At 43.2% G+C, this 144,179-nt stretch overlaps 2 protein-coding genes across 5 annotated transcripts; one reads left to right on the forward strand and one right to left on the reverse strand.

Moving 5' to 3' along the window:
• Positions 1–12,209: 12,209 nt before the first annotated feature.
• Positions 12,210–36,472, forward strand: CEP68 (centrosomal protein 68). Of its 3 annotated transcripts, XM_028154509.2 has the most exons (8): positions 12,210–12,352; positions 21,375–21,764; positions 23,550–25,076; positions 26,477–26,599; positions 29,448–29,544; positions 33,408–33,580; positions 34,663–34,730; positions 35,881–36,472. In XM_028154509.2, exons 2-7 carry the CDS (start codon positions 21,417–21,419, stop codon positions 34,684–34,686), a joined length of 2,292 nt encoding a protein of 763 aa, XP_028010310.2. In that variant the 5' UTR covers positions 12,210–12,352; positions 21,375–21,416; the 3' UTR covers positions 34,687–34,730; positions 35,881–36,472. The 3 variants fall into 3 exon arrangements, with proteins under 3 accessions (XP_028010310.2, XP_028010309.2, XP_054584440.1); XM_028154508.2 differs by lacking the exon at positions 35,881–36,472 and having other exon boundaries at positions 34,663–34,851; XM_054728465.1 differs by lacking the exons at positions 34,663–34,730; positions 35,881–36,472 and having other exon boundaries at positions 33,408–33,767.
• A 1,487-nt stretch (positions 36,473–37,959) lies between these two features.
• On the reverse strand, positions 37,960–76,786 carry RAB1A (RAB1A, member RAS oncogene family). Of its 2 annotated transcripts, XM_008147539.3 has the most exons (6): positions 76,434–76,773; positions 59,685–59,757; positions 51,820–51,915; positions 41,522–41,617; positions 40,247–40,378; positions 37,960–39,781 (listed from the first exon to the last, which is right to left on the reverse strand). In XM_008147539.3, exons 1-6 carry the CDS (start codon positions 76,454–76,456, stop codon positions 39,584–39,586), a joined length of 618 nt encoding a protein of 205 aa, XP_008145761.1. In that variant the 5' UTR covers positions 76,457–76,773; the 3' UTR covers positions 37,960–39,583. The 2 variants fall into 2 exon arrangements, with proteins under 2 accessions (XP_008145761.1, XP_008145762.1); XM_008147540.3 differs by lacking the exon at positions 41,522–41,617 and having other exon boundaries at positions 76,434–76,786.
• Positions 76,787–144,179: the final 67,393 nt, after the last annotated feature.

Genomic DNA, 144,179 nt, shown 5'->3' on the forward strand with positions numbered 1-144,179 from the left:
GGGGGGCGGTGGTCCAAGCCTATACGGGAATGGCAAAAAGAAGGAGGAAATAGGAAGATCACTAGATAGAACAAAAGAATAAAAGTCTCAGCACTTTGAATTACTAATAACACCAGACAATTAAATTGCCCCCACCCCCCTCCAGGCTTGCCCTAGCCAGTTTGGCTCAGTGGATAGAGCGTTGGCCTATGGACTAAAGGGTCCCGGACTCGATTCTGATCAAGGCCACAAGCTCCAGTTGTGGGCTTGACCCCCAGTAGGGGGCGTGCAGGAGGCAGCTGATCAATGATGCTCTCATCATTGATGTTTCTATCTCTCCCTCTCCCTTTCTCTCTGAAATCAATAAAAATATATTTAAAAATAATAAATTGCCCCCCAGGCTGGATTACAGACAGAACAATGCCTGAGGTTTCTCAACAATGACTTAAGTAATAAAATTACCAAAAAAAAAAGTAAAAATTAATTTCCTGTAACAGGAAACAATATAAAACATTTAGAAAAAGCTTAATAAAAATAATTAGCATTTAACTTAAAAGGGTCATTTTTGGTTGTCTGAATGATGAATTAAATCTAGACTATCTAATTTCCGTAAGAATTAATAGGATATTATTATAAATGTGCCTGGAAAGTTCTATTAAGTTCTATTAAGGAAGAATTTGAAAACTGAGTCTTGACTTTGGGTCTTTGGGTCTTTTTATATTAATGAGCTGTGCTGGAGATGGGCTGGGCATAGAGGGAATCATTGCTAAAATTTTATTGTTGTTATTTTGTTAACCACAGGGTTAGACCTCAGTTCTCGAGTTCAGCGAAGAAAGAATTCACAGCCAAGAACTCTGGCCCATGAAGTTTAGTTAGAAAGTCACAGAGGCAGAAGAAGTGGGCCAACTGGGTTGCATGGACTCAGGACACAAGTTACAGAGGCCAAGGAAGGGTCCTTGGAGCTTAGGAAAGATAAAGCAAAGATAACGGGCCTCAGGGAAGAAGAGGGGGGAAAGGCACAGCACGCTCTAGGGAAAGCATGTACTGGATTCTTTGTGTTAAGGGTTTTTATCTGTTTCCCAAGGCAGGGATTTTAGAGGCGGTCTCAGGAGAGGATCTCAATAGAATATTCATTAGCTTTCCACGTGTGTCCCTTCAGGGTCCTGGTCTCTACTGATTGGTTGGTGCAACGGTCATTCATCATTGCATCTGATCCTGATGTCAGCTATGGCATCTCCTCATCTGGGCTTTTCGGAGCCTAGAGCTGAAACACACTGAGGCCTCGATGCTGTCTCTAGTTTGACCAAAACCCTGTCTCTGTGGCCAACAGGCCTGAGGCCTTGTCCCCAAGATTATTTGATGCTGATCATTGTCCGGGGGGCTTAATGTTTAATTAAGGGACTGGTCATGCAAAGGCTTGTAGGGGAGTCCTGTGAGGTCATTCTCCTCTAAGGGGGTCTAAACTGCATGACTAGTGACATGGTAGGGAGGAAGGGTGACCCTGGGGGTGAGGTCCTTGCCTAAAATCGTTGTTTTCTCTAGTTTTGCTCGTTGCTAGGCACCCGGAACATTCCGTCCTGGTGACATTCTGTACCTGGCCTATTGTTGCTGTTCTGCTCAGGCCTGTCTAAATGCCTACTCTGTCACCTTCACATTCTTTTTTTAACCTTTTTTTATTATGGAAAACCGCAAGTACACACTAAAGTAATCCGAATAGCGTAAAGAACCTTTATGTATTCATCACACACTGACCATCCCATTTCATCTATACCCACTCACATCCCACTCCTGCATTATTTAGAAGCATATCCAAGACAGCATAGAGTTTTATTTATAAATATTTTAGTACATGTCTCTAACTGTTAGAGTCTAACAGGTAAGAACTCAAGTTAGCCTGGCCAGCATGGCTCAGTGGTTGAGCATTGACCTATGAATCAGGAGGTTCAATTTCCGGCCAGGGCGTATGCCCAGGCTAGATCCCCAGCGTGGGGCTTGCAGGAGAGCAGCTGATCAATGATGCTCATCATTGATGTTTCTATCTCTCTCTACCTCTTCCTCTCTGAAATCAATAAAATTTTATTTTAAAAAGCTCAAAGTTATAACTTTTTAAAGGTTTATTTGAATTAGGATTGATATCAACTCCACATGGCAACTGACTGATATGTCTCTTCGCCCCTACGTCCCCCACCCCTACAACCCTGCCCCATTACAATTTTTTCATTGAAATTAATTTGTTGAATCCAGAAGAGTATTTGGCCTGGAGAGTTTGCCACGGTCTGGATTTTGCTGATTACAACCCTATGATGGCATCATTTCATGTATTTCTCTCTCCTTTCCTTTGAACCTCTTACAATTTGGTTGTTGAAACTAGAGGCTCATTCAGATTTGGGCTCAGTTTCTTTGCAAGAATGCTTCCTGGAGAGCGGTGTGTTCCTCTAGCAGGAGGCTCTTCATGTCCCCTTGTTTCTCATTGGCTATGACAGCAGGTGCTGATATTCCACACCTAGATCCTTTAAAGCATGAGGGCTTATCAAATGGTGATCGTCTGATTCCATTATTCCTCATGTGGCACTGAAACAAAGACGATGCCTTTCATTTACTATTTGGTTACTTAGTGGTACAGTTTTTACAGAAAAATCAAGTGCTTGCTTTTTTTTGTTTGTTTGTTTACCAGCTTTCACGATACTGAGTTGACTTTAAATATATTTGCTGTTTTGATCCACTGCAGTTTTTATTCTTATTGATGCTGAAAGGATCCCATTTTTGGCCCATGCAAGGCTCCTCACGTTGGCTCCTGAGCCCTCTCCGTATGACCCAAGCCATCACTGAAAGCTCCCTTAATCTCTAATATGACAACATCTTCTAGGCACATCTCATATATTTCCCGGAGCCAACAACTTCTCTAAGCACTGCTGGCTCCTTTTAGTGGGAAATGGTACTTTGAGATGTATTAATCATGTCATTCTCTGAAGTTTTGACATCTTGCGGAGCCTTGCTGCCTGGGAGGAGACTGCCCCTCCCAGGTTTTGCTAATTCCTAAAATAATAACTTACCTGCCAACACACCTTTCATATGCAAACCAACCAACCCTGAGTTCATACCCCCAATCACCTCCTTTATCTAACTCACATACCAGGCCAATGTTCCCACTGCCCTAAATGCAACCCAGATAGCAGATAACTAGAACCCACCCCTACGGGCCAGAGCCCGCCGACATGATTCAGATGATCCAGACCTAAACTATTAACCCTGCCCAGCCTTGCCTTTCCCACAAAAACACAATAAAGGATCTGCACCATGTTTCTCCTCGCTCTTTCTGCTTCCTAATGAAACCTGCTGCTTCCCGCCTGGCATGGTGTGGCATTCTCCTTCTCCCAGGAAATGTAGGCACTAAGTCTTCTTCTATGCATTACTTCCCCATGTCATCACTCAGTCACCTCCATAACTTAATATCCCGAGGGTACATGTTAATGCACGAGACCGCAATCTGGAGGTTAGGAATGCGCATTGCTACATGGTTGGTCATTATTTCTAGGCTTTTTCCATGGACAGAGCCAAAAAATACATTCTGAATTCAGACTGAAAGTTCTCATTCAAAATCAGGACTGTGGGAATTTTACTTGCTCTCTTCTCTCTTACTTCTATATCTCCTTTCTCCCACACTGACAATCCCGGTTTTCATTTACTTTGGGAATGACAGGATGACAATGTCATAATTTGTTTTGCTTTATCATACCACAATAAACACACAACAAGCTCAGAATAGCAATTCTGCCAGCAAAACTATGATTATTTTTACACAGTGCAATACTTTTATTTTGGCAGTTCCTTTTGTCTCCTCAGGGTATATCCACCAGGGATGTATACTTAAATGACTATTTTACAGTCACTTTTAAGAGCTCCTTCTCTGGGTAGTTATCCCCAAAACTGGTTTGTTTTATTTTATTTTTTATTTTTAAGGATGGCTTTACATTTTTCGAATGTTATTTTATAATTACATAAACTACTTCCATGGTCAAATCTACACATGAAGGTATGTTCAAAGAAGTCTGGCTCCCATCCCTGTCCTCATCATAAGTGTTTATATTTATAAATTAAATACTTATATTTAATATGGTTGCATACTCTAGCCACTGTCCTCTACCTTGTTTTCTTCCCTTCACAGTACATACTAGAGATCACTCTACAGCAGCATTTAGAGATACTCTTCATTCCTTTTACCTGGATAGCTGCCAACTGTGATTGAACACCTGGTTTACTGATGTGCCAGGCACTGTGCTAAGCGGTTTACACAGATAATCCCACTTAATCCTCAGAACAACCCAGTGAGGGTGGCACTATTGTAATTGCCATTTTACAAATGAGAAACGAAGGTTAATTAATTTGTCCAAACTCACCCAGCTCTTTTGAGATAGAGGAAATGGATACATTTTATATCTACACTAGTGGCCCGGTGCACAAAATTCATGCACATTAAAAGGGAATTAATTAGAGGAATATTTTAATATTGCTATTTGCCCTTTCTCTATAATAGAAGTGTCTGGCCGGCCCCACCCCCATTGGGTGACACTAAGACCTGGCTGGCCCCACCGCCGTCAAGCCCCGCTGGGCAGGGGACACAGCCTCATGTCCAGGCGCCGGGGCAGGGGGCACAGCCTCAGGGGGGCATGGCCTCAGGGGGGCGCAGCCTCAGGTCCCCCATCCCCGGCCCGGTGCCACACAGCCTCAGGTCCCAGCTGATAGGTCCTTAAGGTGTCACGGTGTTACGGCATTATGGCGTCATGGTGTGACAACCATTTGCATATTGGCCTTTTACTATGGTGATTATCCATATTATTTTTAACCTTTAGTTAGACATAGAGCTAGAGAAACCATTTATGCCAGTTTATTAGTAGACATCAGTGTCCCAGAATACTCAGAAGCCCTGTCCAGTTTGTAAACAAGGATTCATGGAGAAGTCTCTGTGAAGCAGAGAGCTAACTGAGCCGAGCAGGCAGGAAATTAAAATAGACACATAAAGTAACTTGAAACCCATTTTTAAAATCTATTCTAGCCTGGCTGGTGTGCCTAGCTGGTTGAGCATTGTCCCATGCATGGAGAAGTTGTCAGTTCTATTCCTGGTTTTCAGACTTCATCCTCATTAGGGGGCATTCAGGAAGGCAGCTGATCGATGTTTCTCTCTCTCCCCCTCTCCCTTCATTTCTCTAAAATCAATAAAGACATTGGGGGGGGGAGCTGTTCTATCATGTGAAAAATATACTGTGTAGACTAACTATATAAATGATATAAAAGGTAACTTGGAATCAGTGAGAAATCAAAGTAGGTGTAACATCCCAAAAGTCATTTGGGGATTATAGATTCTTTGGACACAAAAGCAGAAATGTGTCTACTGACATGCTCCATCTATTTCTCCATTCTGTTGTTCATTGTTTGTTTGTTTTTCTCACAACAGAGTCTCTTTCTTCATCAGCTGCTGCTTGCCCCTCCCCAGGGCAGGTGGACAGGTTCTAGAGAAAGGGGAATAAATGGCTAGTAAGCTAAGATGACTCCCCAAATGATATCTATCCCAAGACTTATAATGTTTTGCATTCTAGTTACTTGTATGCTTATTTTTACCTTTTTTAAAAAGACTGTGACTTCATTTAACCTTTACTACTTTCTTACTCCAAATATAGCCACACTGGGGGTTAGGGCCTTAACATATAGATTTGGGGAGGGGACACACATACATTCCATTTATACTAGTGTAATGCTGATAACAGTGTAATTCCCGTTAACAAGAAATTTTGTTTTCTCTAGATAAAGGAGGTTTACTGTGCCCCAACACTCTGAAGGGAAGATCTGTGCTTGCAGCCAGATATTCCCTTTTCAACGGATTCAATGTCCTCATTTTCTTTTAAGAGGCAGGTGGGGAAGAGTTTACAATACGTCACCAAGAAATCTTTTGAACTCTGTGAAATGTTCCCTGTTTCCTAAGTCCGCTTTCAGAAGTAGAAAAGTACTTGTAGCTCTCAGGAAACCCAGTGTGCAGTTCACTCCGCACCTAGTCAGGTGCCTCAGTGACCATCTGGAAGGAAAACTTCCCTGACCAGGTGAAAGCCTAAAACCCTATGGTGGGAAGGAAACTGCCTGCCCTCCCAAAGGCTGCAGCCCCCACCATACAAGTCAGGGAACTTCTGGAAAGCAGAGTTGAGCACAGAAGGGATGCTCCCTGGATGTTTTGCAGAGAAATGCTGCACTTCCACCGTGGCAGTCAAGTCTGAGGAGCTCTATGCGACAAAATGGACTCCACCTTGTGGTAGTACTTGATAACTGCAACACTGCCCTCTGGTTTTACTCCCAAGAGCAGGATCACCACCCTCTGTTTCCTAGTCCTTCTCATGCCTCTAGGTCTCCTTAAAAAGAGAAGTATACAAAGATGAAGTCTACTGCATGCAATCTCCTGCAGGTATCTTAAACACAATTTATCTCAAACCACATATACTCTTTATTCCCTAAGTCTTTACATCTTATTCTATCAATAGTATCAGTTTTCTTTAATTTCTTTTTTTAATTTTTAAAGAGAGGAAGGGGGAGGGAGGGAGGAATGGAGAGAGAGAGAGAGAGAGAGAGAGAGAGAGAGAGAGAGAGAGAGAGAGAGAGAGAGACTGATTTGTTGTTCCACTTTTTTATGCATTCATTGGTTCATTCTTATATGTGCCCTGACTGGGGATTGAACCCATAACGTTGGTATATTGGGACAATGCTCTAACCCAGTGATGGGCAACCTTTTGAGCTTGGTGTGTCAAACTTCGCCAAAAAACTGAGCATAACTCAGGTAGTGTGTCACTTTGAGGAAAAAACATTATTTCGCAAATGTTTCATCCTCAGGAGCAGCAAATGTTTCATCCTCGGCATGCGGCCCAGCCAGACCCTCTTTAATGTCTTTAAAACCACAATAGGCCAAGTGCTTTAAAAACATTTTCACATTTAATCCTCACAGTAACCTGGGAGACTGACAAATTACTATGGCCATTTCACAAATGAGTAAATCTAGGCAAATGAGCTCAGAGAGTTTCAACAACTCGCCCAAGGCCACACAGCTAATGAATTGGGAAGCGGAGATTTAAACTAGATCAACTAGATCCACAAAACAGGCTCATGCCACCAAGCCACACTTCCTCTTGGCTGGTAGGTTCTCTCTCATCTACTCTGATTTTGAAGCTGGAAATCAGCAAGGTGTTCTTGATTGCTCTCTCCTTCATCCACAAGGGGAGATGGTTTACTGATATCGCTTCCTCAATGACACTGGAATTTTCGCCTTTCTTCCTCCCCACGGCCACACTCTTACTGGCCCTTCCTCATGTCTCATATGAACTACTGCAATAGCCTCCTAACAGTTTTCCAATCTGCCCCCTCAACCCCACCCCACTGAAGAGAGGCCCTAGTTTGTTCATTTTTTTATAATATATTTTTATTCATTTCAGAGAGAAAGGGAGAAGGAGAAAGAGACAGAAACATCAATGATGGAAGAGAATCATTGATCGGCTGCCTCCTGTATGCCCCACACTGGGAATCGAGCCTGCAACCTGGGCATGTGCCCTGACTGGGAATTGAACCATGACCTCCTAGTTCATAGGTTGATGCTCAACCACTGAGTCATTCCAGCCAGGCCAGAGGTCCTAGTTTTGAAATACAAATCTGAAAAGGTACAACCCATCCAGAAGAGGAGATTTAGGTCATGTATCAAGAGCCTTAATAATATCTATATCCTTTCAATTTGTAATTCTACTTCTGTGAATCTACCTTAAAAAAAAAACACAAAACAAACAAACAAAAAAAACCCCCTGTGTATAGTATAAAAAAGGCTAAATGCACAATGATGATCAGGGCAGTATTATTGATGTAATATATTCATCCCCTACAACTTTTAAAAATCTCCACTATGGAATAAATGATCTAAATCTAGTTAATTTCAACTCCAAACCAACAGGAAATTCTGTTTCAAGTTATCCATGACCCTGGATAGACCCTGCAGTGTGGGGTCATCTTTGGTCACTGCCAAGGCCTCTACTGTCTCAGTTTACCGGATTCCCTCAGTTCCAGTAGCCCACAAGTTTACATGCCACTCTGGGGACATATGGGTGGTTGGTGAGGCTGGGAACCACTCACTGTGCTGAGGTCTGGCCACCTCCCCGGGGTGCTGCCCAGGGCCCAGTGGTTGAACGAACCTGGACCCCTTCCCCAGCCTGAGGAGGCTCAGATTCCCCTCAGAGCCATTTCCTTGCTCCTCTACACTAAGTCATCTCAGGGGGTTAAACTTTTGAAAACAAAGCAAAAAAGGGAAGTGTTTTGCAGGCAACTTCTTCTTTCAGCTTTCCACAAACCTCCCCTGATGAAAGTGAACGCTTGAGGATGGGGGAGGAGGAAATATGGGGGTAAATACTACATTAGTATCACAAAATTACCCTATGATCAGGCAGTGTCAGAAAAAACAAATGTTAGACATGAAATATGTAGGCGGCACATAGATGCTGCTGCAGAATGGACATCGTACCATTTGCAAAACCTATTCACCTTTTTATGCTAGATGCAAATTTCTGAAGTTCTGGTAAAATAGCTGAAAGAATGAATATTAATTACAGCAACCATCCTTGGCTTTTCCAGCCTTACAATCCCTTCCATGCCTATGCAATCTCTGTCCTGTCTGTAGTGAAACGGAGGATCCTTAGGACTTTAAATCCCAATCCTACAAATCATCTCTCTCTCTCTCTCTCTCTCTCTAATCACATGTTCATATGAAAAGTAATACAATAATTAATAAATAATAAAACAAGAATAAAATCTATTTCACATACTCACAACAGTAAACCTACTTTGGCCCACCAGTGTATACATTCCCCTTAGAAACCTACCTTGTCCCCCGGATAATCAGCAACCCCCAAGTAAGAAGGAAACAGTAGCCCGGACCTGACTAATGGCCACATGGTCCAGATCTCTGGGCCTAAAGATAACATCTTGACCTAAATTATGCTTCAGTTCCTGAGCCCTAAGGTAAAATGACACCCGGGGCTGCTTTCTCATGAAACCAGACAGAGGGACCGTGCAACAGCCCTGGAGCTGTCTGTCTTCAAGGCCTGAAGAAATGATTTCTTAGCCTTACCTCATCTGCAACCCGCCAGCTTCCAGCATGACCCCAAACTCCTAACTCACGGTGCCTGTATGACCTATGTGATCTGTAACCGACATGCCATCAGGGCGTTCGGGCTTGTTCTCCTGGGTGGTGCCATTCATCAGTAAAACAGCCAGTGATTTCTCCACTGCAATCCTTGGTGCTTAGTGTTTGGCTCTGCTAGCACCGGCGGACGAACTCGGTCTGTCCCATAACAGGAGCTTTAGCTGTAGCTGGGCTATATGACTGACGATCTCATCTTCACCTCCAGCCCTGACTCCTCAACTTCAGCTCCGTGTCTCCAACTGACTAGAAGTCAGCACCATCGGAATGTCTTGCTTTCATCTAAGTCCAAAATCAACGTCATTGTCTTGACCCCAGGCAGCTTCCTCTGCGCATGTCATTTCTGCCAGTGAGACGGGCGTGGATTAGGCCAAGCAAAGTTCCTTCCTCCACACTGGCCATTTTCAACCAGTGGGCCGCGATGTTTAAAACATGCAATACCTACTTAGTCAGGGGCGCTGACTTCTTTTCCCTTAGACTGTCCAATAAAAAATGACAACAGCCAACACAACGATAGCCGTCCAGTGTGAATGAATCAAAATCATACCTATTTTTTTTTTGGTCAGATCAGCAAAAGGCGACCGAGGAGGAATATGACTTGAGCCCAGGAGGTCCCGTCGGGCACCTCATCACTATTGTGGCAGAGATACAAGTTAGTGAAGAGGTTCTACACTACACACAGGCAAGATCACCAAGGCCGACTCCTCATGAGTGAACATGTGGTTAACCCACCAGGTAAAGAATCCTGGTCAGCTTGAAGGAAAGGAGAACTGGAATGGATAGCGGAGAAGGGAAATTGTAAATACCAATACAGATTCATTACCAGCAGTAAAAATGAAGATTGTAGCCTCTACTGGTGTTTCCTTCCTTGCTGTATCATATATAGACTTTTTAGCGATTGTCCTTTTCTTTTGTCTCCCTCCTCTTCATTATTGCATTTAAAGCATATCAGTGAGGGTGAACTTTAAAATTTAGCCTACACTTTACAACGTTGAGATAGGGTGATGATGAAACTCAGAGGAAAAATGCATCATCACCTACACGTTTGGACTTGGGCCAGATTCAATAACTGATGAAACTTTCAGCTGTCCTCATTTGGGGAGGAAATGAGTACATTTTTATTGTTGTTGTAAGAGAGATGGTTGCATTATCTTGGATGGGAGTGTTTTTATTTAAATTTGAGAGCACAAGATAACGCATGTCTGTGGATGTTGGGCATTCCTTCGCCTAAGAGACGGACTATAGTAGAGTTCTTTTTGGCTACCCAGCACCTAAACATCCTTTGAAATTGGGGGAAGCCCACCCCACTCTGAGTGTCGGGCCCCTCCTCACACTAGAAGCCAATGAGTCCAGTAGAAGCCACAGCAGAAACCAGAACTCTCCTTGCCTATTACCAGCCGGAACACAGGCACATGACCTACACTAGGCCAAGTCAATGATCCTGACCAAAAACATGAATCTTGAGAGGATATTTAATATCACAGAAGAGCTGAAAAGCAATTCAACATGAAAAGTGCAGGCCTGCACTCTAATCGGAGCACTTGAGCAGCATGGCTTTCGCTGATCATCGCTGCCTGGCCTTCCTGGGTTTCTCCCATTTCCGGATCTGGTTCTCCAGCTCTTCTAGTATGAGGACTGTAAACATACACAGCCCCAGGCTTACTTCGCCAAGCTTAGAGACACCGCAGGGAAAGAATGAGCCTCTCTCTCCCAGCCTCCTCTCAGAAATCCCAGACATGGGCTCAGACCACCTCAGGTTGGGTCACATCTATGAGGACTAGAGGAGGGGACGAGAGTTGGCCAGGCCTGGGCTTCATGCCTCCCTTTCTCCCCACCCTCCCTGTCTTGGGAGGCCCTTAAGAACCATCTGATCCAGGGGATTTTAGGCAATTCCTCAAAGAAAAAAAATTACTTGTCAGGCAAAAACAAAAGATGCTTACGACACAAAATCACAGAATGTCAGAGCTGAAAAGACCCTCAGGAGTCATCCACCCGATCCCCTCTCACAGGTGAGGACACCATGCGGGGTAGAAAATGAAACAGGCCACAGGAAAGGCACACATCGTGTGCTGCAGAGTTCCAAGGAGGGAGAGTGCACATCTGATTGAGATCAGGGTGGGCCTGATGAAGGTGGTGGGATTTGACATGGGACCAGACACACAGCCGGTCAGGACTGTGCTGGGTCTTCTGCTAACTTCAGAATTACTTTTCTGCTCATAGTCTGCTTATGTCAAATTCATTCAGCCTTGACCCCCCCTGTCCCTCAATTTCCCTTCAGTTGGATTTGGTGCCCTGGTTCTCCACTTGGCCTGTTCTCTTTCCAGCTGTACATTCAGAGAAGACCAAGGGTCACAAACACAAGTGCCTTCCGTTGTCAATCAGGTAACAAATGTAGGGGCTGGCTGTTACTTAACACACAAGTGCTGCTGTCCTTTGGGCTTAAATTCTCAAAAAAACAAACAAACCAACAAAACCACCTGTGGGCTAGTTCCGGCTCTTGCTGTCAAAAGTGTGTGACTCCTGGGCTAGACAAAATCTGTCACCTCCCCTTCCCCTGCCCAACTCCAGGAGTGCCTGGGAGCATAATGACACAATTCTAGCCTTTACTGCCCAGCGGCATCCCGTCAGTGGCGCGCCGGGCACACAGCAGTGCGCGCTGAGCAAAATGAATGAATACATGAACGCAGACTAAGGGCGCGGCCTACACGCGGGGAAAGAGCGCCCGCGGCATCGCCCCCCCCGCCGCGCCGCCAGACGACGCGCCCTCGCACGACCCCACGGGCACGGAACTAGCGAACGTGAGCTGCGAGCGCGGAAGGCGAGGGAGGGCGGGAGGCCAAGAGCCCGAAGAAGATCCGGCCTCCCATACGCCAATACGTCACAAGGGGTGGGCTCTTCTTGCAGGAGCGGGACGCGCATTGGCCGATTCTCTGGGCCGAGGGCTGGGATTGGCCGTGCTTCGCCAAAGGCTCCCTCCGCCCGGAGTCGGGAGGGGAGCGAAGGGCGTGTCCGGCAGTGGTCCCGCCCCAAGCGTTTGGGCTCCCGCGCGAGGGCAGCGGTTTGCACCTGGACCCCAGCCTCGGGGCTGCCGTATGGGGCTGCTGGGGCCGCGGGCGCCGCCGCAGGCCTGCTTGGGGCGTCCGAAGCGTCCGAGGCGCGGTAGGTGGTGCCCGGCGCGGGTGTCGGGGGTTCGCGGGTCTGGAGGCGGCGGCCCAGGCAGTCCCGTCCCGCGCGGCCCGGCCCCCTGTGCCCTGCGGTCTCTCCGGGTCTGCGGGACTGGGCGGGCTGCGGGGCCTCGCGTCCCCCACCTTGGAAGGGCACGAAAGCTTTCTGGGCGCAGGGGCGCCTCGTGCCTTCGCCTCCATTTTGCGGACGGAACGGCGGGGGCGGGTCGCGGCCAGGGGTCGGGGCGCGGAGGCGGGAGGCCGGGACTGGGAGAGCCTGAGCGCGGCGGGGGGTGGGGCGCGCGTGGCCACGCGAACTCGCAGGCGCGCCGCTGGTGGGCCTCTGCCTCCCGGGAACTCACTTTCCCTCAGGGCTTCGCCCCGGGATGGTGCTGTTGACCCGGCGCCCACGCCGAGGTCCCGGTGCCCCGGGGCATGAGGGACTCCGACCCAGGCTCACCAGCTCAGGGCCATTCCCACTGGGAAGATGAAGACGAACGATGCTCGTGCAGCTGTTCGCGGCTGCCAAGGGGAAAACGCAAGAAATCTCACCCATGCCTGGAAGGCCACCCTTTCCAACGGCCGTCGCTGGGACGGCTGTCTGCAGCCCAGGGGCACGTTATCCAAAGCCTCTTGCAGGCCCGTTAGGATTACGAGGTTGAGTTCGGTGTATTGTTTTGTACATAAAAATGAGCGGAAACCTGCCAGCGCACATCGCACCTCCCTGGGAATTCATTGGGGAGTCGGGGGAGGTAGTCCGAAGATAGCTAGCGTTGGTAAGCACCCTAACAGTTCCTAGATCTAAGGTGTGAAGAAGGTTGTTAAAATGCCTGACACAGTGTGTGATTTTAGAAATCAAGGGTCTAGGGCTTGGTTAAAAGAAGCAGAGGTCACAGCTTCTCTTCCCTGTTTCTTCCTCCACTTGGGTCAATCAATTCTGGGGCCACTCAGTACAGGAAAGAGCAAAGAACTCAGTTTCACCTCTTTGGGAATGCTCTTTAAAGCTCTCCCCCCCTCCCCACAACTGATCATCACTCCCTCCTGTAGGCTACCTTCTGTTGCTGTTGTGTGGTTTCCCCAGCCCCTCTAGGACAATGCTTGGAACACAGAAGTCACTCTGACTGAAGGGAGCCAAAAGAAAACAAAAAGCCAGCTGCATGGCCCAAAAGTTTACAAAACAAAAACTGTACTTGCGTTAGCTTGTTGGACCAATTATTCTTACAGGGCAGGGCGGCCTCGAGCTCTGGCACTCGAGTCAAATCAGACTTGAGCTCTTCGATGTTACTAACTCTATAGACAAGTGATTAAACTTCTCCATGTCTCAGTTTCCTCACCTGTAAAATGGGAGCTGCTCCATGGTTTCTGAGGATTAAGTCATTGACAGAAAGTGCTTAGCATAGTCCTTGGCACACCAGAAATGTTCAGTAGCTGTTAGCGGTTGTTAGGATAAAAGTAAACAGATTCACTAATACTAAATATCTGCATTGTCTTTGACCCTTTAGGACCTGTCTGCGTTTGTCCTGTGTGTTTCCTGATTTTGAAAAGTCCCTTAAACCTTTTCAGATCCCACCCCAGCCTCCCTCAGTAAAAATGCATACAGGCAAACTTCATTTTATTGTGTTGCACACATGTTGCATTTTATACAAATGGAAGGCAAGACCCTTCAAGCAAAAATATTATAACTCATTTTATTGCCATGCTCATTTTATTGCCGTTGTCTGGAACTGAACCCACGATGTCTCAAGGTATTATTCAATAGAAATTAGCTCTTTATGCTTTTAGTCTTGTGACCCACTAGAGATTGAAGTGCCAAATAGATTTTGGCAAGTACTATGATGGTAATGTGGCTTCTTACTCAAAATGAGCAGAGGAGTAAAAGGGGTCCCGGGGTAGTTGACAGAAAATCTTTAGGATGGTTGGTTAGTTCAGCCAGAGAGAGGCAGAGCCTGGGATCGCTTCTCTCCTTATAACAAATCTGTTCTCATGAAGAAACTGGTTCCTGTCTTGAAAGTTGTTCATAAACGTGAAAAGTGGAAGAAATCTTCCTGTTGGTTCTAGACCTAGTTGCCAGACCTGGAGGTTGCAGATAGAACCCCTAGGGGAGATTGCCTCACTTCCAGGTTTTCCTGTACCACTTTCTGGCTGCAGGAAACAGGCTAAGTTATACATTTCCTTCCAGCTGTAGGTTCCCTTTGCACACCAGTTTCTCTTAAATTATTTGGAGTTTCCAAAACAAAACCACTACTTGTAACTGTCATAGGAAAATTCCGATCTCTGATTCTGCTTTTACTGAAGCCACAGAGAATCTTGAATCCTTTCTAGGGAATGCTGTTCTTCCTGGGAACTCCCATCCAGCCGTGACATTCTATAATTAGCCATTAAAACCTGCCACAAGATGAGAGCTTTTTCTAGTGTCCTATTGGAAAGACATGAAGGACAGGGCCCTCAATTTTCTTCTGTGTGCCTGGCATAAGATAGGCACCCCGTGAACGTGCATACAGCCATTATAGTTCTGTGTCACAGTGCAAAACGGGCTTTCTAACCTGGTGGTTCTGAAACATTGTGCTTACCAGTCATCTGGGCATCTTGCTCAAGTACAGATTCTGATTCCAAGTGTATGGGGTGGGGCCTGAGAAGCTATATTTCCAACAAGCTCTACAGTGATGTAGATGTTGCTGGTCCGTGGACTACATACACACTTTGAATAGAAAGATACGAATAAAAGTATCTGCGTTTGCTTTTTAGAAGTACTGATAAACAGGTTTTGTTTTCTTATGGTATTGGGATAAAGTCTTGGATTTAGGAGCTTTCCCCCTGTTATTCTGTTTTTAACAGTTCCTCTTATTTTGTTCCAAAAAGTGATTTCAGGAAGCTCTCCAGGATACTTTCAGTGTAACAGGATTTTTTTTTTTTTCTTTTGTAACAGGATTTTTAATGGAAATAATTGAGACAGGGTAAAAGAAGAGAGAAGTCAGGGGTAAGATCAGTACAAAAAATGACTGCCTCTTTGTCCTATATATTTTGCCTGGGTGGGACTACAGATCTGGTCCTGAGCTTCTTAGCAGCCAAAGCAAAGAGGAAATATTTTTTAAAATCAGTTTTGCCATGAACTATAAAGTAAAAACCAACTGGCTACTCAATGAAACAGCTGCTTCTCTTACTGAGATCAGAGAATTCTTATCTCATGGGTTCTCTAATAGGACCCTTTGGTTTTGGTACTTGAATAACATTCTTCATAGCCTCTCTTGAGAAATTCAGCAAGATTCTTAACAGTCTTCATTTGTGTAGTCCAGTGGGCTCACAGCAAACTGTCAGTACAGTAAAAGCAGTGGCTTGTGGGACTGGTCCAGGGCCAGCTTCCTGGGACAGTAGGAGCAATGTTTTGTTCCAGAGAAGCTGTTTTTCTGCCTTGCTCTTTGGTGGGAACAGAGGGTACAGTTGATTGACATGTTCAGTCCTCATCGTCCTCACACTTTGAGCTTCGTGGGATGGGAACAGTCTGCTGACTGCTAAGGAGAGGTTGGGGTTGAGGGGAGGGATGGCTAGGAGCTCAGTCCTGAATTCCTTGTAGATGTGGCATTTGCGTCTCTACAGGTCACCTAAAGACCTCTCACGGCAAGTTAGAAGATTGGCCTGCTGTGAGGCTGTCTGGTGGTCCCAGTCAATCAGCCAGCTGGTGAGGGGGTGGGGGGGAGAGAGAGAGAGAGAGAGAGAGAGAGAGAGAGAGAGAGAGAGAGAGAGAGAGAGAGAGAAAGGGGGGATTGGAGAGCGGCCTGGCAACAGCCTTCCCACCACATTGATCTAGAAGGACCCAATGGCTCCTCCTAGGGCCCAGAGCACCTTTTACTAAGCAAAAGGTAGGGAAGCAGCCCTGGGCGGGGTGGGGGTGGGGGTGGGGGTGGGGGTGGGTTGGGAGGGAGGGAGAAGGGGCTGCTGGTGCCCAAGGATCCTGAGGATGGCATCAGCCCATTGGAGTCATATCTCCCCCTCTGCAGGTTTAAGCCTGGTCTTCCTTTTCACTTTGCTTTACTTCCACCTGCCAAGGAGGGGACCCAGCACTCATGGTGACTTGCCTTACAGGGAAAACGGGACCAGTGTGGAGGACTAAGGGGCTTCAGGGCTTCTCCAGCCAGGGAAGGAGCAGGTGGAACAGCAGTTGCTCTTGGCCATTGGCCTCCCATTCTCAAACCTCTAGCCACAGTGTTGCTGGCGTCCACCCTGCTCTGAGGCAGGCCTGGGCCTCTTGTGACTGCCCCTTTTGTTGGCCTCCTCCACATATGTCTTTACCCCCTTTCATGCTGCCTCCCACACATAGATGAGCTTCTGCCTTTAAGCTCCTTTTTCCCATTAATCTAGTTCCCAGAAGCCTTCCAGCAACCTACAGCACTGGGTTCTACCCCTCCCCTCCCCCTTTCCTTGTGGGCAGTTTCATGTTCTGTGAGAAAGAGCAGTACTGAGAGCCGCTTTGTCTGGTTCTCTGGTCAGATTCTGCCCCTTTGTGTGCATGGCATTTGCCACGTATACCTGTGGCCTCCTGTGAAAACACCAAGGAGTGTTGGGGTTTTGGCCCCTGAACTGGTAGGGCTTGCTATGTCAAGAAACACCTTGCCCTTGCTGGTGCAGGTGGCTGTCTGCCGCTCAGGTACAAAGACGGCCCTTCCCCGAAAAAGTTGGTATAAATCAGATTGTTTCAAAGGGAGCTCATGATTTAAAGAATCCTGGGGAAGTCCTTTTCTGATCAGAGGAGGATTTCTCCCTAGCTTATCATTTGCATATTTGAGTGGTTTATCAGAAGAGAGGAACAGCATCCTTCCACACACAGCCCCCTCACCACCCCCACCCCCCCCCACACACACACACCCAGTTCACAGTTCTCCTTCCTCCGTCCAGGATAGGAGCAAGTGGGAGGAAGCCCTGGCAGCTGGGACAGGACTGCACAAGGGTGATGCACCAGACACCAGGAAGGGTCAGATGTCCATGCTCATGGAGTTAGTGTTACCACATACGTGATGTGTGAGCATATTTTTACTGTAGGGTAGGAGTAAGCCAAGCCAGCCTACATCACTCCTAATTATATCTGGTAGGTCATACGGCCTCTGCCAGTCCTGGAAACTGGTGGAGAATTTTAACAGCGAAGTGCAGGTGGTCCCCAGAATATCCTGAAGCTTGTGTGGCTTGTCTCTTGGTTTGGCAGATATGGTGTGTACAGACCATTCTCAGATGGGAGGGTTGAATTAATTGTTCATTGTCTGTGCTGTGAGGCCTCCAGTCACTCAGTGCAACCTACTGGTGCTTCCATTAGGAGGCCAACTGAGGCCTCTGCCCGCCACTAAGCTGCTAGCCCCCAGGAGCACTGTAAAATGTGTGAGCTAAGAGCAGGGAACCCCACCTAGAATACCAGGTTGTTTAAAGCTGCTAACCAGGGACAGTGTTGGTCCAGCCCAGCAAGGCATTGTTATCAGACTGAGCGTAGGTCATTGGGTGCTTTGGAAAGGACTAAACTCTCTCATTGGAAGGGTCCCAGCAGATCCCACACCTCCACTCTCAGACCCACATGGTCAGGAAGGATGATGTGTAAAATCTAGAATCTGTAAATGAGGGCTGGACCTTTGTGCAGTATTACAGATGCCCACCTCGCAAGTGCAGACAGGGTCGAGCCCTAGAAATCCAAAACTGGGCATTTGCTAGGCCACTGTTTTCTTCAACATGATTGATCTTTTTAAAATGGTCTGCCTTCAGCAGTCATTACTTAAGGGAGTTTTCCCTCATTACCTCTACCCAGGTGCCTTTCTCCCTTCTCTATATTCTATAGCATCTTATATACAACTAGAGGCCCAATGCACGAAATTCGTGCAAGAGTAGACTTTCCTTCCCCTGGCTGCCGACACCAGCTTCCCTCTGGCACCCAGGACCCGGGCTTCCCTTGCAGCCCAAAGCCCTGGCTTCATTCGGTCTAATTAGCATATTACCCTTTTATTATTATAGATTTTGAATGAACTCTCATGGGCTTCTTTTTATTTTTCATCTGTGTGTGTTCGCATAATAAACTTGTGTAGCACAGGGAGAAAAGTATTTGTCAGACAGATTAATAAGTGAGATTATGAAGGGACTGCTTATCCAGATGAGAAAATAACCACCTATATAATCTGTCTTCAGAAGTACCATTTCCATGAAAGTCTGAATTTCAGACCTCCTTACCTGGTTGCTAAAAGGCCTCTGGCAACACTGTTAACCTAGTTCAGGTTTGTGTGTTTACTTGAAAATTACCTAGAGGTGTCTCCTGAATTGCTTATAATTCTAAATCACAACCCCCCAGGGATAAATGGACACTTGCTATTTTGGAATCCAGACAAGACAAAAAACAAAACATCAAAACAAAGACAGAGGTCATTCGTTTGCACCCCTCTCTTGCCCAGCATCTTCTTAATCCAGCCCCGTCTCAAAACCACACCCTTTAGTGGAGGGGGAAGTCAGGGCGTGAAAAGGAGATTAGCTGCCACCTATCAGGGCCAACACCAGCCAGTAAGGGAGTTTAGGAATGGAGCAAGAAGTAGAAGCTAGGGGCCAGGGGCCAGGTTCAGCCATCACCCTGATTTTTCCTGCTCATGGACTCAGTCTGTCGCCATCATTGTGAGAACAGTTGGCCTGTAAACCTCTTCATTGCAGTTTCTTAAATAGCCACAAGGTGAGGATGTGGCTCCATGAACATCTGTCTCGGCAGGACTTGGTCACTCATCTCTGTCCCTCTACAGTCTCTTCCCTCTTCTACTTCGTGTGCCTCTGCTTTGTGACTTGTTCCCTCTTTGGTTCACAAAGAGCTTAGGTTCTGGAGTCACACAGCTCTAGAGTGGAATCTCTCTGAGCCTTGGTTTCCCTGTCTGTGAAATGGGAATAAGAGGACCTGCCTCCCATGGAAAACTGGCACCCTCACATGCTGCTGGTGGGAGTGTAAATTGATGCCGTCCCATAGAGGGCACTTGGCAGCATATGCCGGAAGTACGAATGCAGGTACGGTTGGCCTCAGCAGTTCTACTTCTGGCTATTTATGCTGTGGGGGTGCTAGCATGCGTGCCAGTGATGTGTGTTCACCGTGGTCATTCACTGCAGCAGTTTGTAATAGCGAAAGGTTGGGAATAACCCAAATGTCCACTAGTAAGAGACGGGTGAAATTAACTAGTGTGCAGTCTTACAATGGAATATAGTACTGGGCAGTGATACAAAGAACGAGGAAGCTCTGTGTAAGGCTAAAGAATGGTCTCCTAAGAGATTTTATTTGAAAGGAAAGAAAAGCATGCCCTATACCAGGTGTCCTCAAACTACGGCCCGCGGACCACATGCGGGTGTTTTTGCCATTTTGTTTCTTTACTTCAAAATAAGATATGTGCAGTGTGAATAGGAATTTGTTCATAGTTTTTTGTTTTTTTTAACTATAGTCCGGCCCTCCAACTGTCTGAGGGACAGTGAACTGGCCCCCTGTTTAAAAAGTTTGAGGACCCCTGCCCTATACATTTTGCTATTTTTATGTAAAAAAACAAAACAGGAGAATGATGAAATAGATTTTTGTGTTTGTCTGCATATGCATCAGAAGATGAGAGATAACAAAATGAGACTGTTTGCCTGTTTTTTGTGTGTGGAATTATCTAATAGTAAATATTTTGCTTGATTTATATGAAAAATAGGTTGCTTTTTCTCCTTCTCTTGGACTTTGTTCCTTGTAACTTGTTACACTGATTCTGGGTCACACACAGCCCCCTTGGTAGTGGTGGCATTAGCTGACACTGTGCCAGGCATTGTCGTGGTGCCCTGCATGCACTGACTCATTTTAGGGAGGAACAGAGACAAGAGCGGAGGGATACGTTTTATTTTTCAGCCATATATTGAAATTGTCCCAAAAAATAGTTTTCCTGATTAGTTTATGCCACATATGGTGGTGAGAAGTAAACGGGAGTACATGTGAAGTGTGTGCTCTTCCCTAGGGTGGCCTCTGAAGTGGCTCGGAGCCTCAAGTGCCAGGCAGGCAGGCAGGCAGGCAGGGCCCTCCTGTATGGATGGTCTCGGGATAGCTGGCCTCACATAGGTGTTTCCTGGTGTGAGCTGAGCAGGGTAAGCCCGCATACACAGCTTCCTCCACTTCCTCAGACTTCCCACCTGCTTGCTATCACTCACCCCCTGGTCTCTGAGGAAACAAGGCTATTTGTGTCCAAGTTTTAGCTTTGGGGTTGGCCCACTGTGCTTCAGGCAGCTGCTGAAATCCTGGGTGCTCGAGGATCCCTTGTTCCCCTTCGAAGTCCTCCCATAGTTGTGCTCCCAGCAGCAGCCCTTGCCTACACACTTAGTCTCAGGGGGTCTCCTGCTCCCAAAGCTCTTATAGCAACAGCCCTATTTTCAGATCCGCCTCCTACATGTTCCTTCTTCCCTCCTTGCCTGCTGCCTTGTGTATCTCTCTCTTCACAACCTAGGGCATGGTTTCTGTGCTTTGAGAGGGTCCTGCCTTCTCTGCAGGGCAGAGCGGGCACTGTGGGAGCACCCTGGGTTCAGCCGAGGCTTGGGCGTGCCTTGACTTGCTCTGCAGAGCAGAGCGGTCAGTGCCAAGCCAGAGCCACCTGCTGACAGGGGCATTTCAACAACAGATCCACAGCTGGGCTGGCACAGGCCAGGCCTCCTACTCAGTAGAGCTGGGCTGAAGGGACAGGGACGAAAAGGTGACTTTAGTGAGGACTAAGCCTTGACTCTGATTTGGACCTGCAGTGACCCTCCTGGGACTTACTGCTGGGGCTGGAACAGGCCACATAAAAGAGGACAAAATGTTGTGTTCCTGCCTTCTTCGGAAGGGTTTGGGGCCAAGGAAACGCTGAACCTGGGCCTCTGTTCTTCTCTAAGGAAGTAGCCATCGTTAGTTTGTTTGTTTGTTTTCCTTTGGCCAAAAATAAAAAGTTTTTCTTAATCATTAAAAAGCAAGGTTGCCTGGACAAAGATGTAGAGAATTTATCTTTTTGTCTCCCTTTCCCACTTTATAGGCAGCCGAAGGCTTCAGGGAATCCAGACCTAGAGACGCGTCAATGGCCCTGGGAGAAGAAAAGGCAGGGGTGGCGGCATCCCTGGACACAAAGGCCCCGTCCTGTGGGCGGTGGAGCTGCAGAGAGCAGGAGGTAGACACCCCAGAGCCTGTGAGTGGGGAGCAGCCACCACGCCTGGAAGCTGAGGGAGGGCCTGCCTCCCCTGTGTGCGGGACAGAGGGCCTACCTGCCCCTGTCTGCTGCCCCTCTGGAGCCTGCCAGTCACAGGCCAGCAACACCAGCAGGGAGCCAGTAGCTGGTGCATCTCAGCCTGCTCTCAGCTGCCTGCTTCCTCCTGCCGGTGTGGGGACAGGAGATCTGCATTCTGTGGGAAGCCAGGTAGCTACTAAGGTCAGTGGCACTGTACATCTGCCTAATGCTCTCTTTTGGGAGTGTGCGCCAGCATTTTGTCACCATTTTACATACTTTCCCAGTCCCTGTACAAGGTGGGGCATTGGGGGAGTCTGGGTGTGGTAACTTCTGTTATACAGGTTCATCTGGAGAATTGGGCCTTGGGGCCAGCAGGGGGCTCTGTCCACAGCATCTCCTGTTCCTTAAGAGACTAATGACCCAGAGGGGTGGGCCAGGAATGCTTTCAATGGGGGAGCCCTGTCCTATTTCTGACTAGGTGATCCGAAGGCCTCAGGGGGGCCTTGAGGAGACTTGAGGAAGGAGGGCCCAGAGCTGTGGTCTCCTGAGGGCTTTGAGACTGTATGTCCTTGGAACCCAGGAAACCTCACAAAGCTGCCCTGTGGTGGGCAGCACTGATGCTGGGCAAGGAAAATTGTTTTGCGCCTCCCTGAGTGCAGGGCAGTCTTGCCTAGTGGGAATCACACGGAGCAAGGAGTCCTGCCTGCCTCTGTGACCTCAGGCAAATCACCGAATCGTTCAGGCCCTCAGTATAATTGGAAGGTGAACTGTGTGACCTGTCCCTCCCAGCTCTGACATCCTATTGTGCTCTGCTTGCCAAGCCCTTTCATGGGAATGACTTTGATCTCTTCGGTGTCATTATGGCCTTGGCTGTTGCATGCTGCCCCTATGGAGCCTCTCTTTGCGAGGAGCCTCTGAGCGTGACTGTGGGAGAAAACAGAAGCTGGGCCCACCTGCCTGGGAGCCAGGGCGGTGGGAGGCTCAGGGAACCTGTGAGTCAGAGATTCATTGAGGCAGGACGTAAGCCAACTGGGCTGTTTCATGATGTGAGTCTGTTGCTTATTGTAACTCCTATTGTGTGTTAAGCTCTCACCCTGTGCTTTTCATACATGAGCTCATATAATCCTCATGTCCTGAGGAAGTGGTGCTATTACTATCCCCACTTTATAGGTGTGAGAAGCAAGGCTCAAAGTTATACATCTGGAAAGTGGCAGTTAGGGATTGGCACCAGGTCTGTCTGTTCCAAAGCCCATGCCTGTAACTGCTGTGCTGTCGGCCTCCCTCAGGGCAAGTTCTTCATCAAGCAGATAAAAATTCAGAGTAAAGAGGCTGAGACGAATGATCATTTTGCCAGTGTTCATTACCACTGGCCTATGAGCTGAGCTGAGCGGGTTTGGATGTGTCTCCTGTCAGTGACAGAATGACTGAGGCTTCATCTGTCCTTTTCTGAAAGGCTAGGCAGTGTGTTCCAGCTCCTGCATGCTAAAGCGCTCGAGTTCTCACAGGCAGAGTGTCTGTGGAGGAAGAACTCTTGAAAGGACCGAGGGTGGGATCAGTTTGGGGAAGAGTCTCATGCTGCCACTAGCAGCACTCTATCTGATTCTTGCATTGGGTAGCAGACTCATGTCAAGACCTCTCCTGGATGTCATCTGGGCTCCCCAAAGAAAACTCCCGACTTATCATCTAAGAAAGAAATGTAGCCCAGCTGGCATGGCTCAGTGGTTGAGCATCAACTCAGGAACCTGGAGGTCGTAGGTTCAGTTCCTGGTCAGGGCACATGCCTGGGTTGCGGGCTCGATCTCCAGTAGGGATGTGCAGGAGGCGGCCAATCAGTGATGTTCTTCTCTCATCCATGTTTCTATCTCTCTACCCCTCTCTCTCAATAAAATATATTTTTAAAAAATAAATAAAACTATGATACATCTATGTTTTAAAAAAAAGAAATGTAGCTTACTTATCACCTTTTCTTCCCTCTTCTCATTGCAGATGGAGGACACCAGGCTTTCTGCCTTAGAGGAGCTACCTCAGACTACAACCGCTCCCAGAGCCACAGCCCTTTGCTCAGGACATGATGCTGATACCGAAGATGACCCATCCCCCGTGGAGTCACCGCGGGTGCTGGCGCTCAGCCAACAGCCTCACATCTCAGGTTTCCCTTTCTCGTCAAAGTGGAGGGCCACGGTGAGCCCAGGTGCCACTGCTCCGTTTTCCAGCTGCAGTGTCTCTGCCTCATCCCCTGGCAGCAGTTCCCAAGGACACCAAGAGAAGGCAGAGCCTCAAAGTTGCTCCCTTGCCAAGGTCTCCTCCTCCTCGGAGCTGGTTGGCCCCCAGTCGGCCCCCTCCATGGTGGGACCAGGGCCTCAGCTCCAGTGGTCTCCCCAGCCTGTGTCCTCTGGGGGTGATGCTCCTGGGTTGCGCAGGAGGCATCTATCCTTCCAAGCCGAGTACTGGGCCTGCGTACTGCCAGATTCCCTGCCGCCTTCCCCTGACCGCCACTCCCCCCTGTGGAACCCGAATAAAGAGTATGAAGAGCTGCTGGACTATACTTACCCACTTAGACCCAGGCCTCGGCTCCCAAGGCATCTTGAAAGCCACATGCTGGCTGACCCTGTCCTGCAGGATTCAGGTGTAGACCTGGATAGTTTTTCTGTCTCCCCAGCAAGCACTCTAAAGTCACCCACTAATGTCTCCCACAGTTGCCCACCAGCGGATGCCAGTGCCCTGCCATTCTCTGGGCCCAGAGAGCCAAGCTTTAAACGGTGGCACTCGGGAGTACCCCCGGAGCAGGGCAGCGTGGGGCTGGCATCTTGTAGCCAGCTCACATCTACTCCCAGGGCTGCAGGCAGCAAGGACACTATTTGGGAAAGGAGAGAGCCAGCCCTGAGGGGTGTGAAGGACTGGCGGACCGTGGGCAAGCACCTTGAGGTGGGCCCTCCCCAAGTGAGGACATGGGATAGAGGATGGCCTTCATCCGGGCCAGAAAGAGAGAAGGGGGCTGGCCAAGGTTTCCAGCGCCCTGCCTGCATGGAGTCTGGATGGAAACCAGAAGAGGACTTGGAAAGTGACGACGAGTATCTTGCCCTGCCCACTCGGCTGACACAGGTTTCTAGCTTGGTTTCGTATCTAGGTTCTGTTCCTACTTTGGTGACCCTGCCCACTGGAGCTGCTGAAGGGCAGAGCTCCCCGGGTGTGTCGAACAGTGATGGGCCCACTTCCTTCCCATCGGATTCCAGCCAAAGCCAGCTTCCCTCCGGGGCTGTCCCCAGAGGGCCTGCGGGCCTTGAGGAGCAGAACCACTGTTTGCTCCGCTCCTTTCTCCATGCAAGAGACTCTGCAGGGGACGGCAGTCTGGTGAGCAGCCAGGCACTGGGGGTCTCCTGTGGACCTCTGAGAACACGCTCCGCCTTGCCAGTTATTTGGGACCGGCAGACATTCTCGGACCCAGACCGTAAAGGGCAGCCTCCCAGCAGAGGACGAGAGCAGGGAAAAGAATCACTCATGCACTGTGTGAAGGTAAACATTAAGAGGCTTGTGTAAAGGTGTCCCATTTCTTCCCCCTGCCCACTGATTTAATAACAAAACTTAGTAACATTGATCACACTTCATGTGCCAGGCACTGTATTGTACCTTATCCTATTTAATCCTCACAACTTGCAACCCAATAAGGACTGTTGTTCTCATTTTTCAGAGAAAATGGCAGCGAAGGGTTAAGCAACCTGCCCACTTACAGTTAGCAAGGGCTGGAGCCTGAGATCTTGACTACTACCCCAAGCTGCTTCCCCAGGCTCTTGACCTTGAAGATCAAGAGGTGCTCTGCACAAGTGCTCTCTTGACTGCAGGCCTTCTCGGAGCTTCAACTTAATAAAGTGGTGTAACTGCAGAGTTAGGGGCTATTAGATATACCATTTCCTCAACTGCTTGGCCACTGAACCTCTCATGGACCACCCAAGAATATCTGGAGATATAATGAATATTACAGGGAACAGGGATGTCAGCGTCAGGCTGATCTGAATTTGAATCATGGCACTGCTGTCTTTGGAATTCAGCTCAATCTCTTGAGTTTGCTTTTCGAAAATGAGATGTGACACTTCAGGGTGTTGTGTGGATTAAATGAAATAATTCGTGTTGAGGGAAGGTGGGATTTGCAAAGTCCTGACACAGGTATGTTCAGAAATCACACACACTGGGAGAGCCCCAGGTGAGCACGTGGATACCCACATCTGCACCGCAGCAGGGTGGCCAGCCAGAGGGCCATGTACCCATGAGATGGCTCCTAGAACTGGAGTTGTGCAATAACCTGCTCAAGATGTCCCACGTGATTTCATCTGAACTGTAAAGCAGGTAGGAGAAATGTTAGCATGTATTCTCCTTTGTGATAAAAGATAAATGATGAGGTAAAGTGCTTGGCTCACAGCCTCCCCAGGGCGAGTAGCTGGCAGGATTTTAGGGGCCCTACTCCCTGAGCAGCGTGGAAGCAGTTCGGGCGTGCATTGTCAGTTGTCAGCCGAACATTCAGGTGAGTCATGACCAGTCATTTATGTCCACATTTTTCCCAGGAACAGTCCGATAGTGGTGCTGAGCCAGGAACTGGTTTCTGTGGCAGGCATACCTCTTCTGTGCTGTTTCCCATCCCTGCACTCACCTCTGTTCTGTTCCCGTGCAGGGCTGGCTTTTCTGAGTCTGTCATTTTTGTGTCATATCAGGCTGAGGGGAGACAGAACCAAGGTGGGCTATTCCTGTTGCCCTGGCAGAGGTCTGGAGTCATGGTGTGCAGACAGGCAGGGGAGGACAAGAGACCAAAGCCTCAAGTGAAGGAATGCTCTGGACTGGTGCACAGTCCACTTCAGAATCCCCTGGATATTTTTAGCCTTTTGAAAATGTAAACAGCATGTGTCTTTTATTTGTCCACACAGACATTTTGCTGTCAGCTAGACGAGCTGATCCACTGGCTGTATAACATAGCAGATGTTACCGACCACTGGACTCCACCAAAGTCCAGCCTTACGGGTCTCAAGTCTTCTCTGCAGCTTTACCGGGTAATACTCATGAGAGGGGGCTAAGTCACTTGATTACAAAGTAAAAGCTTAAATAGCATGCTCTGTGTGTTGTGGCTCAGTTGACTTTTATCTGAAAACTAATCATAGGTCCTTTTCAAATTCTTAATGCCAAAAAACTAAAATATATCAATTATTTCCTAAGCCAAATAGAGTTTGGAGAAAATGCATTTATCCTCAATCAAAAATACTTAAGAGTGATTTCCAGTGTAATTTTCCAAATATCTCGGATTGAGAAGCATACATCTGTACTGTTATGGAGTCTCTAGGCACATATGGCTATTCAAAATTAAAAATCCAAATTTCTCAGTTGCAATAGCCACATTCCGAGGGTTCAGTCAGAATTCATCTAGGAGCTGCAGTGCAGGTAAAACGTTTCCATCACCACAGATCTTTTGGACAGCACTGACTGATACTTAAGTGTTTAAGCTGAACTTGTACGGACTCCAGAACATACCCAGGGCATTTTGATGGTATTTATACAAAGATACAGCTCTATTTGCATCTCAGTGTTTTGTTTTGGGGAGTTTTGCCTCTCTCTAAAAAAACAGGTTTTAATTTTAAAAGTCTCTTTAATGGTGGTTTTGAGTACACTTTGAATCAAATATTTAGGTGAGTTTGTGCCTGCTGTTCTGGCATAATTATCAATAGGCTCCCCTTCATCCTCAGTGTTCTAAATTGGATGATAAATTATACAGTTACCCAAAACTTAACATTAACCTTGACTGACCTACCCATGACTTCTGGCATGTCTGGTTGGCCAAATCTTTATAACCTCTAATGAAGGAGCAGGGGTGTTTGTGGTCTCAGCCTGATGCTAGTCTAGAAAGGGTTTTTCTGGGACAGTTCTTTGCATTTCTCCCACATAATAACCTGACCGACTGCCTTCAGCAAAAGAGGTGGTGATTTCCTGAGCCAGGGCCACACCAGCCTGGGCTGAGCCTAGAGCTCCCACCACACCCAGGCAGGATGGAGGGCCTTTGTTTTCCAGCTTGGGGCCAAGTAAAATTTAAGGGAGGAGTCTCATCTGGGTGGGCCAGCTGCTCCACATGAGTGGGAATGCTATTTCCTGCTATGTAGAGAGTTCCTTGCCTAGAATACACTAAGCAAAGCTGAGTCTGAGGGTCCTCCATGTGCTGGGCCCACCTCTCAGAGGCCCAAGGGCAATATCATTGTGGGAAGAGGAAACTATCCTTGTTAGACTTACCTGGGTGGCCTTTCCAGTGTGCCTCAGCCCCACCCCCATCAGAGTAGGTGCCAAGTGAAACAACTCCATTCCCTCTATTGTGTCCCTCAGTCAGTCCAGTGCATCAACTTCCAGGCCAACCAGAGCAACATTCTTACTTTGTGGGTAGAGCTGAGATCTGAGCTGGGAGTTATTCCTGCAGGTCAGGGAAGCCTAGCCCTTGTGTCACACACACAACTGAGACCACTCCGTCAACCTCTTCCCCATGTACAAGCTACTCTGACCCATGTTACCTACCTAATATAAGCATGAGTGTGGGTATCTATACTGATAAAAGGGTAATATGCTAATTAGACAGGATAGACAAAGCTGGGGACATGGCCGGCCTGCAAACCGCCCGTGGCCCCTCACCCAGGCCGACCCCGCCCCCTAGCAGGGACCCCCCTCCTCCCCCCGCCATCCCAATCTAGGGCCCCGTTCAGGGCAGGCCAGCCAGCTCCCACCTGTGCACCAGGCCTCTATCCTATATAATAAAAGGGTAATATGTAAATTGACCCTAAAGGCAGAACGACTGCTGGACCAGTCACTGTGAGGCACACTGACCACCTCTTGGTTCTTTTTCCCGGCTGGCAGGCTCCGATTGCCTGGTGACCACCCATGGCAGGGGTGGGGCCGGCAAGCAGGCGGGAACAGCTGACCTCTCGGTCCCTTCCCCCGGCCGTCAGGCACGGATCACCCGATGGCGAACCGGGGGTGGGTGGCGGCAGGGGGCAAGGCCAGCTGCAGGCAGCTGGGGACGACGGCCCTGATTGCAGGCCAGCCTAGGGACTGTACCCGTGCACCAATTTCATGCGTCGGGCCTCTAGTGTATTCAAATATTTTATGTGGACTCTATCTCACATACTTTGTCTTAATAGCAGTAGGTTTGTGGCTGCATATAGACTATTGAGAATACTAAAGAATAAAATAATAAGCATAGATATTAGGGCTGAAGACAGGAATATAGTAAATCCAGGAGGAAAATTATAACCAGAATGTGAAACACATTCTGCACCCTATACTAAAAGTGGTCATGGATTTGACTCTTAAACCTAGGGGCTAAAGGTGCATCAAAAACAATCGAAGACAAGGCCGAGGTACCTGTGAGGGAGAAACAGATGCGCTCCTTTGGAGACTTGGCTTCCTTGATGCCTTCCCAAGGCCTAAAGTCCACACAGAACAGGACGTTAAGGGAGGATATGGGAGGCAGCAGTCCCTGTGGTCACGTTAACAGCATCTCTTGTGGCTCTTACTTGCCAGTTCCATTAGAATAGAGGACTTTTTAAGAATCCCATTGCCTGTGAATATAAAGAAAACCTACCCTATGAGGTGTGGCACAAGAAAAGCTCTGACTCCACGCTGTTGCTAAGCCAGGCTCCACCAAAGGGGGAAAACTCTCTTGTCAAACTTTCAACAGGACAAAAAGATTGCCTCTATATTTACCTTGGGCTCCAAAGAGGTGGTTCAACTTTACACTGTTTACTTGGAGAGTCCTGAAGATCAGTGGGTTTACATTACAGGTTAGAGGGAAATCAAGCTACCCTACAAGGGATCATAAGTGAGAGTAACGAAGCTTTTTCTTCTTTTTTTCTGATATACTTTAAGCAATTTAAGAAAGACATAGATGAACACCAGTCCCTGGCGGAGAATGTCTTACAGGAAGGGGAGATTCTTCTTCAGTGCCTGTTGGATAACACCCCAGGTGAGATGCTTGAGGCTTTGAATTTAGCCAGCCTGTCAGCAGCAGTCCAGGGCCTCACATACTCACTGGTAAGGAGCCGGTAGTGCCGAAGCCCCTCCCCACATGCACCCATTGCCTTGGATTCCCATGACTGCCAGCCCCTCACATCATCACTGTCCCCGCAACTACACCATGTGGCAGGCAGCCACAGAGGTAAGCCGAGAAGTCGTGTCAGGCTTGTAAGATCAACACTCTTGCTTCTGCTTTCATCTTTTCCTGGTGTCCTGGGTGGGAATGCTGGTTTTAATCCAGCTGTCCTTGGTTTTTGGCTAGGGTGTTCACAATGGGGAGCCCTTAGGGCTTCCTCTCTCCTTTCCCAGTGCAGGCGAAACCCCTCTGGTTATCTGCTTTCAGGAAGAATTTCTTTCAGGACTCAAGAGCAGTCAGTCTATTCTGAGGGAATAGACTGAAGAAGTGGACTGAGAGAGGGGACAGGGTGGACAGTGGTGCACAAACTAAACTCAAGCCTGTTTTGTAGAGTGGATTTCCAAGATAGGAAAACGTGAAAATCACAAACAAGAGTACAGTAAAGCTTTCATGGTACAAGGATTTATGATAGTGTTACCCTTGCTGGAGGTGGATGTGATATGGAGGATGAGGTAGGAGAATGCTAGCTTAAAGCAATGAAGTGATGTGTCCCTAAAAGCAGCCCATAGTTTCCTATGAGACTCAACATCCAAGTGCTAAAAAGCCATCTGTATTGTGCCTCAGATTTGGAGATGGTGTTTATGCTAGAAGCAAATAGTATAAGCAAAGCTGGGCAGGACTTGTGGGCTTGAGAGGCACTGAGGCTGCCCTTTCCTGACCGGAAGTAGTGGGCAGGTGCATATTACGAGGTGGTATAGCACAGTTTCTCTCAACCTCAGCACTACCAATATTTTGGGCCACATACTTCTTTGAGAGTGGTGTCCTGTGCATGGTAAGCTGTTGAGCAGCATTTCTGTCCTCTACCCATTAGATGCCAGTAGCACCCCTCTCCAGTTATGACAACTAACGTATCTCCAGCATTGCCAAATGTCCCCTGGAAAGAAAAATCACCAGGGTTGAGAACTGAAGGAGCCATGGAGACACTGCAGGGATTTCCAAAGGGTAGTGCTTATCCAGTGACATGAGACCTTTACAATCCCCAGCCCTTTGGGAGGCAGTTGTTTTGGCTCTTCTGGTGTTCTCTTGTACTATTTGGGGCAGAAATTAAGTATGCCAAGCTCCTTTGCTACCTGTAATCACACCAGTACTTTACTGAACACTGTGTGCCAGACACTGCTGAAACAGTTCACTTTTTTTTTCCATTTAATCACAGCCCTGTGAGATGGATACTATTACTACTGTCATCTCAGTGGAGTAATGGATTTGCCTTGGTCACACAAGGAATGGCAGCCTGACTCCAGCCCCTACTAGTGTATGCTGGCTCCTATGCTGCCGTCAGTATGTGGAGGTGCAGGCAGGGGCCTGAGCAGGAAGGGAAGGAGCTCAATACCAGGAAACCCTTCCCAGAGACCACATGTAACAATGGGCCTCTTAAAGGCCACAGGTTCTTTGACCTTCATTTAAAAAACAATTCAGGAAACTTCTCAGTGCTTAATTTGTAATAAAAATATCCCACTTTGCCTTTCTCTCAAAGGAGTCTAGAGGTATTTACTGTCAAAATAAGAGGCTTTTGGGGTTTCTGTAGTATTCAGGCTCTGTGTATCCGGGCTCTTTCAGATTGACACAATGCCCCTCCCCATCCTGTTTGGCACACCCAGGAACCTGACTGCTCTGTGGAAATCACAAGTTCCCCTTGATATTCACAGTTTTTCCAGCTAGGTGTTCTCCAGAGCAGTGGTCGCCAACCGGTGGTCTGTGAGGTCTGAAAGGTTGGTGACCGCTGATCCAGGGCACACGGTAAGAGTTCAAGCACAGACACTCCTCCCAGCCTCTGCCACAGCATAACCTTGGGGAGGAGAAGCCAGATGAACTCCCCTTCAAAATGTCCTGATCTCAGCCTCCTGCCAAAGGCCTCTCCACAGAAATCTGGCAGGTTTTCATTACAGTCCTATCTCAACAAACTCTTCATTACACTGGATCAAGTGGCTGGAACCTATTGGCATGAAGCTGAAACAGGCCACTATAAAATCTATAATAATAAATATGCTTATTAAACCAGACATCCTTCCAGACAAAGCTGGGGCTGCAAGGGAAGCCCAGGTCCCAACTACCAGAGGGAAGCTGGTGCCGGCAGCTGGGGCGAGGGTGGGGGAGGAGGGAGGGGCGGAAGGCCTACTCTTGCATGAATTTCGTGCATCGGGCCTCTAGTTAAAACATAAGATCTCACTGGGAAATATTTCATTCCTATTCACAGCTTTCCTTTTACTTGACTCCAACCAAACATTCTAACATTCTAAAATAGAAGTTTAACCCTTTGCACTCGCTTGCCTTTTTCTCCATTCCTTTATTCTACTCGGGATTTAATTTTTTAAATACCCCAGATTTTACAAAGTGCGGCAGTAGAATAAAAAACTGGAGTTTCTTTTCATACAAACTTATTTGGATTTTTTTTATATTTCAAATTATTGTTGCTCCTACCGATGCTAACCGTGTGGAGTCACACTCGACATCCGAGTGCAAAAGGTTAAAAATATAAAGGTCCCCTGAACTCCACTGATAGCACACAGGAGACTGGGCAAAGGTCTGGTGGACGTGGAGGGGAGAGCCCATCCCAGGTGCCCTCACAGGTGAGCTGTACTGTGCACCCTGGCTGCGTTCCTTTGCCAGGCCTTGCCCTCACAGCTCTCATGAGTTGTCAGGACAGCACTTTGCCCTGATGACTGTGCACTGATAGGGCTCCCTTGGGGCTGATCTCAACACAGCCAGCCTGTACTTCTGCCCATCCATCAGCATCCTCTGCAGATACACAGCTTCCCCTTTCCCTTCCACTACTGGCAGATGTTGCGCTGAGGCAGGAAACTAGGGAGAGTGTTAACACAGCTGATAAAAGCACAGGAAACTAGAGCAGCCTTTCTGTTTTAACAAAGGAAATGTAGTTTTTAAGAAAAAAACAAGCTTGCTATATGGGATGCACTCTGAACCCAGCCCATCCCCTTCTCAAATGAACACTTGGTGTGGAGGGAATATTGGCCTTACTAACAATCCTTTTTTAATATATCTTTTTATTGATTTCAGAGGTGAAGGGAGGGAAAGAGATAGAAACATCAATGATGAGAGAATTCACTGATCGGCTGCCTCCTTGCACACCCTACACTGGGAATTGAGCCTGCCACCCGGGCATGTGCCATTGAACCATGACGTTCATAGGTCAACGCTCAACCACCGAGAAATGCCGGCCTGGCTAACTATCTTGTCTTTGCCTGCTTTTAGGTATTTTCTTTTGAAATCTATTCTAGAACTCACAAAAAGAGGTTCACAGGGATCCCCAAATGTTACCAGACTACCCGTGCACAAGCTAAATGACAGTCCCCAGCCAACAGAAGCTAATAGGACCTGGTAGAGTAAGACCAGGAGCCCTAATCCTGGCTTGTTTTTTCATTTAAGCCTTTGCTCCACATGATGTAGGTGTGCCCTGAGTCTTCTCTCTCAAAGTCAGATAATACCAGTCACCACAGAACCATGTCTGCTTTTTTATGAATTATGTAATTCCAAAGTAGAGCCAAAGAAATTCTTGCCTCACTTTAATCATAAATTAAAAGATCCACCAGTGCAATAGTATTTCCTGGAGAGTCACTGTTAAGAGTGGACATTCTGAAACTATTGTGTAAAATGCCACACCCTTGTATGTTCTTTTGAAAATAACTTGCATGATTTTTTTGGTCTAATTGTTTTGTTAGTGTTAAAGGATGTCCTCAGGAGGATCTCAAAGCAGCCCAGCGAGCTGGAGAGCCGCGCAGATCACCTGTATGACACAATCTTAGCTTCTGTGGACATGCTGGCTGGTTGCACCCTCATCCCTGAAGACACACCAGTGGCACACAGTAGTGCTGATGTGACTGGGATGAGCCTGGTAAGTAGAATAACCCAAGAGAACGTCCCTCCTCAGACCCCAGTGCTGGATTAGGGTACAGAGCTCCTGCTCTGACATTTGCTTGTTTCTTAGAAATTTGAGCCAAGAGCTATTAAAACAAATAAGATGTTTCCCTGGCCAGTGTAGCTTAGTTGGTTGGAGTGTCCTCCCATACACCAAAAGATGGTGGATTCAATTCCCAGTCAGGGCACATACCCAGGTTGCAGGTTCATTCCCAATTGAGGCACGTGCAGGAGGCAACTAACTGATGCATCTCTCTCACATTCTCTCTCTTCCTTCTTCTAAAAAATTTCAATGGAAACATGTCCTTGGGTGAGGCTAAAAAAAAAGAAAAAAAAAATTTTTAATGAGATGCTAGGAGAGGAGATGCTACCATTGCCAGGAAGAAGCGAGGGCGGGCCGGCGGGGGTTGGGGGGTCTTCCTGTGAGGACAGAGGCTCACTGCTGTGTTTTACATTACACTGCTGCTGTTTCACCCATGCTGCCTGCTGAGGACTAGGATGCCCTGCTCCCATTTCTATGGCAGTCCCTTCACCAGCACCCAAAGGCAACAGCAGCAAAACTTATCTATACCTACTTGCTCTTCTCACCCAACTCATTTTATGCTCTTTCTACAAGCAACTACTGACGGCACTCAGTGCCTATAGACCCAGTTACTGATAACTCTCCACACCTCCCTTTCCCACAAAAGGCTAGGAGGGGATAGTTGGGGGTAACATGCCTGGAAACTTAATAGTACAACTTTCTTCTGATCTCTAGAAAGATCCAACTGAATGATAGGAGAGGCGGGCTGAGAGAGTGTAGGGAGTTGTTACCCACTTTGGGACAACTGGACCATACTATCTCTGAAATTGCCTCTCCAATCAAAATGTGGTGTCTAACTCAGATTTTCCAGATTAGATCTGACAAAATAAGGTAAAGGATAAAATCCAGGTATGTCGAGCAAGGAGTCCATGTATTTGTATCAGAAATTGAGCAAGTCGTTTTGGTTCTAAAATGTTTGTTGTATTTCCCCCTCTGCAGCATTCTGCCTGTAACAAATGCTTCTCTTTCTCTTTCAGGCATCTTCTCAGGCAGAGATGTAATCTGTCTCCCAAAACCTGGCTGGTGGGAAACTTTCAGGAAGAAAGTAAGAGCCATTTAACACTGATAATCAAAGGGGAAACTTAAACCTAATGTACTAGCTTTAAAATGCCTTTCTCTTCCCTGAGATAAGGGGCTACTGAATTACTATTTTTATTTAAAACGAATACTTCCAAACTAAGGTGTTCCTTTGGTGCTTCTCTGCAAAGAGCATGTGGCTTTGCAGTCTTTTGATAAAATAATGTTAATAGTCTTATAGGTCTTTCTTCCCCTCTGCCCAGTTAAAAAGAGCAGACAGCTCTTAAACTAGTCCATGCACTGAGATCATTTAAAGAAGGCTGGGTATGAGAAATAAGGTACCAAATACTTAGTACTCTCAGGCATACAAGATTGGTTGGTTGGTCAGGAACTTGGGTCTTTTCATAAAATTAAGCTTAGGTTTGTAAGTCCCACTTAGAAGACTTTAGAAGAGGCTTCAATTGCACTTGGATGTCGAGTGTGACTCGACACAGTTAGCATTAGAATAAAGGAATCGAGAAAAAAGCAAGCGAGTGCAAAGGGTTAACTCTCCAAATTCATAGAAAATTCCTCTACAAGTTACTATGGGGGTTAGACTTTTTGTCATCTTCAGGGCGTAGGGCTCCATCTGCCTCCCTAACAAATATCTTAAAGGACAGTGTGTTGGGGACATTGGGAATTGCCATTGAGCTTCAGCAAGGCTATGGACTAATGAGCCATCTTAAGGGTACCTCTAGGAGGATGCTCCCCTCCATTCCTACTCTCCTGTGGAAGAGTAGTCCACGGTCAGGGAAGGGAAGGGTATGGATAGGACCATACAGCCTGGTTAACTACAGAAACTAAGGCCGTAAATAGTGAAGGGGAAAAAAAGGAATTTTTTTGTTGCTTGGGAGTTGACATGTAAGTACCATGATAGAATTAAATCTACAGATCAACCATTTAAAACATCGATTCCGTAGCTTTTAAAGCAAAGTAATCATCCATTACCGGTAACCACAGATAATGCAAAAACAAAACCAGTTAGTTTCTATTGGGCTATGAATTAACATGGAATGAGGAAAGTACATTTCCCCCCATATAATTTTAGCATTATAGTGGGCTAAGATTTAAGCAAAGGGTTCTTCATACTTAAATATATGAGCTAAGCACTTAAAGATCTTTTTTCAAACTCCTTCCAGATTCTCATTTGAGGAAGGTGCTTTAAAAAGGAAGATCTTTTAAGTTTGTAAAGAATGAACAAGTCATCTTGAATCAAAAGAAGATGATGATAGAACAATTACTCTCACAAGCAAACTTCTGATACCCCTCAGAACAAAACATTTAATACCAAATTACTTTCTTTTAAAAGAAATTTAGGACTTTAGTTTTGGGGGCAGAGCCACATAACATTCAACACCATCTCACCCACATCCATATGAACTAAAGTCCTATTATAAATGTAACTTTTTCTGCTTTAAAATTTCAGACTGCATAGTCACTGGGAAATTACATAAAATTTCAATATTAGTTATATAAAATTCAGTATTTCAAGTGCCTGCTGCTACTATAGTATGATTTACCGTAATGCTTAGTTTAAGGGCATGATCAGAATTAAACCGTGTATGAAGATTCTGCCTGTATTATGATTCTCCATATTAAATCTTGATTCCGTACATAAATTTTAATAGCCTAGAACTGGTTAAAAAGGCACATATGTCTAATAGCCTCTGTTTTTATATTGTTATATGTCACCTTCCCTTTGATGTGGCTATAAAATGGTATATGCCTTTACACTACTTTCCACTGAGTATGTTACAGGGTAGCCATTAGGAGTTCAACCCACATATTTACTAGTACTATTTGATAGGCATGAAAATGTCTATAGGTCAGAAAAAAAAAAAAATGAAGATGACAACCCTCTAGAAACAAACTGGCTAGAGTTACAGTAATTGAAGGCTGCATATGCCATTCTATTCCGACTCAACCTAATAATTGTAATGATAGAAATCTTCAGGGTACTTTATTTCAAAGTACTGTTTCCCAAGAAAGTACTACTTTACTTAGAGATGAACTCAAGGTTTTTATTCATCTCCTTTGAAATAAAGTGTGACAGAAGGGTGCTCATTCTAGACCTAGCTGAGAATGCCACTGAGTAATATCAACACAGTGGCTAATTACATCTTCAGCAGTGCTATAAGAAGTTGAAGACCTTCCTTAAAATTGAAGCTGAAATTGTTTCAGCCTAGGAGGATGCCAGCAACATTTCCATGAGCCAACATGGCTGGGTTACAGTTCAAGTGGCCTGGCTGGCCAGTGCACAGTGGTACACATTAGCCTTAAGGACAATAGTGGCCTATGGTGGCATAAGTGTGATTATGAAATCACAAATTTACCTCTAGGAAAATTTCCTAGTCCTTTAAATTAGTAAAAGTTAATTCCACAGGGAGGTGGCAGTATTGCTAGTTTCAAGACATAGGTTCTTGTTGCAGCTCAATGGCTGAGCTCATCTGCAAATCAAATACAATGTCAACACAGGGCCGTTTTGAAGCTTAAATGGGAACATAAAGAAGGGTTGATGTAAAAATATGCTGCAATGGCAACATGTATGCTAAAGGAAATTTCAATCCAAGGTCAAAGAATAGGAAGTTACTGCTTAGACCAAAATAGCTGTCATTCTCCAAGGATTTCCCAGAGACTGCACTGCTTAGATTTAGCTTACTCTTACATTAGCTAATTCATGGTAGCCACTTACAGTTTATAGTTCAACCAGTGACTAGATAAAAGCCCATAGTTGCTTGAAATGTGTGTACTTGAAAAGGGGGGAGGAATGGGATGTGTTTTTTTTTTAAGACTGCATTTATTGGCATATTCATAAAAGCAAACAATGGAGCATGCTGAAACATGTTGCTTAGGTACACTCCGCTCCAGTTTTGACTGTCATGGGGGAAAGAACACTAAAATTTTCAAAACTAAGTGTGTAAATATGCTTACATCTTAAAATAAATTCATATAATGTTTTTGCCAACTCACCAAGAATAAGCTGACAGTTTGAACAACTTGCTGTATAAAACTGAAGTGCATGGCGTCACACTAACATTTGTATCTTTTATCTACTTTAGAAGATAGTTTCTGAATTATTTCCCCCTTTATACCATATTGTAAAGCAAAAATACCTTTTGAAGCATTTTTTAAAAAAATCTTCACCCAAATAACAATTTGATCATTTGAGTTCAGATGCCTTATGTGAGGATGAATAGATCCAACAAGCACATCTATAATACAAAGTAAAACTATGATTTTATTGTGAAATTCTCATAGAAGGAAAATTAAGTGGAATATTCTGTCCATTTCATTTTACAATAATCTTACCACTTATTTTTGTACCATGTATTTCAATTGCCTGTTTAGTGAAAATAAAAATAAAAACCTTTAGTTTTTGGCTTGTTTTTAATTTAAATTTTATCATTGAATTCAAGATCCCACCATAAAATGTGTTGCCAACAACCACATCCCAAGCCCCTAAGTAAAGAATATTTTGGCGGCTACCTTCAACCCCCAGGGAAACAGCCTTTGATTTCTATTACCTTAAAATGCCAGTGTTAGCAAAAGACTGTTTCCCACAATAAAAAACAAACCCTAGAATCTTTAAGGTCCTATTTAACAAAATTCTCACATGTGCAAAATCCCACAGAAATAAATATATTTCTCTCACTTATTCCCATCTAACGTTCATGTTTTCAGTTACTTTTTAGGGAAATAATTTCTAAAATTAGGGCAATCAAATACTAAAATTTTCCTTCTTTCTACTTTTTAATGCTTTACCTCTCTTCCAACCTAAGTTACACAGTTGTGGAGGATAAAATAGTTGGCATCTGACCCCGAGCATGGAAGAAATATTAGCACATGTGTTGGTCTGATCATTTGCCAATTAAGGAAAGGTGATGCTTTCCACCTTTACCACATAAAAAAATTAAAGTATTGATTAATGAAGCCATTTCAGATTGTTTTAGAGAAGGATCAGAGATAACAGGCTATATAGCATAAACTTGTTTTCCATACAATTTAATCTCCCTGAACCACTAAGCTTGGCTAAAATCCTACCCAGCAGAAAGCTTCCCTAGGTCATTTATTAGGTGTATTATCTGGAAAGCATAATGGATGCTGCTCTAAGGTAGGTCTACAATGCCCTGGTTGCACACACAAATGGATGTTTTAGGAATAATGCAAGGCTCTCTTTCCCTTTAACCATAAGAATTAAAACAATACTTATCACCATTCGGTTGGATATTACTTCCAATAAGTACAATATTTATTAAACATATCTTCAGTTGTTTTGTTACATAGTGTGCAACAAATTACAATATTCTGCAGCCACAAATTATATGCAGAGTATGAAGAAACTATTAATCAGATAGTGTAATCTTTCCGTTTATAACTCTACAAGGAAGAACTAGCAAATCAGATCTTACATATAACATCTCACTAAACTTTATGCATGGAAAGTGACAGACACTGGTTGTGCTGTTTGATACAAAATGGCTGAACTTCATCTTCAGAAGACTAAACCTGACATCTAAACATGCCAATATAAACATCAAAACAAAATATATTCTAACCAACCACGGGAAACAGTCTGGTATCAGGAAAGCAACAAGGATTACACACATTATTTTATAAACCAGCACACAAAGGTTTAAAACAGTTCTGAAAATGAAGTTAGCTGTCTTGAGTCAAGGGAATAAAAAAAAAGTCAGTATTGACCATGTACAATCTCTGACCTTTGTGGAGACGGTAAGAATCTGTTGTAGTGCAGCTACATACAGTACAATTCAGGCAATTTTGTTTTTTCACTTGGGTTCAGATTGCAAATTCAATGCTGTGAGAAAAAGACGGAGGCAAATTTTAGCAGCAACCTCCACCTGACTGCTTGACCGGAGTGCTCTGAATTTTAACATTGGACTTCTCTGCACCACCAGCTGTTGCTCCAGGACCCATCCGCTTTTTAATCTCAGCTGCCATTGTCATGAAAGACTGTTCTACATTCGTTGCATTCTTAGCACTGGTTTCCAAAAATGGAATTCCAAGGGAATCAGCAAATTCCTAAGAGAATAATAAAGCATAATTAACACTGAAAAAATCTTCTTCTTTTTTTAAATATATTTTATTGATTTTTTACAGAGAGGAAGGGAGAGGGATAGAGAGTTAGAAACATCGATGAGAGAGAAACATCGATCAGCTGCCTCCTGCACACCCCCCACTGGGGATGTGCCCACAACCAAGGTACATGCTCTTGACCAGAATCGAACCTGGGACCTTTCAGTCCGCAAGCCGATGCTCTATCCACTGAGCCAAACCAGTCAGGGCTGAAAAAATCTTTTTCACTTTTAGTGCATTTCTGTCTAAAATGAGCAGTGAGGAAAGACTAAGTTCACTGAATCCAAACAGACACCATTAAAAAAATTGTTATTTTAAAGTATTCTAGTACACTTTTAAAAGCAAAAGGTGGTTGTGATCATTGTATGACTCATAATTCAAATTCAATTTGAAAATCAACTTTAAACATACCTTTGCTGTTGTGTAGTCTACTACTTTCTTTGTGGTCAGATCACATTTGTTCCCTACCAACAACTTGTTGACGTTTTCACTGGCATAACGATCTATTTCCTGCAGCCACTGTTTAACATTATTGAAGGACTCCTAAGAAGACAGACATTTTTAAGGATGATAATATAGCTCTATTCTATATAACAACTGTTCTAATGAAGCGAGAGATAAAAGAGGTGTTTTCTTAACCTAAAGAGTTAATGAAGCAACTCTAGCTACAAGATAATTACTATTGCGCTGGTTAAGAAGTAAACTGATAATATTACAATGACTATCCATACCTAAATAAATTAGAATTTGAAGGCTTGAGGATAAAAATACCTTATTTAACAGAGAAATACAGCTCAGCATCAAACTATAGCTCAAGCAAATTTGATAAATTTGAATTGAAATTTGATTATTTTGGTTTATGAATAGATAGCTTAAGTGTTACTACTAGAGACAAAAAAAAAATTAAGTAAATGGGTCCAAAGATACTTGTTTGTTTTTTTACCACAATCATATTGAGAAAATTTTTATTTTTAAGTATTTCATGATAATGACATGAGATTTGAAATTAGCGCTATTTTCTCCTGTTGTATCACCTAATACTTCTCAAGGCACTGAATCTAAAGTCTTATGATTCCAGTTATCTCTTAATTAGCTATATCATAGTTGAAGTGACATTTAACATTTGCTATAAGAAAAATAAGTTCTAAACTTTTATCTTTTATTCTTTGATAGAAAAAAAAACTTGAAATTTTCTAATTTTCTGTCAACAATTCTTATGGTCTTTGGACTACATTCTTTACGCTATCCCTGTACCTCCACCACCACCTCTCAAAAGCTCATCTTCAGATATTCTTTGTCCTCCTAAAATCTTCCTCTAGCTCAACCTCCACAGGCAGACTCATAATCTTGTTTTTGACAATTCTGACAAGTCTATTAGGCATATTCGTTATTATTTAACACCAAAAAAAATGGTATAAGCCAAATAACCTGCAGCTCCCTATAAACTCTTTGTCAAAACGATCAGTTTTTTAGTTGATAAAAAATATAACCAGAGTCCCTGAAAGCAAATGTAAAACCAAATACTAAACATTCTCTTAAGAAAAATAATATGACATTTTGGCTGACCAATTCATTAGGTGCCCAAATAATGTTTAGTTTTTGTCCATATAAATAAAATGGATAGCTATTTATCAAATAGTAACTTCCTACTTGGTCACTGTAATACAATTTCCTCCTGGAACTTACCTGATCTGTCACATCATACACAACTATGATGCCATGGGCTCCTCTGTAATAACTGGAGGTGATTGTTCGAAATCTTTCTTGGCCTGCTGTGTCCCACTATTATAAAATAATCAAGAAATCCAAACAATTCCATTAAGATAGAGTTGGGGAAAGGGGCAGGAGGAGGGGGAACAGTTTAGTTTACATGTGTACAGAAATGACCAGGATTTGATATGGAAACATTAGCCCTCAGTGCTCACACTACTAAATACATAACTGCTAAATACCTGAAGGTCCAGAAAAGTAGTGCCTACAATTTAGCTTATGGCTATGCTACCAATATTACACCAGCTCTTTGAGATTAAGAACTATGTCATACTTTTCATACTCCCTACTATTCTTAGAACTGTGCAAGACAATCAGAATGACTGCATAAACAGGTTGACTTGATTAGGAAGGCTACTGCCCTTTAACACTCACACATAGACAATATCATTTGCTAGCATGTTTTAGCATCATGGAATGCACTGAAAGGATCTAATTAAGGTAAATACCAGTCAAGATAGCACTTTAACCATCTCTGGAAAGTATTATCTTAATCCTAGGGAAAACAATGTAAGGAAGATGATTCAAAATACTTTCATAAAATTCATTTTAAAAGCAATTTTCCACACTTCACCATTTAGACTTAAACACCAAAAACACTCACTTAAATTACTATATTAAAATTCTGGGTTTAATAAAAAACTGAAAGGAAACTCAATTGTTAGATTTTAAAAGCCTTGGTATTAACAAGGACAATGAGAATTTTGTTTAAATTGCTCTTAGACAATGGCCTCTTTAAAAATTTGTATAATTAGAATAGCTACCTACCCCACTGGTAAAAGGTAACACCTATGATACTGGTAAAAAGTAATATCTTGATTAATGGAGAAATAACAGAATAGTTACTGTAAAAGTAAATGGATTTGAAGTCTAAGACAAGTGAAGATCAAGATGCAATAGCCTTTATAGGGAGGGGATTAGAAAGTTCTGGAGTCTATCTGTGAACTTGGCATTGATCCTCTCCAATGTTTTAAATGGCAAAATTTAAAAAAACAAAACTGCTTCAGGAGCACTCAGTGAAATCACTGTCTTTTCCAGTGGGCAAAGAGCTGTTAAATTCAAATTGGGGGGAAATTTTAATACAGACGGGATACTAGATAATACTGAGGCCTTAGTGTCAGTTTTGCTAGATGTGATAATGTTTACATAGGAAAATAGAAATGCATACCAACCTATACTTGGAGTAAAATATAATGCCTGTAATTTAACACTCCAGGGGAAAAGTTAATGAATCAAATAAAGTTAACATCATTCATCTAAAACAAATGAAAACAAGTCACAACAGCTTCATTTTTGTTTTGTTTTGTTTTGTTCAAAGTACTGGCCTGAGAGCCCAAAAGACTTTAGATCTGTATCAGTAAAGAGTGTCCAAGTCACCCTAGCCGGTTTGGCTCAGTGGAGAAAGCGTTGGCCTGTGGACTGAAGGGTCCCTGGTTCGATTCCAGTCAAGGACACATGCCTGGATTTCGGGCTCGATCCCCAGTAGGGGACGTGCAGGAGGCAGCCAATCAATGATTCAGTCTCATCATTGACTTTTCTCTCTCCCCCTCTCCCTTCCTCTCTGAGATCAATAAAAATATATATTTTTTAAAAGTGTCAAAGTCTTTCAGGATTCCTTGGAGAAGCCTGAGCTTTGGAGTCAAGCCAATCTGACTTCAAAACATCACATCTAGGCTCCTGGTTATTTAACGCTGGGGACAGTCAATTAACAGTTTCCTCATCTATAAATCTTTGGTGTAACTCAACTTATAGATTGTTAAATGGGTTTAAATAAACTAACGTTAGTAAAATGCCTAGCAGAATGCCTACCTGTAGAAGCTGCTCAATAAAATATTATGAAAATGCTTACACTACACCAGGCACTTAGATTCAAGGTTACAGAGATGAACAAAACAGCGCTATCTCATTTAAGTGGGAGAGACAAACATGAGAAAACCAATTACTCTGTGAGGGGTAATAAGGATTATATACAGAAGAAAGTTCTTCCTTCCCTTTTCCACACAACAACCCTCTGCACAAAAATAGCACAAAGAAGAAACTGTTTATGCATAAATGTTAACAAAGAATTGTAAATGATTAAGCAAGATATCCAAAGAATAAACTTTCTGGTGTCTCCTTGCCACTCTGAAAACTCCTGACTCTACATAATAGTACCTTCCTCTGTAATTGATCACCCTTTGTATATAATTCTCATTTACTCTCATAATCACAGGGTTAATGACTTTCCCATATTTGTCAGTCCCACTGAAATGGGATCTCTCCTTCTATGAGGCTATGTTAATAATTTCTCTCTGTAACCTCGAACCTCTTGGGGGGTGCCTGGCATAACATAAGCATGTCCATAAATGCGTCATCAGTGAACAATCACAGAAGGATGCCTTCATGCTGTGGGTCTGGATCCCATAGCTGCCCTGCCCTACTGAAGGTTTTGTAATCACTAATTCTGAGAAAGACCCAGAGGGCACACTTGAAAAGGAAAAACTGAAAGGATAATTAAAATATAGATCAACGTAATGATTTTGAGAGACCCAGAAAACTTGGAAGGATAATTCAAGCCTTGCAAGATGAAATGTAATGAATGGGTTTAAAAGTAAAATCTGCCCAGCCGGAATGGCTCAGTGGTTGAGTGTCAGGAGATCACCATTTGATTCCAGTCAGGGCATATACCTGGTTTTAGGCTTGATCCCCAGTGTGGGGCGTGCAGGAGGCAGCCAACCAATGATTCATCATTGACGTTTTTATCTCTCCCTTTCCCTTGCTCTCTGAAATGGATAAGTATATATTTTAAAAAAATACTAAAAGTAAAATCTAGCATTCAGATTCAAAAGCTATAGTCACAAAGTATAAGACTTTCCAAAAAGTTACAAACCCAAAGCGATAAAATCCAAACTAGAAGGTAATTCAACTTGAGATAGCAAATGTAATTAAATCCAGGTGCACTTTTTTTTTTTTTCCCCCCTATCCTTGAATGGATTAATGATGAGAAAAGGCCATGAATCCCTGTCATCCAAGAGGGGAAAAATATATATATTCAGAGTCCAAATTAAGGGGGGATTTACCTCATATAGTCCACACTGGCTAGATTATATATCGTACTTTATTTCAGGAATCCATCTTAATAAAAAGCATTTATAAAATGTAAAAGATTCTGAAAACATGATTCCAGAAGGGAAACGCTAACTTCAGATGTAGAGATTGTGATAAGATCAACACAAAGGGCAAGTTGGGCAGTACTGACATCCTCCCACAACCACCTCAAAATTACAACTAAACTACAGAACAACCATCATTCAGAACCACCTGAAATATAGAAGTCCCAACTAAGGATAAAAAGAAACCATATCAACACTGATAGGAGAGATGGAGACACAGAAAGGGCTGGGCTGGTCCAACACCCATGTGTGGCACAGAAAAATCACAAGGGATACCCAAGGTTTCCCCGAGGAGCAAGGGATACCAGCCCCACACCAGGCCTCCCAACCCAGGGTTCCAGTGCCAGGAAGAGAAATTGCCGTAACTTCTGGCTATAAAAACCAGAAGGGATAGTGGCTGAGTGAAACAGGATTGCTAGAATCCCAGGCAACTCCTTTTATTTTTTTTTTAATATATTTTTATTGATTTCAAAGAAGGAGAGAGAGAGAAACATCAATGATGAGAGAAAATCATTAATCCACTGTGTCCTGCACACCCTCTACTGTGATTGACCCTGTAACTCAGGCATGTGTCCTGACCAGGGATCGAACCGTGACCTCCTGGTTCATAGATCAATGCTCAACCACTGAGCCACACCAGCCGGGCCTAACCAGTTCCTAATAAAGGGCCCAAGCACGGACTTATTCTGACTCACTTGCTCTGAGCTCCAGCACTGGAGCAGCAGCTTGAAAGGCTCCAGGGATATACAAGGAGGAACTGAATTGTCTGGCATCAGGGTGAGAGCTAGAGGGGCAGCTTTCTCCCATACAGAAGTGCTGGCAGAGGCCATTTTTCCTTTGCTTAGCTCTCCCTGTCAGACAGGTGCCATATCTGAGTCTCCTTAAACCTGGCTATCACTGTCTTCTCTGCCCCCAGGCCCCATGATTCCCTGAGACTTTCCCCACCCAACTTACAGGCCCACTCAAGCTGTTTCCAGTGACTTTTCCATAGGAATGGCATGTCTTAGCTCATGCTTCAGGCTTTCCTAAAATATTTTAAACAAGCAGCATCTGGCCTCAACATGCTTCGTAACTCTTGCTAAGTGGCCCCAGGCCCAATACCAGTGGCAGAAGCTCGGTTTCTCCTGAGCATCTCTAAGACCTGCACAAGCAGTAGTCATCTGCAGGTATTTTGTAGCTCGTGCCAGGTGGCACTGGGCAGAACATAGGTGGCAACTGACATTGTCCTGCACCTCCTAAGAGGCACCCATGAACAGCTTTAGATCACACTGAAGCACTACCCAACTACCTCCACGAGAGACACACTCAAGGGACAGACTCAGCAGCATCGGAAGTAAATCCTACTCCATAAGGTGGACTCATGCACAGATGATCCTCCACTGTGTTCAGTAGTCACAGCCAGTCCTTGTAGCCAATAAGCCCATGAGTAAATCCCTCCCACTGACAAGCCAATAGCAATCAAGGCTCAACTACAACAGGGTGTACAAAGCCCACACAAGGGGTGCACTTGGACTGCCACTGGACTCTACAGGACACCTACTACATTAAGCCACTCTATCAAGCCTGGGAGACCTAGCAGCTCTACCTAATACACAGAAACAAACACGGGGGGAAGGGAGGAGTCTGCCAAAAAGAAATACGTTCCAAATGAAAGAATAAAACAAAACTCCAGAAAAACAACTAAACAAAATGGAGACAAGCAATCTATTAGATGCAGAATTCAAAACACTGGTTATAAGAATGCTCAATGAACTTAGAGAAAAAAATAGATGAACTTAGTGAGAACATAAAAAGACATGGAAACCATAAAGAAGAATATACTAATTAAAATGAAGAATAATTTACAGGGAATCAACAGTAAAGTAGATGTAGCCAAGAATCAAATCAGTGATTTGGAATAAAAGAAGCAAAACAAAAAAAAAAAAACTCACAAAAAAACACCCAATCAGAAGAACAAAAAGAAAAAAAGATAGTGTAAGGAACCTCTGAACAACTTCAAGCATACCAACATTCACATCATGGGGGTACTGGAAGGAGGAGAGAGAGAGAGCAAGAAATTGAAAATCTATTTGAAAACACAATGACAGAAAATTTCCCTAACCTGGTGAAGGAAATAGACATACAAATCCAGGAAGTACAGAAGTCCCAAACAAGATGAGCCCAAAGAGGCCCATACCAAGACACATAATTAAAATACAAAATGTAATCTTAAAAGCAGGAAGAAAAGTCCAACTGGTGTGGCGCTTTGGTTGAGCATGACCTATAAACCAGGAGGTCATGTTTGATTCCCATTCGGGGCACATGCCCAGGTTGTGGGCTTGATCACCAGTAGGGGATGCAGGAGGCAGCCAATTAATAATTCTCTTACTTCACTGATGTCTCTGTATCTCTCTCCCTCTCCCTTCCTCTCTGAATTCAATTAAAAGGTAGGAAGAAAAAAGCAGGTAAGTGCAAGGGAGCTCCCATAAGAATATCTGCTGGTTTCTCAACAGAAACTTTCCAAGCCAGAAGGGATTGGCAAGAAATACTCAAAATGATGAAAAGGAAGGACTTAGAAACAAGATTACTCTACCCAGTAAAGCTACCATTGAAAATCAAAGAATAAAGGACATCCCAGACAAGAAAAAGTTATACATGAAATGTTAAAGGATCTTCTTTAAGAGAGGAAAAAAAGATAAAAAATATGAGACTTGACACGCTGCCTACTGCGCTAAGAGGGCAACTTAAAAATATGAATAAAATGGCAATAAATACGTATTTGTCAACATCTAAAAAACAAACAAGCAAAGCAGAAACAGACTCATAGACAAAACTTTTGATGTTTGCCAGATGGGAGGGGGGTTGGGAGATGGGTCAAAAAGGGGAAGGGATTATTAGGAAGTACAAATTGATAGTTAAGAATAGTCATGGGGATGTAAAGTACAGCAAAAAGGATATAATCCTATATAATAAAGAGCTAATATGCAAATGGTCATCACACCCTCACACCTCAGACACTCAACACTGGGGAGAGAGAAATGGAGACCAGCTAGGCACAATGAGCTCCCAAGAGAGAAATGGGGGAGGGACAGGCCGCCCACCCTGTGGTCCCAGGCACCAGAGGCTGTGCCTGTGCCTGTGCGTGCAGCCTGGAAGAGGGACAAGTCACACGCCCCGTGGTCCTGGGTGCCAGGGGCTAGAGCTGCAGCCCGGGAGAAGAACAAGCCGCCTGCCCTGCAGTCTCAGGGGCCAGCGGCTACGCCTGCGCCTGTGCCTGCAGCCTGGGAGAGGGACAAGCCGCCTGCCCCCCAGTCTCGGGCGCCTGCGGCTGCGGCCCAAGCAAAGCCACCCCACCACGGTTCCCTGCGGCTGCAGCCAGCCCAGGCGAAACCAGCCCAGGTCCTGGGTGCCTACGGCCAGCCAGAGGGAGGGAATCCTGGGTCCCGGGTGCAGGACGAGGCAGAGGTGGTTAGGGGCAATCAGGCCAGCAGGGGAGCAGTTAAGGGCGATCAGGCAGGCAGGCAGAGGGGTTAGGGGTGATCAGGCAGGCAGGCAGGCAGTTAGGAGCCAGTGGTCCCAGATTGCGAGAGGCAGTCAGACATCCCCCAAGGGGTCCTGGATTGGAGAGGGTGCAGGCTGGGCTGAGGGATCCCCCCCACCCCAGGCATGAATTTGGTGCACTGGGCCAATAATATTCTAGTAACTATGGTATAAGATGGGTACAAGATTTATCCAGATGATCACTTAGTAAATTACATATGTCTAATCACTGGGTTGTACACCTGAAACTAATATAATACATTGTATGTCAAATGTAATTTAAAAATTAAAAATAATTTTAGCTGAAACCGGTTTGGCTCAGTGGATAGAGCGTCGGTCTGTGGACTGAAAGGTCCCAGGTTCGATTCCGGTCAAGGGCATGTACATTGGTTGCGGGCACATCCCCGGTGGGGGGTGTGCAGGAGGCAGCTGATCGATGTTTCTCTCTCATCGATGTTCCTAGCTCTCTATTCCTCTCCCTTCCTCTCTGTAAAAAAATCAATAAAATATATAAAAAAATAATAATAATAATAATTTTAAAAAATAAAGATTACAAAATAAAAATAAAGTGCAGGTGCCAACAGAAAAGAAATTAATCTCATTCAGGAAGTTCCAAAAGGCAGAGGAATAAGAGCTAGAAGTGAATGGAAATTGGCTTTAGCTCAATATGAAGACTTAACAATTAGAGGTTATTTACAAATGGAACTAGCTTCTTTGAAAAACTGGTGAGCTTCCCAAAAATGTTCAAATAGGGTAAGGAAATTACTACCAAAGACAAAAAGGAAGACTCAAAGAATGACCTACTATGAACCATTCCAGCCACAAGAATGTTTCACAAATATATATTCAAACCTTATGGAGACCAATAATCACACATATAATCATTTCACATCAGTAGTTAAGATGCTTGGGTGCAGCTTTCTGAAACATGCCTCTCACTTTAGGTGGTGCCAAGTATAAAGTTCTACATATAATGGAAGGAAGGATCAATATGGAAAGCTGGTTTAAAGTATTTCACACTCAGAAAATTATATCCTTGCAAGTCCTAATTTGGAATGCCAAGTGCGTTAACTTATAGCAAAACCAACAGTTCTTTTTTAATGTACCTTCCCCCCCCTCATCAGAGTCATATATGGGAAGAACTAAAAAAAATTACCTCTCTGGAGAATGTCATGTCATCAGTAACATTTGTATACAATAGTCCCTCCTTTATCCACGGTTTCAGTTACCAGCAGACAACCGTGGTTAAAAAAACTTTAAATAGAAATTCCAGAAATAATTCCCAAGTTTTAAATTGCATGCTGTTCTGAGCTGTGCCAGAAATCTTGCATCATTATGCTCAGTCCTACCCCTGACCTGAATCATCCCCCTCATTTAGCATATCTAACTCACTTCATCATGTAGGCATTGTATCATCTTGATAGACCACATTCACATATCTCTTATTATAGTATACTAGAGGCCTGGTGCACGAATTCATGCACCAGTGGGGTCCCTCAGCCTGGCCTGAGGGATCAGGCCAAAACCGGCTCTCTGACATCCCCTGAGTGGTCCCGGATTGCAAGAAGGCACAGGCCAGGCCGAGGGACCCCACCGGTGCACTCGGGGCTGGGGAGGGACGCGGGAGGTTAGCCAGCCAGGGAGGGACCATGGGAGGGCTCCAGGGCATGCCAGCCTGTCTCGCTCAGTCCCGATTGGCCGGACCTCAGCAGCAAGCTAACCTACCAGTCAGAGCCCCCTAGTGGTCAGTGCACGTCATAGTGAGCGGTTGAGCAACCTTAGCATATCATTAGCATATTATGCTTTGATTGGTTGAACAAACGACCAAAACCGGCTTAGCATATTAGTCTTTTATTATATAGGACTAGAGGCCCGATGCACAAAATTTGTGCAAGAGTAGGCCTTCCTTCCCCCAGCTGCCGACACCGTCTTCCCTCTGGCAACCGGGACCCAAGCTTCCCTCCGGCTGCAGGCAGCCACCAGGGACCAGGGCTTCCCTTGCAGCCCCAGCTTTGTCTGAAGGTCGTCCGGAATGACATCCGGAAGGACGTCCAGAAGGACGTCTGGTCTAATTAGCATATTATGCTTTTATTATTATAGATTGTTAATATCATACTGTGCCTTATTTATAAATTAAACTTTATCATAGGTGTGTATATAGCATAGGGAAAAAACAGTATATGTAGGGTTCTGTGCTATCTGTAGTTTCAGGCATCCCCTGGGGGTTTTAGAATAAGGAACTACTGTACTGCCCAAAAGTTTACAAAGGGCTTTCATATACATTATCATATATACATACACAAAGCTACCAGATTTGGTTCTCACAACTACCTTATGAGTTCATAAATCAAGTATTTTCACATTCATTTTGGATATAAGAAACAGTCTCAGGAAAAAGGCTAAAGTTAAACCCATAACTCTTTAACTAGTAAATACCAGAATGAAGATATCAAATCCAAGTTTTCTGACTCCAAATCCAGAATTCCCAGTTCAGTGTATTATCCATAAAAAAGAACAGTCACTAGTTTTCTATGTTACTTAATACTAATAGCCAGCTCTAAAAGATACCCAGAGATTATTTTTAAAAACCATAGATATGCCTACATTGGTCATCCCAGACCCATATTGAAGTGATAATAATTGAACTACTATGATTGCCTACTTTTAATTTGGGGTTGGGGTTGTAAGGATAGATAAGGGGACGAGGATGGCACAGGGACACAAAATATTGAAGGCAGAACTATGGGACACTTGGTTGTGCTACGAACTATAGGCAAACAATCAACATCAATTTGAACTATACAACAAATTAGAAAAGCTAAGTTCCTTTCCAATAAAATTCTGTTTCTAAGAGTTGGTAAATACTATGTAATAAATACAACAGAAATAATAAAAAAAAAATACAGGTGACCCTTGAATAATACAGAAGTTAGAGGTGCCAACCATCAGCGCAGTCAAAAATTCGCAAATAACTTAAGTCTGTCCTCCACATGTGTGGATTCCCAACCACCAGATGACCCTTGAACAACCTGGGTTTGAACTGACTAGGTCAAATGAACTGCATGAGTCAACTGGGAAAAATCAGTGTATAAGTGGGTCTGCACAGTTAAAACTCACACTATTCAAGGGTCAACTGTACTCAATTAAGCCACATATGAAGAACCTCTCCCTAGGTTTCTTTTCATGTTCCATAGTACTCAATACAGTAAAAGACAGAGAAAATTATCAACATACTTTTGCTATAAGACAAGGTAAAGTTCAACTTAGACCCCACTGATAAAAGCACAAGAAAAAGAACAAGTTTGATTTAAAACATGTATTTCTCTGCTTTATGAATAGAAAATTCAATGAGGAAGATAATCTTGGACAAGTCATTTTTAATCTGAACAATTCTTATTCTACCACTCTATCATGGATGCATGATCCTTAAAATACTTCAAATTCAATTTTGTTAAAATATTACATCCTAAATTTATCAAAATAATTTTAAAGACTTCTAGTTCAAAAATTACTTACTAAAAAAAAAAAAAAAAAATTACTTACTATTTGAAGTTTGATCGTTTTTCCATCTAACTCTATAGTTCTTATTTTGAAATCCACACCAATAGTGCTGATGTAACTTTCTGTATACGTATCATCCTGAAGAGAAAAGCAGTTCATGATTAAAATTAATGTTCAATACTAGAGTAAATAAGAAAACAGTGCTAACTTTTTTGATAAGGTTAAAAGGTATAACATGTTGAGAACAACCACTCCATCCTGCTCCAGTATCTACTTCATGTTTTGATTACAAAGCACTATTTAACAGTTTTTTCTTAAGAGTTTGTTCACTAGCTATTCTTTAATTTTTTCACACTTTTCTTGGCAAATTGTTTACATATGTTATATAGGAAAGGTTTTATATCCTCAACTAGAGGCCCGATGCACGAAGATTCATGCAAGAATGGGCCTTCCTTCCCCTGGCTGCTGGCACCGCCTTCACTCCGGCCGGAGCCAACTTTTCGCACCAGCCTGGAACCGCCTATCTGTCTTCCCACACTACCCAGAGGCCCGGAGCAGCCAGGGGGGCAGTGTGGAACACCTGCATCGTTGCCATGGCTCGGCGCCTGCATATGCAAATTAACCTGCCATCTTTGTTGGGTTAATTTGCATACTAATTCCTGACTGGCTGGTGGGCATCGCGACGGTATGGTCAATTTGCATCTTACTCTTTTATTAGTGTAGATTATTATGAATAATTTTCCTAATTGCTAATCAGTGAAACTCTAGCTCCTCCCTACCCACAAATCCAATTTATTCACAACAAAGTAATGACCATGTCACTCTCCTCTTCTTGATTTTTTAGAAATCATTTTATTTCCTAGTTATAACTTTTTCAAATTCTCAGAATATGAAATTTATCCTTTTAAAGTGTACAGTTCAGTGGTTTTATTTAGTATATTCACACGGTTATGCAACCTACTCCACTATTTAACTCCAGAACATTTTCATCATCCTGTGATGAAACAGTCACTCTCCATTTCCTTCTCTTCCCCTAGACCAGTGATGGCGAACCTATGACACACGTGTCAGCACTGACACACGTAGCCATTTGTGATGACACGCGGCGCATGCCAAGAATGAAACATTTGCGAAATAATGTTTTTTCCTCAAAGTGACACACTACCCGAGTTATGCTCAGTTTTTTGGCGAAGTTTGACACACCAAGCTCAAAAGGTTGCCCATCACTGCCCTAGACCCTGGAAACTACTAATCTACTTTATGTTTTTATGGATTTGCCTATTGTGGATATTTCATAAGAATGGAATCATACAATATGTGGCCTTTCATGTTGGCTTCTTTAACTTAGCATAAAGTTTTCCAGGTTCGTCCATGTTATAGCATGTATCAGTACTTCTATTTCATTCCTTTTCTTTAAAAAAATATTTGTATTGATTTCAGAGAGGAAGGGAGAGGGAGAGAGATAGACACATCAATGATGAGAGAGAATCATTGATTGGCTGCCTCTTACATGCCTCCTACTGGGGATCAAGCACAAATCCCAGGCATATGCCCTGATCGGGAATCGAACTGGTGACCTCTTGGTTCCTGGGCCTACCCTCAATCACTGAGCCACACCTGGCTAGGCATACTTCATTCCTTTTTTATGGTTGAAACTAGTGGCCCGTGCATGCAATTCGTGCACATTAAAAGGGGATTAATTAGTGGAAATAATTTAATATTGCTATTTGCCCTTTCTCTATAATAGAAGTGTCAGAGAAAAACGAAAATTAGTAAAATATATATGAAAACCTTCCTCCTGCCAGAGTCTGGGGCACACCACGGGACCCAGAGTCAAGTCCCCGCCACCCACATGCACCTCAAAATCGCGTGAGACCCAGACCTGGCTGGCCCCCCTCCATTGGGCTAGATCTAGACCCAGCCAGTCCCACCCTTGTCAAGCCCTGCTGGGCAGGGGGCGTAGCCTCAGGTCCCCTGGCCTGGCACCAGGATGGGGGGGCGTGGCCTGAGGTCCCCCAGCCCAGACCGGGGCAGGGGGGCGTGCCTTGAGGTCCTCCGTCAAGCCCCGCCAGGTGAAGGACACGGCCTGAGATCCCCTGTCAAGCCCCACTGGGTGGAAGGCATGGTCTGAGGTCCCCCATCAAGCCCCACCAGGCAGGGGGGCACAGCCTTAGGTCCCCTAGCCCAGCACCGGCAGGGGGGGCGCAGCCTCAGGTCCCCCGTCAAGCCCTGCTGGGTGGGAGGCACTGCCTGAGGTCCCCTGTCAAGCCCAGCCAGGCAGGGGGGCGCAGCCTCAGGTCCCCTGGCCCGGTGCTGGGGTAGGGGGCGTGGCCTGAAGTCCCCTATCAAGCCCCACTGGGCAGGAGGTGCGGTCTGAGGTCCCCCACCCTGGTGCTGGGGTGGGGGGCACGGCCTGAAGTCCCGTCAAGCCCCACCTGGTGGGGGGCGTGGCCTGAGGTCCCCCAGCCTGGCGCTGGGGCAGGGGGAGCCTGAGGTCCTCTAGCCCAGCACCAGGACGGGAAGTGCACCTTGAGGTCCCCTGTCAAGCCCCACAGGGGTGGGGGAGGGCGTAGCCTCAGTTCCCTGCTGATTGCTTGTTAAGGCTCCTTATGCACCCACAGCTGAACTTGGCCTCAGCTGTGGGTGCAGCCATCTTTGTGACGGAGTGATGGTCAATTAGCATATTCCCTCTCTATTAGATAGGATAATATGTATTGTATGGATATACCACATTTTGTTTATCCACTCATCAGTTGATTGACATCTGGTTGTTTCTACTTTTGACTATTATGAATAATGCTATGAACATTTGTGTATAAGCTTTTATATGAACAATGTTTAACCCAATGTTAAACTTTAAAAATTATACCTGTTTTTCTCAAGTTATGTTTTGACATTTTACTCAGAATTGAAACAAAACTCTTAATGCTTGTGAAAAGATACATGGAGAGATCAAGCTATCACCACCTAAACCCATTGCACAATCTTAGCAAGCACAAAGCACCACCTAAGTATTCTGACAACAAAGATGGGCCTAAATCTAATCAAATCTAAAACTATTAAAAGTAGCATTATCAAAGAGAACTTTCTTTGATGATGGAAATTTTATATTAAGATAAGCTAGTTAATACAGTAGCCACTAACCCTAAGTGGCTACTGAGTAAAAGAAACTGAGTTTTTAATTTTATTCGATTTTAACTGGTTTCCATTTACATAGCTGCATGGGGCTAGTAGCTACCACAAGGATAACACAGCTCTGAAGGTTTACTTCCAATTACCGAAACATGAGGAATCTGAACAAGTTTAAAGACACCACAAGGAAGCAAAGTGACAAATTTAAAATACTGAACTATCTATAGCAGGGGTCCTCAAACTACGGCCCGCGGGCCACACGCGGCCCGCCGAGGACATTTATCCAGCCCGCTGGGTGTTTTTGCCGCCGCTGCCTGTCCTGCTTAGCAGCCCACTTAGCAGTGTGCATAGGAATTTGTTCGTAGTTTTTTTTTAAACTATAGTCCGGCCCTCCAACAGTCTGAGGGACAGTGAACTGGCCCCGTTTAAAAAGATTGAGGACCCCTGATCTATAGGAAAACTTCCCTGGTTTCTGAAAAAAGTAAATGACAGGAAAAACACATAAAAAAGAGGAAGTTGGGCCCTAACTGATTTAGCTCAGTGGATAGAGTGGAGTGTTGGCCTGCCGACTGAAGGGTCCTGGGTTCAATTCCAGTCAGGGGCACAAGCCCAGGTTGTGGTTTCGATCCCCAGTTAGGGGTGTGCAGGAGGCAGCCGACTAGTGTTTCTCATCATTGATGTTTCTATCTTTCTCCCCCCTCTCCTTTCCTCTCTGAAATCATAAATAAATAAATAAATTAATTAATTAATTAATTAATTAAATTTAAAAAAGAGGCGGTTGGACCATGTGGATTCCTACAACAGAGAGGAATTGACAGGAGTGCTCCAGCCATGAACACAGAAGAGAAACAGTCCAGAGATGGAAGACGCTGATGACGCCTTGCCATACTAGCAGTCAGCACATGTGCGTCACTGCAGATTGCCCAGGACCAAACCAGAGAGGGTCAGACCTGCATTACCACAATTTGTCCACCATCCAGAACTGAAATATCATTGCTGTTATGTACACATAAACAACTGTTGGACATAGAAATCAGGACTCAAAAGAACTGTTGGCCCAGAAAGAAACTCACTATAGACTGATTCATTTGCCTCTCAGCATAACTATTATTGCTTGTCTCATTTTCAGTCCCTATAAGTGTATTCCTAGTATCACATGAGCTCACTCATCTAGGGGAAAAGATGAACAACATAGACTGAAGAACAAGAACAGCATTGATCAGACTGTCAGACCTCAGAGGGAAGGTAGGGGAGGGAGGGTGGGGACAAGGGAGATAGATCAACCAAAGGACTTGTGTGCTTGCATATGAGCCTAACCAGTGATCACGAACAACGGGAATGGGGCATGCGTGTGTGTGTGGGTTTGGGATGGGAATGTGTGTGGGGGTTGATGACAAATATGTGATACCTTAATCAATAAAGTAATTTTTAAAAAAAAGAGGCGATTGGGAAAACTCTAGTTTAAGAGACTAAGCAGCAATAACAACTAAACGGAACCATGTGTGGACCAAGTATGAATACTAATTCAAACCAACCATAATACTAATACTTCTGAGACAATCGGGGAAATTTATTTTCTAAGTTAACAATGGCAATGTTATTTGATATGAAAATGTCCAGTTTTTGGAAATTCATATGGCAGTACGTAGGGCAGTGATGGGCAACCTTTGAGCTTGGTGTGTCAAACTTCACCAAAAAACTGAGCATAACTCGGGTAGTGTGTCACTTTGAGGAAAAAACATTATTTTGCAAGTATTTCATCCTCGGCATGCGGCGGCCACATATCATCAGAAATGGCTACGCGTGTCAGTGCTGACACGCATGTCATAGGTTCGCCATCACTGACGTAGGGGGAAAAAACAACACTTTTGAGATCTGCATTACAACAAAAAGGGGAAAAAAGGATTAAATGAGACAGTGTGAGCAACTTTTGATAATGTGAAATCTGATCATACATGCGATTGAAAAGAAAAAAAACAACTGTAGCCCTGGCTGCTTCGGCTCAATTGGTTAAGCGTCATCCCATATACCAAAAGGTTGCTGGTCAAGGCACTTGCCTGGGTTGCAGGCTCAACCGTGGGTACAGAGCTTGCAGGGAGGCAGCTGATGGATGTTGTGCTCTCACATCAATGTCTGTCTCTCCCTCTCTCTCTTAAAAAAAAAAAAAATCAATAAAAATATATATTTTTTAATTATAAAATATGATCAGAGGGAGGGAGTTCCAAGGGACTAGAGGTAGCTATGTGACGTAGTCTCCTCATAGATTCACACTTATTCACATGTAGAATCACTGGGTAAAAGGATATATTTAAAAGCATTGACTACAATTTGGTAAAATGCTCCTCATCACTAGATATTCATTTTGAAATTATTTATTTTTAATTGCATGTCTAATAAGTAACTGGCACTATAGAAAGTGGATAGAGAACAAAATGAATACAATAAATATTCACTTAGCACTTCTACATGTCAGGTGTTTTGTTAGAAATACTTATAAATGCTTTGCTAGAATTCATATAAACCCCTAAGTGACTCTTATTTGCATGGCTGAGCCACTGCACATGCTCTTCATTCTGTTTTCCCTTTCTGCATACCCCAGCCCCTGGATCACATGGCAATTTTTACTCACTCTTCAATTTTGAGTCCAGGCAATACTAACTGTCAAAACATTAAATTCCTCAGCCAATAGTTAAGAGATCCTTTCCTCTGTGCTCCCATAGCTTACTAAACATTTCTTTACAATATCTTCTGTACCTGGTATCTATTTTGGGGATCCAGAAATCAGTATTTTTATAAATGCTCCTAGGTGATTTTACTGTGTAGGTAGTACTGAAAACCTGTAACTTAGATCAATAGGCATTTCAAAGAGGATTTTCTTAGAAACACGAGATTCTCAGGCTATATAGCCACTTTCATCAAAAGATACCATTTCTGCCCAGCTGGCATAGCTCAGTGGTTGAGGATTGACCTATGAACCAGGAGGTCCTGGTGTGATTCCTGGTCAGGGCAAATGCCTGAGTTTCGGGCTCTATCCCCAATGGGAGGTGTACAAGCAGCAGCAGATCAATGATTCTCTCTCTTTAAAATCAATAAAAATAAATACATATAAAAAAAAAAGATACACCAGTTCCTACCTAGAATTGCTTATTTAATACTAGGAACTATTATTAATTTTTAATATTTGCCAACTTAATAAAAATTAAGTAAAATCTAATTTTAAACCTTTAATTACAAATAAAATTGAACATCTGTTCATATTTAATTTGTATTTCTTCTTTAGTGAACTGCCTACTCATGTATTTGCCCATATTCCTATTAGGACCAAGCATATTTTCTTATTAATGTATAATGTGCTTTATATATTGACTATATCATCCCTTCCTCATATTTTTCTTGCTAGTATCATTTGTCTTCTAACATTTTTATATGTTTGACATTAATTTTAATGCAAATTTAACAATATTTTCTAATTTTTTTGTTAGAAAACCCTTTCACACATGTTAAAGAATCACATATGTGTTGTTCTAGTACTTCCATGATTTCATTTTTAACTATGACATATAATGAAATTATTTTTAATGACAATATCATTTATCTTATAAAAAAGTCATATTTAGTATTTGGGATGCTGCCAAGCTCTCAGTGGTGAATTATAAGTTTTCTAAAATTCTAATTTTCTTTGAAAGCTTGAATTTTATTAAAGGCAGCAAATGCTGCCAAATATTTTCCTTTAAATGACAATCTCAGTTCATTTGAGAAAATGTCTGCCAATACCCAATTCTACATAACTATAGTTTGTCTATCAGTTGTTCTTTCAAGTTAAAAAAAATTTTACTTTTTTTTTTTCCTTGAGACAACTAGATGAAGTGTTTTATGCGGATTCCTCATTTCTTCAAAACATGATATTTTAAAAAGAATACTCAAGGAACAAGATTTTTTAAATAATCATTTTTACTGTTTTATCAAAGACACTCTTAAGTGAAAATGGTTTTTTCCCCCTGTAGTAAATAGAGGTAAATACAATGAGTATGAGTACAGTCTGGGGCTTAGCTTTGCCTTGATATGCTGTGTTAATGCAGTTTTACCCTACCATTGCTTTTGCACTGTCGGAGCAAATGTCAACACAGTGAAAAAGGCAAATCTTTTTTTTTTTTTTTAGTACTAAGTAAGCTTAGTACTATTAAGATAATAGTTTTGATCTAATGAACAACCCACTGAGAGGGTCTTGATAATCCCCAAGGGTCTTTAGTCCACACTCTGAGAACCAAAGATCTAGACAGCGAGACGGAAAACATGCTAAATTTGAAGGCAGTAGATAAATACTATAAAGGAGACTGTGAATTCATTAGGTTGAAAAGTCTTTTATCTGTTTATAAATCTCAGCATATAGAGCATCACTGTCAAAATGTGCCAGGCCCTGCTTTTTCTTTTCCTTTTGTGAAACTTTTACTTGAAAATTTGTTTTCCATCAAGTCGCTTTCAACACAGGCCAACTGTTTCCCCCTTAACTTACTACCCATGTTGGAATTAAACATTGTATGACCTCTACCAAGACTATCACTCTGATTTTATAAACCACACTTTGCTGAATTTCTTTTAAGAATAATATCATTTCTTTTATTTAAGACTCAAAGGTATCACTAGGGGTGTATACTTGGAGACCTTAATATATAAATTCTGGAAGACTTATTGTGAATAAAACAGCTTAATCTTTTGTCTACCTAGAAAATGTACACAACATTAATTTCTTTAAAGGCATTTCAATTTCAACTTACTGCAAACCTAAGAAGGAGGCAAGACTTTCCAACTCCAGAGTCTCCAATCAGAAGCAACTTGAATAAGTAATCACTGCAAAAAGAAAACAAAAATCACATTAATAAAAAGCATATTGTATTATAAATTTTGCAACAAAAATATACCAAGAATAATTAACAGCTCACTGAAGAAGACTACAGCTCTTGAAAAGCCTATGAATAGCTTCAGAGAAGCCAAATTTGCAACCAACAGCAGAAGCTCTTTTGATGAATCACTACACAGGACGGAATTATCTAAAAGTAAAGTAAGCAATGCCACCAATGATCTGAGATCAGTGAACTACTTCCAAGGAAGAATGAAATAAAACATAAGTGATATGTATTCTTGGAGAGCCCATAAAACTATTAGATAAATCCCACTCCCTTTATAGTATTAGGATACAGAGTTAACTTTCCATTGCTCTAGCCAATAAAACAAATCTGTCATCCTAATTCCAAGATCAAATCATTTTTTCATAGCAATTTTCCAAGGGGCTTTTATGATCCTGCCCTAGCATCTACCTGGAAGTTCTCCCTTTAAAAAAAAAAGGGGGGGGGGGCATTTAACTTCTGGTAACCCTATATGATAAATATTTTAAACTAAAGATGTAGTAAAATCACAGGCTGTTTGGCTGGCTGGCGTGGCTCAGTGGTTGAGCGTAAACCTATGAATCAGGAGGTTGGGGTTTGATTCCTGGTCAGGGCAGATGCCTGGGTTTCAGGCATGATCCCCAGTGGGGGCATGCAGGAGGCAGGCAATCAACGATTCTCTCTCATCATTGATGTTTCTCTCTATCTCTCTCCTCCCTTCCTCTCTGAAATCAATAAAAATATATTAAAAATAAAAGTCTGTTTTATGAAAACACACAACATGACGAACATTCTAAGTTTTAAAGCATTCTTCACAAAACATTGAAAGCTAAGCTCTGTTTATGTACACTGACCATTGCCAGGCCTGACTCAAAGACCATCCCCAGAGATTCCTTTATGGACCTAAAGACAACAGACTATCTGCCCATGGTTTCCAAAGCAACCCCTCACAGATCCTTCCAAATTCTGACCAGTTCTATATGTTCTTTTAAGCAATTTCAAAAGGTTAAAAATGATCCAGAACTTAGTTTATTATTTTAGAAGACAGACGAGTTTCAATTTTGTTCTTTGTGATTTTGTTTTTAAAAAATGCTACCTATGTAAGGTGAAACCAATATCATTCACAATTTAAATTTAGATTACAATTATCATATTTGCATGTAAGCAAGATGTAAAACTTTTAACAGTAATTATCTTTTTGAATATTCATTATTATCCAGGCTTACCGTGATATGTGTTACTTAAAACATACCTTTTTGGTTATACCAAGTTACCAAAGTACACTTATTGTCCCTATTATATCTCAAGGAAAGGGAAGGCGGGGAATCCAAAGTGCTCTAATCAGCAGCAAAATAAAGTTCACAGAAAGAAATAAGAAACTTTTAAACAAATAATTAAGGGAATTGAAACACAGGATGAACTAAATAACAGCCTTTTCAGTTTGACGTCCTAATGAAAAAAGGGGGGGGGGAAGCTAATGATTGTAAAATTTTACACTTAATCAATGATTAATACATAATACTATACAACTTTTATTGGGCAGTCCAGTTTCTGACTCACTTTAGCACTACTGATAGCTTCCTCTTTAATTAGATTAAATTCTTAAGAATGCTGAACATCAGCAATGAATAAGTACATGTTTTACATTTCAGGCCTGGCCGGCATGGCTCAGTGGTTGAGGGTCGACCTATGAACTAGGAGGTCACAATTCAATTCCCTGCCAGGGTACATGCCCAGGTTGTGGAACTGATCCCCAGCATGGGGTGTGCAGGAGGCTGCCAATCAATGATTCTCTCTCATCACTGATGTTTCTATCTCTCCCTCTCCCTTACTCTCTCTGAAATCAATAAAAACACATTTAAAAAAAAAAGAATTTACATTTCAGTTAGCAAGAATAATTGCACCATTGATACCACTATAATTACTTAGTTTTTAACAGAAATTTCAATACAACAGATGCTCTGAATTTATCAATCTCCCTCAGCACAGTGCCAGGCATCCAGCAGACATTCAATTAACATCCCTTGAATCAGCTGCACTGAAGCCTGTTACAATAAAGGACAGCCTTGAGCCACAGATGTTGCCCAAGGTAGCATCATTACCTCAAAGAGCAATTTCTCTATTTAAGAGTAATCATAAGGATGGAAAAAACATGAATGTTTCCTAATTATTACAAATTACATTATGGTTTCAAGAAAATAATAGTTGGAAGCATTTCAGATCTTGCAAACCAGCCATTTTGCCAGTTTGGCTCAAATATCCGCATAAAAATTCCCTACAGGTTTGGGGAGAAATAGTCAGTTTTTTAAAATATATTTTATTGGTTTTTTTACAGAGAGGAAGAGAGAGGGATAGAGAGTTAGAAACATCAATGAGAGAGAAACATCGATCAGCTGCCTCTTGCACAGCCCCTACTGGGGATGTGCCCGCAACCAAGGTACATGACCTTGACCGGAATCGAACCTGGGACCCTTGAGTCCGCAGGCCGACGCTCTATCCACTGAGCCAAACCGGTTTCGGCCAATAGTCAGTTTTTTAAAATCATCTTTTTCGATTACCACATTCTCTTAAAATGTTAAAGTGTTATTTGAAATTAATTTATGAGTTTTTACGAGTTTATGATGATATAAGGTTCACAGCCATTATACATAATTTGAAGAGTTGAGTTCTCTTCTTTACAATGAGATAATTAGTACTAAACAAGACTCTAGTTAGCACAGGTTTGAACTGCACAGGTCCATTTTCACACGGGTTTTTTAAATCTACATTGTCCATGGGTCAACAGCTGAGAATCTGCAATATGCAGAGGATTCACTTAAGTTATATGCAGATTTTATACTGTGCCATTGGTTCAAGGGTCAACTGTATTTTGTTCTCTCCCAAACCATTACTAACATGACAAGAGACATGAAGAAAGGCAAACAAAGTCAAACTCACAAACTTCTTTCCTTTATTGAATATACACACCAAGAGAATGTTACTTGCATTGGGACATTTTAAATAACCTATTACTGTAGCAGCTTATTTCTAAACTATTAATATACTGAATGTTTGAGACAATTCAGATTTGAGATTGCTTAGAGATATTTCTGTAATTATAATTTACGGAACAGAACCAGCAAAAATGTTGACAGACAATATGCAAATCTAAAATTAGAAACTACAAGGTCAGAATTTTGGTACAAAGATTCAAGAATACTATAGCAAATGGTCAGACTGTATTTTTTCTTTATTTTCCAAGAATCTGGAATCAGGCCCGGCAGGCGTGGCTCAGTAGTTGAGGGTCGACCTATGAACCAGGAGGTCATGGTTCAATTCCAGGGCACATACCCAGGTTTTTAGTCTAAAATATAATTTTGCTAGATCAGAAATCTATAGTTACAATTGTAATCACCATTCTCATATATTAGATTATCCTAGTAAATCCTATCCACTGCTCCCAAATCTGAAATTCCTCTGGTCATTTTCATGTCTAGTCTATATAATAAAAGCCTAAGTGACCTTTACGGCGGAACAACCAAAACGACCGGGCACTATGATACCCACTGACCACCAGGGGGCAGACGCTCAATGCAGGAGCTGCCCCCTGGAGGTCAGTGCGCTCCCACAGGGGGAGTACTGCTTAACCAGATGCCGGGCTCACTGCTGGCAAGCACAGTGATGGTGGCAGGAGCCTCTCCCACCTCCTCGGCAGTGCTAAGGAGCAGCGAGTGGAGTGGTAAGGAGTGAAGCAGGTGGGTGGTAAGGAGTGAGGGCTCCCAGACTGCAAGAGGGATGTCCACCTGCCGGGAGTGAGCCTAAGCCAGCAGGCGGACATCCCCCAAGGGGTTCCGGACTGCAAGAGGACACAGGCCAGGCTGAGAGACACCCTGCCCGCCCCCCCTCCACCCCCCAGCTGCCCAGTGCATGAATTTCATGCACCAGGCCTCTAGTTTGCTATAACCCTTCATACTCTATCCCCCTAAGTAGTCTGGAATCTATTCCCCCACTCTTATGTTTGACATAACTATCTGTGAAGGTAAACTGACTTACTCATCTGTGTATCCAAAATCTAGCACTATGTCTTTTACTAAGCATGTGCTAAGAGATCAGAGGACATTCTAATTTTGCATTTTAATCAGCCTTTTTCATTGTGAGATACAAATAACTATATATGGCCATCTCTGATTAACATTTGGGGCAAAATACTAGAGGGAAAAAAATGGATGGGAACATGGCATGTTAAAATACGGGAGCCAACCTGAAATTTCTCTAAATGGCCAAAGCAAAACAATATAAGCCACAAAGTAAACAACCACATGCTATAATCCAAGCAATACAATAGATATTCATGAGTTTATATGGGTATAAATAAATAAATGAGAGAGAAGACACAAATTTTCTTTATAGGAGGATTCCAAATAATACATGTAGAAGAAATGAGAGAAATAGAAAATCACCACATCATCACAATAATAACTATGACACGCAAGATCCACAAATGAAAGCTAAAATTAATGGATGCAACTTTTTTTTAAATATATATGTGTGTATATACATATATATTTTATTATTGATTTCAGAGAAGAAGGAAGAGGGAGAGAGAAACAGAAAGATCAATGATGGGGCACGCTAAAAGAGGTCAATGGTGGGGAGGAAGAAGACATATGTAATACATTCAACAATAAAGATTAAAAAAACAAACATCAATGATGAGAGAGAATCATTGATAGGCTGTCTCCTGCACATCCCCCACTGGGGATTGAGCCCACAACCCGGGCATGTGCCCAGACCGGGATCAAAATGTGACCTCCTGGTTCACAGGTTGACAACCACTGAGCCACATCGGCTGAGCAATGGATGAAACTTTTAAAGAAGAAACAAGTTATTTGCATGGCCTCAAATATGTCCCCCAAAATATTTATTGCTGCGGTAATTTTAACACATGCTCTCAAATTCTTTAAACCAGGCGTCCTCAAACTACAGCCCGCGGGCCACATGCGGGTGTTTTTGCCGTTTTGTTTTTTTACTTCAAAATAAGGTATGTGCAGTGTGCAAGGAATTTGTTCATAGTTTTTTTTTTAAACTATAGTCCGGCCCTCCAACAGTCTGAGGGACAGTGAACTGGCCCCCTGTTTAAAAAGTTTGAGGACCCCTGCTTTAAACACTCCTCCCTCTAGGAGATGGAGCTTATTAATTCTCTTCCCTTGAGTGTGGGCTCCTAATGACTGCTTTCTAACAGAGTATGGAAAGAAAAAATAGTTAACTTCATAATGGGAGAAACCTGACAGATACAACCTTAACTAGGTGATCAAAGGGAACATCACCAGCTCGGTTTGTTGGAGCATCATCTTATGCACCAAAGCAAAGGGTGGTGGGTTGGATCCCTGGTCAGGGCACGTATAGGAGGCAACCAATCAACGTTTCTCCCTCCCTCTCTCTCTCTAAAATCAAAAAATGTATCCTCAGCCCAGCTGGCATGGCTCAGTGATTGAATGTCAACCTATGTAACAGGAGTTCACAGTTCGATTCCATCAGGGCACATTCCTGGCTCGATCCTCAGTAGGGAGTGTGCAGGAGGCAGCCAATTAATGATTCTCTCTCATCATTAATATTTCTCTCTCTCTCCCTCTCCTCTCTGTCCTTCTTCCTTCCTCTCTGAAATCAATAAAAATTTATTTTAAAAACAAACAAAAAAACATATGGAGTGTTTAGTGATTTAAAAAATTTACTAAAACAGATTTTGGTTCAAAATTTTTTAGGTAAAATGCTTTCCTTTTCTTTAAGTTACCATACTGCATAATATATGAAGCAGGGGATAAATCTGCTTTCTGAATCTAAAATGCTACTGGGAATTCTAAAATCTCAAAAGAGAAAGTTATGTGAAGCACTGTTATGTGAAAAGATTATAGAACACTTTATTTAGTATAACCATTTTTGTTTTTAAAAAATTGTGTACACACATAAAACATTTGGAAAAAATTGACACTTCTAAATTATAGTATTACAATTGATTGATATTTTTCTTTATATATTTTTTTAAAAAATATTTTTATTGACAGAGAGGAAGAGAGAGGGATAGAGAGCTAGAAACATCCATGAGAAACATCGATCAGCTGCCTCCTGCACCCCGCTTCCACTGGGGATGTGCCCGCAACCAGGTACATGCCCTTGACCGGAATCGACCTGGGACCCTTGAGTCCGCAGGCCAACGCTCTATCCACTGAGCCAAACCGGTTTCGGCAAAAAACATTTTTTTAATGAGAGCGTTTGTTCAATGACTTAACACCCTTACAAGTTCATTCAGCTCACCTGCCATAACACAAGTGATTTCTAGGTAGGTAGAGTAGGTCAAGGTTGTAAGCAGATAGCACTGGCACATTTCCAATACAGCCACAACTATAACTTTTTGGATTAAATGAGAATTATTTTTCTTATTTTATGCAATAAAATTTGGATTATTAGACATAATTCACAGGTCAGTGAATATTTTACAAGAGAAAGTTGACGGGCATTAACACAACTTTCAACATTCCACCCTTTGAAAAGATATACCAAGTAAGAAAAGATAGTCCAGCCGGTGTGGTTCAGTGGTTGAGCATCACCTTATGAACCAGTTCAATTCAATTCTCAGTCAGGGTACATACCCGGGGTGCGGCTCAATCCCCTGTGTGTGTGTGTGTCGGGGTGTGTGTGTGTGTACAAGGCAGCCGAACAATGATTCTCATCATTGATGTTTCTATCTCTCTTTCCCTCTCCCTTACAATAAATCCTATATAATAATCCTATATAATAACGAGCTAATTTGCTAATTAGACCGAACAACAGAACGACTGTCCGGACAAAGCCAGGGCTGTTAGGGCCGTACGAGGCAGCCGGGACTGTGAGGACCGAGCCCCTGGCACAAATTTTGTGCATTAGGCCTCTAGTTTATTATAATGAAACAAAGCAAAAAAGACAAAAGTAAAACAGAAGATGACTATAAATAATGTCTAGTCATCTAATCAAACACTAGCCCCAAAATACAAATTTTCTAATATCAGTTATAAGTATACCTTTAAGGCCCTAGCCAGTTTGGCTCAGTGGACAGAGCATCAGCCTGTGGACTGAAGAGTCCTGTGTTCGATTCCAGTCAGGGGTTGCAGGCTCAATCCCCAGTGTGGGATGTACAGGAGGCAGCCAATTAATGATTCTCTCTTATCATTGATATTTCTCTCGCTCTCTCCCTCTTCCTCTCTGAAATCAATAAAAATATATATATTTTTTAAAAGTATACCTTTAAAAGGGCCTGCTATTTTTAAAAGTTCAATGGAAACTAAAATTTGTTCTCTGTCATCTAGAACCAATTTACCTGCATGATAGGAACCATGTTATTTTACCTTTTATTAATGTCATACTTGGAAACAGCCTAAAACTAGATTCACATCAAATTTAAAACAAAATCATGTTTATGATATTAATGTATAGTGGCCAAATAAACTTTAATTCACTATTAAACTACACATTATTTTATTAGCCTTTGGGATATGGAATAACTAATAAAAATTGCAATAATTGTGTCTAACATCAACTTTTCTTTTTCACTCACTTTATCCTCTACAGAACACAATTCAAAATTGACCATCAGGATAGAGGAGAGGCAAGAACTTTTAGTTACTTCATATGTTTTTATATTGTCTGAATTTTATAGAGCACATATTAGTTTTATGGTTAAATAAAAGTAAATAAACCTTCAGCTATGGACAAAAGCAGCCTGTTAATCAAAATAAATAGTCAGAATAATCAATTGCCAAATTTAAGGAAAGAGCCAAACAATTTTTTAAAAACTATTCCCATAATCAACCCCTACAACTACATGTTTTTCTTTGATATTTGGAGACAATATATTAATTCTCCAGGTTCCATTTTATCTGTTTAGAATAGTGTTCCAAAAATTCAAAATGGGACTCTGAAAATGAGGGTAATTTTGATAGTACTGAAAGAAGTGGCAAGTCATGCAAAAAGACAATGACTAGATGGTCTTACAAGCTACATACCAAATATTTGCTGAGAAACATACCAAGGAAGAGGTGTAAATGTCCTCTACCTCTTTACCATTCAAATCCTGCATGGTTTTAAAGCTGAAAAGACCTGCATTTGAATTCAAGTACCATTGCATACTAGCCATGATTGAGGTAAGGCACTCACCAATTTCCTCATCTGTGAAAAGATTCTATTAGAACCCTCTACCACCCAATTGGGCTTCTTGTCGGGATTAGAAATAATGCCTCGAAAACCTCTAGCACAGTGCGTGGCACATTATAGAAGCATAATAAGCGGTAATTACTATTCACTTTCCTTCATCCATCCTAACCACAAGGAAACTTAATGAAAGCTTTAAGAGCTATGGACAAAAACTTTGAAGCTATTCATCTTCTGTTCAGAAGATGGATGACAAAGTATCACAACTTACCAACTAATAGTTATAGGTACTATGATCATACTGGTCACGACTCCCAAAATCTAGAAACACTATAGTAGCATGGTCTGCAGCAAGTGTGCCCTCTTCAGCAAAAGAAAGGCAGTTCTCTGCTTTACTTGCTTTACTCACAGAAAGACAACCATGACTTCTAAGGCCCCAAATAAACAAATAAGGATAGTCATGAGGACAGAAAAACTGAGGATAAAATAATTAACTTCAAGCCTAAACTAGTTTTAAATATCAACCCAAAACAAGATATGAAGGACAAAAATCAAAGGTCCATTTATATGTAACTCACAAACCCTTTTTAACATTTTAAAAAGACCTCTCTGATCATGAATTTTAAAAGTAATTGACCACAAAAATGTTAGTTTCCTAATTAACTGGCTTAAATTTTAAATTCTCAGAAGTTAAGCACACATTGTAAAACTGGAAACAGCATATCTGGACTGTGAATTCACAGGTCTTTGAGTTAAAATTTCAATTCTGTTTACTCAGAATGCCCTTTGGGCAAGCCATTTAATTCTTCCTCTTTTTCCTCATTCTTTCATGGAATTAAGGGAAATAATGTACATACATAATTTTCTGGCTGCTGGTAGGAACTCAAATTGTTAGTTGTTGACCTCATGCCAGAACTAGTTAGCATCAAGGGTCTGGACAGTCCTCCTCAGTGCTCTATTCCTTTCCAACTAAATCAAACATAACTAAAACTTTGTTAAAAAAAAAATCATAAGCCCCTCCAAATCTTTTGCACTGTCTATCCTGCGATCCTAATTCTTTAAAAGTACCACAAGATTTCATTTGTGTTAATACTGTTACATTGATTATGCCTGTTTGAACACGAGTCATCTTCTTAACTAATTGGCAAACACCTAGGAGCAGAGTTCATATTTCATAATTAAAAAACAAAAACAGAAAAACTCCTCAACTCCTAGCATGCTCTAACTGATGACAGAGAAAGAAAGGGCTGGCTGTTTTCTTTATCAAGCCTTTTTTCAAGGTGAAATTAGCTGTGGGTGTGTACACATATGTATGTATACATATACTTTCACTGGAAGATTTTACAAGTCTGTACTGAAAAAACTGTTAAAGCAGACAAGATCATGGAACTACCTGCTTTTACACATATTCTAACATCCATCCCTTAATAGAATGAACATGTCAAATAATGTCTGTATAGTACTGTACAGTTTACTCTTGAGAATCAGAACTCAGGTAGAACTAATCACATTTTATAAAGGAACAGGCTCAAAGGCATAAATGACTTGTATGAAGTAAGTGACAGTCTGAACTTAATCCCAGGGTTTACAACTCCAAATGGTATATTCTTTTATCATACTGCATTCCATCAACGACTTATTTTATATAGAGATTATAAAAATGTAATATATTAAGTCCTATATGTAAAACCTATCAGAATGATCAAAGCATCTATGAACTAGCACGCTGGACTTGACCAAATATAAAGAAAAGTATGGCCCAGCATGGCTCAGTGGTTTAACTTCGACCTATGAACCAAGAGGTCATGGTTCGATTCCTGACCAGAGCACATCCCTGGGTTGTGGGTTCAATCCCCAGTCGGAGACATGCTAATAGATGTTTCTCTCTCACATTGACGTTTCTCTCTCTCTCTTCCTTCCTTTCTCTATAAAATCAATAAAAGCATACTTTTTAAAAAGTTAACTTAGAACATCTGTGTTAGTAAATAATTTAGCTCAACTCAAAAGATCATGGTAAATTTTGGAGTTCAGACTTCATTAGCTTTAGTAAGCAATGAACACAAATGTTATTCATGAGAACAGGTGCTAGCCACCAATCTACATGATGTATTATTTCACAAAGTTGCTTCAAATGTCCTTTTATAAACCTAGCTATTTAAATATTTTTATAAGTTCCACCTAATCCACATAAGACTATATTACACATGGCTAGGCATTTATCTAAACTACAACCATATGAACTTTAAAGTAGTAAAGACACTAGAGATGACCTATTATTGTTCTTAATGTGAAAGCTAATGTTCTGTGAACTCAAGTGTGCCTTTGTTTCAAGACTCTTAGAACACTTCATTTATTAGTAACTTAATGAGGAGCATAAAGGTAAGCATTTAAAAAAAAAGGAAAAGAATCGAGGTCAAGGTTCAATTCCCAGTCATGGCACATGCCCAGGTTGCGGCTGGATCCCCAGTGGGGGGCATGCAGGAGGCAGCCGATCAGTGATTCTCTGACTTCACTGATGTTTCTCTCTCTCTCCTCCTTTCCTATCTGAAATCAATAAAAGTTTTTTTAAATAAAATTTAAAAATTTTTTAAAAGGAAGAGAAGAAAAGCATAGACTAGGTCATCAAAATAAAGCCATGCCCAAACAAGTCTCACATTTTAAAACTAGTACTTTAGAATACCAGATTTAAAGTTAAACTTTTGTCACTCAGGTCTCCACATTTTAAAAGAATGGTAGTAAACATTCTCTTTTCTGTTTCCAATCTCCTAAATCAGGCATTCGTAACTTGAGGTTCATGAATAGGCTCAGTCAGGTGAACAGGTTGCAACTTTATGCAAAATACAATGAGTATGTATGCATATAGGCAGCAGGCCCACAGGGTACATCAAATACTCCTAAGAGTACATGACCAGCCCTAACTGGTTTGGCTCAGTGGATAGAGCGTCGGCCTGCAGAATGAAGGGTCCCAGGTTCGATTCAGGTCAAGTGCATGTACTTTGGTTGCAGGCACATCCCCAGTGGGGGTGTGCAGGAGGCAGCTGATAGATGTTTCTCTCTCATCCGATGTTTCCAACTCTATTTCTAACTCTATCCCTCTCCCTCCCTCCCTGTAAAAAATCAATAAAATATATATTTTTTAAAAAGAGTACATGACCATAAATTGGTTAAGAATAACTACTGTACTGAATCAAGTTACTAGAAAACACCTAGGCAGAATGAAAAGGACAAAGGATAATTCCACTTAAGTTATATTGTTATTCAAAAGAAATACATTCAGACAAGTTAAATCCATCACTAAATTTATTTGTAAAGCTCACAACCTGAGGTACAGACCCTAGCCAAGCGACTAGCACAAAAAGTAAGCACTGATTAAACAGTAGCTATTATTATTTAAAAATATCTCCAAAAACTGGTTCCTCTTCTGAGCAAAGGCACTCACACTTTACCTGTCACAATTAGGAATCTACAAACATAGAATACAGTAAACTTAATTGGAACCTATCACAACCATGAATTTAATAAAGCAGGGTGTTCTGACCAACTGAAGCAACCTGTACCAAGAAAAACATCCATTTCCTACTACTTTGTATGTTACTTCTTCACATGTTTAATTAAGTCAGTCAACAAACTAACAAACACTTGTTCTCCAGCTTCTTAAGGCCTTAGGACTACGCACCCCCCCACGCCCCCCGCCCCCAAATATTCCACCATTACCCTTTTATAACCTGAGACACTCACAGGGTTCCACAGAAAAGCCAAGCCCTAGACTTTCTTCCCTAAATTCTATTTCAGACACACACATACACACACACACACACACACACACACACACACACACACACACACAGAGGCAATCTAGGCCCCACCCTCTACAGGAAAACAGTGGAACAATCTTGACCTCTCCCTCTCCCTGTAAGACTTTTTTTTTAAGTGTAGGCATTTTGCCTAAATCTCAAAACTCCAAAATGTAGTCCAGAGAGTAGTAAAACTGATAAGCTACACATCTAAACTATTTCATGCACTGTCATCCTACACCCATTTTTTTATTTCTCTTCACCTTAAAGTATTTTTTAACAAATCTTTAAAAATCTCAAAACCTTAAAAAGCATCTTATTTAACCCATTTTCACATTAGGAAAAAGAATAGATAACATTAGCAAAAGGAAGCTATTCTTAACAGTCAAAAACAAAACTTAACAACTGCAATTAGTAAAATCATCATCTAAGTACAGTCAAAAGTTCCCAAGGAGAGAAAACACACACAACACAGCCAAAGGATTGCTAGTAGGACGTGAATATAACAAGATTTTAGCTCATAGGTAAATTACTAAGATTGCTTCCAGAATAAAAAACAACTTAAGCCCTAGCCAGTTTGGTTAAGTGGAAAGAGCGTCAGCCTGCGGACTGAAAGGTCCCAGGTTCGATTCCAGTCAAGGGCACATGCCAGGGTTGCAGGCTTGATCCCCATTCGGGGGTGTGCAGAAAGCAGCAGGTCAATGTTTCTCTCTCAGCATTGATGTCTCTCTCGAGAGCCCTCTCCCTTCTTCTCTGAAATCAATAAAGATATATTAAAATAAATAAATAAATGATCCTACAAGATCATCCACTGACACAAAACTCTTAAGATGTATTTTGTGAAGATTCTATATAGCTACTGGAAACTTACATTACCCAAAGAATTACATATGTTGATTCTCTACAGACATTAAGAAATCATGTTGATAGTGAAAATACTGGTTATTTTTCTTCTCTAAACTTTTCTGAATTTTTCAAACTTCTACCAACACTACCAAAAGTCAAGACAACCAACAAAATAACCACTTACTTTTAGATTTTCAGCTTTTCTAATAAAAAAATTCTAACTAAAAATTATAGGAAAGCCAGTAATGATATATACTCATTAGTGAAAAATACTGATAGATGAAACCTAATTAACCTGCTTTTACTTTCAAATCCTTAACTTAAAAGATAGATTTATTCAGCCCAGCTGGTGTGGCTCAATGGTTGAGCTTTGACCCATGAACCAAGAGGTCGAAGATCAGGCCATATACCAGGGGTTGCAGCTCATTCCTCAGTAGGGGGCCTATAGGAGGCAGCCAATTGATGTTTCTCTCTCATCAATGTTTCTATCTCTCTCCCCTCTTCTCTATAAAATCAATAAAAATATGTATTTAAAAAAAGATTTATTCAAAGCATAGTGCTGACAAAAAAAAAAAAGTCATATGTTTCTTGAGTCTTCCATGACAGATGAGCAACGTTTGAAAGAATGATTAAATCTTGAGCCATGATCTCAATATCATCTGGAGTCATGATTTTAAAAAGCAAATAAAAACTAAAAACAAGCTAACTACTATAAACATTTTTCTGCAATTAACTGGTATATTCATGATAGGTACTTTATTCTTAACACATTCCTTATAGATGAAGCAGCCAAAATGATTTTATTGACACTAAAAAGCCCACTAGAAGCTAATGGATTAGGAAAAATATTTCTGGCATGAGAATAATGTTAAATATTTCTTAACCAGTGTGCTGAAATAATCACTGCCTGCTTCACTACCTAACTCAGGAAATCAAAATCTTTCTTCAGATCTCAAAAAAAAAAAAAAAAAAAAAAAAGAAAGCTCTGATACTATCCATCTACTTTTCCACTGTTCAGATTCCACTTCCAGTTGCTTTTTGTTTTTGTTTGTACTTGAAATTCAAGTGAGTCAGTTATTACCCTTAATTTCTACCACAAAGATAACTCAGGGTTGTCAATTCTCCCAAACCAGACAAATAACATGGAAAGGAGTCAAAGGCACAGCTTAAAATTTAATCAGTGATTGATACAGTTAGTTCTTATTCTTACTCTAAAACCAAAAGCTTACAACTTGAAAATTATAAAATAAAAGAGCTCAGTAATAAAACTTTACCAACAAGTAATTTTATGTCAACCAATACAAATCTTAATTTAAGAAAAAAACGTAAGACTTTAAAAATTTAGAACAAAGTGTTTAAGTAAATGGACCTGGGTGGAGGTGATAAAAGGACTGTTTCCTTTTTTTCTCTATTTGCCATTTTTTTCTAATTACTTTTATAACAAATTTCATTAAAGACAAAGGAAACTGCTCAAGTCAGATTGCTAAAAATCTGCCTGCTAGTTGCCTTTGTGATCCTCCATAATAAAATATCCATCACTTCCTCTGACCTCAAGTAATTTTTACGGATGCTTTTCCAAAAACTCCTAGATTATTTTACTAGACACAATATAGAATATAAATACAGTAGGCCAGGTAATAGCATACTTGATGCCAGAAAAATATAAACATGGTTTCTGGGTTTGGTTCTGTTGAGGTCATTAATCCAGAGAATGAAAAGGAAGGATAATTTGGCACCATATTTAAGAATTACTATCCTTGCTGTTTATTCTCCTTCCTTCTTACCCCTTGAAAAATCCAAAACAATTGCTAATAATTCCTGAACAGGTCTCTTGCCTACAAAGCCTTCCTGAACCCAACTAGCCTACTACAACCCTCTAACCTCCTCTGAAATTTTGTTGTTCCAATCCAACCTGCTATATCTATGGGTATTTGACATACATACAACCTATTCTCTATATTTCATTATTAGCTCCTTGGGAGTAAGGATTACATTCCTAAATCCTAGAACTACTAGAATGTCTTACATGATAGTGATGTACACCACTTAGTGTGCTCTTAGTTTTCCAAATTCTTTTATATACACTTGAACCTCACAACTACTCCTATTACCCTATTTTTAAGGAGAAACAAATTCAGAGGCTAAATAATTTGTCATGGTTCTATTAAATTAATCTCCAAAATCTATTTACAGCAGTAAATATATGTAGCAAATATAAGAAACCACCTGAACACAAGAGATTTACAAACCTCAGAAAGTGGCAAATCCATGTACTTTACTGTTGCCAGGAAAACTACTAACTAACCTCAAGTTCAACTCTGCCCAACTATGCAAAACAAACTTTGTCCTTGGAGCCCTTTATGAAGATATTTAAAAACTGCCAACATAGCAAATATGGCACTATGAGAACACTATCCTCAACTTCTTAAAAGTTTATAGTATTTTAATAAAATACTATGGCTTCTGTTTAGTACAAAAAGTTTATAGTATTTTAATAAAATACTATGGCTTCTGTTTCAGCATCAAACCACAATATTACAAAACTTGAAGTCAGAATGCATTTTGCAAGAACCATGTGACACACATATGACAGTCAGCTAAACTGATGGGTGGACCTTGAAGGGAAAATGTCTAATTGACCAAAGCAGCAAATAAACTCAACTTCTAGAACAAATACTGACTTTTGCTGTAAAGACAAAAACAAAAAAAGTTCTCCCTGTCCCCCAAAGCCTCCTGACACTGAAGAGGAATACCAATTAAATCTCCTCCAATTATTCATTAATTTATAGATACAAACTGGAGGAGGATTTTGTTAAGGGCCATGAAGAGAGCCCAAACAAAGTCTTCCCAAGGAAAGTGAACAGCAGTTCCTAGGAAAAGTGCCAGGTGTGTCACATCTGCTGTGGTGACTTCTTGAGTAAGCAAGAAAAAAGAAATGCATTAACTTTTCATGACACGTCATGGAACCTCATTCCCTATCTGCAAACATTCAAGTAGGTAATCCAAAACCTACAGATCTAGCATAGGGACCCATTCAGTTTCTCTTTCAACTTCACAGCAAAGTCTTCCTTTAATTTGGTAATAATCAGATACATGTTCCTAAGATTAGTCTTTCTCTTTCTTGACCTACACAACACAAAATGACTTTAAGTGTCCTCTAAAAAAAAAAAAAAAAAAAAAAGATCCCTAGGCTTTTTAGGAAGGCAGTGGCGAATTCTTAAAGAACTCCAGGAAATAACTAAAAAAAGACAACTAAAAAATTTTAAAACGCTTCTCACCATCAATCCCACTCAGCCCTGAAAAACATCCACGTTACCGGCAACCTGGCTGAGAAGGTGGAAAAGAGAGCCAACAAACTCAAGATTTACAAGTAACCGGGTCTCCACCCAGGCGATTCTGACAGCTCCGCAGAGTGCGGGCGCAGGGTCTGACAGTGGCCCCCGCGAGCGCTCGCCCACCTGCCCTCTCCCCTGAAAAACAGACCTTCGAAAGTCACAGCCTCCCAGAGAAGTTACCCCTTCCCTCCGCCCCAACACCGACTCCCAAACGCCCCACCCCTCTCAGCCGACAGTTCCTCCGCACCAGTCCGACCCCCGGGCCTCCACCCGGACCGGGTCCAGGCCCGGGCGGCTCGCCCCTCCAGCCCGACCCCTCCCCGAGGCCGCCCCTCCTCCGTCAGACAATGGGGCCCGACTCCCAGCCGCCGGCCTCTCCTCCCGCCCCATCACCCTCATCTCACCCCGGCCGAGGCCCCCAACCCCCTCCCCGGCCCTCCTCGCCCCCTTCAAGCCTTCCAGAGCTAGCCCACCGACCCAGCCGACCGGTGCTCTCCTGCACTCACTATTCGGGATTCATGCTGGACATGTCACTGCAGCCGCCGCCGCCGCCACCGCCGCCCTTGCTGCTGCAGCCGCCGACCTGACTCTCCGCGCCGCCCCGGGTAGTCGGAGAGGAATGAGATAGGCTGTTCCGGGAGATCAAACGTCTTCCCCCACTCCGTCCCCTTAGAACACAATCAGCAGCCGCCGCCACTCAGCTATCGCTTCCACCCAAAATGGCCGCCGGCGAACCAGGAAATAGGGAAGCCTGAGACGGAGGGGCCTTTACATAGCCCAGAGGCGGCCGCACCGCGTGGCATGCCGGGAGAGAGTGTTGCTAGCACTTCTGTGGGCGCTGGAGACTGACGGTGCGGCTGGGAGGCCGGGACTCACCTTCCCGCCAAGCCCCGCGCTCCTGGCGCATGCGTACTTGCGGGGCTGTCTCCCGCCCCATTCCCCACTCCCTCACCGCCGCCCTCCGCTCCTCCCTGCGCCCCTCCCCGCTGACTCGCTGGCTAGGACTTTGCTCGGACTCCCCCTGGCGGATTGGCTGAGGCCGAGCGGCCCTGGTGATGTCATCAGTGAGACGTGGCAGCCGGGAAAGTCAGCACCCCAGAAGGGAGGAGGGGAGGGGGGAGGGGAGGGGCAGTAGGCGGTGCTGGCGGCGGGCGGAGAATGGGGGTGGGGGCAGTTCTAGGGACTCTGCTTGGGGAAGAGAGAGGGGTTGGAACCCGAGGGACGGCTGGAGTGCGGAGGCGGGGAGGGGAGGGGAGGGGAAGGGGAGGGGAAGGGGCTGAAGGACGTTCGCGGCTGGTCCTGCGTCCCGTGCGCCTTTTGCTGGCTTCAGCCTTCATGCTGGTCCCAGGACGTCCCTCTAAGGACGGAAAAGGAATCAGGGGGCCTCTGCTGAAAACGGCGTCTCTGGGAAACACGAAGCCATTCTTTCAGTTTCCCTCCTCCCTCACGTTACTGGCACTATTATTTTCTTTTTTTCGTTTCTTACTATGCCCTTTGATCCCTGCTCTGATCTCCGCTGCCTGGATACTGCCGTAACCTCCAAGCAGCCGAACTACTTCTATCTTCTCTGTTCCAGGCCATGTCCACACACAGCCAGATTTATCTTCCTGGAACAGCGCTGCCATTACGACTCCACAACTTTCAATGGCTTCACATTCCGTGGACGGGACACGGAATTAACAAAAATTGCAAGATGTTCCTGTCCCGGTCTCAGCCTTCAAGTTGAATTGTGCTTATTTTTAGTTGAAACTCCCGGGGTAGTACTAACACATATTTTGGTCTTAACAGCTCTCTTTAATCAGCTCGGGAATTTAAATCACTAAACTTTAACATACTATCTTGAGTTATTTCATTACAAAGGGCATAGTACAATATATTGTCCAAAGTTTATCTTCCAACTTGTTCTAAGAACCAAGAAAATTATCTCCCAAGAGTGATTGCAAAATAACTTTAAATTCCCGTGACACCAAAATAAGGAAAGAAGGCTGTTCTTATTTTTACCCATTTACCAACTACACCCCTTAACCCTAAATTCCACCATGTGCCTTAGTTGACAACCTCATTAAACAGCACTTTAGAGTTCCTTCGAATCATATTGGCTACTGAAATGAATATGGTCACCATACCAGAAGCACCCTGAATGGACCAATGATAGACTTCAAAAAAGTGTTGACTACCCCAGTCTCCTATCCTTTCTTATATATTGTAATTTCACAAATGGAACGCTCAGAAAAATCTTTGAAGAACTCATTTTGACCCAAAAATACAATTTTTAACCTGTCCCTCCCCTTGGAGGTATACCCCTAAATTTCCTTGAATTGCCTATTTCCTTTCCCAACAAAGAAATACCTCCTAATAACTTTTAACTTAAGTGAGAATGTAGTTGTAAGAATTAGATTAAAACAGATCAGAGCAGGGATCAAAGGGAATAATAAAGCACTTGGTAAATTAATTACTTTTCCCTTCCCTTAACTTCCCTGAAACTTATAAGTGTATTTGCTGTATACCAAGGACAGAACACCTCAGACCTTACAGTGTTGTCATATGCAAAGAGATCAGTGGCAGCTTATGTCTAGATGTTTAAGAGTAGCTACTTTTATACTTCAGATTAATAACTCAGAATCATTCATTAAACTAGCATGAGCCCTGTTGGTTGCCCTATTGGTGAATCAGAACTCTTCTAGAGCGATGTGTCCATTTGTTCTTTGGGTCATTCTTTTCTTCCTTCCTTTCTTCTTTCCTTTTCATTTTATTCCCTTTTTCTTTTATCAAATAGTTATGACCTGACACATAATAAATGTGTTTGGAACTTGTGCTTGGAACCACGAGGAATACAAGGGTGAAGAACTACAGCTCTCTGTCTGCAAGGAGATTATACAACCAAATGATAGAAAGATGTGTACACAAAACAAGGTCTACAGGGGCAAATAAAACAATTAGATTAAATTATATGAGGTGTGTAGGGACAGAAATCAAATCCGTGATTGCCAGGAACTAGAAGTGGGAGGAAGGAACTATCTACAAAGAGACAGAAAGGAACTTTGTGTGATGGAAATACAGTAGCTACACACATTTTGTATTGCACTGGCACCTCTAACTGCCATGTTGTTCAAGGGTTAACTGTACTCTATATCATCATTGTGGTGATGGTTAGTTATACCTGTTATAAACCCGACATTCAAAAATGATATAAGGTGAAAATACAGAGGAGGGAAACAATTCCAACTCAAATTATTGGGAATGCTTTTATTAAGGAAATGATATTTGAATTAGGCTTTGAAAGAGATTAATAGTTTGATCACTGGCAAAACGGAGAAGAGGGAGCGATTTATCAAAAGAATATGAGCATAACCCTAAAAGTGTAAAGATACACATGAGTTTAAGTAATAGTTCCATGGAAGATGAGGTGGCAGACATTGAGGTTAAGATGAGAGCGTGGGGCGTCCTAGCCGGTTTGGCTCAGTGGATAGAGTGTGGGCCTGCGTTCCATTCTGATCAAGGGCACATGCCTGGGTTGCTGGCTCGATCTCTCATCATTGATGTTTCTCTCTCCCTCTCTCTGAAAACAGTAAAAATAATTATTTAAAAAAAAAAAAAAAAGATGAGAGCATGGGGAACCCCAAATGCCTGCTGAGAAGTTTTACCTTTATTCAGTAGGCAGTAGAGTCAGAAGTTCTGAGAAGAGTGAGGTAATCAGCTCAGTGTTTTAAAAGTAGCACCTTGGAGGTAGGGAGATTAGTTAAAAGGTAATTAGATTCGTTTAGGCAAGAAATGATGAGTCCTGACCTACAGCAATTGCATCAAGAATGGAAAGGAGATTCCAGGGAGGAGGAGATAGAATCTGAAGGTAGAGGGGGAAGGGAGGTACTAAAAGTGACTCAGAGATACTGTATCCTGTTTACCTGCCAGCTTGGTAACCAAGGCCCCAACCAAGTCAGAGAACAGGGGAGGAGGGAGGTGGAATGGGGTAAAAATGGAGGTAGACTGGCAGTGCTATGCAGTTCAAAGTCAGGGTTAAAGCTGCCCTGGTGTGGAAGTACTAGAGTATAGCCATGCTTAACAAAGGGATATGTTCTGAGAAATGTTGTCTTTAGGTGATTTTATCATTGCATAAACATCATATAGAGTGCTCTTATACAAACCTAGATGGTAGGTCCTACTACACACTTGGCTATATGGCATAGCCTATTATTACTCCTAGGCTACAAGTCGGCACAGCTTGTTACTATACGAAGCAACATGAGATTAAATAAAACATAAGCAAAAATGATAGAATCAAGAGACTTGTCAACACAAGATGTATGAGGCTGCTGCTAACGTAACAGCATACTGTTTTATAAAACTCTAAATAACAAAGGTATACTATAATAAATGCACAAACCAGCCATAGTCATTTATCATCATTATCAAGTTTTATGTATTAAGACAGGAGTGGTGGGAAAAAAAGGTGTTATGTACTGTATGTAACTATATATGCTATACTTTTATATGACTGGCAGCTCAGTAGGATTGTTTACACCAGCATCACCACAAACTAGTGAGTAATGTGTTGCACCTTAACTTTATGAAGGCTACGGCATCACTACACCATAGGAATTTTTCAGCTCTATTATAATTTTATTAGAGGCCTGGTGCATGGATTCGTGCACCTGTGGGGTCCCTTGGCCTGGCCTGCACCCTCTTGCAATCCGGGACCCCTCGGGATGTTGGACTGCTGATTTTGGCCCAATCCCTGCAGGCCAAATCCATGCACCGGCCTCCAGTACTCATACAAGATCTTTGGTTAATCTCTTCCTGCCCGCTCCCCTCCCCCCTTCCCTCTGAGATTCATCAGTCTGTTACATGTTTCCATGCCTGTGTGTTGAGCATCATAGCTACCAATCAAATGGTCGAACGGTCGAACGGTTACTTAGGCTTTTATTATATATAGACTAGAGGCCCAGTGCACTTGGTGGGGGGGTCCCTCAGCCCAGCCTGTGCCCTCTCACAGTACAGGACCCCTCGGGGGATGTCCGCCTGCCAGCTTAGGCGGACATTTCCTGAGGGGTCCTTATCATTGCCTCAGAGGCGGAAGGTGCTCCCGCCACCCCCACTGCGATCTCCAGCTGTGAGCCCGGCTTCTGACTGAGTGGCACTCCCCCTGTGGAGCGAACTGACTACCAGGGGGCAGCTCCTGCATTGAGCATCTGCCCCCTGGTGGTCAGTGCACGTCATAGCGACTGGTAGTTCTGCCGTTTGGTCGATTTGCATATTAGGGTTTTATTATATAGGATTGGATCACCATCATATATATAGTCTATCATTGACTAAGTCATTAAGTAGCTCATGACTGTACCTGAAATTGTCCCCTTTCTTTAAAAAAACAACACTATTGTTGATAGTACTACAAACATCTCCCATCCCCCCTTAATCCTCTTCCACCCCCCTCTGCCCAGCCCCTACCCAACCCCCACCCACCCACCCATCCACCCAGGTCTTCACTACCCTATTGCTGGTGTCCATGGGCTTTGCATATAAGTGTGTAAGTTCTTTTCACTGCCTTAACTTCTCCCCTTCCTGAATCAACACACAACACAGAAGACTGTCAATGACAGAGAAAACCAGAAGTTAGTTAAAACAGAATGGATTCAGTAATGACTATTACCATAGGGGAAAAGGCCTGATGTGACCTGAATTTAACATCACTAAAACCAAAGACAGACTTTGTCAAAGCTGGGGTGTGCTAAGGAAAAGGCTCTGAAGAGTGTTAAGGGGGTTGGTTGGTCCATGTGAGGAGGCCAACTGGGTTTGTTAATTGGCATTTAACTGGAAGACAAACTTTTTGCATTTTTTTTTTAGAGCAACTCATCACAGGCTCTTTTTGCATCTTTATGACAGGAGGCAGTGATGCAAGTAAGAGCCCTGGGCTGGGAATGAGTTATCTCCTGAATGTTTGCATTTCAAAAAGAAAGCAGCAAAAGATTTATAATTGCAAGCTTTCAAAAGTAACTGCTCAAAGAGGGGGTTCTGGGGCCTACCTTCCTAACACCAGGTTTTGGCTGGAACAAATAGTAATTTCTCCAGGCAGCACTGAGCTTTCCCAGGCAGGCATTTTAAGGGGTGGGGAGGGGCCCTGGGGTTATCCTAAAGCTGTGGCCTTGAGCTGTTAGAAACTACAGTGGAACCTCGGTTCTCAAACTTTAATTCATTCCAGAGGCCTGTTTGAGAAGCGATTTGTTATAATATATAATATTATAATATAATAATATAAATTGAATTAATCTGTTCCAGACGCTCCAAATGATTCCTTGTTTGAACCTTTTTTTATGTACTGCACATGTCTAATATACTGTTAACCTATAAACAAACACTTCTCTTTTTAAATTAAAGAACCATCTCCTACTAGCCCTAAATCAGTGGTGGGCAAACCGAGGCTCGAAAGCTACATGTGGCTCTTTGGCCCCTTGAGTGTTCTAACGCCACTTCTTCAAAATAGACTCGCCCAGGCCGAAAACCGACTTCTGTGCATGGGCCACGAAGTTTCAGTCGCACTGTACGTGCGCGCCACATGGTATTTTGTGGAAGAGCCACACTCAAGGGGCCAAAGAGCCACATGTGGCTCGAGAGCCGCGGTTTGCCGACCACTGCCCTAAATGAATCATTTTCAGCACCTGGTCAGCATTCATTTCAGGAGCATCTTTCAAGAGGTCAGCTGCAACATCTTCGCTTTTTCACATAACGTTGCCGCCAAAATGCTATCACCAGCTAACTGCTTTCTGTTTATCCAAATCAACAACATTTTTTCTATCTCTTCAATTGCCTGGGGTTGTTGTTTCATGAGCACTTTCACACCCTTAGCCACATCAGCATTCTTTTCATTGTTGTTGTTAATCCTCACCTGAGGATATTTTTTCCATTGATTTTTAGAGAGATCCATGTGAGAGAGACACGTGGATTGGTTGCCTCCTGCATGTACCCTGATTGGGGCCCAGGATGGAACCTGAAACCCAGGTATGTGGCCTTAACCAGGAATGGAACCTAAAAGTCTTCCATGCATGGATGGATATTCTAACCACTGAGAAACACTGGCAAGGGCCACATCAGTTTTTAAAAAATATATATTTTTTTGTTGATTTCAGAGAGGAAGGGAGAAGGAGAGAGAAAGAAACATCAATGATGGGAGAGAATCATTAATTGGCTGCCTCCTCCACATCCCACACTGGGGATGGAGCCGGCAGCCTGGGCATGTGCCCTGAGCAGGAATCGAACCATGACCTCCTGGTTCATAGGTTGACACTCAATCACTGAGCCTTGCCAACTGGGCCACATTATCATTCTTGATGGCCTCTTTATGTTTTAAAATTGTGCTAATCATTCATTTTCCCAGCGATAAAAGCACACACACACACACACACACACACACACACACACACACACACAGAAAAAAACCCACAAAAATATTCACAGCACAATTTCCTGAGATGTTAACAACACAAGGTTTAGTGGTAAACCTCATACTCATGCATTCTCTCCTTTGTTTGTGGCCTGAGAGACATTTTTTATCACGTTCAGGTATCAGCATGAAAGGGTTGTCAGGTCAAGAACTGAAGTTTTGTTGGACAACCGCAACTTGTTCTCCATGAACAGCTTGTTCAAGAACCAAATAGTTCAAGGTCAGAGAGATAGTCAAGAACCAAGATTTGAGTGTGTCCTGGTGTTTGTTCAGATCTCTTAGTTTATGGGAGGTGGGTTGGAAAAATCATTTGTGCTAAGAATCTATAGTTCTTTATAGGCCAAGTTTAAGACTTAGTTGAGAATAGGGCTCAAAGAAGCCTGACTAGATTTTGGTAAAGGAGAACTTTTGTCAAACAGAACTCTGGATTTAAGAAGTCCAATGACTGTGAGAAATATCCCTTTATTTCAGAGGCTCTAAAGCACCATATTTGATAGTAGGCTGCAGTGGTGATAAACCTTAAGGGAAATTGTACAGTTGGAAAAGTTTTCAGGACTTGAACTTCCTGGTCACCACCACCCTCTTCCTCCAGACACCCACTCTCCATACCTAACCTTATCCCAAATACTCTCAACACCCCTTAAACTCATCCCCACTTCAGTTTAATGTATTTTCCAATTCTATTCTATCTTTCTCCACCCCTCTCAACCTATAGAAAACCCCTATTGCCTTAGGGGTGAGAGATACTTTAGAAGTGAGCTTACCCACTCCTTCACCTCTGCTTTTCTCCCTCCAAGACAGGAGAGTAAAGAGGATGTAGACTCTTAATATTCCTGTACCCCCTACCCCCACCCCAATGAATCCCCTTTTTCACCTTGTGTGGGAACCCCTTTCACGTCCCGCGTGATTCAGGGTTCCGGTTTAAGGTTCAGGTTCTGGAGAAGGCCGCACACAAATGAAAAGAGACTAGAAAAGTATTAATTTGGGAATATTGGGGGCCAGGCGGGACCCCACCTCTAGTGGGAGGACTACTGCCTTGCTTTGGCCTTGCCACCCCTTTTATTCAGGTTTGGGATATACCCATTGCCCTTAGGCAGGTAATTCCAGTAACAGGCAGATTATTTTATTAGTAAGGATTTACATGATTATTTGGTGGGGGAGTTGCCTCAGTTACCATTGTCTTAATTAGATAGGGAGTGGTTGGCTCTGACCTTTCAGAGCTTAAAGGTTGACCAGCCTTCCAGGTTCCTTGTCCACATCTTTCTATTAGTCAGACATGATCGGTTTCCGGCAACCTTGAACAGGACTTTAAGCTGGATAACGTTGGCTACACTATTCTACTTCACTAAAATGTGATGGGAATCAGAACATAGGTACAAAACAGTACCCTGATTCTTTTTAGACAAGGAAACTAAGCCCTATGGGTGAGTTAATGACACAGCAGAAGTAGAACCCATGTCTTCTGACTCCCATTTTTGTGCTTTTCCCATTGCCCTTAAGATTATTTGCTCAGGCCCTAGCTGGTTTGGTTCAATAGATAGAGCATTGGTCTGCAGACTGAAGAGTCCCGGGTTTGATTCCGGTCAAGGGCACATGGCCAGGTTGTGGACTCGATCCCCAATGTGGGGCATGCAAGAGGCAGCCCATCATTGATTCTCTCTCATCATTGATGTTTCTCTCTTTCTCTCCCTTTCCCTTCCTCTCTGAAATCAATAAAAATATATTTTAAAAAAATTTTTTTTAAAAATTTCTCAGGGCCCTGAAAAGCAAGGGGCAGAGAGCACTGAAGAGAGATAATTGCCTCATCAAACCCTACCATCCTTTCTTTTCTTTTTTTATAAATATGAGGGGTTTTTTTCAGAGACTGGAAGGGAGAGGGAGACAGAGATAGAAACATCAATGATGAGAGAGAATCTTCAATCAGCACACACACTACTGGGGATCAAGCCTGCAACCGGGGCATTTGCCCTGACCAGGAATCAAACCATGACTTCCTGGTTCATGGGTCGATGCTCAACCACAGAGCCACAACAACCAGGGCCCTACCATCTTTTCAATACAATAGATGACAGGAAAACCAGAAGAGGACTCTACTCTGTTTAATATTTACTCTCTGGTAGCCCCAACAGTGTTCTGAAAATTCCCAAAAGCTAGTACCATCTATTTTTATTCCCTCATCATAATCCTACATATTCCTAAGGGCCCAACTCTAATTACACTCCTTCCTAGAAGCCTTCCCTGTCCACATCAACCTGAAATGGGTGATCGTTGTCCTCCCAAAGCTGTTCAGTTCAGAAGCCATGACCACATATCGATATTTAAATTAATTAAACTTGTTAAAAATTCAGTTCAATTCCTCAGTTGCACCATCCACATTTCACCTGCCCAACAGCCACATGTGGCTAGTAGCTACTGTATTAGATTTGAACGTTATAGAATATTTCCATCATTGCATTGCAGAAAGATCTACTGGATAGCACTACATACTATTATAATTTTTCAAGTGTTTTATTTTTGCAGCTAGACTCTAAGCTCTTTGAGAGCAGAGACCACACTTCATCAAACCCTGTATCCTTTCCCACCACTACTTTGCACACAGCTTTATACCTAACAAATATCCAACATTTTCATTGACTGGTTTCTCAGGAAAAAATTGCCTTATTAGTAAGCTCTAGGATTACTTGAATTTTTTTGTGTGTTTTCCTCACCCATAAATAAAACTCAGTCCATCTTCCCAGAAAGAGGAACAATGTGTTGAAGCCTACCAGATAAGAAACTCCTGTCCATCCAGTCATGGTCAGCAGGAAGAAAGGAAGGAATTGGCTCAAGTGTTCTTTGCCTGCCATAGATATCAAACTCCAGGTCTTCAATCCTCTGAAAAGAACTTCTGTCTGAATGCCTGGTTCCCTGACTTCCACCTCCCATGGAGTTGTCCCCAGTTTGAAATATTCCTATAAGGTCAGGGGGCTGCCAAGGCCACCCGGTGTTCAGGGGCCACAGGTATGTCCCATAAAATCAGACTGAAATTTCCTAAATAGGTTTCAGAGCCCTTCTAGATACCCTGGGCTCAGGGTGACACAGGGCTAGGCTGGCCAACCTGGACCTATTTCAGAGTGCACCTCTCTCTCTGCTACAGCTTGACCTTCCCCAGCTCTCACCTACTTACCTGATCTCTATTAGGAGGGCTTTTGGACTCAGTTACCGAAGCCTAATCTCTCCCAGAAATCCATGAGGGCAGGGCAAACTTCTCATTTCTAAACATCTGCTCTTGACCGTTTGAAGCCTCCAAGGCACTTTACCTCATCCTTAGTTCAGAATGTCATATAGAGCTCATTTTAACTTTCTATCTGCATGTGGGTGTCTCTGACTCTCTCATGTATGCGAGGTTCCCATGCATACGTAGTATTAAATTTTGTTATTATATATATATTAAATAAAAAAAGATTAACAAGATAAAATATAAATTTTGTTATTATATATATTAAATAAAAAAAGATTAACAAGATAAAATAACAAAATTTAATACTACGTATGCATGGGAACCTCGCATACACGAGAGAGTCAGAGACACCCACATGCAGATAGAAAGTTAAAATGAGCTCTATATGACATTCTGAACTAAGGATGAGGTAAAGTGCCTTGGAGGCTTCAAACGGTCAAGATAAGGGAGAGGGAGAGAGATAGAAACATAAATGATGAGAGAGAATCATCGATCAGCTGCCTCCTGCATGCCCACACGGGGAATTGAGCCCACAATCCAGGCATGTGCCCTTGACTGGAATCAAACCCGGAACCCTTCAGTCCTCAGGCCGATGCTCTATTCAATGAGCCAAACCAGCGAGGGCTATTTATTAAACTTAAAAAGTCTGCTTTAAGGTGGGTCTTTCACTGGGAAGAGAGAGAAGTCTTAGTTAGAATTAGATAAGAATCATGATATTATAGTTTAGGATTGGCACAGCAATTGAGGCAAGGAGTCAAAGAATATTGGAGTATAAATTGTCATTTAACACTTTATTTTAAAGAGTTAATGGGTCTTTAAAAAAGATCCTAGAATCAACAATAAAGATGTCTGTAACTTTTATCTTCCTGGTCACGAGTTTCCTGGAATAGTAGTTACGTGGATGGCAGCAGTAGAATAGTAGTCATGTCACTGTATACAGAAAGCAATGTATATTGTTCATAAACATGTAATAAGTTACATGTCCTTAGGAGAAATAAAGTAACTATACAACTAAAGATATGTAATTATAACTGCAAAATATGCTGTGATATAATTGGAGCATACAACTGGGGCACCTCACTACTCTGCAGCGTTCAGAAAAAGTATCTTTGAAGAACTTGTGTTTGAACTGAGGTAAAATGACAGTTTGGCTAGATGAAGAAATGGAGAGGCAGGGGTGGGACGATAAGATAGCATGTGCAAAAAGGTCCCATAGCAGGAAAGAACATGGTATATTTGAGGACGTGAAAGAACAGCAAGGTGGGAGCACAAGTTGTGAAAGGAAAGAAGTACTGTGTAGGCTAATTGGCTGGGGGTGTTGGGAGGAAATTGCTATTCACTGCTATACATCAGAGTAATTTTTTTTTTTTTTGAGACAAAAAACACTTTATGCTCTGAGATCTGAAGATTGTATCCCCGGATCTTTTATTATTATTATTATTATTATTATTGTTTAAAGTATTACAAATAGTAATACATATGTCTCCTTTTTTTCCCCAATTGACCTTCCCCCAGCCTCCCCTACCCCCAGGCACATGCCTTCACCCCCCTCCCAGTGTCTTGTGTCCACTGGTTATGCTTATATGCATGCATACAAGTCCTTTGGTTGATCTCTTACTTCCCCCGCCCAACCCTCTCCAGACTTCCCGTTGTAGTTTGACAGTCTGTTCGATGCTTCTCTGCCTCTATATCTATTTTTGTTCATCAGTTTATAATGTTTTTTATTATCCATAAATGAGTGAGATCATGTGGTATTTTTCTTTTACTGATTGGCTTATTTCACTTAGCATAATGCTCTCCAGTTCCATCCATGCTGTTGCAAATGGTAAGAATTCCTTCTTTTTTATAGCAGCATAGTATTCCATTGTGTAGGATGTACCACAGTTTTCTAATCCACTCATCTGCTGATGGGCATTTAGGCTGTTTCCAAATCTTAGCTTTTGTAAATTGTGCTGCTATGAACATAGGGGTGCATATATTCTTTCTGATTGGTGTTTCTGTTTTCTTGGGATATATTCGTAGGAGTGGTATTACTGGATCAAATGGCATTTCCATTTTTAATTTTTTGAGGAAACGCCATACTGTTTTCCACAGTGGTTGCACCAGTCTGCATTCCCAACAGCAGTGAAGGAGGGTTCCTTTTTCTCCGAATCCTCTCCAGTACATGTCGTTTGTTGATTTGTTGATGATAACCATTCTGACAGGTGTGAGGTGGTACCTCATTGTTGTTTTGATTTGTATCTCTCGGATGATTAGTGACGTTGAGCAAGTTTTCATATGTCTCTTGGCTTTCTGAATGTCCTCTTTCAAAAAGTGCCTATTTAGGTCCTTTGCCCATTTTTTGATTGGATTTTTTTATCTTCCTTTTGTTAAGTTGTATGAGTTCCCTGTAAATGTTGGGGATTAAACCCTTCTTGGAGATAACATTGGCAAATATGTTCTCCCACGCAATGGGCTTTCTTGTTGTTTTGCTGATGGTTTCTTTTGCTGTGCATGTATCCCCGGATCTTGACCTAACATTCTCAAAGCTTTAAAAATGGTGACGAATGAGCCACCATGCAAGGCTACCATAATAATATCAGATTAAAATTGTTGCCCAACAATAGCAAAACCAGTTCTAGAATACCCTCCTACCTGAGCTCAAACTTGTAATCAAACAGGTTATCTTGCTTCTGGCCTGTATATCTGGCCATGCCCAAGAAGCCAGGTAAACTTAAATTAAGGAAGAAGAGTTGTTTTCAAGTGTTTGATTTATAGGTGACCAAATCAATTTTTTTTTAAAAAATCTGGGATTAACATCTCTTCTTTATAGTGATTTTTATTTTATACACAATCGTTTAGTAATTCATAAAATTACTTCAATAATGTCTACTAGGTACAAGCTTGCCACGCTCGAACTTGAGTAAAACTCGCTTCCTGTTTTTAAGGATGCTAAATGGTTGAGGGTGAGTTTAGAACTAGGCCATTAACTGAAATTCTTTATTCATGAACCTCTTTGTTTTGGTTCTCTATGTTTATGTAACTAACTACCCCCAAACAACAACTTAGTATTATCTCTCAGGTTTTGCAGGTTGACTGGGTTCCGCTCAGCAGTTCTTGTTTGGTGTCTCATGCAATCAACTGAGACTGCAATCATCTGAAAGCTCAACTAGGTTAGACATCCAAAATGACTCACTTACCTGACTGGCAGTTGATGCTGAATGCTGGTCCGGAGCACAGCTGGGGCTGTCACCCAGAGCCACCTACATGTGGCTTCTCCATGTGTCCTGAGCTTCTCACAACATGAAGGCTGAGTTATGAGAGGAAAAGGCCCAGAGCAAGTGTTCCAAGAGGCAGGATCAGAAGCTGCTGGGCCAGCAAAGGACTATGCCTGGAACTTCCCCAGTATTACTTCCGCCATATTCTACTGGTCAGAGTCATGGGGCCTTCCCAGAGTCAAGGAGATGGAGAAAGAGACTCCACCTCTTGACAGAAAATGACAGGGTCACATTGCACAAGAGCAAGGTGGTGGGGTGGGAGATGTCACTGCAGTGATCTTTGAAAAGTACAGTCTATCATATTGGAATAATGATAATATCTGGACAGAAGCTTGTATCAAGCCTTATAAGAAGGGGGGGGGGCAGAAGGGATGCAAAAGAAGAGCATGCGTGGACCTTGCCTTTGAGGTGATTGTTGTCAATGCTAAGCTTACACTTGTGGGAATGAGTTCAAAACCACATACCTGAAAGTATGGACAAAGGCACAGGCACCTCCCACTCAATGTCAGAAAAGCTCTTCTAAAAAGTAGGAACTCTGTGTGAAAACCCAAACTGGAAGCCAATTGTGTATTATTTAAAGGGGAAAAGCATAATTACACAATTTTCTAAGTCATAACTAAAACACCCTAAGCACCTATACATGTGACAATCAATTATATTAGGATATAAAATGTTGAAAACATTTGTTCCCTGATCACCAAACAAGTAATATGAATGTTTATAAATAGATGCTTTGTGTTGAGAACTATGAAAAATTTGAGATTTTTATTCTACTTGCAAGCTAACAAGTTAGTTGGGCACAGTTTTGTGGATACTTACCAAAGACAAATCTCTTTGGTTAGTGACAAAGGACAAATCTCCTTGGTTAGTGACAAAGGACAAATCTCCTTGGTTAGTGACAGTTTATTACTCACAGCAATAGCAGTATCCAGAGACTATCATTTTCTTGCATCGACTCCCCAGCTCCAGTTCCTAGAGGTGACACAATGAGAGCAAGGCAATGCCTGTACATATGGTGGATTTCATTCCAGGAGAAGAACCCCATGCTTAGGAAACTCTAATTTTGTATAATGGGGAGTAGGCAAACCCAATGTTTGCCCTACAGGGAGACATTATCTTTATTATAATGCAAATATTCCACCTTCTGTTCTGCAGGGAGATACTTTCTTCATCTTCCCAAGCTATACTATCCTTGAAAAGATTGTACAGTCCTGGCCAATGTGTTCAGTGGTTAGAGTGTTAGCCCGCACACCAAAGGCTTATGGGTTCGATTCCCAGTCAAGGGCACATAGCACACCTTGAGCCAGTAAATTTTGGAGCGGTTTGTAATGCAGCAGTAAATAACTGATACAGTGTTTTATAAGTTTTTATTAAAATAAATAAAATAGTGCCCAGCCAGAGTGGCTCCATTGGTTGAGCATTGTCCTGTGCCAGTTTGGCTCCCAGTCAGGCCATATGCCTGGGTTTCAGACTGAACTCCAGGGATGGAAGGCAACCTATCAATGTTTCTCTATCATTCCCTTCCTCTCTCTAAGCATGTCCTTGGGTGAAGATTAAGAATAAATAAATAGCCCAGCCTGTGTGGCTCAGTGGTTGAGTGTTGACCTTTGAACCAAGAGGTCACGGCTCCATTCCCAGTCAGCAAACATGCCTGAGTTGTAGGCTGGATCCCCAGTGTGGGCCATGTAGGAGGCAGCCAATCAATGATATTTTCTCATCATTGATGTTTCTATCTTTCTCCCTCTCCCTTCCCTCTCTGAAATCAACAAAAATATTTAAAACAAATAAATAGTAAAAGTATAAAAACAGAGACAGAAAGTGTACCTGTCAACTTCAAGATATCAAATGCATCAGAAGATTGAGCCTGGAAAGGATTTAGTACGTTAGTTCTTTAAATACAAACAAAACCTATCTGGAAAAAAGAGAAAATTTGCATTTGTTAATTCTGGGTCTAAAATTTTTTAATGAAAAACATTGTTTGTCCAGCACTGGCCAGGTAGCTCAGTTGGTTAGAGCATTGTCCTGATATGCAAAGGTTGTGGGTTTGATTTCTGGTCACAGCACATACAAGAAGCAACCAATGAATACATAAATAAGTAGAACAACAAATCGATGTTTCTCTCTCTCTAGTTCTCTCTCTCCCTCTCTAAAATCAATCAATAAAATTCTTTTTAAAAATTGTTATCCAGCTCTCCCATCTCCCAATGCATATATTCCTCCAAAAGGTAGATATATGTATACAAAAGGAACTATAAACCTTTCAGGTTTAATTAGATGCTGTGTTGCCTGCCAGAAGAGCCCTGAAGCCTTGAGAGGCTCTCATATGTGTTTGTGAGGGTAGAGAAGGGCAACTCGGGCCAGGAGAATAAACACAGAGGCCAGGAGGGTACCTCAGTCACAGTCTAGGGCTGACTAAGAAGAAGGAAGGTCACCTCATATCCTATTACAGGTTACCTCACATCTCAGCTAACCTAACTTATCTCTGATGCAAGCATGATAACACACCAGGTCTTCCTAGAATGGGAGGGAGGAAAGTGGAGGCACCAGAGAGAGAGATATTTCTTAGCACCCATCTAAACATAGGGGCCCAGCCAAAGCCTCACAGCATCTCACAAAGGGCATGCTTTTTTAAATTGATTTCAGAGAGAGGAAGGGAGAGGGGGATAGAGATAGAAACATCAATGATGACAGAAAACAACATTGATCAGCTGCCTCCAGCTCGCCCCCCACCTGGACATGTGCCCCAACTGGAATCGAACCCTGACCTCCTGGTGCATGGGATGACACTCAACCAACTGAACCACACCAGCTGGGCCAAAGGGCATACTTTTGATATTGCATAAGATCTGAAAGGAAATGAGTTTCATTTGGAAAGAATTAAGAAGACTAGAGGGCAAAAGAAATGGAAGCTAGTTCTCTACCAAAGAGCTGTATTTGCAGGTAAAAACACTGGTTGTTATGTGTCTTCACACTCTGAAGCAGAGCAGCTAAGAAGGACAGAACAATATCATTATCTTGCCTAAGAAACTTCTATGAGAACAGTCATCCTTGGGGAAGGAAGTTTAGTGCCGAAAGAATCCTGTACAGTAGCACTTCTCAAATTATCTCAGGGCCAGATATTTTCATTTCCAATCCAACATGAACTGACTCTTTTGTCAAAGGAAATGAAAATCAAGTCCATACTAGAAAAATAATCACATACTTAGATTGCTGTAAAACTTCCCGACGCTTACTCTCAATTTCTGTGCTTTTGATGTCATAAACGAGTAACAAGCAGTTTGCTGACTGGTGCCAGTCAATGGATCCCATCTTAAGTAGCACTGCTGTTTTACGAAGGCAAACCTCACATTGTCCAATTTTGCGATAAATAGGTCTCTTGTAAATGCACCTCTATCCATGGTGGGAATTCTTATTACATTCTTTATTACTTAAAAAAATCATTCCATTCCTATGGTTTATTTTTTATTGCTGCATCAAATGAAATTGGCTTATTCTAGTAGATATATTTCAAATGGTTTTGGTAGAAGGTATTAAGACAGGATACATTTTGTAAAACTCCATCTCAAGCCATTTAAATATAGAATAAGACAGACTGTCTGGAATCTTACGAGCTATGCTACTTTTCCTATGTAGAAATTTTTATTAATTGATGCACCAGTTAAGAAAAAAAGAGGAGGGAAACCCTAATAATTAATGTAGATCATGGGTTGTCAAAATTGAAGAGCATAAAATTTCACTGCTCTTGAGACATTGCACACCTGCCTACCTCTGAGCCAGGTGCACCTGTTTCCCAAGACAGCCTCAAAGACAATGCATCCAGTCAGGCTGGCAAGAAAAGAAATGAGGTTTATGAAAGACATGCATTTGGGGTTTAATGAGGCACACAGGATTATTATAACACAATCAACATACGCAATTTATGAAGTGATTAAATTTTGTCCCAGCAGAGCTCACATGGATCCATGCCATGATGACCCAATTATTTAAAATATTTTTTTCTTTTCTGTCATAATTTGCTCTCCTGTGACAAAAAAAAGATTTGAAGTTCTCTGAGATCAAATTCAAAGTCATAACAGCCTTTGTTTTCTCCAGATTAAATGGTAGCAGAAACAAAGACTTAGTTTAAAAATCAAAACAAATTAAAAAAACCTCAGCCTGAACCTCCAGATGGGGCCATGCAAAATTTGATCTTTGGGTTGTCATCCTTGGTATTTTTCTATCCTTTCACTCCTTAGGACCTTACATGTAGTATATGGTTGCTATTCTTTGAATGTGTTTTCAGTTGATTTACAGGACCCTTCTAAACCTTTCTATAGTTTTTATAGCCACTTTCTGTGGTGATGGTAGAAATATTTGGGTTAGGCACCAACCAGTCCAACTGAAGCATGAACCAATTAGAAGTGATGCTGGCAGACAACTCCAAGTATAGCCAGAGCAGAGCCCACAAGGAGAATTGGTCCTACTCATTTGTGAGAGAAGAAAGTGAATGGTTAGGAAAACTATGCCTGTGGTCAGTATTTTCTACTTCAAGGTAGTAGTATTGGTTCCAGGTTTCTGACTTCCAATATGAACTCCCTCCCCCCATCATATTTCTTACCACTTTAAAATAATGCTGAAACTCCAAAATGAGTAGAGAAGATGGCAGATGAGTTTCTATCATGTCACTATGAAAAAGAAGGAAGGAAGGAAGGAAGGAAGGAAGGAAGGAAGGAAGGAAGGAAGGAAGGAAGGGAGGAAAAGGAGGAAGAAAGAAGGGTGAAGGAAAAGAGACAGAGAAAGGAAATATTGGGGCCCCATAATTAGCCTCGTTGTAATCAGTTGTTTTCAAAAATAAATTTTGTTTGGGTTGATTGTAATTGTTCAATATACTTTTGGTGCCAAGTTTCTCAACAACGGCACTGTTGACATTTGGGGCCACGTAATTATTTTTTTGTGGGGGCTGCCTGTGCATGGTAGGATGCATAGCAGCATCCTGGTCTCTACCTACTAGATGCCAGTGGCACCACCCCCACCCCGACACCGGGTGGTGACAACCAAAGCTGTCTTCAGACATTGCCACATATCTCAGACAGTTCTCCAGTTGAGAACCACTGGTTTAGTGTGTTTGCTTTAAATAGATTTTCAGAGTCAATTCAGTTTATACCTGAAGGTCAAAAGTTGTAATTGAGAACTGGAATTGGTAGAGACAAGATAACACAAGATTCTTCTATTAAGGGAACTCTATGCTGTGATAAAAAAAATTTCCCCTATACTCCTCCTCTGACTGAATTTTGAATACAAATGAAATTATTAAATCAGTCAGACAGCCAAGAGCAGATACCTATCTTTAAACTGCATGGTTCATAGACCTAACAACAGATTTGCATTCTTCTGCCCATTCTCATACACGGGGTGTCATTTCTTGACATTTTTCTAACATTTCCAATGATTTCTTATATTTGTTTTAGATTTATAACAGACTAGAGGCCCAGTGCACGAAATTAGTCAAATTCATAGAGACTAAAGTAAAAAGGGGATGATCCAGGGTGGGAGAAAGGGGGGAATTAGACATTTTTTTTAAAATATATTTTATTGATTTTTTACAGAGAGGAAGAGAGAGGGATAGAGAGTTAGAAACATCAATCAGCTGCCTCTTGCACACCCCCCACTGGGGATGTGCCCGCAACCAAAGTACATGCCCTTGACCGGAATCGAACCTGGGACCCTTGAGTCCACAGGTCGACGCTCTATCCACTGAGCCAAACCGGTTTCGGTTAGACATTTTTGTTTAATGGACACAGAGTTTCTGTTTGGGATGATAAAAAGTCCTGGAGATGAATAGTGGTGGTGGTTTACACAACTATCAGAATGGGCAGAAGAATGCAAATCTGGTATTAGGTCTGTGAACCATACAGTTCCAACTAAACTGTAAACTTAAAATGATTAAAATGGTAAGTTTTATTTTATATGTATTTTGCCACAATAAAAGAAAATAAAATCAGAACATTCAGCAATATAAAAATACTCTGTATACTTTTTTTTTTTTTACTCTGTGTACATTTTAAAAATGCAACCATAGCCCTAACCGGTTTGGCTCAGTGGATAGAGTGTCGGCCTGCGGAGTGAAGGGTCCCAGGTTTGATTCTGGTCAAGAGCATGTACCTTGGTTGCGGGCACATCCCCAGTGGGGGGTGTGTAGGAGGCAGCTGATCAATGTTTCTCTCTCATAGATGTTTCTGGCTCTCTATCCCTCTCCCTTCTTCTCTGTAACAAATCAATAAAATATATATTTTTAAAAATGCAACCGTAAAATCTCATTCACAAAAAGCCCTCTTCTCTTGGGTAAAGGGTGTGACATCAGTGTGAAATCCATGGACACACCATTGTTCCTTGGAATTTGCTCAAATTTGTTTCCAGATGTCCTGCTGGACTACCCTGTGGCCAAGCCAACCATTTGGTCATCCCTGAAATCCAATTGCTGAGGCAAGTCAATCCCATAGGAACTCATTCAGACAATTCAAAAGAAGGAACTGGTCCTCTCTATTCTTTTTTTAAAAATATATTTTATTCATTTCAGAGAGGAAGGGAGAAGAGAGAGAGATAGAAACATCAATGATGAGAGAGAATCATTGATCAGCTGCTTCCTGCACACCCCACAAAGGGGATCAAGCCCGCAACCCAGGCATGTGCCCTGACTGGGAATCGAACCAGTGACCTCTTGGTACACAGGTTGATGCTCAACCACTAAGCCATGCCAGCTGGGCTGGTGCTCTCTATTATTTTTGCTCAGCATCCTAACCTCAGATTCTGTTCATTAGCCTCAAAAATCATTCAGATCATTGAGAGTCGAGACATTAATATTCTTTCTCTCATCTACTGAGTAAGCAAGATGGGAGCAGCACCCATTTTGTTTCATTGTAGAAAGTCCTATAAAATATTTAACACTGTCTGTGAATTTATTTCTCTATCTGTAATAAAAAATTGAGTGTCTCTTATAGAGTACACCATGTACAAAATACATGCTACTAGAGGCCCTGTGCACAAAATTCGTGCACTTGGGGGGAGGGTCCCTAAGTCCGGCCTACACCCTCTCGCAGTCTAGGAGCCCTCAGGGGATGTCCGACTGATGGCTGGCCTAAGCCGGCAGTCGGACATCCTTAGCACTGTTGCAGAGGCGGGAGAGGCTCCCACCACCACCACTGTGCTCACTAACCATGAGCACAGCTTCTGGCTGAGCAGCGCACCACCTGTGGGAGCACACTGACCACCAGGGGACAGCTCCTGCATTGAGCCTCTGCCCCCTGGTGGTCAGTGCATGTCATAGCAACCAGTTGTTCCACTGTTTGGTCGATTTGCATATTAGCTTTTTATTATATAGGACTAGTAGCCCATTTGCAGGAAGAATCCTGCAAGCGGCCGCTGCGGCCGTGTGCGCTGCTGCCGTCGTTGCAGCCAATGCGCCTGCACCCGCGCGCCACTGCCGCCCGCCCCGCCCCGCCCCGCCCAGGCTTTCCCTCTGGCAGCCATCTTGCTTTCCGATTTTCCTCCCTCTTCCTTCTAAGTTGTGTTCAGTCTTCACTCCTCCCTCCCTCAGCGTATGCAAATTAACCGCCATCTTGGTTAGGGTAATTTGCATACTCACCCTGATTGGATGGTGGGCATGGCTTTGGCTGGTGGGCATGGCCTGGGCATAGCGAAGGTGCGGTCAATTTGCATATTTGTCTATTATTATATAGGATACTACTCAATTAAATAAAAAGTTGGAAAAGGAACTTGTCATGTGTGCGATGAAGTGCAATCGACATCCAAACACTTAAGAATAAAATGGGTCATTTATTGTCTGGTTACTGCCAGTGTATACACAATTGATGCTATGTGCATGTTAGTATCACCTAGCACATATGCATTCATATATAAGGAGCTTTTCTTTTGTAAAAGAATGTGGAGGGGAAGTCTGGGGAGATGGAGAGGCTGAAGTTAATAATTGGAGAAAGGAGAAGATAGGCTTTCCAGCATCACCTAGTTCTGTGGACTGGTTTTGAGCTCACTAGTGAAAATGGAACTAAAGACAGAGGTTGATGAAGTTAATGGGACTATTCAAGAGGGGCTTTGAGAGACCTGTCAAGACCAGCATAGGAAGAGGAGGAGGGCCCTTCTCCCACTTCTGCTGGCTTCAGCATTGTTCTTGGGCTCTGAGAAGTGGAAATAAATATTAAGACCATACCTTGCGGGTGGGAATCAGGAGTATCACTAAAGCTGCAGACAGCAGCAGTCGACAGGGGGACCAAATCTGGAGAAGAAGGCAAGGGGAGTGTCATGATGGGCACTAATGAAGGACCCCTTTGTTGCTATCAATAGTAATGCAGGGTCACTGTGAGGGAAAGGGGGTGGGAGTCTCTTTTTATGAGTATAGCAATCATAAAATATCAGTAGGTATTGAATTATACATAGACTAGAGGCCCGGTGCACAAATTCGTGCATGGGTGGGGTCTCTTGGCTTGGCTGGCGATCAGGGCTGATTGGGGCTGGCTGGGGGGAGGGACCGTGGGAGGTTAGCCAGCTGCTGAAGGTTGGCTGTGGGAGCACACTGACCACCAAGGGGCAGCTCCTGCATTGAGGGTCTGCCCCCTGGTGGTCAGTGTGCCATCATTGTGACTGGTTGACTGGTCAAGTGGTCAACCAGTCATAATGGTTGCTTAGGCTTTTATATATATATAGATTGTTGTTATTTAGCCCCTATCATAATCCTGTGAGGGTGATATAATTACTGTTCCTGTTTTCCAGATTAGGATCAGAGAGGTTAAGTAACTTTCTTGAGGCCACATGGATTAGAACCCAAGTACATTTGACTCTAAAATCTGTGTTCTGAATCACTGTATTTTATTGCTTTCTTATGTAGAAAACGAGGATAGGTGTGAAACATCAGAATTCCAAATGTTGATAGTTGCTCCATTGTATGCATTAACTATCCTATATAATAAAAGCCCATTGTGGGTTATTGTTAAGCTGATTAACATTGTCTCCCTCCACACAACCACATTTGACTGACTTTGAAAAAATAAAATAATAAAAAAATAAAAGCCCAGTGATCAAATGGTGGAATGACCAGAATGACCACTCGACCAGTCGCTATGATGTGCACTGACCACCTGGGGGCAGACGCTCAATGCAGGAGCTGCCCCTTGATGGTCAGTAGGAGCAGCCACTTGGCTGACCGGGATGAGCGGTGCTCCCACAGCGGGAGCAGCTGCTCAGAGGGCAGGTCCACAGCCACTTGGCTGACCAGGATGAGCAGTGCTCCCACAGCAGGCTGATCCCCGCAGGCCACGCCCCCCACCAGTGCACGAATCCCATGCACTGGACCTTTAGTTATTTTATAAAACACTGCTAAGAATGCTAGAGGTTTTATGCATGCATGATTTTGTTACTAAATGCTATAGAAAAAGACCCATAGTTTTTCTTATGAGTTCACACAATCAACATAAATGTCTTTTTTCTTTCGTATCTACTATAGTTCTTAAAAATGCTTGGCATAGGCGCTGGCTGGGTAGCTCAGTTGGTTAGAGCATTGTCCCCATACACCAAGGTTGTGGGTTCAATCTCTGATCAGGGCACATACAAAAAGCAACCAATGAATGCCTAAATAAGTGGAACAACAAATTGATGTCTCTCTCTCCCTTCCTCTATCTAAAAAAACAAATCTTATATAATAAAGAGGTAATATGCAAATTGACCATCACTCCAACACACAAGATGGCTGCCCCCTATGTGGACACAAGATGGCCGCCACAAGATGGCCAAAAGGGGAGGGCAGTTGGGGACAACCAGGCCTGCAGGGGAGGACAGTTGGGGATGACCAGGCCGGCAGGGGAGGGCAGTTAGGGGTGACCAGGCCGGCAGGGGAGGGCAGTTAGGGGCAATCGGGCTGGCAAGGGAGCAGTTAGGCGTCGATCAGGCTGGCAGGGGAATGGTTAGGGGTGATCAGACTGGCAGGCAGAAGCGGTTAGGGGCAATCAGGCAGGCAGGCAGGCGAGCGGTTGGGAACCAGCAGTCCTGGATTGTGAGAGGGATGTCCCAGATTGGAGAGGGTGTAGGCTGGGCTGAGAGACACACACTCCCCCCATGCATGAATTTCATGCACTGAGCCTCTAGTAAATAAATAATGCTCAGCAGTAAAGTGGTGGCCAATAGCAGTAAAGTGGTGGCCAATGAGCCCACAGGAAACCATTTTCAGATAAGACAAATGTCCTCTACAGTACAATTCTTAATGATTAAGCAGACCCTCCATACACCTTCCATTTTCTTTGTCACCTAGATGTATATGTGATCACACATTAATGACAGTTATGATTCCATCATACATGATTTTGTGTGATTCTTTTGAAATGTTTTTACACACTGGCTTACAACGTCTTTTTCGTAACAAGCTCCCTTAACTTAGTTAAACACATGCCAAGTGTTTAAAAGACCCTAGAGGCCCTTTGGCAGGATGCTTTTTACATTTAGCTCACCTATTTGGTTACAAGAAGTCTTCCACTTGAAAGCAAACTCCCCGAGAACAGGGGCCTTATTCTTCTCCCTGCTGTATCTCTGGAGCCCAGAACTGTGCCTGGAGTAGAGTAGGTGCTCAATTTTTCATATTTGCTGAATAAATGAATGAGTGAGGGAATGTATCCAGACTATGTGAAGAAAAGGGGAAGGGGTGTTTTATTTATTTTAAAATTTTTTACTTTTCAATTATAATTCATCAATATTATTTTGTATTAGTCTCAGGTATACAGCATAGTAGTTATATAATCATATACTTTCCAGTACCCATATGTAGCTATTACAATATTATTGACTATATTTCCTATGCTGTATTTTATATCCCTGAGACTATTTTATAACTACCAATTTGTACTTCTTTTTTTTTAAAAATATATTTTATTGATTTTTTACAGAGAGGAAGGGAGAGGGATAGAGAGAAACATCAATCAGCTGCCTCCTGCACACCCACCACTGGGGATGTGCCCGCAACCAAGGTACATGCCCTTGACCGGAATCGAACCTGGGACCTTTCAGGCTGCAGGCCGACGCTCTATCCACTGAGTCAAACTGGTTTTGGCCCAATTTGTACTTCTTAATCCCTTTTTCACCCAGACCCCCAAGCCCGCCCCCTCTGGTAACCATCAGTGTGTTCTGTGTATCTATGAGTCTGTTTCTATTTTGTTTATTTATTTATTTTGTTCTTTAAATTCCACATATAAGTGAAATCATATGGAATTTGTCTTTCTTTCACTGACTTATTTCAGTTAGCATAATAGGCTCTAGGTCCATGGTCTATCCATGCTGTCAAAAATGGTAAGATTTCATTCTTTTTTATGACTAATATTTCATTGTACATATATACCATATCTTCTTTATTCACTCACCTATTGATGAGCACTTGGGTTGCTTCCATATCTTGGTTATTGTAAATAATACACAATGAACACAGGAGTGCATATGTTCTTTTGAATTAGTGTTCTGGGTTTCTTTGGATATATACCCAGAAGTGGAATCACTGGTCATAAGGCAGGCCCATACTGTTTTCCATAGTAGCTGCACCAACCTGCATTCCTACAAATAGTGCATGAGGGTTCCCTTTTCTCCATATCCTCACCAACACTTGTTTGTTGATTTTTTTATGATAGCCATTCTGACAGGTGTGAGGTGATAGCTCATTGTGGTTTTAATTTGTATTTCTCTGATGATTAGTGACACTGAGCTTCTTTTTATAAGTCTACTGGCCATCTGTATATCCTCTTTGGAGAAGTGTGGAAGGGGTGTTTTAGTTACACATGGAAAGGAACTCTAGAGCCTACCTGGCCCCATTGGAAGCTACAGACAATGCCTTTGGAACCCAGACTGTAAATGCCTAGTCTGGGTGACCCAGCTAATGATCATGGCCCCCTAAGCTCTACTATCTTGAATTTTGTGCGGGTTTTTTGTTTTGTTTTGTTTTGTTTTTTAATATATTTTTATTGATTTCAGAGAGGAAGGGAGAGGGAGAGAGAGATAGAAGCATCCATGATGAGAGAGAATCATTGATCAGCTGCCTCCTGCACACCCCCCTACTGGGGATTGAGCCCACAGCCTGGGCATGTGCCCTGACCAGGAATCGAACTGCAATGTCCTGGTTCATAGGTTGACAATCAACTCCTGAGCCACCCAGGCCGGGCTTATTTTGCCTTTTATTTTATTTTTATTATTTAAACAATAGAAGAGCTATTATTTATTGAGCACTATGATACTTTTATCCTCTTTAAAATATATATACATATCTGTATCTATATCTATATCTATATCTATCTATCTATCTATCTATCTATCTATCTATATATTAGTGAACTGAAGTAAGAGACATTATAACACCTGCTCAGGAGTGTAAATGTGGAACCAAGACTGCTGTATAATTCCTCAGCATTCCTTGCCACACCCAAGGGATAAGTCCTTTAAAAAAGCATGCATATATCAAACAACTTCCTCAGAAGAAATAACTAAAGTTTTTGTTGCTTCATGCCCAGGCTCTCAGAGTTGAAGTGAGGAGGCCTGGGTCAACTCTGGCTTGGCTCTACCTAGAGGAGGAGTTACCTTAACAAGGTCTGGGGAAGCTCCCACCAAGCACTTTCCTCCAATGGGCCCCTTAAGTCAGGGCTCCTCAGCTAGGTGCACTTTAGGTCAACAGGGGTGCTCAAAAAATGACCACTGTCTGCCCTCCATCCTCAGATAGTCTGAATTCATTGGTCTTGAATGAGGACAAGCTTATTTTTTTTAAGTTATTTGAAAACTCAAGTTCTCAAGCGTTGTGTGTTGTTTTTTTTTTTAAAGACAATTCTCACATGCTATCAGTGTTCAGAGACTGTGCCCTAAAATCTGTGAAACCTGTGACTCCCAGATCCAAGCAGAAGACGTGCATATAAATAAAGCTCTGCTGACAGCCCTTGAATAACTCGATGGTGCCTCAGCTTTCTGACGATCTGGAGTACTAGTAGGACCTTTTTCTAATGTGATGCAAAACCAAGTCACAAGTAGTTTTTGTAACTAGAGTTTATTTTGTAGTGCAGATCAGGAAAAAGAGCACAAAAATAGTGAGTGAGGAAAGAAACCTCACTGAAGGCTCCCATTAGCTGGTGACTGATGCTGTTACATTGCCGGATGATTCTGCTGCTCCTAAGGGACAGCCCACCACAACACCTTTCGGGCCAAGAGGTCATGGCATGGGTGTCTCCGGCTTACTAGGAGATCTAAAGAGAAAGTTCAAGACATTCCAAACTCTGAAAGTCTACTGAGAAGTGAAAATCATATTTTATACTGAATTAGGCCTGAAGTGCTTAAGTTAGAAATAACAAAAAAACACATGGCACGAAACCTATTAATTTCAGTTCTAGAGTTTCAGGGAAAGATGGTAAATACTTTCCCCCCTCAAAACAACAGGATACAATGCAGAGGGATATTTTTAAAGGCATAAACCCACAAGGAAAAGAAGAATGGGAGGAGAGAGAACAGCAACATAATTTTGAAAGCAGGGGGGCAAGGAATTTAGCAGAACAGAGAAACATAAAAGTAATGACATTGAAGGCCTTCCAACTAGCTAGCACAACCAGATCAACTACAGACAATTCTAGTCAATAAGGTCCATACATGCAACCAAAGCTTCAAATCTATTTTTTAGTCTCCCCACACTCTATTTCAAATAAGGGCATTGTAAGATTGGAAACAAGACAAAATACCCACTTTCACCACTTCTATTCACCATTGTACTGGAAGTTCTAGCAGAGTAATTAGGTAAGAAAAAGAAAGATATAGTATTCAAACTGGAAAGGAAGAGAGAGGTAAAAATCTCTCTATTGCCCTAGCTGGTTTGGCTCAGTGGATAGAGCATCGGCCTGCGGACTAAAGGGTCCCAGGTTTGATTCTGTTCAGGGCACATGCCCGGGTTACAGGATCAGTCCCCAGTAGGGGGCATGCAGGAGGCAGCCAATCAATGATTCTCTCTCATCATTGATGTTTCTATCTCTCTCCCTCTCCCTTCCTCTCTGAAATAACTAAAAATATATTTTTTAAAAATATCTTTATTTGCAGATGACATGACCTTATATATAGAAAGTCATAAAGAATCCACAAAAAAAACCTACTAGAGTTAATAAATTAATTCACCAAAGTTATAGGATACAAGATCAACACACAAAAATTAGTTGTATTGCCCTAGCTAGTTTGGCCTAGTCGATAAAGTGTCGACCTGTGGACTGAAGGGTCCCAGGTTCGATTCTGGTCAAGGGGATATGCCCAGGTTGTGGGTTCGATCCCCAGTTGGGGGTGTGCAGGAGGCAGCCAAGTGACAATCAGTGATTCTCTATCATCATTGATGTTTCTATCTCCCTCTTCCTTCCTCTCTGAAATCAATAAAAAAAATATTTTTTTTTAAATTAGTTGCGCCAAAACCGGTTTGGCTCAATGGATAGAGCATCGGCCTGCGGACTCAAGGGTCCCAGGTTCGATTCCGGTCAAGAGCATGTACCTTGGTTGCAGGCACATCCCCAGTGGGGGGTGTGCAAGAGGCAGCTGACCGATGTTTCTCTCTCATCGATGTTTCTAATTCTCTATCCCTCTCTCTTCCTCTCTGTAAAAAATCAATAAAATATATTGTTTAAAAAAATTAGTTGCATTGCCATATGCTAGCAATAAATAATCCAAAAAAGAAATTAAAAAAACAATTTTATTTGCAATCAGATCCAGAAAGAAATTAAAATACTTAGGAATAAATTTAACCAAGGAAGTGCAAGACTTATAAACTGAAAACTAAAAAACCTTGCTGAAAGAAACTAAAGAAGACCTAAATAAATGAAAGACAACCTACATTTGTGGATTAGAAAATTTAATGTTGTTAAGATGGCAATTCTAGCCGAGACCGGTTTGGCTCAGTGGATAGAGCGTCGGTCTGTGGACTGGAAGGTCCCAGGTTCGATTCCGGTCGAGGGCATGTATCTCGGTTGCGGGCACATCCCCGGTAGGGGGCGTGCAGGAGGCAGCTGGTCGATGTTTCTCTCTCATCGATGTTTCTAGCTCTCTATCCCTCTCCCTTCCTCTCTGTGAAAAATCAATAAAATATATATTTAAAAAAAAAAAAAAAAGATGGCAATTCTACACTAAGTGATTAACAAATTCAAAAAAATCCCTATCAAAATCTCAACAGCCTTTTTTTTTTTTTTTTTTTTTTTTTTTTTTGTGGGAGTGGAAAAGCTTATTTTAAATTCACATGGAATTGCAAGGGACTACAAATAACCTAAATAATTTTGCAAAAGAAAACATTCCTAGTGAGGAGTGGATTCCAAAACTTTCTGCAAAGCTACAATAATCAAGACACAAGACAGAGTGGTATTGGCATATAGAGAGACATACAGATCAAGGGAAGAGAGTTGAAGTCCAGAAATAAATCCATACATTTACAGTCAGTTGATTTTCAACTGGGGTGCCAAGACTATTCAAGGAGAGAAAGAATAGCCTCTTTAACAAATAATGCTGGGCCCTGCCAGCATGACTCAGTGGTTGACCTATGAACCAGGAGATCACCATTTAATTTCTCTCATCATTGATGTTTCTATCCCCCTCTCTCTTCCTCTCTGAAATCAATAAAAATATACAGTATTTAAAAAAAATAGTGCTGAGACAACTAGATATCCACATGTAAAAGAAAAACATATTAGAGCCCTACCTCACACCATATACAAATACTAACTCTAAATGTATCAAAGACCTAAATATAACTCCTAAAAGTATAAAACTCTTAGAAAACTAGAAAATCTGCATTACCTTGAATTAGGCAATTATTTCTTATATATAACACCAAAAACATAAGCTACAAAAGAAAAAAATAAATAAATTGGTGGACTTTGTCAAAATTAAAAACTTTTGTGTGTTAATGAACACTATCAAGAATGTGAAAAGATGAGAGCATTAGAGATCTTGCTCCCTGACATGTCATCAGTTTATCAGTTTTGCTCAAACTCATACAAATTAGAAAGAAGAAAGAAAGAAAGAAGAAAGAAAGAAGGCAACCTGCAAACCATACATCTGATAATGATCTAGTATCCAGAATATTTAAAAACTCTTACAACTCAACAACAAAAAGACACACAACCCAATCAAATAGGAGCAGATACCTGAAGATTAATAGACATCAGAAGGAAGCTTCTAATGCCAAAGATGTGGACCTGGACAAAGGAACTTATAGGAAACAGGGATAATGCAGGGAGAAGGCAATCAGTAACCATGAAATAAGAACAGGACCCTATCCTATATAATAAAAGGCTAATATGCAAATCGACCAAATGGCGGAATGACCGTTCAGTCACTATGACATGGACCGACCACCAGGGGGCAAACACTCAATGCAGGAGTTGCCCCTGGTGGTCAGTGCACTCCCACAGGGGGAGTGCTGCTTAGCCAGAAGCCGGGCTCATGGCTGGCAAGTGCAGTGGTGGTGGAAGGGAGCCTCTCTCACCTCCATGGCAGTGCTAAGGACCCCTTAGGGGATGTCCACCTGCCGGCTTAGGCCCGCTCGCCGTGGGGTCCTGGACTGTGAGAGGGTGCAGGCCAGGCTGAGGGACACCCCTTCCTCCCCCAGTGCACGAATGTTGTGCACCGGGCCTCTAGTTGGGGAATAAAAGAAAATAGCATTCAGAGAATGATCCTGGAAATGAAAAATAATAAAAAACTGAATACTTTTGGAAAATGAAGCAGAAAGTGTCAAAACTGCCATTTGTATCCAAGTTAGCCTGACCCTAAAGCCCATGAAAATAAAAGAAAGATATTTTACATTTGTTAATAGTATCTAACCTGAATTATGAACTTGTATTTTCTTTTGATAGGAATAGGGCATCTTATATTGCCAAGCTTATTAGATGCAGTTTGCATGTGTATTTGTTTTGGGTTTTACTGGATCATCAGAAGAACTAGAGACAACTTATTGCTTTAATTTGTTCTGGAATAAGAAATAACAATAATTTCTGATGTCTATCTCTTTATTTATGGAGTCATCATGTGCCAATTATGGGATGCCATTCACACAAATTGCTACAGGCTAAACGCCCACAATAGGTATGGGGTTTGGTTGTTGTTTGTTTTGGCTTGGAGAATTTCATTTTGGAAAAAATTTAAGAAAGCAATGTTTTAGGATTATGAAAGTTTGGAGGTAGGAGTAACTCTAGATGTCATCTAGCCTTGCTTTTCCATATCAAATATGTGAAAAACTATATTAGCTCGTGACTGCCCTGAGAGTGGAACTCAAGTAGGCTAGTTTCAAGTCCACTGCTATTTCTGCGTCATAAAGCTATTGGAAGTAGAAATAGCAATAGCATCCATGCCTGCATATAATTACTTTAAAATCAGGAAACAGTAACTGGGTCATCCACTTCAACCACAGAATAAAATGAAAATGAGGACAAAAACACATGACTTTGTCCCCAAACTGGAGTGCTGATGGAAAAGAAAGATGAGATCTTCTAATTTAACTTTTTCTACATATAATCACCAAGTTTTTATTGAATAGTCACAAAATACATAATGATGAATAAAGCTGTGGAAATATAGAGTGGAGCACAAACAGAATGCTATGCATCAGCTAGCTGACTTGTGTGACATAAGTACACTATTAAACATCATTTGGTGCAACATTCATTAATTTCAATGAATAACTAACTTAGGAGTGTTACATATGAAGTTGAATTCCTCCCACAGTTAAACCAGTTAAACATTGTCTTTTTGTGCGGCAATATAGTTTTTAGAGTCAGTAAACTGAGAAATCACAGGTAGGTGAAATGGAACTAAGGGCCAGCCTATCAAAGTAAAAATAGTATTTTCTGCTATTTTTATTTTTATTTTTATTTTTTATGTTTTTTTTTAACTTACTTTATTGATTAAGGTATCACATATTTGTCATCAACCCCCTCCCCCCCGTTTTCTGCTATTTTTAAAACAACCTCTTATATTACCAAAAAAGTAAAATGCAGATAAACAAAAATAAAAAACAGAGATCATCATAATGATATTCTAAATCTTTATCTTTGTAATTTAAACCAAAAGTAGATTACATTGTGTGTGATGTTTTGCTGCCTGCTTCTTCTCCCTCCCCCGCCCCACACCCCCTGCCCCGTGTTCTCTACCTTTCCATTTTAGTAAATTTTATCTCAATTAAAATATACAGATGCTACACTGTCAGTGTCATCTGGTTTGTTCAATAATATTTAGTCCAGGATTTCCATTACATCTATTTATTTTGTCTCTTAAACCTCTTTTAATCCAGCCACTCTATGGAAGCATGACTCTGACCTTGTGAGGACACTCAGCCAGTTGTGCCACATCTGATTTTGTCTGAGTGCTTGCTTGTATCTATTAGCCCAATCCTCTATACTTTGCATTTATTTTTGTTGTTGTTGTTAATCCTCACCCAATGATATTTTTCCATTGATTTTTAGAGAGTGGAAGGGAAAGGGGGGGGGGTGGGGGGGGAGAGAGAGAGAAAGAGAGAGAGAGAGAGAGAGAAACATCTATGTGAGAAAGACATATTGATTGGTTGCCTCATGCACGCACCCCAGTCGTACCCTGACCTGGGCTGGGGATTGAGCCTGGGGATTGAGCCTGCAACCGAGGTATGAGGAACATGCCCTTGACCCGAATCAAACCCAAGACCCTTCAGTCCACCAGGTCAATGCTCTATCCACTGAGCCAAGCTGGCAGGGCTATCTCTTATATTTTATACAAACTGTCAGAAAACAAAACTGAACTGGATCAATTTGGGGATCTAATTGGCTTTATTAAGTGATTCACGAATCAGGCAGCATCCCAGCTAGCACCTGTAAGGGTGCTCCAAAGGAGTTATACAAAATGGAAGGTTTTACAGAAATAAGGGAACTATTAACAAAAGAAAAGAAAGGATTTTTAGGGGGTGGGGACATCTTTGTTTGGTGGGGAAGAGAATGGGAAGGGTTGCTGTCTGTAGAGTTTGGGTGGGATTCCTAGTGAGGAGTGATTGGGATGTTTGTGAAAGTCAGGGAGAAAGAGTAATTATTTAACCCTAGCTGGTTTGGCTTAGTGGATTGAGCGTCAGCCTTCAGACAAAAGGGTCTCAGGTTCGATTCCGGTCAAGGGCACATTCCTGGGTTGCGGGCTCAATCCCCAGTAGGGGGCATACAGGAGGCAGCCAATCAATGATTCTCTCTCATCATTGATGTTTCTATCTCTCTCCCTTCCTCTCTGAAATCAATTAAAAAAATTTTTTTTAAAGAGTAATTATTTAGAAAACAAGATTAAAAATGCCGCAGGCTCTGATAGGACTCAATTTGCAGCAATAACTTCCTTATTGGTCTCCCTGTCATCAGCTTCATCCACACAGTAGGACATTTTTTGTTCTTTCTGCACTGGAGCTCTATAAAACCTAATTGAATCGTGTTTGAAAGTCTCTGCAGGCTCTATTTAATCTGTTACAGGATACTATGCAAACTCTCAGGCAAGGGATACAAAACCTTTCAGTCTGCCCCACCTTACCAGTACATCCATCCCCACCCTGCACCCACACGCCATTCGGCCCTGGTAGGCTTGCCACTGTTAAAAAACAAAATTCAACCCGGTCAATGTGAAGCTCTAATTGGTTTCATTACGTGATTAGTGAATAAATTGGGCGGCAGCCAATCAGGCAACTAGGAGGGCATTCCCAGGGGTGTACAACATGGGAGGTATTTTTTTGTTTGTTTTTTAGTTTTTCTCATTTTATTTTATTTTTCCATACCAAGGGAGGTTTTCATAGGAAGAAGAGTGAGACAAGGGAGCTATTAACAAAAGAAAAAAAGGATTATTTTGGACCGAACACCTTTTCTTTGGGGGGGGTGGGGGGAGAACAGGAAGGTTTTTTTCCCTGCAGATTGCCCTTTTTCTGTGAGGGCCCGTGTGTCAGATTACCTTACTGGTGCTGGACCAGAAAATCCCCTACTGCTTGGTTAAGATTATGTTTCTGGGAGAGGTTGAAACTGAAGTTAGGTCAGGTATTAAATTTGGTATCAGGGGCTTTTAGCATGAGTGACATCATTTGGGGCCTGTGGTGTCACCACCATCCCCTAAACATGCTCTGTCCCTTTACAATTTTGTCTTAGGATATGATGATTTCTTCCACCTGCACTATCATCCCCCACTTTTGGTTTAACAAACGAATTAACTTTCTAGACCCAAACAAATAGCCCTCTTATGTAAAGTGTTGTTGACTCTCCTGCATTAGATACTCTTTGGGGCTGATATCTCCCTCTCTCTCTCTCTCTTTTTTTTTTTTAATTTTTAAAATAGTTTCCTAGGGCAAACTATTTTTTATTTTTATTTATTTATTTTTAAAATATATTTTATTGACCTTTTACAGAGAGGAAGGGAAAGGGATAGAGAGTTAGAAACATGGATGAGAGAGAAGCATCGATCAGCTGCCTCCTGCACACCCTCTACTGGGGATGTGCCTGAAACCAAGGTACATGCCCTTGACCAGAATCGAACCTGGGACCCTTGAGTCCCCAGGCTGACGCTCTATCCAGTGAGCCAAACAAACCAGTTAGGGCCTGATATCTCTCTTTATTGCGATCTTTTTTTTTTTTTTAATCCTCACCTGAGGATATTTTTCCATTGATTTTTAGGGAGAGTGGGAGAAAGAGGGAAGACAGTGAGAAATATAGATGTGAGAGAAACACATTGATTGGTTGCCTCCTGCACGAGCCCGACCAGGGCCCAGGCCGGGGAGGAGCCTGCAACCAAGGTATGTGCCCTTGACCAGAATCGAACCCAGGACCCTTTGGTCTGCAGGCTGACGCTCTATTCACTGAGCCAAACCGATTGGGCTCTTTATTGCCATCTTGTAGCCCCTAGCACCACATGTTTAATTTACCTGGAACCAGTAGGTTGAGCAGACATGCTTAGATTTGATTGTGATCAAAATCCAACTTTCTTCCACTTTCCTTTTTCTTTAATGTTATATAATGGGAAATTTCAACATATATAAAAGTGGAGAAAAAGTAAAATAAAATATAAGTGAAGAGAATAGTATAATAATCTTCATGTTCCCATCCCTCAGCTTTAACAATTGTCAACTCATGGCCAAAATTACTCATCTGTGCTGTACCCATTTCCTCCCCTCCACAGTGTTATGCAGAAGCAAATACCAGACTTCAGATCATTTCATCTACAGATATCTCAGGATGGATCTCTAAATGATAAATCTTTTTAAAAACATAACAACAATAGATACTGTTGTCACTCTTTAAAAATTAACTGTAATTCCTTGATAGATCAATATCCATAAAATGCTGTCATTTTTTATTCATTGGCATTTCTCTTCTGGCATTAGTTGCAAGTCCAATTGGCCCGTGAGGCCTCGGCTCAGTCTTACAAAATAGTCTTATGCTTAAGACAGGCTAGGAAGCCAGGACCAGTGGAACAGGCAAACTGAGACAGATAGGTAAAGGGCCAAGCAGTTTATAGCCATCTAGTAAATGGCAAAAGCCTATCTTCCCTAACCAAGGACAAGAAAGAGAAAATGGCTTACATTTCTCCTCCCTAACCAGAGGGGTAAATACCTTAAATCACCCTATTTAGGGAGATAGAGAGCAGAAATCCAGTTAATGCCATTTGTGCCAACCATACCCGATGATAGATGAAATTAAGGGAATAAATCTCATTTTGCCACATCCACATCAGCATAAAGCTGATGAATATTCTATTGAGATTCTCCCCTAAACTCCCAGACCTTTAAAAATTTCAAGATGCCCTAACTGGTTTGGCTCAGTGGATAGAGCGTCGGCCTGTGGACTGAAGAGTCCCAGGTTCAATTCCAGTCAAGGGCATGTACCTTGGTTGCGGGCACATCCCCAGTATGGGGTGTGCAGGAGGCAGCTGATCAGTGTTTCTCTCTCATTGATGTTTCTAACTCGTTATCCCTCTGTAAAAAAAAAAAAAAAAAAAAAAAAAAAAAAAAAAAAAATCAATAAAATATATTAAAAATAAAAAAAATAAAAAATAAAAATTTCAAGATGAAGGACCCACGGTGCACTCTCCCTCCTGGGAGCATGTCCACACTTTTCTCCCCTCTCTGGCATACATCATCTAAGTGTCCCCATGAGATTTTCAACCAGGGGAGTAATGGGCAGTGGCCGCTTACCCTGGGCTAACCCCCTGAACCTGTCTCTAAAGGTCCCCTTGTCTCTGACTTCCCAGTGAGCTGAAGCAGCCGTGCCTAGGTCACTCCTGTTGCTTCTTCTAACCTAAGTCCTTCCTTGTTTCATTGTCCCCAGCTTTAATAAACGTACTCTCAAAACCCCCTGGACAAATGTTGTGAAATCTTTCCTGCAGTAAGTCAAGAACCCACACACTACCAGCCAGCCCAGTTCCTGTCCAGTAACATGCTCACTTTCCCTATAATCAACTTAAGTAGCAAATACACTCTCAGTGAAGAAATCAGAATGTCCACCTTCCTGTAATAATCAAAACTCAGGGCCTGACTTGGGGTACAACCCCCTGCAGTGGGACAGAGAACTTAGGTCTTTCTGCTTTCTCCTGGCTCCCTTCCTTCCCTGCTACTGCCAAAGTCAGGGCCTGGGGAAAGGTGAATGGCCCCCTTCTCACCACTTCCCTGCACAGGAGGATGTGTGGCTATTACACTGGTAACTATTCACTGGCATTTCAGTGGAAGCTGAGACAGACTAGCTCCACTTTATTACCCTGTGACATTTATTTACATCTCTCTCTCCCCTTCCAGACTGTGAACAATATGGGAACAAGACCCACATGTTGTTTATCTTTATGTACCTCCAGCAACTATTAGCTTAACACATTTTGATGCCTTGTTTGCTAACACTTAGCTCAAAGGGATCAAGCCTTTTATTTATTTTTTAAATATACCTTTATTGATTTCAAAGAGGAAGGGAGAGAGAGAGAGAGAGATAGAAACATCAATGATGAGAGAGAATCATTGATCGCTGCCTGCTGCATGCCCTCTACTGGAGATTGAACCTGCAACCCAGACATGTGCCCTTGACCAGAATCAAACCCGGGACCCTTCAGTCCACAGGCCAATGCTCTATCCACTGAGTCAAACCAGCTATGGCTCAAGCCTTTTCTTAACTGTTTATTTTGAAATAACTTCAAATTTAGAGAAAAGCCCCAAGAATTGTGCAAAAAAACTCCCAGATATCCTTTGCCCCGGTTCACCAATTATTAACATTTTGCCACATTAACTTTGTCATTCTCTCAAGGATCAGACCTTTTTTAAAAAACCTCTGTTCAACTTACTTCTGTACAATTCACTTTCAGTTCCTCATGTCAGATGTCTTTTCTCTCTGAATTCGCCAGTTTCCATGTCCTAATAGAAAGAGAAGAAAAGAATGTAGTAAAAAGGATAGGATGAACTTAATCTACTAAGTAACCATTGGGTTTCCATCCATTTAAAACTATGAGATTTATTTTGAGAAACTAAGAAAGGCATTTAACATGCCTATGAATATGGTTAAGCTAGGGGGGAAATGGGCCCCTAGCTTACCCTTGTAGAAGAAATTATTTTCAGTGGAATTACTATAGAAAAAAAGTGTTGCATTATATAAATTTCTCTTCCTGGGAGCATAATGATAACTGCTTCTACTAGTTAAGGAATCAGCCAAGAAAAGTTGGGAGAAACTTACTGTTAATTTTTTTTTTAATTCTGGTCCAATGGGTGAGTTTTAGGGAGAATGGATATCAACAGTGCATCTTCATATCCCATGGGACACTTCATTGTGGGTTATTCTGACTTTAACCCACACTGATTCTCAAATATTAAGTAATGCCGTTTCGTTTTAAGGAAGTGAAATCAATGAAACAGCTGAATTGATAGAGTTCCAAGAATTGCAACATACAGAATAGGAAGAACAATGAAATCATTCAGAGAAGAGGCCATTCACAGAAAGCTTAGTACCACCATAGTAAGACAATAAAGGACAAACTGGAATGAAAAGGAAGTGTAGCTCAGGATTCTGGCTTAAAAGCTTTTTTAAAATTAAGTTTAATTTATGGCCTATTAAAATTCACACTACAGGTTCTTTGCTCAATCCATTCAATTCATTCATTCCACAAATATTTACTGCGTGCTATGTCCCACATTGGGTCAAGCACAGTTCTAGACACAGCCTGTAACAGCAAGTAAATCATCCCTGTCCTCATCTAGCTGACAGTCAGGTGGAAGAGACAGATGGTGAACAGAATATGTAAGTAAATTAGTGTGTAAGTAAATCAGTGGGCTACAGGGAAATAAGAGCAAGGTTAGATGAAGCCAGAGGCTGAAAGGAGCAGGATCCATCATCAGGGTAGACCTTGTTGAGAGGTAACTTTAAACAGACTTGGAAGAGGAGCAAATGTTTGGGGGAGGAGTCTCCCAGGAAGAGGCAATGGTTAGTATAGAATTCCAAAAGGGCAGCTTGAGCATCTTGGTTCATTTCAGAACCAACAGGGAGGCCAGAGCGGCTGGAGCTTAGTGGGCCAGGAGGGAAGTGGGAAGAGGTCAGGTCTGACCTGGGGCTACTGAAGAATGTCAGCGTCCACTCTTTCTTTGTTTACTCGGATGAACACAGTTTGAGTTCATTTTAGAAGGGTCTCATTGGCTTCTTTGTTGAGAACAGACTGAGGGGGAGCAGCAGAAACAGGGGACCAATGGGTAGAGTACTCCAATGATCTAAGATGGGGCTGGGAGTGGTTTAGACCAGGGTGCAGAGTGGCCACAGTGAAAGTGGCCATGCTGTGCCCTGCAGACAGAACCAGCAGGATTTCCTGAAGGATTAAATGTGTCTGGTAGAGAAAGAAGACCAAGTTCCTCCAAGGGTTTTGTCCAGAACAACTATAAAAAATGCACTTGTGATCAACTGTGGTGGGAGAGCTGCTGATGGAGTAGGCTTGTGGGGAGGAGAGCAGATCAGGAGTTCAGTTTGGGGTTTATTACTTGGACAACTAAATGGGGGAGTCAGTAAGGGGTTGGATATGTGAGTCAAGTTCAGGAGAGAGGTCTGGGACACAATTTGGGAGTTGTCAGTATACAGATGATATTTTAAAACTTATTTCCATGGGTCCGGGTGAGGCCGCGTGCCCCTGAGTCCGGGTGAAGCCGTGCCCCTGGGTCCGGCCGAGACCAAACCAGAGGGAGTCGGACCTCCGTTACCACCATTTGTCCACCATCCAGAGCTGAGGGGTCAGTGCCGACATGTATACATAAGGAACTGGTGGACATTGATATTGGGTCTCAAAAGAACTGTTGGTCCAGAAAGAAACTCACTACAGACTGATTCATTTGCCTGTCAGCATAACTATTATTGCTCGTCTCACATTCAGTTCTTATAAGTATATCTCTAGTGACACATGATCTCGCTCATCTAGGGGAAATAATGAACAACATAGACTGATGAACAAGAACAGAACCAGAAACAAGGAGGCATCGATCGGACTATCGGGCCTCAGAGGGAGATAGGGGAGGGTGGGGGGAGGGGGGAGAGATCAACCAAAGGACTTGTGTGCATGCATATGAGCCTAACCAATGGTTAAGTTCAATAGGGGGTTGGGGCATCCGTGGGGAGGGGTGTGGGATGGGAATGGGGGGATGAGGACAAATATGTGACACCTTAATCAATAAAGAAATTAAAAAACAAAACAAAACTTATTTCCATTCTTTTAACATGTACATAAATTGAATACATATACCTTCTATCTCCTTTCAAACACTGTTAACCTTTTACCATTATTTGCTCTACATTTCCCTATTTATAAATGCTTTTGTTTTGTTTGATAAGGGAATCACTTGAGAATTGGGGATGTAGGGGAACAACAAACTTTCCTCTACACTCAAGGTTCTTCTGGCTCTTCTATTTATTGATTTTAGAGAGAGAAAGGAAGGGTGTGGGGTGGAGAGAAACATCGTGTTTTTTTTTTTATCCACTGTTTATGCATTCACTGGTTGATCCTTGTATGTGCCCTGACCGGGGATCTAATGTGCAGCCTTGGTGTATCAGGACGATGCTCTAACCAACTGAGCTACCTGGCCCTCCTGGCTGGTCTAATAATCAAATAGACCTGAGACAGATTGGCAAGAGAAAATAACCAAACTTAATACACGTATGTATGGGAACTCCAAATACATGAGAGAGTCACAGGTCCCGCATGCAGGAGAGGTTCAGAGGCAGAAAAGAACATGGCTGTATAAGACATCCTGAGCTAGGGATGCCTTGGGGTTGCAAAGGGTCATTTGGAGGATGTTCAGAAGAGCAGATGCTTAGTAAATAGAAGTTTGTCCTGCCCCATAGATAGGTCAAAAGATGTTATCTCTGATAATCTCTTATTATGGGTGAGGCCCCTAATTCAAATTCTTCTGTGTAGTTAAGGAAGGGCCAGAAATTTCTCTTTTTTAAAAAAAAACACATATTTTTATTGATTTCAGAGAGGAAGGGAGAAGGAAAGAGAGATAGAAACATCAATGATGAGGGAATCATTGATTGGCTGTCTCCTGCACGCCCCTTATGGGGGAATGAGCCCACAACCCCGGCATGTGCCTGATCTGGAATCCAATCATGACCTCCTGGTACACAGGTCAACGCTTAACCACAGAGCAACACCAGCTGGGCCAGAAATTTCTCTTGAGCCTGCAGCTAAAGTTGCCTTTAGCTCAAAACAATCTGCTTGTCACTCCAAACACTCTTGCATTCCTGAATGGAACGAAGTGAAAAGACTGAATGAGAAAACAAGGGAATGAATGCAAACAATGCCCAGGACCACAGAAGCCCTGGGACACTTCAAGATTAAGAGGTGGGCTAGAGGAGGAAGAACCTGGAAGGAGCAACCATCAAGGGAGAAGAAACGGAAGTGGACAGAGTGTTAAACTGGTGGACCTTCTCTTCTGATTCCTTAATTTTACCAAAATGTAAAGGGAGAGATGCAAAAGTCTTTCATGGGAAGATGGAAATTGTTCTTCTAACTTCAGAGCTTCTCCTTCACACTTATAGAATCGGCAGTTTCTATTTCCTTGGCCTCATTAAGACTGAGTAATCATGAAAGAAATCTAATAACTCCCTTGAATTGTTTTTTTTTTAAATATATTTTATTGATTTTTTACAGAGAGGAAGGGAGAGGGATAGAGAGCTAGAAACATCGATGAGAGAGAAACATCGATCAGCAGCCTCCTGCACACCTCCTACTGGGGATGTGCCCGAAACCAAGGTACATGCCCTTGACCGGAATCGAACCCGGGACCTTTCAGTCCGAAGGCCGACGCTCTATCCACTGAGCCAAACCGGTTTCGGCTTGAATTGTTTTAAATGAGCAACCTAATAAACTCCAGGTCATCAAACCTGTAAAGGATTGAAAGGTAGCAGAATATGCCACCCACCCTCATATATGCTGCTTTGGTGTATTGATTATTTTAAGCTAAAGGCACTTGAAAAATAGAAAATGCAAAGAGGGGCTTTTCTCTGAACTCCCCATATCTGTCTGATGGCAGATCCTCCAAAAAGAAGGAGGATTTACTGTCTTAAACCCCCTCCCTAGGGAAGATGGGACTCTTATCTCAGGAGAGAAGATTAGAAGTGGATACCACACCCAGACAAATGTCACAGACTATAATACCTCTCATCTGTTCTTCTAAGAACCCATTCATTGTAGGAATCGGTTATAGGGTTAAGCCTCGGAATGACCTGCTAGGAAAGTCGCAAACAAGTCCCAGCTTGCAGGGCACAGTCCTCTAAGCATAATTAAGCTTGATCTTGTGACTGCTCCCTAGATCTTTCCTGGGTAGCTAGTGGGCTGTGGGAGGGGCAGCAAGTGCTGTCAAAACAAGTGAAACTTACTAGAACATTGTCAATTGCCTTGTTTGTCCCTGATGATAAATAAAGCCTCAGCTTTGCAGTCTAGATCTGTCTGTGGCCTCAGCCAGGCACAGAAGATCCACCTAGACCCAGCTTTTTCTCTTTTTCTGTCATTTCTCCATCCTTCACCACCTCCCGCAGGCTCGCTGAACCCTTGGCTGTGCTGGTGCGGCACAATTCACCTTTCCTAGAAATCATTTATTCTCTCCTAAGAGACCTACATTCCCTTTCCCTATTAAAATGATATTTAATTCTGAATTCTAAAGCACCATGGGAGTTAATTTTTCTCCCCTGGGTATCTCTCATGTATGCATGAGGTATGCATGTTAATCAACTTCTGTTTGTTTTTCTCTTATTTTTTTAAATATATTTTTATTGATTTCAGAGAGGAAAAGAGAGGGAGAGAGAGATAGAAACATCAGTGATGAGAGAGAATCATTGATTGGCTGCCTCCTCACTCCCCCTACTGGGGATTGAGCCCACAACCAGGGCTTGTGCCCTGAGCAGGAATTGAACCATGACCTCCTGGTTCATAGGTGGACAGTCAACCATTGAGCCACGCCGACTGGGCAGCTGTGGCTGGTTTTGTTGCTTTTCTGGCCCTGGAGCTGAAGTACAACTGAGGCCTAGATGGGTCCAACCTCATGACCAGCAATATGTTAGGGGAGGAAAGGTCACCTGGGGATGAGGTCCCACCCTACAATTGTCCTTTCCATCCTAGTGACCTTCTGTACCTGCTCATGTCTGTCTAACTGCCTACCTCAAAACCACATAGAATGGTCTGAAATTAAAACTTCCTAATAGCTAGTCATGGCAGGCAGTCATGCCTTAGGTTGGTACCTTCCTTGACAAAGTTCAATCTTTACCTTAACTGAGATTGTCTACTGTCTTTTTGCTTCAACGATAACATACCTTTGGAATGTTAGAGTAACCCCCTTTTTTCCAGACTCCTCAGAGCACAATCTCCCACCAGAGCAGACCATAGAACCTCACATTATTATCTTGTTCTCCCGAATACCATCTGTAAGTGTTCCTTGTTAACTATCCTATACTCACCAATATAAAATAAGTATGTGTCAATCCATTTTACTTCTTATCCAATCTGAGATTTTCCCGATTTGCTTTCTCCCATCTTCCTAATCTACCACTAATGGATTTCATGAACCCTCTACATCTTCTCCGTTTATTCTAATGTGTAAAATAAGTGGTAAAACTGCCATTTTCCAGAGCATTTTCTCAATTTGTTGAGATTTTGCTTCTTGGCAATTACTGTCAGTTTGGCTGAAATAAACTCATAAATATTCTCACAGGTTTGGACATTTCTTACATAGACAAAACCAATCAATCAAATTCAGAAACTAACTTAGAAAATAAAGAATTTGAATGATGACTTGATTTTTTTGTTTGAATCACACAGCTAAAACTTTTTTTTTAAAAGGTGTTAGTCATATCTACCTACACAAAATAAGCTGATTAAAAACTAAAATGTTTTTTCCCTTGAAATATTGTCAGAGTCTAACCTCAACTGGGATAAATAGCGTATCTGTAAGTAAAGAACAAATTCCCATCCTGGTCCTGGTCCTTAAACATAACTCTGAAAAGATTCATTTTTAGATAGAGGTTGCTAAGCAGTCAAGCAAATCTCATCCGTTCTTGGGCTTCCTGAACATTGGAACCCCTCCCTTCATGACTCAGGAAATAACAACCAACAAAATAAATCATTTGTGGATCCAAGATCAGACAGGAACTTTACAATAAATAATAAAGAAAGAGAGTTTATGTCAGCGACAGCCTGAAACCCAGAGATAAAAGACACTGGATTGAAGACATTGGGTCCAGCATCATGCATTTTATTTGAAGTATAACAAAAATGAAGTCTGGTTTGCTCTCCCTCCGAGGAACACACCCACACCTCCTCCCACCCTCCCCTTTCCCCACAGGCATGCATCTCCTAAACTCTAAGGGACCCCACAGGGCTTGCAACCAGGGCAGCAATGCACAGTGAGTGGCAGCTCATCCCAGGCAAACCCCCTGAACCTGTCCCCAAGGCCCCCTTTTCTCTGACTTAGTGAGCCAAAGCAGCCCCTCCCAGGCTCGTTTCCCCAGCCTGTCCTGGTTTCACTGTCCCCAGCTTTAATAAACGTCCTCTAAATTTCAAAAAAAGAAAGAAAGAAAAACAAAATCTGGAAACCTGGCCACTCCTGGAAAGCTGAAGAGTAATTGCTCCAGAAATGAACCAATCAATTCAGGCAATGTGTCTTCCCTGGAGTTGCTTCTCTTACCAGCTCCAGTTCTTCACCCAAACCTCCTACTCTCTCCTTAAAATAAAAATAAAAATAAAAAATTACATATATATATATAATTGACCTCAGAGAGGAAAGGAGAAATAGAAACATCAGTGAGGAGAGAGAATAATTGATCAGCTGCCTCCTGCTCACCCACTACCGGAGATTGAGCCTGCAACCTGGGCTTGTGCCCTGACCAGGGATCAAACCATGACCTCTGATTCATAGGTCAAAGCTCAACCACTGAGCCACACCAGCCGAGCATCCTCTCTCCTTTTTCACCCAAGTACCAAGTTCAGAAAAGAAACTACTATTTCCTAGACTTGCGTCTATCTGGTTCAGTACAATATCAAGTCCAGGACAACTGAGCCATAAGCAGGTATTCAAGGAAACAAAGAATAATTAAAATGAAAGGGGGAGAAAAGGGACCCAGAAGAAGAGGAGGGGCAGAGAGAAGGGGAGAAAATGAGAGGAAGGACTATGGCAACTCTATTTTTCCACTTAGTACACTGTATACACTTACTAAATGTAGGAAGACCAAAGGGAAAAAAAAGGATTCTATTTTAAAATGAGCTGCTTGCACATTCTAGGAAAGTTGCCAAGGGATGTGTCTTGTTGGAAATGCACTGAAATGGGCTTTGTTAGGCAGAAGGCTTTGTTAGACTTCTGAGCCAAGTCTAGAAGCCGGAAGTTGAGGAAAGAAACCACTGTGCATAATAACCTCCGAGGTTGTCTACAATGGGGCCATGGAAACCTTTGCGGATTTGTCTCTTTGATGCAAACTTCCTTTTTCACTTAATGTGAATTTAGACTGTTGTCCCTAGGAGTTGTTGTTAGTCTTGGGACACTGAGTATGTCGAGAATGGGCCGGGGACATGGAGGGCTGGGAGGCAGGTTTGGAGCCCCGCCCTTTCTCTAAGTGGCAGCACCCAACCAGGGGAGGACCTGGCCAGGAAGGGGACTTGCATTAGGGGTTCCGTGCCTCTTTCTTTCTTTTTCTTTAGAGAGAGAAACATCAATTTATTGTTCCACTTGTTTCTGCATTCATTGGTTGTTTCTTTTTTGTTTGTTTTTGTTAATCCTTACACGAGGATATTTTCTCCATTGCTTTAGAGAGAGTGGAAGGGAGGGGGACAGGCGGAGAGAGAAACATCAATGTGAGAGAGACACATCGATTGCGTTTCAGTCCGAGGGCTGACGTTCTAACCACTGAGGCAAACCAGCTAGAGCCATTGGTTGTTTCTTATATGTGCCCTAACCAGGGATCAAACCTGCAACCTTGGTGTATGGGCATAATACTCTAACAAACTGAGCTACCTGGCCAGGGCAAGAGCCCGAGCCATGTTCTTGATCCCTAGCACACTGCCTAGAGTTTATGCTGGTTGAGTGATGGGATAAATGAATGAACTAACTCTGTAATACATATTCTTCTACAGGTTGTTGTTTTCCCCCTTGTTTCAGCCACATATTGAGCTCCCCTTGTTGCTATTGCCATAAAAAGGAATGAACTATTGATACATGATATGATATGGATGAATCTCAGACACAAAAAGTTGCATACATATTACATGATTCCATTTATATGAAATGTGCAGAACAGGCAGCGAATCCATAGAGACAGAGAGTAAATTAGTGGTTGCCAGGAGCTGGGAGGCAGGAGGAATAGGGAGTGACTGCTAATGATTGTTGTTGTTGTTGTTGTTGGCAGGATTAAAATGTCCTGGAATTAGTGGTAATGCTTGCACAACTTTGTGACTATTCCGTACTAAAAATTAGTGAAGATGGACTTGAAGAACCTCTAAGAAAAAAATTACTTAATTGTATATTTTAAAATGGTGAATTTTATTGTGTGTGAATTATAGCTCAATCAAAAAAATAATTACCATCTGTAATACTCTCAACAATAAAGATTTTAAATAATAATAATAATAATAATAATAATTACCTAGCTGGGTCTGTGTGGCTGTTAGTTGAGCATGGTTCCATGTGCCAGGAGGTCACCGGTTGGGTTCCTGGTCAGCCCTGAATGCCTGGGTTGTGGGCTGGATCCCTGGTGGGGGGCATGCAGGAGGTAGCTGATTGATATTTCTCTCTCATCGATGGTTCCATCTCTCTCTCCCTTCCTCTCTCAATAAAAAAACATATTAAAATAATAACAATTACTTAGTAACAGTTCTGGTTTTAGCAAATCAGACAGTATAGGGCTGACTAAGGAAAACGCTAACCACCTCACTCCTCATTTCTCAACTAATTTTACCCTCCCATATTTTGATCTATTTACTTGCAGTCTTGTCTGCCTTCTCTTACATCCACAGATGCACATAAAAGGGGTTTTGTCTTTGTTTTTTATCCTTACCAGAATGAGGTCAGTCTATACACAGCTTATTTCACTTAACTTTTCAGGGACACCCCAGCAAGTCAACATATATATAGATTTAATTTGTATAAAGTTCATATCTTTGATGTGCCATAATTTATTCCCCCACCCAATTTTATGGTATAAAAATAGTATCAGAATATATTAAAACATCAAAACATACACCTTAAATATATGCAATTTGTATATATCAAGGATATCTCAATATAGTTGTTAAAAATATATTGGGGGAGCCCGGCTGGTGTGGCTCAGTGCTTGAGCATTAACCTATGAACCAGGAGGTCGGGTTCAATTCCTGGCCAGGGCATATGCCCGGGTTGCAGGCTTGATCCCCAGTGTGGGCATGCAGGAGGCAGCCAATCAATGATTCCCTCTCATCATTGATGTTTCTATCTCTCTTGCCCTCTCCCTTCCTCTCTGAAGTCAATAAAAATATATTTAAAATATACATATTTGGGGGGAGTGGGGAGAGGTGGAGGAAGGTATAGGGGAATAAATGGTGATGGACAGAAACTTGACTTGGAGTGATGAACACACAATACAGTGTACAGATGTTGTGTTGTACAATGGTGAACCTGAAACTCTGTGTAATTTTAACCAGTGTCACCCCAATAAATTCAATGAAAAGAAAAAATTATATTAAAAAAAATGGCATCACATAAATCTTGTATATGTCTTTTGGTAATAATATAGACAAATTTCTTTCAGGTATGTTTGCTTATGGGTGGAATTATCAGATCATGGGACACATACTACTTTCACTGTTAGTAGATGATGCCAGTTTTCCAAAGGGATTGTATCGAGGTAAATTCCCACTAGTAATATAGGAGCAACCCAGTTGCTGTACATCCTCCTCACACTTGGTATTTTCTACTGTTTTATTTTAGCCATTATGGTGGCTGTGAAGTGGTATTGCCTGATAGTTTTTATTTTGTTGTTGTTTAACTTTTTATTGAAATGCATATATTATAAGTGCATATCTCAGTGAATTTTCATAAATTAAGCACACCCCTAAAACCAACATCCAGATTAAGAAACAGATCATTACTAGAGTATACGCATGTCCTATGATTAGCAATTGTACTCCTAGGTGTATACTGAACAGAATGCAAATATATGTTTACCAAATGGCACAACTCAAGTTTGACAACTGTCACCATTTTGTTACATTCCCCTTAAATCTTAATATATTTTAATAAAAAATAAATAAAGCAGTGCAGTTCAAGTTGAAGTCTCTTTTGTCTTCTATTCTTAGGCCCTTTACCCTCTGCTAGGCCCCTAGGCCCTGAGGCAACTACTCATACTATTATGAATTCATTGCATTTTCCTGACTCCCAGTGAGACTGAGTACCTTCTCCTAATTCCTCTCCTATGAATTACCTTTTCATAACATGGGATCATTTTACTATTGTATTGTCTTTTGTTTAATAATTTGTAGGCATCTTAGTTTATTAGTATATTTACTATTTTCTGTCATTTTAAAAAATATATGTTTTTATTGATTTTTTAGAGAGAGAGGAAGAGAGATAAGAGAGATGGAAACATCCCTGAGAGAGAAACATTGATCAGCTGCCTCCTGCACACCCCTTAATGGGGATCGAGGCCACAACCCAGGCATGCTCCCTGACCAGAATCGAACTTGGGCCACACCAGTCAGGCTATTTTCTGTCATTTTTATTGCAAACATTTTCCCTCACTTTTTCTTTTCACTTTATTTACAGTGTCTTTTACCTTGCAAAAGAATATTAATTTTATGTAATCAAACATGTCTATATTTTTTTCTTTAATTTTTCTGTTTTTCCTCCCACTTAAGAAGGAAGACCTCCCATCCCCAAGGTTATACAAATTTTTTTTATATTTTCTTCTAATGTTTAATTATTTATTTCTTTATATTTAGGTATAGATTTATTTGCAAAGCACCATATACCAGACACACATGGATACCCTAGATTGGATCTGAAGAGAGTGTTCTATGTAGATTGGAAAGCTTAGTTGGAGCCACTTTTGTCTTCAGATTTTCTTTGATGAAAAAGAAATGTATAAAGCACTAAAAATAATTAGCCCAGCAGCTAGTCTAGCGTTTGACATTTTGTTACAGGAAGTAGAAAACTATTAACTATTTGACACAACAAAATCAGATGAGGAATTTTTTAAATCCTCACCTGAGGACATTCTTAGAGAGAGGAAGGAAAACAAAGAGAGATAAAAAAAAACATCCAGGAATTGGATGTGGCCTGATTGATGTGGCCCAGGTTGACTCCCAGTCAGGGAACATGCCTACGTTGTGGCCTCGATCCCCAGTAGGGGGTGTGCAGGAGGCAGCTGATCAATGTTTCTCTCTCAGGGATGTTTCCATCTCTCTTATCTCTCTTCCTCTCTCTCTAAAAAATCAATAAAAAACGTATTTTTTTAAAATGACAGACAAAATAGTAAATATACTAATAAACTAAGACTCCTACAAATTAATAAACAAAAGACAATACAATAGTAAAATGATCCCATGTTATGAAAAGATAATTCATAGAAGAGGAATTAGGAGAAGGTGCTCAGTCTCACTGGGAGTCAGGAAAATGCAATGAATTCATAATAGTATGAGTAGTTGCCTCAGGGCCTAGGGGCCTAGCAGAGGGCTCTGACCAGGAATTGAACTGTCAACCCTTCCGTGTACAGGAGGATGTTCAGCCGAGCTGCTCTGGCCGGCACAGGTGAGGATTTCTAATCTGTGACTTTTTTTTCTGGTGGTACTCGAAAATGTGGTAGTCCTGAAACTATTCTAATTTCTTTCCAGGTAATGACAAGGCCTGGGGGTGAGTACTGCTTCCATTTAAATACCAGAGGAAGCCAGCTCTTTACTGATGCTGGTTCTCATTGCTGTGTTCCCAGGGGACCCTTCCTCAAGAGCAATGGAGATTTGAACAGCCAGGGGCACAGAGTAAGTGAGGTCGCTAAACCAAGTTGTCATTGCTTCCACCACCCGGACGATACATGAAATGTACTTTGCCTGATTTCAGACGGTCCCAACAGGACCAAAATACACCACCCTTCACTGAAGCAGTCACCTTGAGCTAACCTGGAAGAATACAGAGCTTGTGCTTCATTTATTAAGCAGCGGAGAGCTGCTAAACATGTGTTTGTTTATTTTGCTGCTCAACATTTTTGAGGCAGTTTCATCGTGGCTCACCTCAGGTGGTGTAATCTGGCAGCCACAAATGGGATGGACACTATAAACAGGAAGTACCTGACTCTGTGACTTCCTCGAAACCTTCCCTAACTGTTTTTGCTCGCCCCCTTCTGGCTGACTAGGCCCACATCACTAAGTGATTCATTTTATTTATTGCAGCTGCTGACAATCGCAGGCGTGGCTGTGGGTCAAGGGAAGGGAAAGTTCGTTTTGGAAAAAGGCAAAACATTTAAAATTTTCTTAACTCCTTTTTGACCCTTTGGTAGTAGGTAAACCTACAGGCCATTCAGCTCCCCTAAAAGTTTCCCATGGGTTAGTTGGGGGTGTGGGTGGGTGGTATTTTGGTTGGGTTTTTCTTTACAGCCATTTAAATCTTTTCTTGAAGGTGCTTTTCCCCTTAGAAATCTGGTCACTGGTACCCAGTCACATGTCCAATGAAATAACCAACAGCAGGACTTGGAACTCCTCATCAAATTATGTCTCTTCCCGTGTTCCCTCAGGAGGAAGGCAGCCGCAGCTCCCGCTTTTGCTCCTTGGCTTGGTTTACAAGGTTAGTCAAATACCCTGCCCCACAGAGTGCCTGGGTGAATGATTTACCTAACTGGGGTAAAAGCCATATGCCACTGCAACGTTGCATTTTATTCTATTTTCCCAACTAGTCAGCTGTTGTACACTGATGATGTCGCTTAATGCTGTGTCCCTAGACCAGTGATGGCGAACCTACGACACGCGTGTCAGCACTGACACGGGTAGCCATTTCTGATGACACGCGGCCGCATGCCGAGGATGAAACATTTGCTGCTCCTGAGGATGAAACATCTGCGACTAGAGTCTTGGAGTTAGTTTTTTCCTCAAAGTGACACACTACCCGAGTTATGCTCAGTTTTTTGGTGAAGTTTGACACACCAAGCTCAAAAGGTTGCCCATCACTGACCTAGACTGTTCCAGAGCACACGTATATATTATGTTCACAGTGCTGCAAAGAGCAACAAAGACCTTCCCTTTCTGATAGTACTATGATTTTTCTGATAACCCTGAAAAGAAAAACGAAAAAACGTGACCGACAGAGCAAGATCGCACTTAGGGAATGTTTAAATCAGATGGGCTTTCAGACCTGAGAGCATTTTTAAAGCAAATTTTGATTCAAGTATAATATATGTATAGAAAAGTGCACGGCCCGGGTCATCAGTGTTCGGCGTGATGAATTTCCACAAAGTTCTCACTCCTGTGTCATTCTCAGAGACATTACACAGTACATATCACAATCCCAAGCATTCTTGTCACTGGTGCCCAGTCACAACCCCCCCCCCCCCCCAAGGTTAATCATATCTTCCCTTCTGACATCATAGATTCGTTTTGCCTGGTTTTGAACTTTATGTAAATGAAATCATATGTTTTGATATCTGGGTTTTCAACTTTAAGTTATAAAGTTCACCTATGTTTTTGCACGCAGCTGTAGTTTGTTCATTACATCATGTACATATGCCACAATTTATTTCTCCAATCATTGATGGGTATTTGGGCAGTTTCTAGCTTTTGGTTATATGAATACTGCTGTTATGAACATTCTTTTTTGTTGTTGTTGTGAACATTTCTATACCTAGGAATGAAATTGCTTGGTAATATACATAAAATTATATACACACACATATACATATTTTTAGCATTAGTAGATACTGCCAAACAGTTTTCCAAAGAGTCTGTACATATGACTATTCTTGTTGCTCTATGTCTTTGAAAACACTTAGTATTTCTAAGTGTATTGTGCATATGGGAATGTGCAAGTATCCTAAGTGTAGAGCCCAGTGAATTTTCCTGAACTAAACGCAACTATGTCATCAGCACCCAGATCCAGGAACAGTACATTAGCACTGTTCCAAAGCTTTCTCCTGTTCCCTTTCAATCACCACTCTCTTTCCCACTGAGATCATTTCTATTCTGATCTCAAACTCATAGATTAATTTAAAAACATATATTTTTATTGACTTCAGAGAGGAAGGGAGAGGGAGAGAGAGAGATAGGAACATTAATGATGAGAATCATTGGTTGGCTACCTCCTGCACGCCCCCACACTGGGGATTGAGCCCGCAACCTGGGCATGTGCCCTGACCAGGATTCGAACTGCAATTTCCTGGTTCATAGGTTGATGTTCAACCAATGAGCCATGCCAGCCAGGCTCATAGATTAATTTTGACTGGTTTTTGTACTTTATGTAAAAAAAAAAAATCATAAAGAAACCAACTTTGTATGTCTGATTTCACTTGCATTTTCTTTATTTATCCATCCATGGACACTCAGGTTGCTTCCATAATTTGGCTATTGTCAATAATGCTAGCGGGTTACATATATCTTTATAAATTAGTGTCTTCATATTCTTTGGACAAAAACCCAGAAGAAGAATTGCTGGATCATATGGTCATTCAATTCTTAATTTTTAAAGAAACCTCTATATGCTTTGTTTTTAAGTTGGATAGAACTTATTGATAATCATAGTTGTAGCTTTAATAACCCTTTCCTTGATGCCATAAACTTGTCCTGCAATCAAGAATGTAGTAAAGCTGGTTCAACCCTAATTTTCAATACATATTTTTCCATAAGACCATTAAGTCATGGTAGTGGTGAACATGGTGGTGTCTTCCCAACCCTGTACCCCTACCTCCTATCCCTATCTCCCCCAGACCTCCTCAGCCCCACGGAGCACTAGGAAAATCCCAAGGAGCCCAGTTCTGAAGAGCACACTCTGTACACCACCTTCTAAACCACGAGTGTGGAAATATAAGGCAACTGCTCTACTAACCCCAAGTGCTAAAATAATACACTCATGTGTTTCTGCTTTGTTTCAAATGCATATATCTCAAAAATTTCCCCACACATATCCACAATATCTCTAACATCTTTTTTTATGTTTTTATTGATTTTAGAGAGAAAGGAAGGGAGAGAAACATCAATCAGCTGCCTCCTGAACGTCCCCTACTGGGGATCGAGCCTCAAACCTGAGCATGTACTCTGAATAGGAATGGAATTGGCGACCTTTTGGTGCATGGGACAACACTCAACCAACTGAGCCACACCAGCCAGGGTTTAACATAACTTAATATCACCTCCAAAATTAGGCACTCATTGGTGACACCCATTACAGACCCAGGCTGGCTCCATGAGTGCTCATTCCAAGAGATGGCAGATACAATTCACAGCTGCTCAGCAGGCTAATTGGCAAGCTACAGCTTTTGGCAAGAAGTACTTGTTCTTGCTTTTCAGGCGCTTTCCTGCTTGGTCTCTGTAATCACACCATCAGCAGGGACTGATGTGGCAGAAAGAGCCAAACACTGCATAACAGGAAGTTCAGGTAGTGTGGTCCTCCACCCAGCTTGGACCTATTCCTAAATGTTTCAACCTACCGCATCTCTTACCCACTTGCTTCTCGCTATATATAAGGTAATTCAACAAATTGTGTGACTTGAGCATCTTTATTTGATCTGTGAGCCTTTCTGCACCATGATCTTGTCTAGGATAACTTGCCTGGTAGGATGCATCATGCTAATGTCCCACATTATGGATTAAAATCCAGGCAATCTGATTCCAAAGACTGCCCCTTTAAGAATTATGCCATATAGGCTCCTTAAAGAAGTCATACATGCACAAAATCTAATTTCCAACAATTACAGTATTTTATTCAGAGGAGAAAAGGGTACTTTATTAAAAACCAGGTAGGAAGATGAATGTTCAGGTCCATAAAAGGAGTCACAAAGAACTTGGGGAAAACAAGACATTCTAAAGTGAGGTAATAGCCCTCGCCGGTTTGGCTCAGTGGATAGAGAATCGACCCATGGACTGAAGGGTACCAGGTTTGATTCCAGTCAGGGGCACATGCCTTGGTTGCAGGCTAGATCCCCAGCCCTGGTCGGGGCACATGTGAGAGGCAACCAAGTGATGTGTCTCTCTCACATTGATGTTTTTCTCTCTCTCTCTTTATATATATATAGCTCCCCTTCCTTTCCACTCTCTAAAAATAAATGGAAAAGTATACTTGGGTGAGGATTAACAAAAAAATTTACACTAATAAAAGAGAAGCATGCAAATTAACCATCATTCTGCTAAACCCACCAGCCAATCAGGAGGGAATATGCAAATTAGAAGGAGAAAGATGGCGGCTGCCCAGCTGTTCCAGGCACAGAGTGGCCAGGCAGGACAGGATGCCTGCTATGAGAGGGAGGGCAGGGTGGCGGGAGGTGGAGGGGGGCGCAAAGGAATCTATAGGAGCAGCACTCTGGCCACAGCAAAGACGAAGACTGCAGACTCCAGAGTCTGCAGCAAAGACGAAAAAGGCAGACTCTGGTCGGAGCGAAGGCCTGGGTCCCGGGTGCCGGAGGAAAACCGGTGCTGGAAGCCAAGGGAAGGAAGGCCTATTGCACGAATCTCTTCGTGCAATGGGCCTCTAGTAATAAAATAAATAAAGTGAGGTAATGTATAATGAGATACAATATACATTAAATACACCAATTAGAATTTTTGGTAAAAGTAGCTTTCTGAAGAAGCCTACAAAATAATGGCTAACACAGTAATTATGAACATCTTTAAGAATTAGATTATAGTTTCTAAATACAATTTTCTACTAAAAAGAACCAGGTTTCTTGAAGAAATGGCTAATTCCAGTTCTGAAATAGGAAATATATATAAGGAGCCCTGGACCATCTTATCCTATCAGAAAGCAAAGAAGTTATCAATGATTAACAGAGCCATGTCAAAATGAGGAGCAAACGAGAAGACCTTCCCACTGACCAAGGAAGGGACAACTTCATTATCAATAAGAATAACAGCTGTAGAGAGAAACCAAGATGGCGGCATAGGTGAAACACCTAACCTGCAGCCAGGCACAACAATTTCAAAGGCACAACTAGAGGTCAGAACGGACATCGTCCAGAACCACAGGAGAGCTGGCGGACTGAAATGCCCACAGCTGGGGGGAAGGAGAGGGCCACGGGGACAATCGGGGGAGCCGTAAAAGCCTGAGGTATGGAGAAACTGGCGGAGACACGAGCGCGCGCGCCTGCGGGGAGGATGGAGCCGGAGAGGAGGGGGCGGCTGACGGCCTGGCCGGCGTTCACTGGCAGGAAGGAGATAAAGGCTCCGGAGTGCGCTAAGCGCCGGATCCGACTGCACTGAGCGCCAGTTCCGGGCGAAACCCTGGGAAGCCAGGCGCAGGCTGGGGGAATGAATCTGGGCTGTGGGGCGCAGGCACAGAGGAGCGGGGGAAGGCAGAGTTCCAGAGGCGCGCACGGGAAGGGGCGCAAAGGACGGACTGTTGCCTGCGCCACTGAACTGCCCTAGCGGGAAGGAGACATAAGCTCAGGACCGTGCTGAACCCCAGTTCCGACTGCACTGAACCCCAGTTCCGGGCGAAACCCTGGGAAGCCAGGCGCACGCTGGGGGAATGAATTTGGGCTGTGGTGGCGGAGGCACAGAGAAGCGGCGGCTCCAGACGCGCGCACTGGAAGGTGCGCAGAGGACGGACTTTTGCCTGCGCCACTGGGTGGCCCTGCTGGGAAGGAGACAGGGACGCCAGACTGCGCTGAGACCCAGTTCCAACTGCACTGAAACCCAGTTCCAGGCGAGAATCTGGGAGTCCAGATTCATTAGGGGAGGGACTGGACTGTTTGGCAGTGGGCGAAATTCCAGGGCGCGTTTCTCTCAGAGGTGTTTGCAAGGAATACAGAGGGACACAGACACAGGAGCCTCATAGGGCGGGGCTGACAGGAAGCCACGGTTGTAGGCTCCACCCTGTAGCTCCGCCCCAGCCAAGCTGAGCAGAAGCTTTTTCCTGCTGAGTGCCTCAGGTAGTGGCTGACCCACACTGCATTGGAGACCCAGAAACGAGGGCATCTAGTGGTTGGTGGGAGATGACACCAGATTTCAATCACTTGCATAAGGGAGGCATTCTAGAGGCAGACTCAGTGAGCGCCAAGGCATTGCTGCATCAAGACCCGGCCCACAAACATGTCTCCTGCACAGCAACTCTTCCTATATGGACAAAGAGGGTCCTCACGGCCAATTGGCCTGGAGGACAATTCCTCCCAGTGACACCAACAACAATCAAGACTTAACTGTACAAAGGAGGACCAAGATGGAGACATAGGGCGGCAGCCTGATCGTTGCCTACCACAACAATATTGAGACTACGACAGGAGAGCAGAGCAGACACCAGCCAGAAAGACCGGGGGGCTAGCTGAGCAGATGCTCTACAACTAGAATAAAAGAGAGGGGTACGCAGGATGATGAGGATGCTGGTGACCCAAAGTCCACACTTTAAGAACTATGGCTCAGGCGACACAATGGTGGCCTGGAACGTGCTCGGCGCAGTTCCCCGGGCGGTCTCCGGCTGAGGGGACGGCTCCACTCGCTGCCGAGCACGGACAGACGAGCCCCTGGGAGACATGGGGTGGGAGACTCCGTGCTTGCTGACCTCCGAGTCCTTCAAGAATCTCAATGCCCCGAAGTGGCCAGGTGCGCACGCTCAGCGACTGGCCACCGTTGCAGACCCAAGGGCCGACGCAGCGACACCGGACCAGCCCACCGCCGGGCACCGGGCACACCAGAGCCTTGCCGAGCCCGCCGCCCAACGAGTTCTGCGGCAGCCGCCCTGGAGCTCTGAGAAAATGACCGAAGGAATTGCTGAGAGGGAATTGACCAACAGGAATTGGGATCAAGAAGACGAAACCCCGCTGAGACCCGAGTCCAGGCGAGCCTGCGAGCCTCTGGGCTCAGATGTGGTCACACGCCTCTGGGTCTAGATGAGGCCTCACGCCCCTGGGTTTGGGTGAGGCCACGCGCCCCTGGGTCCAGGTGAAGCTGGATTCCGGGTTCGGGTGAGGCCATGTGCCCCTGGGTCCGGGCGAATCTGAACCCTGGGTCCGGGTGAGGCCGTGGGCCCCTGGATCCAGGTAAGGCTGGGTCCCGAGTACGGGTGAGGCCGTGAGCCCCTGGATCCGGGTGAGACCACGCGACCAGGGGTCTGAGAGAGGTAACGCGCCCCTGGGTCCGGGTGGCTTCGTGCACCTAGGTCCAGGTGAGGCCACGTGCCCCTGGGTCTGAGAGAGGCCACGCACCCCTAGGTCCGGGCGAGACCATATGTCCCTGGATCCGGGTGGGGCCTCGTGCACCTAGGCCCGGGTGGGGCCGCGTGCCCCTGGGTCTGGGGGAGGCCAGGCGTCCCTGGGTCCGGGTGAGACCCTGTGTCCCTGGATCTGGGTGAGGCCTCGTGCGCCTAGGCCCCGGTGAGGCCACGTGCCCCTGGGTCTGGGGGAGGCCAGGCGTCCCTGGGTCCGGGTGAGACCGTGTGTCCCTGGATCCGGGTGAGACCTCGTGCACCTAGGCATGGGTGAGGTCACGTGCCCCGGGGTCTGAGAGGCCAAGCGTCCCTGGGTCCGGGTGAGACCATGTGTCCCTGGATCCGGGTGAGGCCGCGTGCACCTAGGCCCGGGTGAGCCCAAGTGGCCCTGGGTCTGGGAGAGGCCAAGCGTCCCTGGGTCCGGGTGAGACCATGTGTCCCTGGAGCCGGATGAGGCCTCGTGCACCTAGGCCCGGGTGAGGCCACGTGCCCCTGGGTCTGGGAGAGGCCAAGCGTCCCTGGGTCCGGGTGAGACCATGTGTCCCTGGATCCGGGTGAGGCCTCGTGCACCTAGGCCCGGGTGAGCCCAAGTGGCCCTGGGTCTGGAAGAGGCCAAGCGTCCCTGGGTCCGGGTGAGACCATGTGTCCCTGGATCCGGGTGAGGCCTCGTGCACCTAGGCCCGGGTGAGCCCAAGTGGCCCTGGGTCTGGGAGAGGCCAAGCGTCCCTGGGTCCGGGTGAGACCATGTGTCCCTGGAGCCGGATGAGGCCTCGTGCACCTAGGCCCGGGTGAGGCCACGTGCCCCTGGGTCTGGGAGAGGCCAAGCGTCCCTGGGTCCGGGTGAGACCATGTGTCCCTGGATCCGGGTGAGGCCGCGTGCACCTAGGCCCGGGTGAGCCCAAGTGGCCCTGGGTCTGGGAGAGGCCAAGCGTCCCTGGGTCCGGGTGAGACCATGTGTCCCTGGAGCCGGATGAGGCCTCGTGCACCTAGGCCCGGGTGAGGCCACGTGCCCCTGGGTCTGGGAGAGGCCAAGCGTCCCTGGGTCCGGGTGAGACCATGTGTCCCTGGATCCGGGTGAGGCCTCGTGCACCTAGGCCCGGGTGAGCCCAAGTGGCCCTGGGTCTGGAAGAGGCCAAGCGTCCCTGGGTCCGGGTGAGACCATGTGTCCCTGGATCCGGGTGAGGCCGCGTGCACCTAGGCCCGGGTGAGGCCACGTGCCCCTGGGTCTGGGAGAGGCCAAGCGTCCCTGGGTCCGGGTGAGACCATGTGTCCCTGGATCCGGGTGAGGCCTCGTGCACCTAGGCCCGGGTGAGCCCAAGTGGCCCTGGGTCTGGAAGAGGCCAAGCGTCCCTGGGTCCGGGTGAGACCATGTGTCCCTGGATCCGGGTGAGGCCTCGTGCACCTAGGCCCGGGTGAGGCCACGTGCCCCTGGGTCTGGGAGAGGCCAAGCGTCCCTGGGTCCGGGTGAGACCATGCGTCCCTGGATCCGGATGAGGCCTCGTGCACCTAGGCCCGGGTGAGCCCAAGTGGCCCTGGGTCTGGGAGAGGCCAAGCGTCCCTGGGTCCGGGTGAGACCATGTGTCCCAGGTTCCGGGTGAGGCCTCGTGCACCTAGGCCCGGGTGAGCCCAAGTGGCCCTGGGTCTGGGAGAGGCCAAGCGTCCCTGGATCCGGGTGAGACCATGTGTCCCTGGATCCGGGTGAGGCCTCGTGCACCTAGGCCCGGGTGAGCCCAAGTGGCCCTGGGTCTGGGAGAGGCCAAGCGTCCCTGGGTCCGGGTGAGACAATGTGTCCCAGGATCCGGGTGAGGCCTCGTGCACCTAGGCCCGGGTGAGCCCAAGTGGCCCTGGGTCTGGGAAAGGCCAAGCGTCCCTGGGTCCGGGTGAGACCATGTGTCCCTGGATCCGGGTGAGGCCTCGTGCACTTAGGCCCGGGTGAGCCCAAGTGGCCCTGGGTCTGGGAGAGGCCAAGCATCCCTGGGTCCGGGTGAGACCATGTGTCCCTGGATCCGGATGAGGCCTTGTGCACCTAGGCCCGGGTGAGCCCAAGTGGCCCTTGGTCTGGGAGAGGCCAAGCGTCCCTGGGTCCGGGTGAGACCATGTGTCCCTGGATCCGGGTGAGGCCTCGTGCACCTAGGCCCGGGTGAGCCCAAGTGGCCCTGGGTCTGGGAGAGGCCAAGCATCCCTGGGTCCGGGTGAGACCATGTGTCCCTGGATCCGGGTGAGGCCGCGTGCACCTACGCCCGGGTGAGCCCAAGTGGCCCTGGGTCTGGGAGAGGCCAAGCGTCCCTGGGTCCAGGTGCGACCATGTGTCCCTGGATCCGGATGAGGCCTCGTGCACCTAGGCCCGGGTGAGCCCAAGTGGCCCTTGGTCTGGGAGAGGCCAAGCGTCCCTGGGTCCGGGTGAGACCATGTGTCCCTGGATCCGGGTGAGGCCTCGTGCACCTAGGCCCGGGTGAGCCCAAGTGGCCCTGGGTCTGGGAGAGGCCAAGCATCCCTGGGTCCGGGTGAGACCATGAGACCCTGGATCCGGGTGAGGCCGCGTGCACCTAGGCCCCGGTGAGGCCACGTGCCCCTGGGTCTGGGAGAGGCCACGCGTCCCTGGGTCCGGGTGCGACCATGTGTCCCTGGATCCGGATGAGGCCTCGTGCACCTAGGCCCGGGTGAGCCCAAGTGGCCCTGGGTCTGGGAGAGGCCAAGCGTCCCTGGGTACGGGTGAAGCCAGATCCTGGGTCCGGGTGAGGCCGTGCGCCCCTGGATCCATCCGGGTGAGGCTGGGTCCCAGGCCTGGGTGAGACCACGCGCCCCTTGGGTATGGGTGAGGCCACGTGCCCCTTAGTCCGGGTGACGCCTTGCCCCTGGGTTCGGCCGAGACCAAACCAGAGGGAGTCGGACCTCCATTACCACCATTTGTCCACCATCCAGAACTGAGGGGTCAGTGCTGACATGTACACATAAGGAACTACTGGACATTGAAATTGGGTCTCAAAAGAGCTGTTGGTCCAGGGGGAAGCTCGCTACAGATTGATTCATTTGCCTGTCAGCATAACTATTATTGCTCGTCTCACATTCAGTTCTTATTAGTATATATCTAGTGACATATGATCTCGCTCATCTAGGGGAAATGATGAACAACATAGACTGAGGAACAAGAACAGAACCAGAAGCAAGGAGGCATCGATCGGACTATCGGGCCTCAGAGGGAGGATAGGGGAGGGTAGGGGGAGAGTGGGGGGAGGGGGAGAGTTCAACCAAAGGACCTGTATGCATGCATATAAGCCTATCCAACGGTTAAGTTCAACAGGGGATTGGGGCATGCGTGGGGAGAGGGGTGGGATGGGAATGGGGGGATGAGGACAAATATGTGACACCTTAATCAATAAAGAAATTAAATAAAAAAAATAAAAAAAAATTTAAAAAAAAGAATAACAGCTGTAATAAATTAAAACACATTAAGTATTTGTAAATAGTAAGTTTAAAATTATACATTAAAAAATCTCATTGGTCATCTTTGGAAAATGCTAAAGAACCAATTCATTATTTTAAAAACTCATCAACAGCCCTAGCTGGTTTGGTTCAGTGGATAGTGTCGGCCTGCAGACTAAAGGGTCCCAGGTTCAATTCCAGTCAAGGGCACATGTCTGGTTGCAGGCTCAAGAGGCGTGGAGGAGGCAGCCGATCGATGATTCTCTCTCATCATTGATGTTTCTATCTCTCTCTCTCCTCTCCCTTCCTCTCTGAAATCAATAACAATATATTAACACGTTAAGCACCATGTCAGTCATCGGTGACTTCCTTCCGTACCTCGTCAGTCACTGGTGCCGCCAGGTGAGGTGAAATCGGATATCCCGGGCTAAATGGAAAGGAAGACAAAACAGGCTTGGCGCTTAACGTGTTAAAAACAAACAAACAAACAAACAAAAAATCACTGTAGGTACAAGAGAACCCACTGAAGCTAATTCATTTGTAGTTTTTAAACTAAAACTGGAAGGCTGGACCTCATTACTTTGGATTGTTGAACATTAAAGGGAGACTGTTCTGTTCTATACTGTTAGTAGTTTACCAAATTCTATAAAAGCAACAGAATAGAGAAGAATGCTTTAACTGTACTTTTAACCAGTTTTTACTGCAGATTCATAACCTCAGGTAACCATGTAATAAATGTTAATGAATGATGACAAAGATAGAGAAAAAGGCATCATCATACATAGTTAAACAAAAATATTTTATTCTGTTCTAACAGATTGCAGCCTATTAATCATGTGTGTTCTTTCCTCCAAGGAAACCTCCATTAAATTTGCACTCATTTGTTTTACAAGGGTCACTATGGGCCATTATTTCTATATATTTGTATTAATAACTGCAAGGAACAAAAATATTACAGCATAAAGTGTTTTTAAAAGGACCAAGCAAATTAAATAAAAGGTCATGATCTTTACTTCTCCCTTGTAGGTTTATTTTAAATTATCACTTTATCCTGCATAAAGGGATTTTTCAAATGGCATGGGATTTTTCCATTCTAATAAACTTCTTTAGAAAAGGTCATAAAAAGAACTGACTTGCTTACTTTGCTTCCTACTCTATTATTATCTATCCTGTCCTATGGGGGTGGAGATTAAGCTATTAGCTCAATGCTTTATTAAGTCAATTCACAGTAACTGCCATGGCTATATTATATAAGCCACTCCAGGATAAATGGGGGTTGAAAGCACATTATAATAATTATACTCTTCCAAAGAAGGACAGGAAAATGGACTCTAAAATGGGAGAACTCATAGAGAACAGGTGACTAAAAGTCTGCTCCTAATTTTCAGGTTTTATTCTTATCATTATTGATTTTTTAGAGAAAGGGGAAGGGACAGGGAGAGAGAGAGATAAACATTGTTGTGAAAAAGAAACATTATCCAGGGGCTGCCTCCTGCAAGCATCCTACTGGGGATCGAGCCTGCAATCTGGGCATGTGTCCTGACCAGGAATTTAACCGGTGACCTTTGGTACATGGGACGAAGCTCAACCAACTGAGCATAGCCCTGGCCAGGGCCTACTTATCAGGTCTTAAAGGGTATGCACATGGGAATGGTCACACCAAGGGTATATACCGTATTTTCCGGCGTATAAGACGACTTTTTAACCCAGGAAAATCTTATACGCCCAGTCGTCTTATACGCCGGAAAATATGGTATTACTCTTTCCCCCCAATCTTTAAAGTCACCAGTATTCACAGATAAGGATAAGTTCCAGAAAACAGAAATCCCAATGCTGCCAGAAGGTCGTGTAGTGTTAAATATCACTTTTGTGAAGCCCAGCCAGTGTAGTTCAGTGGTTTAGTGTCGACCTATGAACCAGGAGGTCGCAATTCAATTCCCAGTCAGGGCACATGACCAGGTTTTGGGCTCGATCACCAGTAGGGGACATGCAGGAGGCAGCCAATCAATGATTCTCATCATTGATGTTTCTATCTCTATCTCTCCCTTTCTTTCTCTGAAATCAATAAAAACATATTTTAAAAAAATATATCACCATGAAAGGCACTGTGCTCATTGTTGGTTATAAAGGAATATGAAACATAATCATCATTCTCAGAAGATTTCCACAATTAATAACTAATTTTGATTAAGTGCTTCTCATGTATCGTGTTCAGCACTGTATGTGTATATCTTATGCAGATATAAAGAGAAAGATATATATAAAAACCCAGGGTCTGTAACATCCAAAACGACTGAAGACTCGACCAACCGGAAGTCAGTGCTGCCGAGGGGGCTGCAGATCAGGCCTGAAGAGAGGCCGGGAGAGAGAAGCAGGGTCTGATCCTCAGCCTCCATGGCAGCTGTTGATCAGCCCTTGCCTCTCTCTTTCTCTCGGTGCCTGGCCAGCAGCTGGGCATCTCTTTCTCTCGGGCCTCCGCTGGGACTGCTGATCAGCCCCGCCTCTCTGATCAGGCCCGTTGATAGGCCCTGAGATGCTGACTGGCATAGAAACCGACCAATCAGAACCAAATCTGGGTGAAGTGCAAGGAGCCAATGGCTACCTAGGATGTGGAGCTTTTGACGCTGACTGGCATAGAAACTGACCAATCAGAACCTAATTTGGGTGAACTGCAAAGGCAGAACCTAAGGTGGGGGCTGAGGAGGGGTTTTAAGGGCAACAGCTGTTTGGTGTAAGGTGTAAGAAAGCAGTTCAATTTTTTAACGACTGGTTTGGCAGTATAGTGCATGTGGCTGGCTATCAGTCCAGATATAGGGATTATGTATTTTTGTCTGCCAAGAGCATATCCTCCTGCTGAAAAAGCCCCCCCCCCGCCACCCCATTTAAGCAATCCTATTCTATATAATCTATCTATACTACTAAAAGGGTAATATGCTAATTAGACCGGGTCGACCGGCCATCTTTCGGATGTCCGACTTCCTTCCAGACAAAGCCAGGGTGGTGGGGGCCAAGGCAGAGGCCATTAGGGGTGATCAGGCCGGCAGGGGAGGGCAGTTGGGGGGCGAAATCAGGCTGGCAGGGGAGGGCAGTTGGGGGTGATCAGGCAGGCAGGCAAAGAGGTTAGGGGCAATCAGGCAGGCAGGCAGAGAGGTTAGGGGTGATCAGTCAGGCAGGCAGAGACAGTTAGGGGCAATCAGGCAGGCAGGTGAGCAGTTAGGAGCCAGCGGTCCCAGATTGTGAGAGGGATGTCCGACTGGTGGTCAAACATCCCCCAAGGGGTCCTCAATTGGAGAGGGTGCAGGCTGGGCTGAGGGACCCCCCCCCCCCACCCCCCGTGCACAAATTTCATGCACCGGGCCTCTAATATATATATATAGTACGTCTAATATATATATAGAGAGAGAGGTACTGTACCTCTAATATATATATATATAGTACCGAAGCTTTTAGTGAATATGTATGAAGAAATTGAAGGTCAGGGAAATTCAGTAGTTTGCTCAAGGTCACACAGCGGGTTAAGTATTGGATCTGGGTTTGGAACCTTGACAGTCTGTCCCTAGAGCCTGAGCATTTAATTATTAACCTTCCTCTCCATTGTAAGTTTGATCAAGAGACAGTGAATGTTTTAAAAATAAGGAAAAAGAAAAAGAAGAGCAAGAAAAAAAAAAAAGAACATTTACATATACTAGTTAAGATGCACAGTGGGGTAGGTTAGAGATTTTGGCTTTAGTCCTTACTCTAACAGTTTAGTCAACTCTCTATGTGCCTCATTTTCTTCTATCAAATGGGAGTTATAACTCTTATCTATCTTATGTAACCTGTCTTATGCAGTTATTATGATAACGGATATGAAAGTGCTTTGAAAGGATAAATCTTACACAAATATAAAGTGCTACTTTTTTCCTAAAGCACAGAGGACCCACATCAGTCCACTGTCTTTGTGGGGTCAAGGTCTAGAGCAGGGGTGGGGAATGTCCGTAAAAGGCCTTCAAAATCATTTGGTCTGGCCCTGCCAGGGCACTAGGGGTGAGTTAATTGAATGTTTGACCAGATATAGCAGGCTAATTTTTAAGTTGATAATTCGGTATGGCCCCCGAATGATGTTATAAATATCCAAATGGCTCTTGGCAGGAGGAAGTTTCCCCACCCCTGGTCTAGAGTGATATTCTAATTCAATAGATATTTACTGAGCATCTACTGTGGACCCAGCAAGTGCTTGGCACTACTTGTACAACAGATGAGCAAACCAGGATGGTTGCTGCCTTTGTGGAGTGCATAGTCTCAACTCAAAGACAAACATTCAACAAACAAGTACACAAATATGGGTATAATTCTACACTGTATCTTGAAGGAAGTAAACACCTTGTCAGGAAAAAAAATAAAAGTGGACTTGGAGGAAATGACTTTCATATTGGTGAAGGGAAGAATTCAAAGCGTGGGGTGGGAGGTATAATGTTTGAGTCAAGGAGGGAGAAATATCAGCCCAGGGCTGGGGCCTGCATGACCCTGGGGGCCCTAGGTTTGTATTTTGTGCCAAGTGCAATGGGAAATCATTAATGGCATGGTCCAAGAGTTGAAGGTGTTTGCAGAAGTGATTACACTGTTGACCCGAGATGTCAGGGCTGGATAAGGGGTTAGTGAGGAGAGAGGGGGACTGCAAGATGGAGAGAAACTTCAGGTCACCAGACTGAAGGCCTTGATAGGGTGCAAGGAGTGCTTTTGGAGGGTTACTTGAGGACGTGGAAGGACAGGAGAGTGTGTTTGAGTGGGTGAGGAAGGCAGTGAAATTTCCGGTCCATGTTACAATCATGGGAGTGGGTGGGGGTGACAGGGAAGTGTAGCTGGAGATGTGAAGCGAGAGATCTAAGGCCTGGACAACTTGACTGCACTGGGAAGAGAGTTCCAACTCACGGAAGGCTCAAGCTGTGCGTTTTGGTACAGGGCTGACCCCTGCTGGTAATTTCTGGAAGCTGAGCTGCTGGCTAAGGGGAACCCTGAGAAGCAAAAACTGTCACCAAAGGCAGCAAAGGAAGAGGGCTGTTTTTACTCAGACCTAACATTTTCACTTTTATAAAGGTCTCTGCCGGGGTTTTTGGCTTTGAATATCCTCACAACTAAAGCATTCTTTATAATATCCCAGGCTCATGTTATCAAATAATGAAAATGCAATGATTGGATAGTTGGGAGAACACAAACTTCTCCATAAATGTTGTGTTTACTTTCTCAGCGAAGTATAACATACAGGGGTGTGCAATGCAGGCTGACAGTTGTGAGTATATGAAACACAGAGTTTATTCTTGTGTTGTTATTTATTTATTAATCACTGTATTATTTGTTGTATTTTTTTGTATCCTTACTTATCTTTTAGGTAATGATGACTGGTAATCTACTTTTGCCTACATGTTATAAAATGCACACATCTTAACTGTACATCAAGATGAAATTTTAGTAATGTATAAACCCATTACATTACAAAATTTAATAATCACCCAGATTATGTGATTGAATATTCCATTACCCAGAAACCTCATCCTTGCCCACTTCCTAGTCACTCCTTACTCCATATTCTGACTTCTAACCACTATTGTGACTTCTAACAGCAGATTAGTTTAGTCTGTTTTTGAACCCATATAAATGAAATCAAGCAGTATCTACTCTTTTGTATTTTGCTTCTTTGACTTAACATATGTCTGTGAAATTTACCCTTATTGCATGTAGCAGTAGTTCATTTCCTTTTTTAAATTCCATTTTTAAAATATATAACCATTATTTATCCATTCTCCTGCTAACGGGCATTTGGATTGTTTTCAGTTTATGACTTTTATACTGCTATGACCACCGCTCGATATATCTTCTATTGTATATATGTATGTATGCATATATGTATGTATGTGGTGGGTATCTAACTAGATATGGAATTGTCATACTGCTAAAAGTTTTCCAAAGAGGCACTCCCGCAGCAATGTGTGAGAATTTCAGTTGTTCCGCATTTTTTGCTAACACTGGTACTGTTAGGTTTTTGTTTTGTGTTCTGTTTTATAATCAAACAACAGAGAGGACTCCAGGAGAACCTTTTGGAGAGTTTGGCCTGTGCCACTTGGAGTTTGTGAGGTACAGAGGTGAGTGCCAAACCCAGTCCTGAAAAAAATCCTCCAGGTCAAAGTGGCTGGTGGTGGCAGAGTAGAGCAGGCTGCACTGAATGTGGACGGCACTCCCTCTGAGGGCGGGGCAAAGCATGCTGCTTCTTATACACCGAATTCTAGTCCTGAGAGGCCATGGGACCCCAACAGATATGTGGACGGAAAGATGAAAGGAAACCGTTAAAATGGCAGTCAGAGAAGTGGCATTTCCAGGGTCCAGGGAGCTGTCATCAGAGAGCCCAGCACAGAAATCTTTGAGGAACTCGAGGGCCCATGACAGGATAGACCTTATGAAACAAATAATGTTTTGTTTTTTCTCTCTTTAATCCTTTTGTTGTCATTACATGTTATCTTCTCAATTCATCCCACAGGATGAGAACTCTTTCTCTGAGGTAGGGGTCTTTGTTATTTTGAGGCCCGGGCATTTGAGCACCAGGAACAGCTGTAGAATCTATAAGGAAGGAATGGAAAGGGAGGAAAGCAATGATGAAAAGGAGCCTGGAAGGATGGAGGTGCATGTTTTGCTTGATGGGCTCTGAGAGGACAATGTTTGAAACCCTCAGATGGCCATGCTCTGGGCACGGTGAAGGCCTGTCTCTTCACACAGGAACTACAAGCCATCGACCTGAGAGAAAAGAGGCATAATAAAGGAAGAAAAAAAGAAAAGAAAAAGAAAAAAGAAAAAGCCGGGGGTAGAATGGTAAACAGCAGAAACAGGGAAGATTAGAAACAGCTAGCGAAAAAGTAGAACCCAGAGCGTGACAGATGGAGAACAGAGGAGCAATGCACCTGGTACAGATGGAAATGAGCGAGTGAGAGGGTGGCTTTGATGAACCCAGCCTCTGACCGGAGAGAGGAAAAGAGTCCGGAACACCAGGCAGCAGGTGGAATGGCCCTCAGCTCCGGAGAGGTTGAGAGGATGGACGGGCGGGAAGGGAGGGAGGAGCAGCGTATACACATGGACTGTTTTTGCAGCAAAGGCTGGACAACGCCACAGTTTGGGTGGAGTGGAGAAAAGTAGGTGGGGGAAAGCTTTATAGAGGGCTGTGACAAACTAAATTGCTTATTCCTAATTCCAACATTTATAGGCTATTACAAGACATAATAGGAAATCGGGTATAGATGAATTTAGTTAAAATGGAAGATTCATACAGGAAAGCTGTAGCAGAAAAGACTAAAATCTGGGACAGAGTCAGATTGTGAAAGTCCTCAGCTGTCAGAGTAAGGAACTGGGCCCCAGCGAGGAGAAAGGAGGAGTTTTCAGCAGGGAAGTAACATGATGAACACAGTGTTTTAGGGGGATAAATTTACCCAGGAAAGACAGAATTGACAGAAAGGGAAAGGGAAACCAGAGGTAAGAAGAGTACTGTATTTTTCTGTGTATAAGACACCCCCCACTTTTCCAACCCCAAATTAAGAAATCAATATTATAAACATGTTGCTGGTTTTCCTCTTAAGGCCTTCTTCTTTTTTGGCATCTTAAGGAGTTGTTCTTCCTGTTTTCTCCACTGTCTGATCACACATTCAGTGGGAGGAAGTCCAAATTGTCTCTCTGCAGCTCTATTTCCGTGCTCTTTTGCATAGCTGATTACTTTCAGTTTGAAATTTGCAGAGTAAGACAATTGCTTACCGGTATTTATCTTTTTATTTTTTGACATCTTTATGGGCTCAGAACACTCCCATCCTTGTTGCATCTGCATATTCTCCACCACCTCCTCCTCCAATTACGGCATTAGTTGACGTCAATAACAATAAGGCTCATGATTGGAGGAAGCCTGTTTGACAAGGTATGGGCAGCTACGCAACCTCCCTCCCTGGCTGACTTCCATGTATACTAGTAAGATGCCCCTCAATTTTCAGTCTAACAATTTTAGAAAAAAATAGCATCTAATACACGGGAAAATACAGTAGTTAGAAAGCTAAGTGCTTGTAGTCC

This window comes from Eptesicus fuscus, chromosome 16 (genome assembly GCF_027574615.1).
Source record: "Eptesicus fuscus isolate TK198812 chromosome 16, DD_ASM_mEF_20220401, whole genome shotgun sequence".
In the NCBI taxonomy this organism is placed as follows: domain Eukaryota; kingdom Metazoa; phylum Chordata; class Mammalia; order Chiroptera; family Vespertilionidae; genus Eptesicus; species Eptesicus fuscus.

Excerpts from the sequence above, each read along its gene's own strand:
- RAB1A (XM_008147539.3), bottom strand. The coding sequence starts at position 76,456 with ATGTCCAGCATGAATCCCGAATA. Across the intron at positions 59,758-76,433 it reads TCCAGCATGAATCCCGAATA|TGATTACTTATTCAAGTTGC; the intron begins GTGAGTGCAGGA and ends TTCTTTTTGCAG. Across the intron at positions 39,782-40,246 it reads TAGACTACACAACAGCAAAG|GAATTTGCTGATTCCCTTGG; the intron begins GTATGTTTAAAG and ends TTATTCTCTTAG.
- CEP68 (XM_054728465.1), top strand. The coding sequence starts at position 21,417 with ATGGCCCTGGGAGAAGAAAAGGCAGGGGTGGCGGCATCCCTGGACACA. Across the intron at positions 25,077-26,476 it reads CACTCATGCACTGTGTGAAG|ACATTTTGCTGTCAGCTAGA; the intron begins GTAAACATTAAG and ends TTGTCCACACAG. Across the intron at positions 26,600-29,447 it reads CTTCTCTGCAGCTTTACCGG|CAATTTAAGAAAGACATAGA; the intron begins GTAATACTCATG and ends ATATACTTTAAG.